Raw genomic sequence first — 143,111 nt, 5'->3', positions numbered from 1 at the left:
ACACAGAGCTCAATCCCAGGACCATTACCTGAGCTGCAGACACTTAAGCAACTGAGCCGCCCAGGCACCCCAGTAATCACAGATAAATACTTTAACAAGAGTAACAGATTGAATCCTTTTAAGAGCTGTGTAGCATATTCTAATTACTATATGCTGGATTTTTTTACTTGTATTAGATCGAACTATCAGTAGGGAAAAAGCTTTATAAACGCTTACCAACTGAGTAATAAACTGAATTATAGCCTAAGCTTTTGTCCAGTGTATTAACTACAAATAGATACATACCTGTTTGAAAGTTAACTGAATAGCTTCGTATTTTCGAAGTTCAAGTACATTCATCAGTTCCATGATTGATTTGTACCCCCTATCCAACTCTTCTTGTCTTTTTATTAACTTTTCTTTCTGCTCAGAGAAATTTACAAACTGATCTAAAGCTTTTTTGTTAACGTGGCTGTACTTCTTCAATTCTGTGTTGCACTGTTCAAGTTTTCGAAACAACTACAAAGAGAAAAAAGATATATAAATAAATTCACATGCAGAGAAAATCTGCAACATCATTTCAAATTTAAAACTACAGGATCTACCTGTTTGAGGCTCAGTGTCTGGTACTTTTCAAATGCTTCCTGGGGAAGTGATCCAAGTTCTCGAATTTTTTTCATACACTCTTCTTTTTTCTTTAGTAGCATGCCTTGTCGATTTGTCATCTTTTCTAGTTCTTTAGTATCATGATTTATAGCATCCATATGTTCTTTTTCCATATTTTTCCAGCGTTCCATACTTTTCTGAAGCTCCTTAATTCCAGCTTCTGTTTTATCAATGGAATTGTCCAAATCTAAAATGGGTGGGGGGGGATCAAATTAAACCATTAATACCCATTTTAAAGCTAGAGTGCTATCTGACCAGATTTTAATGGTCAAATCTATAAAAATAAATAGGTTTTTGGTTTTGATAATGTTTGTTTAAACTTTACTGTGTAAACCCATGAAACACTTAATTCAGGACAAAATTAGGAGTGTACATTAGTCACTCAGGTATATATTTCTCATGAGTGAATGTTTATAAAAGATTAAAAGAATAATTTTCTTCTCACAGCAACTAGGTGATAAGAAACTTAAATTCAGCAAAACAAAAACAAAAACAAAAAGAAACTTAATTCAGTGATTTCACACTTTTGGCAACAAAATTAGTAATTAAATTTGTCACAAATATTTCAACAAAACAAAGGTTACTATTTATAATCAACACACTAAACTCCATTCACTATAAATTATTTATGTAATAGAAACCACACAAAATCATTAGTGCATACTTTTGCTTATTTGGGAGTTTCATTTTGTAGTAAACAATTTTTTCAAACAAATAAGCTAACTTTTAAGAAAATACCAATTTTTTCTTTTTTTACTAAATCAAAATTCACCTTCTGATCGTGCCATAGTATCTTTTACTCTTTTATTGATTGCTTCAAGTTCTGAGGTTGTAGCAGTGAGAACAGTACCCCCTTCTGTCTCTCGCAGTTCATTAAGTTCCTGCAAGATAAAGATCATTAAATCACAAAATCTGAGTTTTGCTACCTTCAAAACATTAAGACTTCAATGGTTTCCAATAGCTATTACCTTTCTATGCATTAATATATAAAAATTTGTCTAATCATTGAATTGTTGATATACATTTGTGTTTTTAGTTTCTACTATAAATAATGCTATGAACATTGTTTTTTAATCAAAGCTTAATTTATACCCAATAAAATGAGCCAATTTTAAGTGCAGAGCTCAGTGAGTTATGACAATGTACATACCCATGTAACTACCACAATGAAGATACAGATTTTTTCATTAAACCAAGAAGTTCCCTTGTGACTCTCTGTAATCAGTTCCCTCTACTCATGCCCCCAGAAAACGATCATTCTGCTTCCTATTGCTATAGATTAGTTTCCCCAACAGCCGTTATTTTGATAAGCATTCAAAAGAGTAGAAAGTACACTTTGTATAATTACAAATATTTAAAGTATCCATTAGAGGGGGGAAAAAGTAATGATACAGTAACTAGAAAATTTCTAGTAGTAGAAATTGTAGTAGTGTGGACTACTACTGAGAAAACATTAATAACCAACTTAATAACTTACGGAGTACCTAGAATACACCAGGATAATTATACGAAACAGGTATTACTGTTATGCTCCCTTTTCATAAGAGGAAACTGAGGCTTGGGAATATTGAATTATTTGCACAGGGGATCCCTGGGTGGCGCAGCGGTTTAGTGCCTGCCTTTGGCCCAGGGCGCGATTTTGGGAGACCCGGGATCAAGTCCCACGTCGGGCTCCTGGTGCATGGAGTCTGCTTCTCCCTCTGCCTATGTCTCTGCCTCTCTCTCTCTCTCTGTGGGACTATCATAATTAATTTAAAAAAAAAATTTTTTTTAAAAAGTACCTCTGTAATAAATAAATAAATAAATAAATAAATAAATAAAATAAAATAAAATAAAATAAATCGCACAGGATCATACACTAGATGACAGTGCTAGAACTCCAACCCACGGTAGTAAGGTGCTTTCTGTCCCCAAAGCCCAGGCTCTCAATCAAAGCCACTCATGTGTAAGTTCTTTCAAAAGGTTATAAGGTCATCAACAAATCCACAAAAAAAGAACATACCTGTTCTACTTGGTCCAAGCGTTTCCTCAAATTTTCATTTAGGTATGTCTCCACTCGAGTAATAATACCTTCTAATTTAATTCTTTCATTCAGCAACTGTCTGTTTTCCTAGAAAAAAAGAAAATTATTTGTCTACATAGGCATGCACATTCTACACACAGGAATGCTGTTAATCTATCCATCTTCTCTACTACTTGTGTTCAAATGAGCTGCAATGGGAACTTTATATCCTTCCAAAAAGCCCTATATTTTCTTCATTTTCCGTCTTAACTATTCAGAATGCTAAGTTTGTGCACTTGATTCTTTTTATAAGACACAATGCCAAATATATTTTTTAATCCACTTTTCATTTCTTGGACTTAGTGTTTGCATCTCTATATTCAAAAATCAAAAGTTATATGAAGGGGTGCCTGGGTGGCTCAGTCTGTTAAGCATCCTACTCTTGATTTCGGCTTGTGTCATGATCTCAGGGTCCTGGGATCAAGCCCAAGGTTGAGCTCTGTGCTCAACACGGAGTCTGTCTGTCCCTCTCCCTCTGCTCCTCCCCACGCTCGTGCTCTAATAAGCAAATAAAGAAAATCTTTAACAAAAATGTTTTATCAAAATATTAATTATGTAAAGGTAGATCAATAGATCCAGCAAAGCTAACAAGCTCAATCTTACGAATGATAAATGTGCATTAAATAAGATGAAAAAATGAAGACTTCTTGTATAATCCTCACATACCCAGAATGGTTGAGAAAAATTTATTTACTCTTAACGGGTATTAGAATTCTGAGTCTCATTCTTCTATTTTCTCACAGTTCCCTTCTTTTGCATTCCCTCAGTAGCAAGAAAACTTTTCACAAAAGCTAATTACCAATAAAAATTTTGTCAATTGTACTTGCCTGCTGAAGTTGACGAATTTCATCATTTAGTGCATCTACTCTCTTCTGATCTTCCAGACTAAGTTGTGAAAGCAAATCAGTTCCCAGTTCTGCTTTCAATGATTCTCTGGTGGACTCCATAGCATGCAAACTTGCCTCCAAACTTTGTAAGCTACGTTGCTATGTGACAGATCATCCATTTATTAATAAAAGGTATTAGTCACTGTATTATTTGTAATATTAAAAAATTGAGAACGATCTATATTTGATATTAAAGTGAACTAAATCATATCAACTCAAGTAACTATTAGGTATCTGTTTAATTTGATAATTAGAACTAAATAAAAAAATAGAGAGAGAACTAAGTAGCAGTAAGAAAAATATTTACAATACAATACTATCAGGGTATGTGGGGCCAGTCATATTCCACGACCAAATCATATAAAAATCCTCTTGCATAATAAAAGAACACAAAGAAAAGACTGCTAGCATGTGTTAGGGTGGTACTGTTAGACAATTAAAATAAGAGTCTACAAAAAAAGGAACATATGAACTCTAAAGGGTAACATATAAAATATGGTCCATCCCAATTCTAAATAATTAAATCCATAACAAAAGGGACATACTTACGAACCTTTGGCATAAAAGTTTTTTCTGACTGCTGTCTCTTCTCCTTTAGCATCTTCATTTCTGATAATATGCTATCTCGAGAAGCTTTAAATTTCCTTTGCTGGGTCTCTATCTGCTGCATTTGGTTCATCAACTGATCAATTTCGTTATTAATCCATATACAAGGCTAAGGAAAACGGTCTCTAGTTTTAAAAAGTGTGTATCTCCTTCCTTTTCTTTACCTCCAAATAAAAGTTATTTCATTAAATTTATGGACCATAATAATGCTAAATTAAATACTACTCCACATGTGTTCAATCATAAGCTAAGACATTTTACTCCTACCATTTCTTTCTCAAAATAACATATATTTTACTTAAAGCTATATAAAAACAAAATTCTTGGGAAACCCTAAGAGGATCTAAATGAAGTATGTGTGTGTGTGTATTTATAAAGATTTTATTTATTCATGAGAGACACAAAGAGAGAGAGACAGAGAGACAGAGAGAAAGAGGCAGAGGGAGAAGCAGGCTCCATGAAGGGAGCCCAATGTGGGACTCGATCCCAGGTCTCCAGGATCATGCCCTGGGCTGAAGGCAGCGCTCAACTGCTAAGCCAAACCGCTAAGCCACCTAGGCTGCCCTGAAGTATATATTTTATGTATCTTTTCACTCAAGCAATATTTACTATGTAATCTATTATGCTTAAAGTACCATATAAGGTAAATACGTAGGAAGAGGAGGCCTTGCCCAACAGAGAAAAATACCACCTAGCTGGATTATCAAATACAAGAAGGTAGTTGATGTATGCCATCACCATTCTCCTCTCTTTTGGTGTCTCCCCACATTTTCTTTGCACCAACATCTTGCCAAATTTGGGCAGTTCTAAATATGCTCTATGGATCCCTCCAAATTCAAAACTAACATGCTTATTTATCTTTTGCTCTGTGCTGTTGTTTGCACTGATGGCACAGAAGCTAATTTTTTTTTCATATTTTTTTAATTTTTATTTATTTATGATAGTCACAGAGAGAGAAAGAGAGGCAGAGACACAGGCAGAGAGAAGCAGGCTCCATGCACCGGGAGCCCGACGTGGGAATCGATCCTGGGTCTCCAGGATCACGCCCTAGGCCAAAGGCAGGCGCCAAACCGCTGCGCCACCCAGGGATCCCAGAAGCTAATTTTTAATTGTCAGTTTCAATTAAGAATATCTCAATGATGCGGTAAAAATGATTGTTCTTGATGCCTGAGTACCTATATATGTATTTTTAAGTAATCTATGCACCCAATGTGGAGCTTAAACTCATGACCTAGAGATCAAGAATTGGATGCTCTACTGACTGATCAAGCCAGGTGCCCTTAAAGTACTTGTATTTTTTAAATTGTATGACATATTGTGAAGTACACTTAAAGCACTTTTGCCTTATACCAAAGTACTGTAGTTATTTTAAGAAAATGCATAGTACAACGTTTCTGCTGTGAGCTAAACTAGCCACTCTTCATGGAACACCAGTTTTATTCTTAAGAATTGAGAGTACTATTAAGACTTGATTTTGACAGCAATTTCCTCCATTAATACTACATCTGTACCAAATGACCTTAAAATAAAAATCTAATGTACATTTTTCATTAGGAATGTGCAGAAAAGGGATCCCTGGGTGGCGCAGCGGTTTGGCGCCTGCCTTTGGCCCAGGGCGCGATCCTGGAGACCCGGGATCGAATCCCACGTCGGGCTCCTGGTGTATGGAGCCTGCTTCTCCCTCTGCCTGTGTCTCTGCCTCTCTCTCTCTCTCTGTGACTATCATAAATAAATAAAAATTTAAAAAAAAAAGAATTAAAAAAAAAAAAAAAAAAAGGAATGTGCAGAAAAGACAGGTGGTTTTAAGAGTATCTCAGGTGCCAGAGACAGCTCAAGGAAAGGATGTGTGCCCCCGTGATGGTGGAGCTGGAGGGGGAGACAGATCCCTTGCTCATCGCCATGAAAGAGCTCAAGGCTTGAAAGATCCCCATTATCATTCGCCGCTACCTGCTAGACAGGAGCTATGAAGACTGGGGAGTAGATGAGCTCATCATCACCAACTGAGATGGAATCATCTTCCTGACTCTGCCTCATCCTAATTTCTATGTTCAACTCTTTATACATGTAAAATAATAAACTGTTCAACCTTTCAAAAAAAAAAAAAAAACCCTATGTTTAATTTCTATGCAGTATGTGGCATCACAGAGGCCCTCCTCAACCCTTCTTTAAAACACTAACCTCTTTTTCTTTCTACAATTCTGACCAATCCTCCTCAGTTCCCTCTCTAATATTAAATTTTAGTGCACCTCAGGTTCTTTGCTCTCTGAAACAGACTGACTCACTGCTATTAGCTATTTAACAGCTAAGGAAAGAATCAATACTACAAGAATTTTTTTTCCCTGTCTTCAGAAGTTAAGCTTTGACATATATAAGCTCCCATGCTTAAATTAAAGTCAAAGGTTGATTTTCCCCCCAATGTATATATAAGAAAACATACCTTACATGCAAAAGATTACATATTTCTACCCAAACACAGTTCTCCACAGTCGCACAAGACAAAAGGATATTTTCAATATTTCTGCGCAGGTTTTCATTGAGCTTTGCTTCAAGCTCACCTAGTTCTTCTTCTGCTTTTCTAACATCTTTTTGCAATTCAAGTCTAGACTTCCTTGTGTCATAATAACCTCCGGTTAGAGCACCGCGATGACTAACTTGGTCACCTATAAACAAAGCACAAGGAAGATAGAAATTCTGGGTAACAATTTCTTTATTCAATGATAAATGGACTTACAATCAAACAACTAATCTGAAGGCTTTACCTATCTAGCGAGAATTTAAAAGATTTAAGCTACTCTGAAAAACTTTTGCTTTCCAACTGTTAAAATTTGCATTTAGGAAATATCCCTTCTAGGTGAGCCTGAACATCTGCCAGAGAAAAAGAAAGTGCTAAAGACCAATGGAGAAAGGTCAAGAAAACACAGGACTTGGGAGTTTGGAATTCCACTAGCCATATTTGGGAAAATGTGAACATCAAAGATAATAATAATGGCAATGCTGTAACACAATCAATTAAAAAAAAGTGAAAAAAAAGTGATTAACTCACAATGATACTTAAAAAAAGAAAAAAAATGGAGGGGGCTCTTTTTACAGAGGAGTGACAGCTAATAAATACAGAATCTATGGGGCACCTGGGTGGCTCAATTGATTAAGCATCTGACTCTTGATTTCAGCTCAGGGTTGATAAGATTGAGTCCCGTATCAGGCTCTGCACTGAGCATGAAGTCAGCTTCAGATTCTCTCCCCCCACCCCAGTGAATGCACCTGCCCTTTCTCTTTCTCTCTTAAAAAAAAAGAGAGAGAGAGAGAGAGAGAGAGAGAGAGAGAAGCCTTGATAGAATTTAAGAAATATCATCTGGAAACCCCCAGTGTATTAACTGAGTCAAACCATTAGTAAAAAAGTTGTCGGAGAATCTGATAGTTATGTTTTCTTAACGGATAGTTCCATATCACTTATTAATTACAAAGAGAAAGGGCACTTTTACACTGTGCCATCATTAGCATCACCGACAGTGTGACACATTGTGTGATGCAGTCAAGTACACAGCACTCATGTCAAGAATGTTTAAAATAATCTAATGTAATGGTGAGGAAGTAGTTAAGACAAATCCAGAAAATGAGACATTCTATGAAAAAGTAAACTTCCTAAGGGTGGGAAGGAACAGGAGCTGTCTTATATTGAAAGAATCCGGAGAGGACACTGCATGTGCATCCTTGATTGGATCCTGAATAGAAAATATTTTGGTACAATGTAGATACTTTTTAGATGACATTATTCAGTTATGTTAAATTTCATAGGTGTTTACATTGATACCTATGGTTAAGGAGTGTCCTTACTCTTTTATGAGATATACATGCTCAACTTTTAGAAATAATGTATCACAATTTTTATAACTCATTGAAAGGTAGTTCAACAACAAAAAAATTATCTATAGAGATAAACCTAGGCTGGGTATTACCTTCTTTCATCAGCAAATCAAATATAAAGAAAATGAAAAAAATGAGGGCAGATGAACTTATATTACCAAAGGTTCTTAACCTAGACTCCATGGATAAAATTCAGGAGATCCATGACTTAGGTAGGAAAAAAATTCACATCTTTGTTTTTATACTAACTTCAAAATGAAACTTCGCAAAATTCCTTCTGTTATAACAAGTAAGAACCCAGTGGTATTGTCAGTACTTGTAACTGTTACCATGAAAAATAACAGCTATTTTCTATCAGATTATACTTGCTCCAAATCTCAAAATATTGTTTACATGTATCAGTACTTCAAAATTATATTAGACCCACTGCTAAATCTTGTTTCTGAATATCTTAAAGAATTACTGTCATATTTGAAAAATACTGTGATTACAATGTCAATATAATTGGTTTCTTTTGTGATCCAAAGTATTTTATCTTATGCACTTAAAAACATTTTGAGAAAGGGTTCATAGGCTTTACCAAAGAGCCAAAGGAGTCCACAGTGCAAAAAAGGCTAAGAACCCCTACTATATAGACCAGATGATTATACTTAAGAGACATCAACTAAATACAAAGTGTGGATGCCGTATGTACTCAAACAAGCCAACTGCTTAAAAATGACAAATAACTGGACATGAATTTTGAAATACTCTTAAACCCAAAACAGAATTTGTTCAAAGCTAAGAATTACTATTACAAACCTTCCAGGGTAATGCAGTCCATAGTGAAAGCACGGGCTAGCTGGGTTGAAACTTCCATGCTACGACAAATAAGTGTTTTCCCAAACACATGTTTGAAAGCCTTGTCAAATCTGGGATTGTACCTCAATTTACTTATCATAGGAATTGCATCCTAAAAATGAATATTTTGTCAACAAAGAGATGACAACAGTGAATGAAAACATGTTAGAAGAATTATGAATTACATCTTTATGAAAATAAAGACAAATAAACACAAATGCCTTCATATTTCAAAACTACTATCTTTTTATTCTTAAGAAGCCAGAAAAATCACTCTACTGAATTATCTTGGAACTTGTGTTCATGTAATCATCTAGGTTTCCAAGAGCAGAGCAAAGTGACAGAGTTTAGTGGCTCTGGAGTCAGACAGCTCAGGCTCGAATCCAAGTTTGAACACTCATCAGATGTATGCTCGGGGGGATGCCCAGGTGGCTCAGCAGTTGAGCGTCTGTCTGCCTTTCTTTGGCTCAGGGCGTGATCCTGGAGCCCCGGGATTGAGTCCCGCATCAGGCTCTCTGCATGGAGCCTGCTTCTCCTCCCTCTTCCTATGTCTCTGCCTCTCTCTCTCTCTGTGTGCGTCTCTCATGAGTAAATAACTAAAATCTTTTATATATATATAAACACACACACACACACACACACACACACGCATACTCTGGACAAATTGCTTAACTTCTCCATTTAATAGTTACTTCATCCACAAAACTGTAACAGTACCTTCCTGAGAAAGCTGTTAAGATTAAATAAACCAATAATATGCGAAACACATAGGATAGCATCTGTCACACAGAAGGGCTACACAGGGGTACCTATATGGTTCAGTTGGTTAAGCATCTGACTATTGGTTTTGGCTCCGGTCATGACCTCAAGGTTAGGAGATCAAGCTCTGTGTAAGACCGCATGCTGGGCATGGAGCCTACTTAAGGTTTGTAGATTGGTTCTTCCCACCCCTCCCACCCCTTACTGGCTTTCACATGCATGCTTTTTCTCTTAAAAAAAAAAAAAAAAAAGGCTAAATAAACATTAACTAATAGTATTTCCTCAAATGTTTTCATTTTATTGTATGCATGTCTTAGATATTCAAGAAAATATTTTTCCTAGGGCAGCCCGGTGGCTCAGCAGTTTAGCACCGCCTTCAGCTCAGGGTGTGATCCTGGAGACCCAGGATGAAGTCCTGCGTCAGGCTCCCAACATGTAGCCTGCTTTCCCTCTGCCTGTGTCTCTGCCTCTCTCTCTGTATCTCTCATGAATGAATAAAATCTTAAAAAAAAAGAAAGAAAGAAAATATTTTTCCTATAAAATTTTCCCTTTTTACATTCTTCTAAACTGTTAGGAATTTTTCTAATTTTCAAATTAGGAAATTCAACCCACATACAAAACAATGCCACAAATATGTTAAGCTTAAATCAATTATAAAGAGAACACCAATGTAACTGCCATGGAGAATATGAAATAACACTGCTTACACTGAGAGTCGTGTGTGTCCCTTTCCTAATCATATAGCAGTTAGCTGTTGGAGGTGACCAATATTATAACTTTTGTGACAACCATTTCCTTGTACTTCTAATCTATCATCTTTTTATTTATTTTTTTTAAAGAGATTTATTTATTTATTTATTTATTCATTCATTCATTCATTCATTCATTCATTCATTCATTCATTCATTCATAGAGACAGAAAGAGAGAGGCGCAGAGACACAGGCAGAGGGAGAAGCAGGCTCCATGCACCGGGAGCCGGACGTGGGATTCGATCCAGGGTCTCCAGGATCACGCCCCGGGCTGCAGGCGGCGCTAAACCGCTGCGCCACCAGGGCTGCCCTCTATCATCTTTTTAATACTTTATTATTTGACACAGAGAGAACCCAAGCAGGGAGAGCAGTAGACAGGAGAGGGAGAAGCAGGCTTCTCACAAGAGCAGGAAGCCCAATGCAGAGCTCAATCCCAGGACCCTGGGATCATGACCTGAGATGAAGGCAGAGGCTTAACTAAGCCACCCAGGTGCTCCCTAATTCTATAATCTAAATTTAGTTTTGTTTATGTGTTTATTTGTAAGATTTTATTTATTTTGAGAAAGAGGTTAAGAGGCCGAGGGAGAGAGAGAATCTCAAACAGACTCTGCTGAGCATGGAGCCTGACGTGGGGCTAAATCTGAGCTGAAATCAACAGTTGGACACAAGTGACTGAGCCACCCAAGCACACACACCTGTTTGTGTTTTTGGTTTTTTTTTTCGAAGATTTTATTTATTTATCACACACACACACACACACACACACACACACACAGGCAGAGACACAGGCACAGAGAGAAGCAGGCTCCATTCAGGGAGCCCCATGTGGGACTCAATCCCAGGACTCCAGGATCACACCCTGGGCAAAAGGCAGACACTCAACCGCTAAGCCACCCAGCACCCTAACACCTGTTTGTGTTTAAAGGGAGCCATACTACATGCATTCTTAAGTCTTGCTTTTTCACAGTATCACATTTGTAACTAAATTTTTCTTCCCCCAAACTTCAAAGATAATTTATAGTTTTTTTTTTTTTTAAGATTTCATTTATTTTTTTCGAGAGAGAGAAAGAGAGAGAGAGAGAGAGAGAGAGAGACATAGGCAGAGGGAGAAGCAGGCTCCATGCAGGGTGCCTGATGCGGGACTCGATCCTGGGACTCTGGGATCATGCCCTGAGCCGAAGGCAGATGCTCAACCACTGAGCAACCCAGGTGTCCCAAAAATTTATAGATTTAAAAGAAAAGGCTAGACTTGAAGTAACTTAAGATTCTCACTGTTCCGGGGGCACTTGGGTGGCTCAGTTGGTTAAGCATCTATCTTCCACTCAGGTCATGATCCTAGAGTCCTGTGATCAAGCCTACCTCCAGCTCCCTGCTCAAGCCATGAATTTGTTTCTCCTCTTCCCTCTATCCCTCCTCCCTCTCATATTCTCTTTAGTAAATAAATAAAATCTTAAAAAAAAAAAAGATTCTCAATGTTCCACTTAAGTTATCATTATAGATTTCCAGCTTTAACCATGGAGGATAGTAAAATAGTTACTATCAACATTCTGAAATCAAACACCTCAAAGAAATTAGTTTTCTCAAGAATAGTGTCTGAGGACCATTTTAATCTATTTAAATATATACCAGCAAATAACAAAAACATTATGTTTTCAGGGTCTATCATGCTAGACATTTTAATTTATAAGCCATTTAAAAAGTATATTCAGAAAACTTAAAAATATTCACAAATTCTCAGGGATTTCTACTCCTTAATTTTGAGACCCTGGAATAATCTCCCAAAGTATCCCATACTTTTGGATTTTAACACTTTACACATTTGCAACGATTTCATGTCTTGTCTGTGACCTGTCTTCTTTTCCATCCCTACCCAGTATCGACTATGCTGTAAAGGAAGAAAGCAAGTTTATCTCACAGACCAGTGAATCCTAATACACAGTGCCTGTGCACTAGCATGTGCTAACCACGAAAAATTAACTTGTTGAAAGACAGATATTCACACACACTGACTCACATTGGTTTCAGGATAGGCAGTATCCCTGACATCTAACTTGTTAAGAGGCAGAAAAGTGACCTCTCCAGGAAGATTCATTTTATTAAACTCCATCAAAATCTTTGTGCTGACTTCATCTGAATCAACAATATGATAAAATAACCTGCATGTAAACAAAACAAGACACATCTTTATTGCTTGACTTTAAAGTGCTATATGAAAAAAAAAAAAAGAAAGAAAAAAAAGTGCTATGAATATTTAGGCAAATAATTCACTTTTTTTTCTATGCAACCCAATTTGTACTGGGATAGGGTAGGAGGGAAACTACTTAGAAAATTCCAATGGAGGGAGGAAAAGGAAGCCCCAAAAGGGATAGTTCTTGCTTCTACAATTAGAAATACTTGATATGACATGTGTATCTTTATGAAATTAAAAAGGCAAGTTGTATAAAAGAAGGTAATGAAAGATATACTGTATTAAAACTCCAAAAAACTGCTCATTCCTTTCCTTTAAAAATTCAAAAAAATAAAAAAACTTCACCTGTTACCAGCAGTAACCTCCACGCACGTGTAGAAAGCAGGCTCACATTCGAAGTTATTCATCACGATGCCGTGATAGCCGTTTTGAACATGCTGGTTTATTCCTTTCCTACGGAAGTGGTCCAGTACTTTGTTTATGCTGTCTATTCCATTTAAAATAGCCTGTTAAATTTTGAGGGGTGAAAAATATTAAAATGGTATTTCCAAATGGCCCTTTCTGCTGGCAAGAAACAAACCCATTACTCTATACATTAAAAAAATATTTCAGAGATTAAACACCTTCCCCAACAACAAACACATCACCCCCTTCAAAAATGCCAACTACATGAAACTCTATTTTTATTGGTTCTCTTCTGACAATAGCATTAAAAATTGACTCCATCTAAAAATCAGAAGTGCTTTCATTAATACGTCATTTCAAATTTACAGGACAGGTGATTTGCTCTTGTCACCTGGAACCAAGGACTTACAGCTTGGAAACAATTTCTTGTGTAATAATTGTCTCAATGTAAACTGAAGTAATGAAAAGAACCTGCCCACCTTTCCTGTTGCTGCTCTAAGAAGTTGCTGTTTCTTTTCAAGATCTTCTCTTTTAGCAGCAAGTGCTTGTTGTTCTGCATTCTCCTCTCTCCACAAGTAACTAATCAATAAAAATTAGACTGTCTTTAATTTAAAAGCATTAAGATGCACCAATAGTATAGAATTTGGGATAAAATACTGAAAAAAATTAAACTTGAACAGTTCATTTATAATTTTAAGGATTTTTTTCAATGATTTATTTGAGAGACCAAGTGAGGGAGCGAGAGCATGCACAAGCAGGGAGAGGGAGAAGTAGACTCCCTGCCGAGCAGGGAACCTGATTCAGGGCTCAATCCCAGGACCTGAACCAAAGGCCGACGCTTAACAGAGCCATGCGGGCACCTCAAGATTTTTAAGTAGTTACTCTCTATATTCAAAGTGGGTCTCAAATTCAAAGCCCCTAAGATTGAGTCACACATGCTCTACCAACTGAGCCAGTCAGGCACCCCTAGTTCATTTATAACTTTTTTTAAGATTTTATTTATTTATTTATTTATGAGAGACAGAGAGAGGCAGAGACATAGGCAGAGGGAGAAGCAGGCTCCATGCAGGGAGCCTGATGTGGGACTCGATCCTAGGACTCCAGGATCATGCCCTGAGCTGACAGGCAGACGCTTACCTACTGAGCCACCCAGGAGTCCCTCATTTATAACTTAAAGACCATTTAACAGCCAGTAATCAGTGCTACTCAAAAAAATTATGGCATATTTTAGTCTATACTAACTTTCTTTCACTTTGTAATTCATCTTTCTTATTTTTTACTTCGTAGTATTTTCTGTCCAGTTCTTCTACTCGAGCTTTGACTTCATTAAGGTCTTGATCCAGTTTCTATGGAGATAAAAATAATTTAAACTTAAAATCCAATTTCATGCAAACTAATCCATAGTGACAGCAAAATTAGTAGTTGCTAGGGGACAGCCAGGGAAGGAGGAATTGGAAATGTTTTAGGGTGATGAATGGTTTGTTATGTTAACTGTAGTGATGATTTCACAGAGGTATTCATATGTCAAAACTTATCAAATGATGCATTTTAAATACAGGCATGTACTGTGTGTCAATTGTACCTTAATGAAATTGTTAAAAAAATCCAATTCTAACTTTTAAAAAATGCCTGTAGGCAAAGAGCACATCAAGAAAAACCAACCATAAAATCAATTACTCTACAAAATATTGCTAAAATAAAATTAATTTGCTCATTAATGATCTAAACCTTACTAGAATTCTAGGAGAAAAAATACATTCACAAATGCTCAAAATACTGTAGTCACACTTTTCACACTACACACATAAAACAGAACATAAGAGATTGAGGATTACACTAAGCAAAAACCTACTCTACATAATGCAATCAGCACCATAAAATCCTCTCTATCCAGAATAAAAGACTTCACCAGTGGAAGGTGTAGCTGAAATACTGCAAAATATAATGAAGTTCAAGCCTAAGAAAGAATGAATAAAAACTCTATTGAAAAATCTTGGTTCATCACTTGGCTGTTTCAAAGAGTATTTGTTGAGGTTGTCTCCATGAATTCAAGACAAACACATTTTCTTTATTTCAGGAAAGGACATGCAGCCATCACAGCTGAAACTATATGAATCAATTTCCAAGTAACTAAACTATCTGGATCAACCTGTGTTTTCCATTCCCTCCATAAAACATCCTGACCAAAGCACACTGGACTCTTGAAGCTAGAAGACTATTGTCTATTACTCCTGGTCACTCTTCTACCAGTTATTTATGATTACAGAGCAAATTGTGTTTGCTCACCACTGTTTTTGTTTTTTGTTTATGCTCTGATTGTGTTAAATATTAAACAGACTATGAAGACAAAGCAAAGAGCGGTTTCTCTAAAAACTTGATTTAGTTTTGCACAAAGGTGACTCACTAAAAACTGAATTTAATAGGGAAATCAACTCTAAAAGACTCGAGAGAAATAACATAATACATAAAAACACGTATTAATATGTAATATGTACTTTATTAACAAAATACAGTAATTCAAAATGTCAAATCACAAAGTTAGACTAGGGAACTGATCCAGATTACAAAAGATAACAGAAATATGACAACTAAATATAATATATGACCCTAGATTGAATCTTGGAAGTTTCATTCAGCTCTAAGGAGAACTATACTTACATGCGTGGCTCGTAACAAAAAAGTCCCCTGGAAACTACTCATACTCAAAAGAAACATCTTGGGCTCTACATGAAAAGACTGGTATGAATTCTGGTGGGGGGGTACTGATAATGGGGGGAAGCTATGCATTTGTGGGGGTACAAGATATATAGGAAACTTCTGTATCTTCCTCCCAATTTTGCTGTGAACCCAACACTGCTCTTAAAAAATGAAAAGCCCAGTCCATGAGCATACCTTTATCTTTATAAGCAAAATAAGATGTTATGTTTACATGTATATAAATAATATTTACTATTATACATAAAATTTTAATATACATCTTACCTATGTCAAGATTTTATGCATTTAGTGGCTTTTTGATAAACCAATAACCAACTGGTGCAGATCTCATAAGTTAACAGGGTTCCTCTGTGTAGATACATATAGAACATCCTCACCCTACACTTGTCCTACACACTCCCTTTCTCATCATTTCTATAGGCCTTCAATCACCTATATACAGCCACACATAACACTTACCATTTTCCCTCTTTCTCATTTTAAATAATGTGAGATCTTTCTTATTCTAGATGGGATTTTATCTTCTACTTCCATTTTTTAGAAAATGCTACCAAACATGCATAGTAGCTAATGTTTAATTCATTTAGAAAATCTTATAAAATCACCACTGCCTTAACAAAAAATATATTCTGTATAAGTTATTGACAGAGAACTGTGAAAGATTGTAAAAATGGAAAAAAAATTTAAGTTACTCTGAAGTTATATTTTAGATTTATCATGTTAAAATTAAAGGTACTTCAGGAACATTCCACCAATTTATAAAAATATATTTTAAGATATACTCAATGTATACGAACTCTTATAGAGCTGGAAAAAAAACTACCATATAGATATTAAATTGGGCTAATCTTTTCTAAGTACCTGTTTTCTGTAAATTAAGAGTAGCAATGTAACTGTTCAACAAAGTAAAACTTAATGAAATAGGTAACATGTACATGTTTATGTCTTCTGAAAGGTTTTCACAAAGTAGCTATAAAAGCTCTTACATTATACTGCTCCAGGTTTTTCTCTTTATTTGCCTCAGTGTCCTCCAAATCCTTGTGGATAGCCGCAATCTGTCTTTTCTTGTCATTAATAGCCTGATCTAAAGACTTCAGTTCCTTTTTAATCCACTTATCTCTTTCTTCTTTTGATGTAAACTGGCTTCCTCGACCCTGCTTTGCATAAAGATCTGTTCTTTCCTGGGTAGCTTGGGCCAATCTATACAAGACAGAAGAAAAGAATGATTAAAAAAGAGATGAGAAAATAAATTTAAACTGCAATTGATATGTCAAGAGCACACAGAAACAATAGTCATTTTTAAAATTCCATTAAAAAAACAAAAGCAACTGGTATCTAATACAGCTCCTTGGACTAGTACTAAATAATATAAATTTCATTTTATTTTTAAAAAATATTTTATTTATTCACAAGAGACAGAGAGAGAAAGAGAGGCAGAGACACAGGCAGAGGGTGAAGCAGGCTCCATGCAGGGAGCCCAATGCAAGACTCGATCCTGGGACTCTGGGATCATGCCCTGAGCCAAAGGCTCAACCGCTGAGCCACCCAGGCGTCCCTATAAATTTTATTTTGAAAAGTCACATTTAAAGTCATGTAAAATAGCCCATATCCTAAGGATTTCAGGCACATAATGTCTTTATTTCTACTCCAGGTCTGGGTTAGTAAAGCTAGAGACAGTTCTAATATCCTACTACTCTCAGGAATTTTCAAAATGCATTTAACTATATAGACATTTCTAACTCCTTACAATAAATGATACTACCAAGGTTAAAAGGCAAGAGAAAGGGCAGCCCAGGTGGCACAGCGGTTTAGCGCTGCCTTTGACCCAGGGGGTGATCCTGGAGACCCGGGACTGAGTCCCGCATTGGACTTCTCCCTCTGTGTCTCTGCCTCTCTCTCTCTGTCTCTCTCATGAATAAATAAAGTCTTAAAAAAAAAAAAAAAAAAAAAAGGGCAAGAGAAAGACAAAACATTTACAATATATAGAATACTAGAATAAATATAGATTACAAACAACCCTAATCAAACAATAGGAAAAGTATCAGAAAAAAATGGGCAAAGGAAATAATTTACTAAAACAGATACTGGTAGCATAAAAACATAATGCACTAAACCATGAAATCAGCAAAGTTGTCATGTTCAATTTACAGACACTAAAATGTCCAGATGTTAAAACAACAATGAAAAAAGGAAAAAGGGTGAAACAGAGCAAGATGTTATGTTGGTTTAATAAAAAAAAAAAAAGAACAACAAATCCATGTTTTCAAAAGCCCAACATCTAGGCAAGTTATTTAACGTACCAGAGCCTTGAGTTTGTTGAACTTACACTGAGGATGTGAATCTCTTAGGACTTCTGAGTGAAAAAAATGTATATGATGTATATACAGTAATGCTTGGCCCACAGTAGCTGTTTAACATAGACTATTACTTTGAAACTGGATTTAACTTTTGCTCTGTGTCTTAATTCATAACTATTTAGCTTTCACAGAAAAACTACATAGAAAGTTAGAAATGGTAAAAGAAATCCCAGACCTAGCAATTCCTCGCTCTTCTTTTTCTTTCACACTGTTGAATTTAGGTTCTGTTTCTGCCAGTTCTTTCTGCTTCTCTTCTATTTTTTCAAGTAGCTTCTGCCTCTCTTTTAATAAGCGTTTCTGTAAATAAAGCAGGGTAAGTAAAAATGCAATCTTAAAAATTTCTGCTTAAGTCTAGCATAAAATATTTTCTCATGAAAAAAAATTGATGAGAAAACTGATCCTGCAACACAAAACTAACTTTTAAATGAAAGAAACAGGACACAGTACTGAGCTGCTACATGAGTAGAAATTATTTTAATGTGCCAGATCTTTTTCAAAAATTTAAAATCATGTACCCCCATGACAGAAGGCATGGTCTTTTGCAATTCCTATTCAGCTTGAACATTTATAAGTCTTTCATTTTTAGCATTTTAACTTACCCTTTGTTCACTATTGCCTGCCAGTTCATCTTGTAAATCTTTGGCTTTAAGCTCCAACTTAGTCCTCTGCTTAATTTGTTCTTGCCTTTCAGCGCTGAGCTGCTCCTTTTCTTCTTTCATAGCTGAAATTTTTGTTTTCAATTCTCTAACTTGGCGCTCAATATCCTAGTCAAGTATCAAACAAATGAATCAAACAATTAGAAGTGGAACAGCAGAGTTTCTATTAGTTCTGTCCTTTTTTCCCTTCATTTACAAGTTCAGTACTATTCTGTCTTTCTAATACTCAATCCCAGTAACACCTGTTTGAAGTTTCCACTCCCTAATTCTGGTACAAAAGGATTTACTGTGGTCAAAAAATGTAAGTCAACATAAGCCTCGTTTATAATCTTACCTCCATCTTATCTCTTGCATCCTGCTGGGCATCTCTTAATTGTCTGGATTTTTCTCCACTAGTCTCTCGCTTAGCAGAAAGCTGAGGGGGACAAAAAGCTGTAAGTTCTAACTCACTTTGTATTTAATATGTCATAACGTAGCAGAATTTTAAAATATCTGCTAAAATAAAATCATTCACTTGAAGAGGCTTTTATTTATTATTTTTTTTTTAGTAGTTTTAAATGGAAAGCTCCTATAGTTTTAAATATTACCTAAAACAAATTAACAAATTTTTGGACAAAAGGTTGGCAATACAAAAAAAAAAAAAAAAAATCAGCAATACTAATTACAAAATACTTTTTTTTTAAGATTTTATTTATTCACGAGAGACACAGAGAGGCATAGGCAGAGGGAGAAACAACAAAAATACATACTAAAAAGCCCAAAAAAAATTCATGAAGCTTTTTTTTTTTTAATTTTTATTTATTTATGATAGTCACACAGAGAGAGAGAGAGAGAGGCAGAGACACAGGCAGAAGGAGAGGCAGAGACACAGGCAGAGGGAGAAGCAGGCTCCATGCACCGGGAGCCTGACGTGGGATTCGATCCCGGGTCTCCAGGATCACGCCCTGGGCCAAAGGCAGGCGCTAAATCGCTGCACCACCCAGGGATCCCCGAAGCTTTTTTTTTTTTATAAAGTAAACTCCACCCCCAACATGGGGCTTAAACTCATGACCCTAGTACCAAGAGTCCCATATTCCACTGACTGAGCCAGCCAGGCACCCCTTCATGAAGCTTTTATTTTTTTTTCCCTTTTTTTTTTTTTCATGAAGCTTTTAAAGGTGGCTTCCCTCATCTTGGTTTGCACTGCACCACCACCTGATTATATTTCAGACACAACTATAGCAAGGACCATACAGGTCTAAGGATTTTCCTTGGAATAAACTGAACGAAACTGAACGAACAATTTTACTGACCAATGATTTCACTAAGAGGTTTAAAATTCTTTAAGTTTCTATTTAAAAATCATTGAAAAATAGAAATATAAAATGAGCTTAACATATAAAACAAACTAAAATCTCTCTGAATTTAAGTGACAAAGTTCTTTTACCTCATCAAGTTTAGCACGAGTCTCGTTAAGTTCCTGGTTGTAAATGGTATATTCCAAGGCTCGTCTCATTTTATCCCACTTCTGATACTGAGCTAGTTCTTCCTTTTCTTCCTCTAAGGTATGTAATCTCTCTTCAATGTATTTTAACAACTCATTGATTTTTTCCCGTTTACCCTCTTAAAAAGAAATGAGAGAGGGGCGAAGAAGTTGAATAAAACTTTTATGTAAATAATTTTCTTCAAATATGCTAGGAGTTAAAATTAATCTTAAGAACTATAGCTTAATATGATAGTATGTGACAACCAAATCTAAGATACTAAAATGACACGATGCTTTATTATGAAAAGCATCAGAGAATAAAGTTACACATGGTGACACTTTTTAATTTTATAACTCTAAGTTTTTCCCCTCTTCTCCCCTTTCATCTATTTCACCCATCTTCCCCCTGCACCACCACCACCCTGGCAACCACCAGTTTGTTCTCTGTATTTATGAGTCCGTTTCTGTTTTGTTTGTTTGCTTGGTTTAAGATTCCAAATGTAAGTGGAATCCTGTATTTGCCGTTCTCTGATTTATTTTACTCAGCACAATACCCCTCTAGATTCATCCAGGTTGTCACAAACGGCAATATCTCATTTTTTAAAAAGTGAGTAATATTCCACTGTATACATATACCATATCTTCTTTATCCATTCATCTGTTGATGGAAACTTAAGTTGCTTCTACCTCTTGGCTACTGTTAAGTAATGCTACAAGGAACATATGGTCCATATGTATCTTTTCGAATCAGTACTTACTAGCTCTTATGCTACATTTGTTTAAGGGCCTCAGTTTAAACGTCCTTTAAAGGCAACTGTGCCTTCCCACATCATTTAAAAAAAACCTCCAAAAACCCTACTAACATCATTAATGTCATCGATTTTCAACTTTTATAGTAACAGCATTATCTGTAACTGCCATATACAGAACACCCCCTATATTCCAATCATGAAGCTACTTTGCTCCTCTACTCACCACCATGAACTATGAAAAAGAATTTTACATATGGAGAGGTTTTAGATCAGAAAGATCAAGTCTAAAGTCACAGTATCAGTTAATTATTATTAGTCAGATTTTTGAACTCAGGACTGACTCTAAAATGTGACAGAACACAGCACTTGAACAACAAAGTAGGGTTTTTATAATACATGTACTAAAGGAAAATTCTAAGTTCAAAGTGTTGAACTTGCTCCTAAACAACTTAAAACCTAATGCCAACTGATACTCCCAGCAATTTTTCTTGAGGATTGCATCCAAATCTGTTACCTTACTAACAATGAGGATGGTAAAGGCACAAAATAGTTGACCTACAAAGGCATTACTATCTAACAGCAATTCTTTATTTAAAGAGAGAAATTACTGGAAATCTCAAACCTTAAAGTGTAACAAACTAATTATCTCTCCATTCAGTGCAAAAGCAAATTATCAAACTGTATACTCCTGAGAATAGAATTCCTTTCAATATAATAACACAACAAAATAATTTATAATAAAGGGCAGAATCACATTTCTTTACCTGTTTCTTTCATTAGAGATATACTTTCTTCTTTTCGTTCATCATATACTCTAGTACCAGCTACTTCTCTTAATAGTTTTAGTCTCTGAGAATCCGGTGCTGTGGCCATCTGGTTGATCTAAAATTTTTAGAAAAATAATTATGACATAGCTACACACTGTTCTTTAAGAATGCTACCTTTATTTATTTTTTTTAGAACACTACCTTTAAAGAGTATCCACATGCTGAGTTTTAAGTACCACTTCAAGAATTTAATTTGTACAGTGCATATACCCACATATCTATATCCTTTATTAAATGAAATTTATCAAATGAAAATCCAAATAGAATTGATCCATTCATAAGTCGAATTTATGAATAAAACTCTAAATTAAAAATGAAGAACATTCCATTACCATATTTTTTCTAAGTCAACATGATAAGGTATAAAAGATGAACTCCACTCTAAAAGAACAAAGTATTTTTACAAGAGGGAAGCTATTGTGCTACATTAAAAAACTATAATGGTATTATCAAAAATTTAACAGGGACATCTCGGTAGCTCAGTTGGTTGAGCATCCAACCCTTGGTTTTAGCTCAGGTCATGATCTCAGGGTTGTGAAATCAAACCCTGCATCTATCTCCCCACTCAGTGTCGAGTTGGCTTAAGATTCCCTTTCTTGGGGCAGCCCCGGAGGCTCAGCGGTTTAGCGCCGCCTTCAGCCCAGGGCCTGATCCTGGAGACCCGGGATCGAGTCCCACATCAGGCTCCCTGCATGGAGCCTGCTTCTCCCTCTGCCCGTGTCTCTGCCTCTCTCTCTCTCTCTCTGTGTCTCTCATGAATAAATAAATAAAATCTTAAAAAAGAGAAGACTCAGATAAATGATCTTTCACAATCAGCCTTTTATAGAAATTCCTTGCTTATAAAGATGGTCTTTTCAAAAACTTGTTCTGCATTTCCCAAATGTGAAACACCACACTCATCCTAATCACTTGTCCTAAATGCTACCTTTCCAACACATATCTAAAAATCCTTCAATATGAAATAAGTGGTTATTTAAAAAGAACTTTCCTGGGACACCTGGGTGGCTCTGGTTCAGCAGTTGAGCATCCACCTTTGGCTGAGGGTGTGATCCCGGGTCAGGGGATCGAGTCCCACATCGGGCTCCTTCTGAGGAGCCTGCTTCTCCCTCTGCCTGTGTCTCTGCCTCTGCCTCTCTCTCATGAATAAATAAAATCTTAAAAAATAAAATAAAAATAAAAAGAACTTTCCTTTAGTCCAAAAAACTACTACAACAAACTATGAGAACACTGCAGGGTATGTTTTTAAAAAAGAAATCAGCTACAGTTTAAAGTATGTGAGGAGACAGTAGAAAGTATATTACTAAAAACTATAATAAATATAACTCTACAAGAAAAAATAATATGTGGCATTATGGTAGATTTCTGGAAATGTAAGCTTTTTACCATTTCAGTTCTGTGATATGTTAAGTAACAGAGTTATTAATTTTAGGAAGTAATTTTTTTAGTGTTATTTTTAAAGAATTTCTATAGTATATATTTTTTAAAGCAGGCTCCATGCCCAGCATGCAGAGCTTGTATTCACAATCCTGAGATCAAGACCTGACCTAACATCAAGAGTCAGATGCTTAGCCAACTGGATCTACCCAGGTGCTCCTCTATAATATTCTTAAAAATGATCATTTTGACTTTCACAAATCAAAAATGCCTTCCAGTACAGTACAACTTATTAAGAGATATAGGCAAAGAAAACAAGATCCAACTGCTGAAATGATTCTACCCTACTACACAATAGATGTACTTTGCAGTCACATAAAAGGTAATAAATCAATGAAAACAAGACAGTAAGGTCCATTTTTCATTCAATTTAATCCCTAAAACTATGCCAAGTTCATCATTCAAGTGAATACACTCAAGAGAACAAATTCTATAAAACAAGGACATACAATTTTTTTACCTTTCCTTGTTTTACAATATAGTAAGGATTGCTTCGAGAAAAACCAGCACTTTCCAGGAGATTCATCACATCATTTTTCCTATCAATAAACATTGAAAAAAAAATTCAGATAAATAACCCAACAATAAGCAAAAACATAAAGGCAGACTCTTGAGTTAAGGGGCATGAGGGAGTATAGTCATTAAATAAACCATCTATTCTATCAAGCCTCAGATAATCCTGAATCTTAAGTTAATGCTCTAAATACTGGTTTGTTGAACATGAGGCATATAACCCATATAACGCGGCAAATAAAATACTTTTACTCCTGTGAAAGACATTAAAACGTAAAAAAAAAAAATGCTTACGTGACCATTTTCTTGTCTAAGAAATACTGATCCTTTTTGGCACCAATAACTCTTCTAAGTGAAACTTCTTCTTTATCGATCTAAGAAAAAATGTAAAAGCCTAAAGTTAATCTCACAGTAAAAATGGAAAACTCTTTAATAAGGTCATTCTAGAGTCCCTAGTAATTATTTTGAAACTTATTTCTCAGTAAAGATATGCTATGAATATCAATTCTATGACAGACATTTTCTCACAATAGCTTACACACTCCCATCAGTTTACTAGAATGTTCATTATAATTTTAAGACAAAATTAGTATGTAAATTGTATAGCTATTTTAGCATAAACTATAAGAGTTTAAGTACAGTTATAAATGTTTCAAAGCTTGTAAGAAAATTAGTTGCATCAATAAAATTCTCAACATTATTACTGGGGGAAAAAGCCATTACTCACGGGCAACCGGTTGTCCGAATTATCAAAAATAATCTCCACAAAAGCAGAAATGACACGAGGACCAGTACCCTCCTAAAACATGCAAACAAATTTGTCATTTATGTGATATTTTCACAACCTTTATCTTTTTCTTCTCTAAATACTTTTTAAAGTTTAGTGCATGATAACAAGCCTAATTCAATAGAGAAAAATTTCTAACAGACGGGTATTTATCCTTCTTGTCAAAAGAGCAAAGATACTGGATTAGGATAACACCACTTTTCAACCAAATGGTTAGATTCTAACTAAAAACATGAGAACTATGCAAGAGATATCAAAGTCAGATATATTTAGGTCTTGTTCTGAAGACCACTTTATTAGAACATACATGCCCATGTAATTCTACTTATTTGCTAGTATCTACAACACTTTGAGGTTTTTCTCTTACAGACTCAATGCTGGAAAGGAACCCTAATAAAGTATATAATTACTAGAACTCAGCTTTCTTAAACACTTAATTTGCAATACACTACATAATTTTAAATCTGCCATGAAGAGACACACATTTAACATGTGTCACATATAGATCAATTTATGACCCAGGCACTTCGATACCAAGTCCAGATAATTTCCAGATTTTATTAAAAATTTTTTAAAGATTTTTTTAAAAGATTTTATTTATTTATTCATAGAGACACAGAGAGAGAGAGAGAGGCAGAGACACAAGCAGAGGGAGAAGCAGGCTCCATGCAGAGCCTGACGTGGGACTCGATCCAGGATCTCCAGGATCACGCCATCGGGGCTGCCCCCTTTTTAAAGATTTTATTCATTTATTCATGGAAGACAGAGAGAGAGAGAGAGAGAGAGAGAGAGAGAGGCAGAGACATAAGCAAGGGAGAAGCAGGCTCCATGCAGGGAGCCTGATGCAGGACTTAATATTGGGACTCCAGGATCATGAGGTTACTCTTTCAATATCAATCTTAGAAACCTAAATATATATCTATCTACAAGGTAACCAACTCTGGTTACTAGGCTAAAAATTCAAATTTAAGAGGGAAAATAAAAGATAATGGTTAAAAAACAAACACCTTCCTGTGAGAGACTCTGTTGAGGTATATTAAGGAATTTCACTTTCTGCTCTTATAACTAATTATAAGCCATATTAAAACCAAAAAGAAATTTTATCATTAGTATAGCCTTTTGTAATTTTTTAATCCTGAAATTTTAGTTCTTATTCATAATTATCCAATGAAAAATTCTAACAATTTTCTTTACTATAATTATGCTTATCTTCCATATTGGAAAATCCTCTTACCATTTAACTTAAAAATATGGCCCAAAATAAAACAAGTATGTTGCTTAGTTTGCAATGGTCGTTTCTCTAATGTTCCCAATTCTGGTTCTAAGTCTCAAAGTTCTTAATTCCCAATCTCAAACTCTTTTTTCTCCTCAGCAAACCTGCTTCTGAGCATTACCAGACCATACTCCCTAATAAAGTATAGGGAAGACATAACCATCTATAGAAAATTTCCTTACTATTATAAAAAAATTAGACCTTTATCATGCACTAATATAGCAAATTCCAAAGAATACATACCCTTAAGAGACACTGTATCATATTTACAAAGGATCTGAAAGCTTGAACAAATGATTTTATTTACCAGAATTGATAACATAGTTTAAAAAATACATACTATCAATAACATCTCAAAGCAATTTCACTCACATGCAACAAAGCCAATCGCTGTTCTGGACGAAGATGACTGAACTCATCACTAAGAACAAACTGAATTGCTACAAATACAAAAACATAACTATTAGTACAGTCTAAAAGAATGCCTTATTTATAACTCCCCATAACTTCTATCATGTAATGAACAAGGCAGATAAAGCAGATTATCTCTTCTATATATGCAGAAAATTTGCCTGTACTTCAGACTAATTAGCTTAGAAATGATAAAATACTAAGGAGTTCCCACTGAAACACTTAAAGAAAAAGGGAACACTGAGATAACAAAAAGAGAGAAGCAAACCAGAGTCTCTTAATCAAAGTATACACTGAGTGGTTTTAAAACTTTGTTTTTAACCCACCAGATATAAATAATATACATCAAAATATTTTTTCTTTCTTTTTCGTCAAAATATTTATTAACAAAACAGGATATATTCCTACAATATCCTTAACCATATACTTTTTTTGTCAAAAGAAATAGAACTAAGTGGGAAATACAGGGAAATATTTCAGATTCCCACCTTCTACTACACTGTTTGCACTGCCCTTATCTTCTGTATGAAGAAGCCATTCCTGCCTCTATACAGAGTACCTAACTGGACCACCCTGCCCTAGAAATGAAACTCTACTCAGCTGTCCTATTTCCAGTCCACCCAGGAGACCTTTGACATTCTAAGAGTTGAGTGTGCATTTATGAATGTGTATACTGAGGGTGGAGGTGGACTGGTTATCTTTTATAACCACCTCGGGAGGATACATTCAAATTGCGTTCACTCCCCTAGAGATTACAAAATACTTCTACTCCAATCCCACTCTCTTACCATCACTAAATTACAACAACTGAAGGGCTATTGATTTGTGAGCACAGAAAGGATAGAACCTTTGTTCTTAAGCTCCCCACTTTTCCTCAAGGACTACTCAACTAAGAGGTTCAAATTTTTCAACTTACTTCTTCTATAGTCCAAAACTGTTAAAATGTTTTTTTTTTCCCTCTCTCTGAAAGATTTGCTAACAGAGGCACTATGATACTTAAATTCAGTTTTTTAAAGATTTGAGAGAGAGAGAAACAGAGAGAGCGTGGGTGGGGAAGGGCAGACAAGAGTCTCAAGTGGACTCCCCACTGAATGTAGAGGCTGACACAGGGTTTGATCCCATGACCTGAGCTGAAACCAAGAGTTGGATGATTAACCAACTGAGCCACCCAGGTGCCCCACTTAAATGTATTTTATCTTTAGAATTTTCAAAGCTATTTAACTATCATCAAATTAACAATCCTTGTTGAGTCTGTAATTTTTTATACCCCATCATTCGTAAGAATGATTTAGAGAACATTTTTTTAGAAGATGAAACTTGACTGGCTCAGTCAATAGAGCACGTGACTCTTCATTCTGGAAAATGAGTTCAAGCCCTATAATGGGTATAAAGCTTCCTTACTTAGTAAATAAATAAATGAAACAGAAAAATGTAACATTTTCTAAATCAATATTAACTATTCTATTGTATTTACACTTTTATATATGGGCTTTGCAACATTTAAATACTGAACTCAAGTTTAAAAAGTACTTCCATTGGTATTATTTCAGGACTCTCACAACCCATCAAAGTAGGCAGGTCTAACACCGGTTTGATTTTTTTTAATTATTTATTTATTCCTGAGAAACAGATAGAAGCAGAGACACAGGCAGAGGGAGAAGCAGGCTCCATGTAGGGAGCCCAATGCAGGATCTGATCCCGGGTCTCCAGGATCACGCCCTGGGCTGAAGGCGGCACTAAACCACTGAGCCACCCAGGCTGCCCTCTAACACCTTTTTTTTTTTTTAATTTTATGTATTTATTCATAGAGACAGAGAGAGAGAAAGAGAGGCAGAGACACAGGCAGAGGGAGAAGAAGGCTCCATGCAGGGAACCCGACATGGGACTCGATCTCGGTCTCCAGGATCACACCCCAGGCTGCAGGTGGCGCTAAACTGCTGCGCCACGGGGGCTGCCCTAACACCTGTTTTTAAAGTGCAAAGAGTAACACCTGTTTTTAAAGTGCAGAATACCTTAGATTGTATTGCCCAGTCTCTCAGCTAATTAATCAGTGGTTATAGAGTAGAACTCAGATCATTATATTCACCCTATACACTAAGCTACTACCCTATATGAAGCATTTCTGGAGTTTCATGCAGACATAACCTCAGAAAATCAATTTTTCCAAGTACCACACTCAGCATGGAGCCCAATGAGGAGCTTGAACTGATGACCCTGAGATCAAGACCTGAGCTAAGATCAAGAACTGGATGCTTAACTAACTGGGCCACCAAGACGACCCTCAGAAAACCAATTTTTAAAATAAACTACCTGAAGATGCCCAGGTCTTAACATATTTAGAATTTAAAAAACAATACCTACCATAAAAAAAGTTACTCTTTCCAGATCCATTTCTGCCCACTATAAAATGTCAAAAAATACATGTTACATTGCATATAAACCAGTAAAATTAAAATTTTACTAAAGTTTTAAAGTATTAAGAAGTTTATATTCCATTTTCTAACTTAACATCTTAATATACGAAATTAAAAACAAAAGAGTGAACAAAAGAAATCAATAAATAAAAACAGCTTTAATCAACAAATGAGTACAAGTTTTGTATAGACATCAAATGTTTTTTTCCCTTAAATTTATTTCATTGACTCTTTTGCTCTTTCTAATAGTTTAAAATTAAAAGGAATAACCAAATACGTTACCAGGTTTTCACAACTTACATAGACATGTAATTCTATTTTAATTACATATAATGGAGGATTTTTTTTAATATTGTATTTATTTATTCATGAGAAACACAGAGAGAGAGAGAGAGAGAGGCAGAGACACAGGCAGAGGGAGAAGCAGGCTCCATGCAGGGAGCCTGACGTGGGACTCAATCCTGGGTCTCCAGGATCAGGCCCTGGGCTGAAGGTGGCGCTAAACCACTGAGCCACCCGGGGTGCCCTATAATGGAGTATTTTTAACATTCTAAAGATTCACATGTTGCTGAAATTTTTTAATACTTAAATAATTTCAAATTCTCAAACTATATGCATATTTAAGTACTTATGACCAGCCCTATAGATCATGTATAATCTCAGAATCATAAAACTACAAAAAAGTATAAGGCATTTTTTTAACTACCTGAATTCAGAATTAAACAATTCTAAAAAACAAAACAAAACAAAAACAAAAACAAAAATTCTATACTTAAAGATACCAAATGTTTCAGATTTAATGAATTCATTTGAATTTTGCTGTTCAGTAAAATTCTCATTGAGTCAAACTATCCCAATCTCTCTCATCTTGACCAAAATACCCTAAACAAATTAGCCCTTACAGTTACCACCTTTAATGCAAAATAAAGTCTTAAAAAATCATTTCTGTTATGCAAGAAAGTAATGAACTGCTTTTAAAAAAAGACATGACAGAGAAGCCAGCTTAAAAAAGATTTCCACTGGCTTAATCTAGGACCATTTCAGCATCAAAATAATTAGATGAATTATAAATTTGTACTGGAGGGAAATCATCCATGATTCAATGCTGATAATAAAATGACAAATAAATAGCTAAGAAAGGAGAACTGCTCACAGACCACCACACAGTAAATGTGAAAGGAGTGCTAGAAATGGAAAATCATTTTGTAACCATCAGAATAAAGGCAATTATTATCAATGAATGCTAAATCTAGGGAGAAATTTTGATAAGGAGCACAATATTTGCAAGTGTTTCTCATTCTTATACTATTTATTAGTTGCAAGGGAAAAAACACTATACAGTAGAAAAACTAGATAACTACCTAGACTGGGTGATCAAAAGTAACACAACTTAAAAAGAAGCAGAATGTCTTTACCTACAGATGTAAAATCCTCAGAACACATCATTTATGTAGTTTTTTTTTAAAAAAGGTTTTATTTTTATTTATTCATGAGAGACACAGAGAGGCAGAGACATAGAGAGAGCCAGATGCGAGACTTGATCCCAGGATCACAATCTGAACCAAAGGCAGATGCTCAATCACTGAGCCACCCAGGTGCCCTTATGTAGTAGTTTTTAAAAACAATGTTATAAAAAACAGAGAAAGGCTGTGGATATGATCCAGATTAAAGGAGACTGAAGAGATATGACAACTGAATGCCATACCTGACCCTAAAGTAGATCTTGTACTGGAGGAGGAAAAAATATAAAGAACGTTTTTGGGTCAATCAGTATTACTGGAAAATGAAGAGATTATTTTATTAATGACAAATTTACTGAAGTTGATAACTGTACTGTGTTTACGTAAGAAAATATCCCTATTCTTAGAAAGTATACATTGAAGTCAAAGGTAAAGGACCATGACCTACATAATTTACTCTAAGAAAAAAAAAAGTGTGAGAGGGAGTGCAAATGATAAAGGAAGGAAAATGTTAACAGGCAGATTTAGGGTAAAGGAGGCAGGAATATTATCCGTACTGTTCCTATTTATACAACTTTTCTGTAAACGTGAAATTCTCTAAATAGAAGTTTAAAAAGATAATTTATCATTAAAAGAATTACATACAGTTCAAATCATAACCTACTCACAAATAACTTAAAATTTTTAAACTTCCCTTTAAGAATTACTCCTACCCACAGAGTGGAAGACTAGAATGTTTAATATTCAGGACTCATTCTTAAAAGATATTCAAGGGATCCCTAGGTGGCGCAGCGGTTTAGCGCCTGCCTTTGGCTCAGGGCGCAATCCTGGAGACTCGGGATCGAATCCCACGTCAGGCTCCCGGTGCATGGAGCCTGCTTCTCCCTCTGCCTGTGTCTCTGCCTCTCTCTCTGTGTGACTATCATAAATAAATGAAAAAAAAATTAAAAAAAATAAAAGATATTCAAGACTTAAATAGAAAAAAAATAGATTACTGACATATTACACTACAGGCTCATTTTTATTTAAAAAGATTTATGAAGATGTACACCAAGACTGAAGGGCTACTGAGATAGGTCTAGTTTATATATGCCCCAGATTCACCTGCCCCAATCCAAGTCTTGGCTGCCTGTCAATGGAGAGGCTCAGTATTCCACTACCTTAGGTTGTTTCAGCCTGCCCTGGGTACGTACTGAGATCAGATTTGCGAAAACCCAAAGGAGGCTATAGTTCCCTGACTACTTCAGGGGCATTAGTTCCCAGAGTAACACAACCCAAAAGCATGGGGGGTAAACTTTGACGAATCAGAGACAAGAACTAGAAGACAAAACCCTCTCCATTATTTTCCCATATGATCTTTCCCACACACAGTAGGTTCACAAAGTCTATCTGGAAGTTATCTAATTTGACCACAAACCAGCTGTGCCTTCTTTATAAAGCCGTAACCAGCTTTGCCCCTCTCTCGTGCCCTAAGACTGCATTCCTATTAAAGCCTTATTAATAGCTGAGTGGGCCTTGGACTGAGGACTACAGTTTATAGCTTTTTCCCATTTAGCTTTTAAGCTCTTCTATAATACTCTATAATTAATATGTATTTCTTTTGTTAAAAAGCTACAGAAAAGGTAACTTTAAAAAGGTACATGCTTGATACATTCAAACATTTATTCAAGGGATTCAAACATCAAACATCAACGTAAGAGGGATCTGCCTTCCAATCTTTCTTAAGGTCAAAATCATTAATCAAAGTAGTAATGCTTTCACAGGATATTTTTCATGTTAATCTCAGTCTATACTACTTCAGGTCTTTCTTATATTATCAAGGTACTGGCTGTCATTCATTCATTCATGACAAAGAAAGAGGCAGAGACACAGGCAGGAGGGACTCAATCCCAAATCCCACAATCAAGACCTGAGCCGAAGGCAGACGCTCAACCACTGAGCCACCCAGGTGTACCAAGATCCCTTTTTTTTTTTTAAGTTTTGTTTTGTTTTTTAAAGATTTTATTTATTCATGAGAGACACAGAGAGAGAGGCAGAGACACAGGCAGAGGGAGCCTGACGTGGGACTCCATCCCAGGACTCCAGGAACATGCCCTGGGCTAAAGGCAGGCACTAAACCGCAGACCCACCCAGGCATCCCTCAAGGTACTGTGTTTTTTTTGTTTGTTTGTTTTAAGATTTTATTTATTTGTTCATGAGAAACCAAGAGAGAGCAGCAGAGACACAGGCAGAGGGAGAAGCAGGCTCCATACAGGGAGCCTGACGTGGGACTCGATCCAGGGACTCCAGGATCACGCCCTGGGCTGAAGGCGGCGCTAAATCGCTGAGTCACCCAGGCTGCCCAAGGTATTGGTTTTTAAACACGTTTAAGGGGGATCCCTTGGTGGCTCAGCCATTTAGCACCTGCCTTCGGCCCTGGTGTGATCCTGGAGTCCCGGGATCGAGTCCCACGTGAGGCTCCCTGCATGGAGCCTGCTTCTTCCTCTGCCTGGGTCTCTGCTTCTATGTCTCATAAAATAAAAAATAAAAAAAATTTTTAATTAAAAAACAAAACAAAAAGAAAAACACGTTTAAGCAGTAAAAGACTTGTTAAAATCAAAGAAATAACACTTAGACAATTTCCTCTGTAAGTATTAGCAATCTAATAGCTAAAATAAAAATACTTGATAGATCCTACAGATATACTCATAGGTAATAATGATTTTATAGGAGTATCTTAATAATAAAATTATACCATTGATATAATTAAGATATTCATCTACTTTTAACCTGTAAGTTAAAGAAAAAACATTGATTTTTCCGTTTCTAAAGATTTTTCTGATAAAATCAGAAGGCATTTGTAATCAAAATATAGTAAAACACTGGATCGAGCTATCCGTATGGCACACCAATTAAATTAACTATTCAATAGGTACAAGGGGGGGGGGGGAATGTTTTCTTTATTCCCAACTATAAGCTAAAAGTCATGTGCTGAGGGTAGGTTTTTTTTTTTGCCCTCAATTTTTTTTTTAAAGATTTTATTTATTTATTCATGACAGTCACACAGAGAGAGGCAGAGGGAGAAGCAGGCTCCACGCAGGGAGCCCGACGTGGGATTCGATCCCAGGTCTCCAGGATCACGCCCTGGGCCAAAGGCAGGCGCCAAACCGCTGCGCCACCCAGGGATCCCGCCCTCAATTTTTCTTAACTGAAGTATAGTTAACATTCTTGCCCTCAATTTTTAAGTTTATTTATTTCTAAATGATGTTCTCCCTTTACTGATCTGTATATGAACCTCACTTATGTTATAGACTGAATTGTGTCACCTCCCTCTCCCCCCACTCCCATTCATATGCTGGAATCCTAATTCCAAATGTGATGGTATTTAGATAGGAGCCTTTGGGAGACAATGAGGTGTGAGGGTGGGGCCTTCATGATGGAATTAGTGTTCTAAAGAGGAAGAGGTAAAGAGAACCAAAGAGGTCATGTGAGCAAGATGATGAAGATGCTGACTCCCAGAATGTGACTATGCTGGCACCCTGATCTTGGGACTTGAGTTTCCAAAACAGAAAATACTGTTACTTAAGTCACCCAGTCTATATAAAATGGTAGGCCTAGCAGTCTGATATACCAATATATATCCCACAAGAAGGACAACGTAAAAAAAAAAAAAAAAGAAGGACAACGTATACAAGTTTATTCATCTAGCCTTTAAAATTTCAGCAGAACGTCAGAAAACACTTTTGCTGGCTGTATCAGCAAAAAATGGACACTACCATCCTTAGAGTCTCTCTTTTTTTTTTTTAAGATTTTATTCATTTATGCATGAGAGACAGAGAGAGGGGCAGAGACACGGCAGAGGGAGAAGCAGGCTCCATGCAGGGAGCCCAAAATGGGAGTGGATCACAGGTCTCCAAGATCATGCCTCAGGCTGAAGGCGGTGCCAAACTGCTGAGCCACTCAGGCTGCCCTCATCCTTAGAGTCTAGACTAAATACTGTATTGTAGAACACTAATCATTTTAGCCCTTTACCCTCTTACATATACTTCATTTAATTTTCCCAATAGCCCTATAAGATGGGTATCATTAGCTCCACTTTACAAATGAGAAAACTAAAGTCCCTCAGGGAGTCAAGAATGAAAATGACTGCGCCAGAACTGGGATTTGAAACCTATTCTGTTATGCTCCAAAGTTTATCCTCTTCCCACCAAGCTGGATTGTGGGACCTTAACAATATGACAGAAAAAAAAAATATCTGAGATCTGATTTGTGAATAAATAATGGGTATCTTTGAAATAAGGCAACAGTGGCCTAAATTTTAACTAGGAAATGATATATCAAGAACAGAAAACCTCAAAAGCTAAATTGAGTGTCATTTGCTATAAACAAAGCTCTAACGCACACTTTCACACAACCTACAAGGCTACCCAAATAAGAATGAGTAACTAGTGATTATCTTATGCAAATATTTTATTTTTATTTTATTTTTATATTTTTTTAAATTTTTATTTATTTGATAGCCACAGAGAGAGAGAGAGAGAGAGAGAGAGGCAGAGACACAGGCAGAGGGAGAAGCAGGCTCCATGCACCAGGAGCCCAACGCGGGATTCGATCCCGGGTCTCCAGGATCGCGCCCTGGGCCAAAGGCAGGTTCCAAACCGCTGTGCCACCCAGGGATCCCTTATGCAAATATTTTAATGTATAAAATAAGCAAACCATCAGTGCTGATAGACATGTTATGTCATATACAAAAAACATGTATTTACTCATGTCATACTCCAAGCCAATTCCTCTTTTCTTAAACCTAAAAGGACAGAATTTAAAAAAAAAAAAAAAAAAAAGGACAGAATTTTTTTAAGGACAGAATTTAAATGGTTCTACACCTATAAATCTGAAGTTGTAAGCCATGGATACTTACCAATGACATTATGTTTTGAGCTGAAGGGATCTACAATTGTTTGATCTCTGTAACTCCGAAAACCCTGGATGATAACCTGATAAATAAAAAAAGGCACTTTAAAAAAAAAAAAAAAAAAAAAAAAAAAAAAGGCACTTTTCAGGGAACATATACTAAAAGAAGTAACTCCTAAACTAACGTTTCTCCTCGGCACTTCTCTCTTTCTGGCTTCTCCCCTAATGCAAGATAGAAAACTTTCAATTTCATGTAAGAGAAACTCATTCTGGAAAGTGGGGATTAAAAATCCTACAAAAAAACAAAAAACAAAAACACCTGCCGGTTTACTAGTAACCACTGGCACTGCTGGAAACTGTGTCAAGCAGGCGCGCTGGGCTAGCCCCAGTTTTCTTATCCAAAGCGTTTCCCTCAGACTCACTAGCCAAAAAACAAAAAAAAAAAAAAAAAAAAAAGCAGACGTTCCAAGAAAGGGATGCTTAAGAGTCCAACACATCCCACAGAGAAACTTCTCCAAGAGCGTGAAGGGCTCGTCTCCGCGGTGGACTGCAGCGCGGGAAGACCACATTTTGACAGAAGTACACAAGTGGACGAGGTGGCGCTACACCTTCCGCGAGGGGGGGCGTCCCCTTCGCGTCTCCCGCAATTCGAGGACAAAGACCCGCGGCTAGGCTGACACCCCAACCCGAGCCGCCCCCCCACCCCCGGCCGAGCAGCGCCGCGGGGCTGAGGCGAGGAGACCACCGCTTCACGCGCCCCCGCCGCGGCCCCCAGGCAGCTCGGCGCCCTCGAGCCCGCCCCCCGCCCCCCGCCCGCCCGGGAAGGCCCGCTCGCCCTCCAATCCTCCTGGAGCGCCCGCCTCCTCAGGGGAGCGCCCCGCGAGGCGGCCCGCGCTGCAGACCGGCGCCCCAGTTCTCAGGGCCCCGCGTCGCGGGGCGGGGCCTCTCCCCTCCCCCGCAGCCCGCGTTCAGCTCGGGGTCCGCCCTGCCGGGAGGCGGGAGGCGACAGGCCCCGGTCGCCCCGCGACACCCCCGCCTCACGGAGCGGCCCTCCGAGGCCCGTGACGGGGCGGGCGGGACGCACGGACCTCACCTGCTTTATGTACATGATTCCGCGCCCCTCGCCGGGGAGGACTCCTCCGGAGAAGCGACAGCGCGGTCGTGGGGTCCAGTGAGACGCCTACGAGACCCCTCCCCCAAGGCGCCGCTCGCCCCGCTCCAGCCAAACAAAATGGCGGCGCCCGTGGAGGCGGAGTCCGCGCCTTGGGCGGAACCATTCTCTCGGCCCCTACAGAGCGTAGGGGGCGTCGGGGTCTGGTCTTCTCTTTCTTTTTGTCCAAAGGAGCCTTCCACGGCGTCCCTAAGTGGATTTCATTTGATTGTTGAGTCTGTAGCTGAAATTCTCCTGAAAATTAGTCGGAAGCTTCGTTCGGAAAAGCCTTGTGCGTGAGGTTGGCCCGTGTTCCCTCCGAGCGCGGAGCCAATGGTTGCGTCCACAAGGGGCGAAAGGTTCGGCGCCAAAGGCAAGAGTGAGAGCCCGAGAGCCAATAGCGGGGCTTGCCGGTGGCCACGTGACCTCGGGCTGTTTAAAAACGCGCACCCGGCGCGGCTCTTGCAACCTGCAGGGTCTCGGAGACCCGGGGGCGGCGGCCGGTCTCTCTCCGCGCTCTCTGGGGGTTTATGTGAACCTAGAATGGCCTCCCCGGCTCGGAGCGCACTCGCAGCGCAGCCCGGAAGGGACGTGACGCTCGAAAATGTGTTGTAATACTGTGAAAATTAATACCCTGGACTTCTTCCTTTCTTCTGCTGAAAATCTAGGCAGATTTGGACAATTGCAACAAAAAGATTTAGATAAGAATAAAAGCTTTTTTATTTTCTTTAACAGCCTGAAAGATGGTGCTAGCAGCGCCGTTTAGATCTAATCTGATCACTTTTAGGAAGGAAAAAACTTTAGTTAGAAATTGGATCTCTGGGCCGCTGTAAAATTACCTGCCCCTTAAGTCAGTCGATCTTTGCTGCCCCTCCCGCTGCTGTGAGCTGTTCCAGCCCTAATTATTTCTAGATTGAACTGTTTTTAATGACCTGCTAACTTCATCCTTTTCACCCTTGGTGCTGGCAAGGTCAAATCCTTTGCAGCTCTTGGAGTTTAAAAAAAGAAAAAGAAAAAAATCCCTCAAACATTTCTCTGGGATTAGTGTCTCTACAGTGTCAATTTCTGTGGGATTGGAGGCATATTAATAATTAAAGTTGAAAGCCTCCATTTCCTATTCCATAACATAAGGATGATAAAAATCACTTCATTTTTAGAATTAAAAATGGGACGTATAAAATAATTCTATTTACTCAAATTATAGAGATGTATGCCCCTGAGACTTCTATGAAATTGCAGTCTGGCTGACATCTTGTAATGAGACCTGGGGAGAGGACCTGGTTATGCTGTTACCCAGGCTTCTGACCCTGCTTCAAAAAATTCTGAGGCTGTAGACCTTTCAGAAAAATTCAACCTGGTTTACAGTATCTGGAGCAATAAAGACTCCAAGGACAGTGAAGGTGAAGTATAGGGCAGGGACTAAGTACACATATGATAAAGACCCTGGAGGTCATAGTTTCTCATCCTCCTCTTGATACTCCTTCCATTGTTAAGACAGTCCAAAATAAAGCCCTATCTCTAAGCTATTTTCAGTTCACAATCTTTTATCATCCCTGGAAGGGATCACAAATGATTTTATCTCTAAGTTACTTCTCCAAACCTCTTAAAAAAGACTTTTTAAAAAATGTGTGCCCTACCTATCTTCATTCTTAGGGTGGACAGATTTTCCATGGGTACCTCCCAGTCCAGTGATCAGGAAGGAAATATCTCATTATCACTCCTTTTATATTCAATTCTTATGGTCCCCAAGAGATAGAACTGGCACAGCAGACGTTTGTTTTCTCTTGGTGACTCCTGGTACCGTCAGGTCCCAAATCACCTAAGAGAAAACCTAGAAAATTCTCATCCATGCAAAATAGAACTATACCATTTGTGGGAAGATGAGACTCACAAAAGAAATACAAAAATTTTTATTACTTCCTTCATAGATGTATAGGAGATATTGCAAAACTTTTTGGGGGAAGCTTAGGGGAACTTCGGAGGAAGCCTTTTCAGATATCAAGTCCCAAAAGCCAAGATTAAGCCCTTATACCTCATAGGAAGTAAGGATCTTCATCCCTGTACTGGATGATGTTGGGGAAATTGTCATTATTGGAAAAACTCATTCAAAAACAACTGCCTGAAAAATCGCCAATAACCTTCACTTTGCTTCCCTATGTGTGTATCTTTATGCCATGGTAATCTTCATGTTTTTATTTTTTAAAAACTCAATCTCACATAAGCATGTGTCAACATTCTACTTAATTCATTAATGAGAGACTCAGGAAGATGACAAATCTGGTTTAAATTTAGATAGTCATTGAGAGAAAAAAGAATGCTAAAATATTATTCCTAAATCAGTCACAAAACTGGTAAATGGACACCTGGGTGGCTCAGTGGTTGAGCATCTGCCTTTGGCTCAGAGTGTGATCCTGGAATTCCAGGATCAAGTTCCACATTGGGCTCCCCGCATAGAGCCTGCTTCTCCCTCTGCTGTGTCTCTGCCTCTCTCTCTCATGAATAAATAAATAAATTCTTTAAAAAAAAAATTCACGTTCAAGTTTTTGTGTGGAAATATGTTCCATTCTTCTGAGTATATCCCCAGATGTGGAAAGGCTGGGTCACATGGTAACTGTCCATTTAATTTTTTGAAGAAGTGCCAAACTAATATCCAACGGGGCTGTGCCATTTTATATTCACACCAGCAATGTGTGAAGGTTCCAGTTCTCCTTTTCAAAATTTGTTATTGTTGTCTTTTTGTTTAGCAATCCTAATGGATGTGAAGGATTTCACTGTGGTTTTGGTTTTCATTTCCCTAATGACCAATGATGTTGAGCATCTTTTCATGTCCTTCATGTTAATTTATATATTTGATTTGGAGAAATACTTGGTCCATTTTAGAATTTGCCTTATTTTTGCATTGTGAAAGTTCTTTGTATATTCCAGACACTAGACCTTTAGATCAGATACAAAATTTCCAAATATTTTCTATTTGTTTGGGTTGTCCTTTCACTTTCTGGATAATCTCCTTTAAAGTACATAAGTTTTACATTTTAATGTCATCTGATTAATCTATTTTTTCTTTGGTTGCTTGTAGTATTGGTGTCATATGTAAGAAATCATTGCCTAACTTTTAGTCCAAATTTGATAACTAAAATCTGTGAAAGGAGTCACTTCACTACTTCATACTGCCTGGAAACATTTCTACTAGAAATCTCCAACACTCACCCCTCACCTCATTTAGGCCTTCACTCAATTGTCAACTTTTCAGGAAGGTCTCCTTTGACCATCTTATCTAAAGTAACACTTGGTCACTCACTATATTTGATACTGCTCATTTTCCCTAAAACACTCTCTGTATGACATTCCCTCAGTCTCTGTCTCTCCTCTTTTTCATTTCCATTTATTATATACCCCACTCTCACACTGGAATGTATGCTCTTGGAAAGAAGGAATTTTTGTTTACTTTGTCAACTGAGTAACTGTTTGTTACTCAGTGTCCAGCATAGACTAATAAGAGGTGATCAATAATACTTTGTTAAGTAATGATTCTCCAAATCTCCAGTGCAGTGTTAACAAACTTTTTCATCTTTGCCAATCTGAAATGTGAAAAATGGTATTTTAACATCTTTCAAATCTGCGATTCTATTTCTGTGAGTGAGGTTTAGCACTTTCTCATATATTAAAAAATAATTGGGGCACCTGGCCAGCTCAGTGTGTAGAACATGTGACTCGATCTCATGGTCATGAGTTTAAGGCCCACACTGAGGGTAGAGATTACTTAAAAATAAATAAATAAAATGATTTTTTAAAATTCATCTTTATTTCGTTCTATATAAATATCATTTTCAATAGATTCTATTGTAATAAATGAAGTAAATACATTTCTTGAAAAGGGTTATAGATGTTGTAGTAGAGTTTGGTCTTTCTGTACTTCATCAGAGTTTGAAATGGTGCTTGTTGAATGAATGAAAAATGACTATCAAAGAGACAAGAACGAGAAGGTGAACACAGGCTCCGTGAAACTTTTTGAGTCCTCCTAATTGAAGAGGATCCTCTAAGCTAAAATATGAAGAAGAAATGGTTGGCTTACTTGGCAGCTGCTCATGGACCTTATTTTAGTTTCCCCACTAGCAGAGCCTGAGAGTAGGATTTGGGGGCAGGGAGTGATCCCAGGGAGCAGAAGTGATAGAGTAGGAAGTGACAAAATAAGAAGGGAGAAAAGTAAGCCTGGGTGGCTCAGCGATTTAGCGCCTGCCTTTGGCCCAGGGTGGGATCCTGGAGTCCCAGGATGGAGTCCCACATCGGGCTCCCTGCATGGAGCCTGCTTCTCCCTCTGCCTGTGTCTCTGCCTCTCTTTCTCTGTGTCGCTCATGAATAAATAAAATCTTAAAAAAAAAAAAAAAAAAAGAATGGAGGAAAGTGGATAATGTGTGCAACAGTGAAATTTTTGCTCATATAGGCACAGACAATCAATCCCACTGGGAAACTCCTGAGGAAATATGTACAACATGCCTCAGGATTGTCACACCAAAGGACAGGGAAACTGAAGCATTCATCTGCCAGTTCCCATCTCCCATTGATTGAAAGTCACCCTTGGAAGCATAACTCCCCCATGCTTGGGAACTGTACTTAGCTGTGCAGGCTTTCCCAGCTTCCTAGATAGAATGAAGGCAGGAAACCAGATAGCTGTACTGGCAAACCATTGAGGAGGGAGTGAGTTAACTGGAATTTCTAGTCTCCTGCACTGAGAGCATGTGTATGGCCCTTGTGTTGTTATTCTTTAGTCTTCTATTGGCTTTGACCATTTCCACATGCTTTTGTCTTATTCCATCATCTGTTTTTCACACTCTTTAAAGGCTAGACTATTGGCCACTCCAAGGTGTATCATAGAGTCCCTTGGAATTATATAATGACACACACATTTGTTGATTGTTTTTTATTCATTCATTCATTCGTCACAAAATGTGATGATCGTAGTTCTGCAAAAAAGGAAGGAAAATACACACAAATTTATACCTAGCTATCTTGCCTTTTGTTGTCCAGGGTCCTGGATTTGCCTTCATCCCTGCATTTGTGCATCCCAGAGAAGGAAACTAGATAGTCATCAGCCCTAGACCAGATATCCAGGTAAACATTAGCTACAGGGTGTATTGAACCAAAGAATTAGAAGTCAGGAAATAAAATCTCTGCTGTCTACAGATAATGTCTGATATATGTTACCTTCTGAACTGATTTGTTAAAAGGAGAAAGAGGGGATGCCTGGGTGGCTCAGTGGTTTAGCGCCTGCCTTCGGCCCAGGGCGCGATCCTGGAGTCCCGGGACTGAGTCCTACATTGGGCTCCCTGTGTGGAGCCTGCTCCTCCTTCTGCCTATGTCTCTGCCTATGTGTGTTTGTGTGTGTGTGTGTGTGTGTGTATGTGTGTGTGTGATGAATAAATAAATAAAATATTTTTAAAAAAATAAATAAAAGGAGAAAGGAGTGGTCATTGGGGTCCTGATTATATTACTCAAGCTGGCTTTATAGTCTCAATTAATGACTTCTGTGGGAGGAAGGCTGGTGAGTAAATTATCTGCAAGAGGACTGTGTCCCTGGGCCAAGGTTTGGTCCTGATTGGTCTAGACAACACCAAGTACAACTATGTAGAATGCACTGCACAGCTCCTAGGGGTACCATTCCCATAGTTGTACAATATGGAGAACTATACATAAAAATCTCAAATGGAAGTTCTTCCTCACAAGAAAGACTGTGAGGAGAGAAAGTTGGTAGATGTCTGTGCTCATTGAATGGTGCCAAGCAACTGACCCCTCCCCACAGGACTTTGCCCTAAGGAAGATATCAAAGGATGGAAATCTGGTGGGTGACATACTAGTCTTCCTTACACCAGGGAGTTGAAAATAGTAGTCGTGGCATCAACTCTATATGGACTCTGTTAAACAATTCATGGATAATACCATATAATCCTCTCAACGGCCCATTTAAAGATGAAGAAATTGAGTTAGAACCTTGGGCAAGCCACACAGGTTTTCAGGTCAGTACTACTCCAAGAGAACTCATGAATCCTTGCAACCTTGAACTGCTTGTACCAATTCACAAGGAAAGCAGTGCAGAATCGAGAGTAGGCTTTTTTAAAAAAAAAACAAAACAGATTTTGTTTATGTATTTGAGAGAGAAAGAGCATAAGCAGGGGGAGGGTCAGAGGGAGAAACTGACTCCCTACTGAGCAGAGACCTTGACTCTGGGCTCTATCCCAGGACCCTGGGATCATGACCTGAGCCAAAGCCAAGGGTAGGCTTTCAGAAACTATAGTAATTTAATATCCAAGTGCATGATCAGGGAACTTATCTTGTTGAACAGGCATAGACCAAGTGCTGTCCATGAGTCATGTGTTTGAGAGCTGTGTATGTAGTAGGACCATGTTACCATGTGTGATATTCAAAGTTAGTTGGTCAGTTGTAAACTGAATGTATGTAAAAATCTGAGAAAATAAAAATATTTCTTCAGATTAGTTGTTATTTTTACCTATTAAAAACATCTTTTTGTGAAAACTGTCTTTAAAATTTATCATTTAAAAGATGTTAGCTAAATTTAGGAAGCAAGTTTTCATAGTAATATTTAACTATAATTTACAGGTGTCAAACTACACTCAACTACTTTTTTTTAAAAGATTTTTATTTATTTATTCATAGAGACACAGAGAGAGAGAGAGGCAGAGACATAGGCAGAGGGAGAAGCGGGCTCCATTCAGGGAGCCTGAGGTGGGACTCAATCCTGAGCCTCCAAGATCACACCCCAGGCTGCAGGTGGCACTAAACCGCTGCGCCACAGGGGCTGCCAACTACTTTTAATCAAGAAAGAAAACATACTTTTCTTACCATGTAAGCAGCAGTAATACAACAAATGATGACTAATGAAAGTGTTTCTGAAGAAATTAAAATCAAAAGAATTTGAACCAGTTTTACTTGGAAGTATGTTTCCTCACATGTTGAGCTCAGTTTTGTAGGCAAAATTGATACTGAAGTCCTGAAACCGTAGTGTGTTATCTGCAGAGATATACTAGCTGAAAAAGCTAATAAATAAAGTCATCCAACTTAGGTAGCATTTACACAAAAAATTAAAAAAGTAAGTTCAAAACCTTAAGAACACTTTGAGAGAAAAACCATTGAATTTAAAAAATTGATAGAAGCAGAAGTTCAATACATGTAAACATTGGAAATTTGTGTCTTATGAGGTAGCATTTTGAGATGCTAAAATTAAAAAAAATAGACAAAGACTATCTTAAAAATCTTGGAAATTATGGCTGACTCTGTACCAAAGAAGGTAAGTCAAATATTATTTTTCATGGCTGGACAAATTTATCAACCAGCTAATGACATGGCAGATTAATTCACAGAAGAAATACAGCTAGTAAAGTATTTTTCATTCCAAGTTGTTGAATGCACACATATGCTAACATGATAATTACTTTGGTACGTAGGCAATTTGAACATGATGGAGATATGAGGAAGAATTTTTTTTCAGCTTCATTGATGACAAACACAACTAGCAGTGAGTGGTATAAAATTATGAAGAATTACATTGTTAATGAATGTGGTTTGAGTTTAAGTTCAGTGTAGGAATATGCTGAACTGTAGCAGTGTTCAGTTCAATGGTGCAGCTGCAGTGACAGAAAAACATCCTGAAATTATTACCCAAATTAAATAGCTTACATGAGAATGTAAATCAATCAAATGCTTCATTCATCAAGAAACTTTTGCAATAATAGGGGTGCCTGGGTGGCTCAGTGGTTGGGCGTTTGCTTTTGGCTTTGGTCATGATCCTGGGGCCCTGGGATTGAGTTCCTTGTTGGGCTCCCTGTGGGGAGCCTATTTCTCCCTCTGCCTGTGTCTCTACCTCTCTTTCTCTGTGTCTCTCATGAATAAATAAATAAAATATTTTTAAAAAGGGTTTTGCAGGGATCCCTGGGTGGCGCAGCGGTTTGGCGCCTGCCTTTGGCCCAGGACGTGATCCTGGAGACCCGGGATCGAATCCCACGTCGGGCTCCCGGTGCATGGAGCCTGCTTCTCCCTCTGCCTGTGTCTCTGCCTCTCTCTCTCTCTCTGTGACTATCATAAATAAATAAAAATTTAAAAAAAAAGAATTCTTTTTAAAAATAAAAAAATAAATAAAAAGGGTTTTGCAATAAAAACAATTCAGTTGAATTAAACAGTATCTAGCTCATAGTAAAAAAGTATGAATACACAAAAGCTAATGTATTAAATTTGATATTATTCTCTTTATTATGTGATAACATGGAAGCTGATCAACAATCATTGTTGCATAGTGAGATATGGTGCTTTCTAAAGAGGAAAGTCCTATTAGGAATGTTTGAATATAAAAGAAACTTTTGGTGTTTCTAGAAAGTAAAAAGTATCCACCTTTATAAGGGCCCAATCTTTTGGAAATGTGTTTTGAACAAAGACTTGTTTATTTATGTGATATTTTTGGCATCTTTGATGATGTTACTACCTCTAAGCAAGGAAAGACTACAATATGATTTTCAGTGGCAGATAAGATCAAAGAATAAAAATAAAAGCAGTTTGGAAGAATGGAGTTTCCACGGACTGTTACACCATTCTTCATCATGTAGCAGCAATTGCCAAAAATGTAGATAATGATCTTGATAATGCACATCTGTAAAATGATTAAGTCATAAGACTTACAGATTTGACAAAATTGTTTAAATTTTATTTCCACCAAACCATTGCTTTCATTGGCACTAATAACAATAGCCAAACTATGGAAAGAGCCCAAATCCCCATCAAATGATGACCGGATAAAGAAGATGTATGTATATAAAAAAAAAAAAAAAAAAAAAGAAGATGTATGTATATTTACACACACACACATATGTACACACATACACACATACAATGGAATACTACTCAGCCATCAAAAAGAATGAAAATTTGCCATTTGCAATGATGTGGTTGGAGCTAGAGTATATTATGCTAAGCAAAATAAGCCAGAGAAAGATACCATATGATTTAATTCAGTTGTGGAATTTAAGAAACAAAACAGATGAACATTCAGGAAGTAGGATAAAAGGAGAGAGGGAAACAAATCATGAGAGATTTTTTTTTAAGATTTTATTTATTTATTCATGAGAGACACAGAGAGAGAGAGAAGAGGCAAAGACACAGGCAGAGGGAGAACCAAGCTCTATGCAGGGAGCCAGCCTGATGTGGAACTTGATCCCGGGTCTCCAGGATCAGGCCCTGGGCCAAAGGTGGCGCTAAACTGCTGAGCCACTCAGGCTGCCCAGATTTTTTTTTTTTTTTTTAAGATTTATTTATTTTAGGGTGCGGAAGGGCAGAGGGAGAGGAAAAGAGAATAGCTAGCAGACTCCTGGTGAGTACAGAGCCCAATGCAAGGCACCATCTCATGACCTGAGCCAAAAATCAAGATTTGGATGCTTAGGGACTCCTGGGTGGCTCAGCTGTTGACTGTCTGCCTTTGGCTCAGGGTGTGATCCCAGAGTTCCGGGATCTAGTCCCGCATTGGGCTCCCTGCATGGAGTCTGCTTAAAAAAAATAAAATCTTAAAAATCTTTTTAAAAATCTTTAAAAAAATAACCTTAAAAAATGGATTGCATGCTTAATTGACTGAGCCACCCAGGTACACCAAGAGAGACTCTTAACTACAGAGAATAAACTGAGGGTTGATGGACGGAAGTGTGTGGGAGAAAAGATAGATGGGTGATAGGTATTAAGGAGGGTACGTCTTATGAAGAACACTGAGTGTTCCATGTAAATGACGAACCACTGAACTCTACTACTGAACCAATATTGAACTGTATGTCAACTAATCAATTTTTTAAAAGATTTTATTTATTTATTCATGAGAGACACAAAGAGAGAGGCAGAGACACAGGCAGAGGGAGAAGCAGGCTCCATGCAGGGAGCCCAATGTGGGACTCTATCCCAGGACTCCAGGATCATGCCCTGGGCAGAAGGCAGGCGCTAAACTGCTGAGCCACCCAGGTGTCCCCTAATCAGAATTTTTAAAAAAGATAATTTAAGTGTCCAATTGACCCTTGAACAATAAAGGTTTGAACTATGCAGGTCCACTTATATGCAGTTTTTTCAGTAAATACAGTACTGTCAATGTATTTTCTCTTCCTTATGATTTTCTTAACATTTTCTTTTCTCTAGCTTCCTGTATTGTAAAAACACGGTACATAATACATATACAAAATATATGTTAATTGACTGTTTATGCAATCAGTAAGCCTTCTGGTGGACAGTAAGCTATTATTAGTAGTTAAGTTTTTGGGAAAGTCAAAGTGATTTTCAACATCATGCAGTTCAGTGTCTCCGAACCCCATGTTGTTGAAGGGTCAGCTGTGTAACTTTACAGGATAAATTGATGGAACTGGCAATGGATGGAGAAGTGAAGATGGATTTTGAAAATCAGAATCATTTGCTTCATTTTGAATAATAGTAAAAGATGAAAATCCTGAGCTTCATGAAATTGCTTTAAAATTTCTTCTTCCGGGGATCCCTGGGTGGCTCAGCGGTTTAGCGCTGCCTTCAGCCCAGGGTGTGATCCTGGAGACTTGGGATCGAGTCCCACGTCGGGCTCCTTGCATGGAGCCTGCTTCTCCCTCTGCCTGTGTCTCTGCCTCTCTCTCTCTCTCTATCATGAATAAATAAGTAAATAAATCTTAAAAAAAAAAAGTTTCTTCTTCCAGAGGCACCCAGATGGTTCAATTGGTTGAGCAACTGACTCCTGATTTCAGCTCAGGTCATGATCTCGAGGTTATGAGATAGAGTTCCAAGTTGGGCTCTGTGCTCAGCAGGGAGTCTGCTTGAAATTCTCTCTCTCTCTCTCTCTTCTCCTCCCCCAGCATACTTAAGGGCTCTCTCTCTCCCTCTCTCCAAAATAAATAAATAATCTTTTTTTTTTTTAAAGATTTTACTTATCCATTCATGAAAGACACAGAGAGAGAAAGGCAGAGACACAGGCAGCAATAAAGCAGGCTCCATGCAGGGAGCCCGATGCGGGACTCAATCCCGGGACCCTGGGATCACGCCCTGGGCGGAAGGCAGACACTCAACCACTGAGCCACCCAGGTGTCCCAATAAATAATCTTTAAAAAAATTTTCTTCTTCCATTCCCATCAACAAAGCTCTGTGAGACTGGTTTCTCCACTAAAGGTCTTACTGAGACAAAACATAAAAGCAGTTTCAACAGCCATTATGCCTTGCAAGTAACATTATATTCCATTCTGTCTGGATTAAATAGGCTAACAAGGTATGTGTACTTGTCCATTAAAAACCCATAATTATTGATATGCTATTTATTTGAAGTAGGGAATCACTATATTTCATTTATAATTTTTTTGTTTAATTGATTACAGAGCAACAAGTTATTAGGGCAATAGCAATTCTCTGTTAATCTGTAATATACACATTGAATGGACAGATATAGATATTGCATTTATTTTACTTTTTTCCTATGTTATGTTTTAATTATATTTATTGAAATGTAATTTTGTCTATTGTATCTAATAATAAAAATTAGGCTTTTAAAAATGTTGTATGTAATATAATTTATCTAGTAATCTATTCTTTTGAATTTTACAAATGGATAGATTTGCAACAGATAATATTTTTAAACACTAATTTTTCACCATATTGAGAAGCTCTACGTGTCACCTTTATCTGTAAGGTGAGGATAAACTTCCTACTTGCATCCATCACAATTTTGGATGGTGTAAAGTGCAATGAATTAGGAAAAATGGACCACTCTGTCTACAACCATACCTTCCTGAATGTGTCCGATCTCGTCTAATCTGGGAAGCTAAGAGTATCAGGCCAGGTTAGTACTTGGATGATGGAACTCTGCCTGGGAATACTAGGTGCCTTAGGCTTTTTTTTTTTTTTTTAAAGGAGCACTTCCTCTCTGCAGAAAAGATAAGCAGTTTGGAGTTTCACTTTTTCATCTTTCCCACTAGGGGGCAGTCAAGAAGTACTTATAATTGTCAGATCATCATAAGCCAAAATTGCTCTTAAATCAAGACACTGAAGCATGTAGGAAAGAATACAACAGACCAAGAGCAATTACCCAGTGACCATTCATTAAGTGTCATTGAACTGTGTAGTTAGCACTATTGAACTGGACTTTTAAAAATGCTTAAGATGGTAACATTTGTATTATGTGTATTTCACCACAGTTGAGAGAAAGAGAGAGAGATTGAGAGAGAGGAGCCTGGAGTAGGCAGGAGCCGTCCGCACCGACAGTTCCAGCTCTCAAGATGTGGAGAGAAGTGGAGGGACACAGGCTGGCGCATCACAGGGGTTGTTGAGCATCTTCTCTGGGACACATACATATACACACACACATGTACTTTTATTCTGGTATTGCTCTACCCCAGTTTTCCAAAGCCAACTACTTTAGCACCTCTCTTCCCATAATTAGTTCTTTCAACATTTTCTGACTACCGCCTTGTTCCAGCCACTTTGGAAGGGTCTGGAGTATAGCTGTGAAGGAGCTTCAGCTCTCTCTCTTTTTTTTTTTTTTTTTAATTTTTATTTATTTATGATAGTCAGAGAGAGAGAGAGAGGCAGAGGAAGAAGCAGGCTCCATGCACCGGGAGCCCGACGTGGGATTCGATCCCGGGTCTCCAGGATCGCGCCCTGGGCCAAAGGCAGGTGCCAAACCGCTGCACCACCCAGGGATCCCGGAGCTTCAGCTCTCAAGGGGTTTAGAGAAGATTGCTCGGCCTCAAAGGTCCTGCATCTCTTTCAATCATTGGGAAGTGGGCTACTTGGAGCTGTTTCTCAAACATTCTCTTGAAAAGGTGAAAAGACAAGGAAGCAAGAGTAAGAAGAGTCAAAGAACTAGAGCGATCTAGAGTTGCCTTGACAACAGTATCAGAGGAAATGGCCAAGCCCTTGAGGTGCCAGGGCTGGACTTGGCCAACTGTCCGTGGAAGGATATCACCTTTTGACTCTAGCAGAACTTCACTGAAGTGAGTCTTTGAAATCCAAAGGAAGTGGGGCCCACGCTTTGAGGAACTCATCCCACATCTACTCCAGCCTTGTTCCGATTCTGTAGGAACACAGGATGTCCTCATTAAAGGCTGGCTGAGACCTTTGGAGGCAGTGTAGGGTACGGCTTACGAATCAAACAGGCCTTAGCTGTGCCTCATGGTAGCTCTGTAACTTTGCACAATATCTGTATCTCTGAGCCCCAGCATCTTCATTTTAAAAGTAGAAACAATAATATTAGTAGCACTCAAAGGGCGTTGTAAGGATGACATTATAAAATGTATGTGGGGATGCCTGGGTGGCTCAGCGGTTGAGTGTCTACCTTTTGCTCAGGGCGTGATCCTGGGGTTCGGAATGGAGTCTCGCATCGGGCTCCCTGTGAGGAGCCTGCTTCTCCCTCGGCTTATGTCTCTGCCTCTGTCTGTGTGTCTCTCATGAATATATAAATAAAATCTTTTTTAAAAATATATAAAATGTGTGTGAAGTTCTCAGCACAGTGCATGCAGTAAGCAAATGATAATGCTGGCTTAAAAAATAGAAGCTGAACTAAAGTTCAGAGTGCATTCTATCCAACTCCATTCTATGGATGGGAGAACCGAGGCCTGGTAGCCTAGTAATGGTGTGGAAAGATTATAGATTTTGGAGTTAGACTTGGTTTGAATCCTGGCTCTATCACTGGACTTTAGGAAGTTCCCTTAATCTCTCTAAATCTTAGTTTCCTCATCTTTGCAATGGGACAATCAGGTTGTTCTGAGAACTAAATGGGAGATATCCTGTAAAGTACCTGGTACTTGGGCCTGGCATATAGTACTTGCCCAATAAAATGTTCCTTTGTGTCCTTTCTTTGGTTGTCCAGCATCATATTTGGTCCTGACTTTTTCTTTCTTTCTTTCTTTCTTTCTTTCTTTCTTTCTTTCTTTCTTTCTTTCTTTCTTTTCTTTTCTTTTCTTTTCTTTCTTTCTTCTTTCTTTCTTTCCTCCTTTCTTTCTTCCTTTTCTCTCTCTCTCTTTTTCTTTCTTTCTTTCTTTCTTCTTCCTTTTCTCTCTCTCTTTCTTTCTTCTTTCTTTCTTTCTTTCTTTCTTTCTTTCTTTCTTTCTTTCTTTCTTTCTTTCTTTCTTTCTTTCTTCTTTCTTCATTTTAAGTAGAATCCAAGTCCAGGATGGAGCCCAACATGAGGCTTGAAGTCATGACTCCGAGATCAAGACACAAGCTGAGATCAAGAGCTGGATGCTCAACCAACTGAACTACCCAGGTGCTCTGGTTCAGCTTTAAAAATGCAGGCCTTCAGGGAGTTCATGGTGACATTCATGATGCAAAAGTGAAAGTCAAGCATATCTCAACTCCGATCCAATTCCAGACCTTGGACAAGTTACTGATCCTTTTTCTGCTGTATTTAACTTGTCTGTAAGATGAAGATAATTATAGTACCTCGCTGCTGGTGCTGGTAAGAGGATCAAGCTCTTTTGAAGTGTCCCATTAATGTTTATTATCATGTCCTACAACTATATCTCTGATCTATAAGACACTCTCAGATAGATAACTAGTAATGCCTATATTCAATCATTCATTCATTCATTTTTTGATCATTCGTATGCCAGGCTATTATCAGATCTGGGATTCACATAATTAGACAAGATGCCCTGCTCTTGAGTTGCTCACAATCTACAAAACTGAAACAATGGCTACCTGATTGTATGTCAAGAGCTCTGAGGAGATACCAGATCACAAACAGTTGAGAGTATAGACTCTATGGTCAGACTTCAGCCCTGCCACTCTGTGATCTCACCAGAGTTACTTAACCTCTCTTGTGCCTCTATAAAATAACATAAAATAAGAATTATCAATCCATTTCATTCATGGGGTTGTTACGCAGGTTGAATGGTTCCGTGGCTGCAAAGAACTTGGAGCAGAGAGAACAAGTGAGAGATTGGCACATTGTGAGAACACGACGTGAGCTTCTTCAATCAATAGAAGCATAAGCAGAAAAGACATCGGCAACATTCAGGGGAGAGGGTAGAGTCCTAGGGGAAGAAACAGGGAAACCCAGAAGAAATTCAGTGCACTTTCTGCACTTCAGCTCCCCTATATTTCATATCAAAATATTCCCACTAGCCAAACCTGGAAGGGACCCTGGAGAGTGTTTTGTCAAAGACTCACAGTTTACAGATGAGAAAACTGAGGTCATGTGAGGGGAACAGAATAATGGACCCTCAAATATGTTCAAGTCCTAATCCCCAGAACCTATGATTATGTGTGTCTCTCTCTCTGTGTGTCTCTCATGAATATATAAATAAAATCTTTTTTAAAAATATATAAAATGTGCCATGACGTTACATGGCAAAAAGGAACTTTGCTTTTGTGATTAAATCAAGCATTTTTGGTTGGGGAGATTATCCTGGATTATCCGGGTGGGCCCAGCCTAATCACAAGGGTCCTTGTAAGGGAAAGAAGGAAGCAGGAAAATCAGAGAACTCAACGTAATGACAGAAATAGAGATTGGATGATGTGGGGCCAATGAGTCAAGGAACCCATGCATATATGAACACAAACTTCTGCTTTCCCCAGGCTCCTTTCCCCCATGGGTGCCCTTCCATTGATCTGAGCCTTCATTCCCTGGTGATATTTCCAGGAACCAAATTTGCTACTTCCAGGTTCGATAAAGTGCCCTCCCCCCATTCTTGCCTTTAGAGAAAAAAACAGAACTTTTACTTTCAGAAGTGGAAACTAGGAGTGCCGACAGGAAATGAGTGATATTAGCTATCTGGAAATCTTTTCAGGAAAGAAGTCACCGTAGATGAGATTTGTGAACAAAGCGGAGGAGATTTGGGAAATGTAGCCAATAGCAGATAAACTATTGCCTAACTGTCATGGGTCCTTCGTGAGAAAGACGTGGTGGCTGAAATGGAAAATTGGTGGGAAACAGTAGTCAGAGTTTGTGCCTCCAGAACTAGACACAGCAGAGGAGGCCTTGAGAGGCTGGGAAACCAAATTTATACAATTGGACAGGAATATCCCTGGAGCGGAGAAGAGAAAGTAGTCAGGCTACTGCTGCTGGTTCACCAGTGATCAAGAAAGCAGGTGCTACTGGATGTGGTAGGTGGGAACATAAATCGACATCAAGTTTTTCAAAGGCTCTTTTTTAGTATCCACCAACCCTCCTTTAGGAACCTCATCATAGGAGGCTAATAAAAGACGTTCAGCTGCTAAGATGTTCATTTTAGCTTTGTTTATCATGGTGAAAATGCTCAACAGTATGGAATTGGTTAAATAAAGGATGGTATGGCCATATATAGTAGGACACTATGCAAAACAGTTTTTAAAAATGGTGGTGTCTTGTCTATTTCAAGACATAAGATGTTAATACACACCTCATAATTGAAAAGAATGGGTTTGGGACCCCTGGATGGCTCAGCAGTTAAGCTCTGCTTTCAGCTCAGGGCATGATCCTGGAGTTCAGGGATCAAGTCTCACATCGGGCTCCCTAAGGGGAGTCTGCTTCTCCCTCTGCCTATGTCTCTGCTTCTTGCCCTCTCTGTGTCTCTCATGAATAAATAAAATCTTAAAAAAAAAAAAAAAAAGAAAAGAGTGGGTTATAAGATGGCATGGGAGTAGGATCCCATCTTTGTTTTGTTGTTGTTTCAAGCATGCAAAGCCTGGAAGGGCACATATTAAGATGTTACCAATAGTAGCATTATGGGATGTTTTAGTGTTTTACCTTTTCTCTTATAGAATATTTTCGATATTCAGTAATTAACATGAATTACCTTTGCAAATGAGTTATCTATAAAAAGTAATTAACAGTAAGTGACCACTTGGTTATATTTACTTTGTGCCTGGGGCTTCCCATATGTTCTGTCACTCATACTTTATTTTATTATTTCTTAAAGAGTTTATCTATTTATTTATTTATGTATTTATTTATTTGAGAGAGCACAAGAGGGAAGAGGGTCAGAGGGAGAAGCAGACTCCCTGCTGATGTGGGGCTCCACCCCATGACACCAGGACCATGACCTGAGCAGATGTTTAATGGACTGAGCCACCCAGACACCCCTCTCACTTACACTTTAACACAGTATGAATTAGGTGTTATTGTACCCATTTTATTTACAGGGAAACTGACACAAAGATTTTAGGCAACTTGCTCAAGGTCGCACAGTTAAATAAGCGCCAGTCACATTTTCAAACCAATTCCTTTGCGCGGTAAGGCCACCTTCTTTCTACGACACATGTCCATTTGCGTCCCTATAAAGAATTGCCAGGTTGCTCTGTGCTCTTTCTGTGTTCTGAGTGACCTTCTGCTTATGTGGTAGCCTTAGCTTGCCTTATCCTCAGGAGGGAGAACAATACTGCTGTTGTTGGGCAGCCCGGGTGGCTCAGCAGTTTAGCGCCACCTTCAGCCCAGGGCATGATCCTGGAGACCCGGGATTGAGTCCCACATCAGGTCCCCCACTTCGGGATCCCTGCAAGGAGTCTGCTTCTCCCTCTGCCTGTGTGTCTCTGTCTCTGTCTCTGTCTCTGTCTCTCTCTCTCTGTGTCTCTCATGAATAAATAAATAAAAATCTAAAAAAAAAAAAAAAAAACGCTGCTGTTGGAGTCAAGGAATTGCCTTATATAAATGAATACCTTCATTTCCTATTTCATTATTCCCACTCTTGTTACGCTTTAGGGTAAATTAGTCCCTCCAGGCCTGATTAGGGCTGGGGGAATTGGTGGGTCAAGGCCCAGGGTCCATGCTAGCAGGATCTGCTACACTGACTGCTCTCTTCCTCAGTCTCCTTCACTCTAGCTCCTAATGGGTCATTTGAAATAAGCTATGGCTTCTCTAAGTACCAGAAGTTGGGTGACCCCCCCCCCCACATGTGTTAACCCAGGGCATTGAGATAAATGCTCAGTCTCCATTGTGCAAGTTGACCTGGGGAGGGATGTATCTGAATGGACTCAGTATCCACACCACTTAGCATAGCGCTTGGCATGGAGAAGACACTCTGTCACCATAAAATGTATCCATGGCTACGGGAAATCAGCTAGGTCACTCTCCTTGCCAGTCGCTGCCTCTTCTCTCTCCTTAGGTCAAACACTGTCCAAGTGGCAGAGAACTGAGCAAGACCTTAGTATTTTCTGAAGACCTCCAGTATGTCCTACTATCCAAAATGACTAAAGGGAGGGTGACAGAATTGAACTATCGAGTGCCTGCCTGGGACCAGCATACCGCGCTTTCCAGTATTCATTCATTCAACAAATATTCAACTTGTTGAATGTCTGTGAGCTAAGCCTTGTACTGGATGCCACAGAAAATAAACAGGGATATATAAGGAGCTTCTTACTTGAAGCATAGGATTTTTAAAAATTATTTTTAAATTATTATACACTAAAATTGACTTCTTTTCTTCTGATGTATGGTCCATTCATTTTAGCACACTTGGATTCATGTAACTGGCATCACAATCAGGATGCAGAACAATGTGTAGGAAGTTTAATTTCTATTTGGCTATTGAGGAAATTGAGGTCCAGAGAGCCTGAGCAACATTCCAAGGACAAGCACCCTGGTGTTAACACAGATGACAGAAAGAAATAGCGATTTTGCTGTGGAGTCTGAGAGAGGCTAAGTAAGGGATCTGGTTCCAGTAATGGTCCTTGAAGTGGAAATTTACACTTTGTCAGGGATGATTGCAAACGTCAGTGAAGTCTATTCTCAAAACTTTGAGAAAGCCATCTGGGAATTTAGAATTTAGCTGGGTCCAGTGATTTCCTCTCTGATTACCTACCTTAAGGTAATCAGAGCTTGTCTGGAATAGCTGATTTTAATTATGAAACATTTTGACTCATTTCCTTTAAAAAATATGGATACATAGAAATCTTTTGCCAATAACTCCTGGTCATGTCCTTAACTGTCACTTGATGTACCCAAAATGAAACAATCGGTTTTTGACTCCTCTCTTGGCGAAAGTGTGCTTACCTGCCCTCATCACAAGCCCACTTTTAACTTGATGTGTTTAATGAGTGCCATACTGGAAAATAAACATATCACTGTTGTGAAAATTGTAAATTGAAAGTCAACAAAGTTGATTAAAAGGTCGAGTCTCTTCTAAGGAGTGTCATGCACTCACAACATCTAATACTTCTATTCCACCTCTCAAATCACCCCCTATGGTTGCTGAAAGCACTTTGGAAGTTTTTTCACCCAGTGTTTTAATTTTAGTTTATGTAATTAATAAATACACATCGTCAAAAATGATATTAAGTGAAAAATAATCTCCCTCCCAGCCCCCGATCCTCATCCCTTGGCCTCCCTTTCCAGAGGCCAACATGATGACTGGTTAACTGTGTATCCTCTTGAAAAGTCACTAAGCAATCAAAGGTATTTTATTTACTGTCTTTAGAATATGTATTTATATATTGCCTAAAAGAAATACACCATTCCATGTTTCTTGAGTCTATTCGTTCAAGTAATTCAAGAGTAGGTATCAGGGATTCAAGGACAAATAAAGCAGCTGCGACTTTCAAAGAGCTCATAGTAAAGCCGAGGGGAGCTTATGTGTAACCAGGACTGAACACAGAGTTTTTGGATTTGCAGCCCACATGCCCCTTGGTCCTGCCCATTTGGTCCTGACCCACCCACCACTGCTGCCATCTTGTGGCAATGGCTGGTTTTCCAGGTGTATTTACAGGGCTTGTTTCTGGCTTCTTTTTTTTTTTTTTTTTAAAGATTTTATTTATTTATTCATGATAGTCACACAGAGAGAGAGAGACAGAGAGGCAGAGACACAGGCAGAGGGAGAAGCAGGCTCCATGCAGGGAGCCCGACGTGGGATTCGATCCCGGGTCTCCAGGATCGTGCCCTGGGCCAAAGGCAGGCGCCAAACCGCTGCGCCACCCAGGGATCCCGTTGTTTCTGGCTTCTAAGGCAGGGCTCAGCTCGCCTTCCCAGTGCAAAGGGAAATTTTTCTCCTCAAGGTCCCTAACAGGACCCAGGAGCTCCACTTCCACAGCTGGTGACCTCTAACCAGTAGGCGGTGGAATAAGCCTCGTGAAAAATTTCCTTCCAAATTGCTTGGAATTCCCACCGTAGCATGCTTGGGTTGAAAGGGACCTGAGTGAATGACCCTCCATTCCAGACTTCACCTCCTACACATCCTTCCCCCATCATGGGGTCTTCTGGCCTCTGTAGGTGTGGGAACACACCAGTGAACAAACACTCCATCCCTGGGGCAGCCCACTCAGTGGTCACCCAACACAAAGCGTTGGAAAGATCTTTCCTAGATTAGCTGACATATGTGGCCCACTGACATCGGTCCACTGTTCCCAAAGCAGGATTATCCAGCACATAGACCCAATATAGCTTATGGAATCAGCAAAGTGGAGGCCACTGAAAAGATTATTTATTTTTTCAAAGAACATTGATAATTGATAAAATAAAAAGGAGAGAGAAAAAAGTTCTAAAATGGCCATCAATGGAAAAATCAGAACTTTACTGAACTTCCTTATATTTGTTTTTAGGATTTACATTGTTTATTTTGTATTACTTATGAGGATGGGGGTGGGCAGGAAATATCATAATCTTTAGAGGTTTAAGGCTTCTAAAGATCTTAAACAGGCCCATGGTCCTAGATTCCACATTTACCCAAAGGAAGTCACCTCCTCTGATAGCCTTTCAAATATTTGAGGACTTCCTCCACTCTTACACTCAACTTTGCTGCAGTTTGTCAGCCTCCAGGAAGCCCTTTCTGAGCAATTGAGAGAGAACTGGGGATTCCCCCAAGACATACAACCCCATCTGTATTTGTCTAACTCGGTGTCCTGACCCACGTACAAGGAGACAACTATACCCCTGAGTGGGTGCCCACACAGCGCCCACAGAGTCAGTGACTACTCCTTTACTTCATGGCTGAAGCTTGAACATCCGCCCACCTGTCCCCATCAGCCTTACATCACCAGTCTGGATCATCTCTTTGCCTCCTTACACATCCCCAGGACAACCAGGCTCTCCCATTAGCCATAGCAGGACTGTGGAATGGGGCTGAAGTTGAGAGTTGGTGCCCTCAGCCTGGTAGGATGAGGGTATAGGAAGGGGTGACTAAGCCTCTCTAGCAGCCTGGGGGGTCATAAGTATCATGGCTCTTATTACTAAACAGGGCATGGCAGAGAGAAGGCTCTGGAGAACAGGGGACCCTGAATGGAACAGGAAGTGGTCACTGTGATTCAACCACAGAGCTTTTCCCTAATGTCATCTGTTAAGAGTGACACAGCTTTTGGGGAAAGTCACTAGGCTGAGGTGGGGGTAGGGGTGGGTGGAGAGACGTCCAAGTTATGGGCTGGTGCTACCACAGAAACTGGGTAGCAAAATCAGGAAGGAGAGCAGCCTCCTGCAGCATTGGTATCTCCAGGGAGCCACTGCCAGCATGGATCCCAGCCCTGCGGGAAAATGCCTCTCTGTAGAGGGGGACAGCCCCCAGGATCTCTCTACCTTCCTGGGGTCAGAGACCCTACTTACCAGAGCTGCCATCTGGATGGGTTACTTTACTTCTCTGAGCCTCTATTTCCTTATCAATATAATGGGAATAATAATGGAGCCTATTACCAGGGCTGTTATGAAAAATCAAATGAGATGTTATATGATTATCACTGAGAAGAGAGATTGACATAAGGTAGGTGGTAAGAAACAATAGCTGTTATTATTTTGTGTTTATTATAACCAGGGACTCCCAGAGGTGAAAGCTTAGCCTGAATAATACAATTTATTTTTTCTTTTGCTGCATTTTATTTTTTTAATTTAAATCAATTAATTAACATACAGTGTGTTATTGGTTTCAGAGGTAGATGTTAGTGATTCTTCAGTCTTATATCATACCCAGTGCTCATTACATCATGTGCCCTCCTTAATGCCCATCACCCAGTTACCTCAACCCCTCACCCTTCTCCCCTCCAGGCACCCTCAGTTTGTTTCCTATGACTAAGAGTCTCTGATTTCATCTTGTTTTATTTTTCCCTCCCTTCCCCCATGATCCTCTTTTTTGTTTCCTAAATTCCACATATGAGTGAGATCATTATGATAATTCTTTCTCTGATTGACTTATTTCGTTTAGCATAATATCCTCCAGTTCCATTCATGTCATTGCAAATGGCAAGATTTCATTTTCATTTTCTGAATGGCTGAGTAGTATTTCATCAGGTATATATATATATGTGTATATATATATATACACACACACACACACACATATATATGCACACACATCATATATATATCTTCTTTATCCATTCATCTGTTGATGGACATCTGGGCTTTTTCCATAGTTTGGCTATTGTGAACATTGCTGCCATAAACATTGGGGTGCAGGTGCCCCTTTGGATCACTACATTTGTACCTTTGGGGTAAATACCTAGTAATGTATTGCTGGGTGGTAGGGTAGCTCTATTTTCAACTTTTTGAGGAACTTCTATATTGTTTTCCAGAGTGGCTATACCAGCTTGCTGAATAATCCATTTTAAATAAAATAAATCTGAAGTGTCAAGAGAGGCAGTGATGTCTCCACTGTCTCAAATAGCTAACCAGAGGCACAGCTGTGCATAGAGCCAAGATCTACTGCTTATCAGCCCCTTTGTCTCTTTCTCTTTCCCTTTCCCCACCCCTCCTTCTTCATCACACCATTTACTTTATCAACCATTTTATGTATATCAGTTAACTCCCATAAAAGTTAAGCAAAATTGTCCCATCTTTCAAATACTGTGTCATTCAGAATGCTTCTATCCATCTTCTCATCAATTTCTTTAGAACTCTGCCCTCACCACCCTCCCCTTTCAGGGAGTTCTAGATTAAACCTCCCCCAGAATTCTAATTCCTCTTAGACACTGTGTCCTCTCAGCGATTAGTGGACAGCTTGATATAGCAAGTACTTCTGCAACCATCAATGATCAACACAAATATATGGGAGAGGAGGACAATATAGGTCAAACATGGGTCTTTCAGGAGTGCCTGGCTGGCTCAGTTGGTAGAGCATGCAACTCTTAATCTCAGGGTGGTGAGTTCAAACCCCATGTTAGGTATAGAGCCTACTTAAAATAAAAATAGAATAAAATATTTTTTAAAAGGATCTTTCAAATCATAAATCATAATTTTAAAAAATTATTAAAAATACCTTTGTAATAAACATAAAGTAGTAATAACCGCCACCTGTTTTTTCGAGTGTTTATTTTATGCCAAGTTTTCTTCTGGGTGACTTACAGGGAATATTTGTATTTTAGTTTATTTTTATTTTTTGATTTTTAAAAAAGATTTTATTTATTTATTTGAGAGAGAGAGCGACAGAGCATGAGCATGAGCACTATTCTCAGCATGTGAGGAGAATTCCTCAACAGCTTCCATTCTTCCAGGGTTTTCCCTGGCTGCTGGCAGCTTACGCAAGGCAGTAGCAGCTTGTGGGCAGCTTCTACTCTCAGGAGATGTGCAGTCTCAAATAAAGCCACAGAACACCAGGATGGGGGGCCAGGTACATCTGAAGACAACTAGTCAAACATATTCATTGTGGTTTTAAACACATTTCTGAGAGGATACCTACCCTTTCTGGTTTGGGTCTGATCCCCTCAGTTTCAGTGTGAGCCTGAAGGTAGTTGGCCAGGTCTGCGGTGTCAAGTCTAAAATCCTAAGGGGACATTCTCTGTCTGGGGGAAGAATTGCCCCCTCCTCTCTCTAATCTCTGAGACCTGGTCACTCATCTCTCCTTCCTCTGGCTCCTGACCCTGTCTCTCTTACACCAGCAAGCTTTGTTGCAATTTCCCCCAATAAACCTAGGCATGTCATACATCTGGACTTCACATTTTCTCCCCTGCCTCGAACACTCCTCCCGTACCCTCTACTTGCTGTCCGAGGACATTCCTAGGGAATTAAATACATACTCCATTTGGGTCTGTCTCCCTAGACAAACTGTGATTGGAATTTAGTCTTATTTATGAAAATAGGCTGCAGGCCTACGGGCTGTAGTTTGCTGATTTGATTTTTTTTTAAATATTGCATTAAAATATTATTTATCTTGGTCACTGAGTTTTTCGACACCCCCTTTCTTTAGGTTTTTGTACTCAAAGCAAGTGCCCCACTCTCCTCACACTATTCCCTGCCCTGTTTGTTTGCAACCCTAGAGCCCCAGCATACTACCTGATAAATGAATGAATGAATAAATGAATGAAGTGGAAAGGACACCAGATTGGAAATTGAGAGCTCTGAGGTCCAGGCTCTGCCACTAATTATGTGATCTAGGCATATTCTTTAACTCTGCAGACCTCAGTTCTCTCGTCTGTAAAATGCACAGATTATATTAGATGATCTTGCAGGGTTTTTTTCTGCAAACACTCAAGAAACATTCATAGGTAAAATTATGGATCAAACATAAAAAGGCAGACAGCTCCTTGCCCTGGAGGTACTCACACTTGAATGAATTTAGTAAATCTCTGAGCTGTACATTTTTCCTCTGGATAATGGGGTGCTGCTTGCCTTGGGCTGCTGTGAGGCTCAAATGAGAAAAGGTGAGCATCCTGCATTGTATTACTCCACAGCCTCTCAAACCTTGAACCCCAGGACTTCCTTTCACACTTTTCTGTAAACCAGTAGGCAAAAGTACTAACATCACACGCTTGTCCTGCATTGTGGGGAGCGGCTGAGTGCCATGATTTCAACCCCACCAGGCCACTTATCGGCCTTGTGTCTTTGGGCAAGTTACCAAACCTTGCAGAGCTGCCATTTCCTCACCTGATGAGTGGGAATGACCGTTGAGGAGTCTCCTATCTCACAGCCTTGCCGTGAAAGTGAGTGGAGACTGGCACTGCTGGGGCATTGAAAATTGACAAATGCCAGAGCTGGGAAGCCGCGCGGGGACCCCTCCTGCCACGACGAAGTTTTATGTCCTCCTTCCCTCACTCCCTTGCACCTGCTCTCAGAAAAGCGAACAGAAACTGCTTCTTGCTAACATGGGAAGTGATCCCTGCCAGGGGAAACCTTATAGCAAAGGAAGTGAAGTGGCATTTCAGGTGCTGCGGGTCGGAGGCGGAGGATTTGGGGTTGGCAGAACTTTCCTGACTCATTGATTGCACATCCAATAAACAAGGCCCCGCACGGTGTTTCTGAAAAGCTGGGGCCACTCTCCTCATTGGGTCATTTCTTACAAGAATCTTGGGGTAGAGCAATTCACTTCTCCTCGGGCCTCACGATCCTCCGGCATGAAATCAAAGAGTTGGACAAGCTGCCCTCTGAGCCGCCTGCGCCTTTAAGATTTTCATGGGGCTTTGGAAGGGAAGGAGGGGAAAGACTGAGTATTTCACTTCCCTTTGCCCTTCCTCCGTAACCTTTCTGGGCCCTGGGCAGGCCCAGGATGGATCCAGGAGCACGTGGGTGTCCGGGCCCAGGAGACTGGGGAGGTAAAGGTAAGCGCGCTGGTCCCTCTGGGTCGGGGAGCCCGGGGAGGCTGGGGCGCACCCCCTGCCAGCCCCACCCTCGGAGCCGCCCTGGCTGGGCGCAGGTGCCTATTGCACAACTCCTGCCCAGGGAATGCAGCCCGGGCAGTTCCCACGGGGCTCTCAGCTCAGGGTGGGACCCCCCCCCCTCCTTGGCAGGGTGATCAGAATCACATCTCTGCAAAATATTAATTATTGTTGCTTCCAAAGCCCCACCACTGGCGGTGCCGGGGCCCTGCCCAGGAAATACAAATAATCAACATCATTGGCATTTTAGTCACCCCCGGTGGGGGAGCCAGGCCACGTGACACACACACCCCCAGCTATTTTTTTTTTGAGCCAGAGCCACTTCCTGGAACCCAGCTTGAAACCCACAAGTGCCAGGAGGCTGGTGGGGGCCGGGGTGGGTGGGAGTGAGTATGGGAGCAGAGGGGAATATGAAACTCTAGGGGATAAGAGAAGAAGAAAAACTTACAAGATTCTCATTTTTGAGAAGAGGTTGAGAGATGTAAGAAAATTGCCCCAAGTCCCCAGCTGGCAAGAGTCGCTGGGGCATTTTCAATGACACTAAAGGCAGGTGATTTCATAGGCAGGATTAACCACGCTGGTCTAATCAGGGGTTGAACATATTGGGAACGTGAGAAAGCAGTGGGCAGGCCAGCGGTGGCAAGGTGGCAGTGGGACCGTGGGACTCATACTCTTGGTGGCAGTGAAAATGTCCCCTCAAAACACAGTGAGGTGGTGTGCATCCAGGAGGGTCATGCCCCCCATGACCACCAGAATTGTGGGAATTTTAAGAGACAGACTCTTAAAAGTTTCTTGAAACAGAGTGTTTCATTGGTGTCAGTTAAGCATCAGTTATTATTCCAAAGAAACATTCCAGAATCAGAAACAGTTTTTGAAAAATCATTCATAATTTATAAATGCATACCACTCCGTGTCCTTTCCTGCTTCCCCAAATGATGGAAGCAACACTTGGGGAATAATTCTATGCACTCCACAGGATATTTTGCTGTTCTTAAGAATAATGATTATGAAAAGTGTTTATTTTTTTTAAAGATTTATTTATTTATTTATTTATTTATTTATTTATTTATTTATGAGACACACACAGAGAGAGGCAGAGACATAGGCAGAGGGAGAAGCAGGCTCCCTGAGAGGAGCCTGATGTGGGACTCAATCCCAGGACCCCGGGATCATAACCTGAGTCAAAGTCAGACACTCAAACTCTGAGCCACCCAGATGTCCCCCAAAGTGTTCAATAACATAAGGAAATACATATGCTATAAGGTAGAGGCACAACTGTACACACAGGACAATCATAGCTGTTTGAAAGGAGAGAAAGAACACAAACCAATACATACATACAAAACAGACTAGCAGGAAACACCAAGATGTTGACAGCGGGTTTTCTGTGGGTGGCAGGTGATTTCTTTTCCTTCTTTCAACTTTCTAGTATTTTTCAACTTTACTGTCTATGGCATATATTACTTTATAGTAGAAACTAGCTATACTTTAAAAGAGAAAAAGTGGATGATAATAGTAATATAACAATAATTATAACAACAACGGTAAACCAGCATTTACTGAGCATGTACTGGGGGTCAGGCACTGTGCTAAGCATTTTACTTGCTTTTAAAAAAATCCTCATAGCAGTACTGTGAGGTGGACATAATTAATGTCTCTTATTTTACAAAAGCTCTGAGATATTAGGGCATGCCCTGGACCTCGAGTTTTTGGTTGTCCTGGATCCAAAGTCCCCTGGCTAGCATGAAAGACTTGCCCTTGTGTGCAGGCTTGAAGGAAGGAGACACCACCCTGCCCCCTCCTATCCCTGAGGTCCAAGAGCAAATCCTCCCACCTCAAGCTGACGATGGGTATGGGGACCTGACCAGGATGCTCCTGCTTAAGGCCTGGACCTTGGACCCTTGAGTGCTGAAGGGTTAGAACTCTGTCTGCTGTGATATCTGGCTGCAGTGACATCAAGATCCTAATCAGACGCTTCCTGGCCAAGGAATGATTTTGTGCCTTATGCTGCTCTGAGCCTTGAGAGCTGCCTTCACCTCTGCTCCTTTCCTGAGACTAGTGCCTCTTGAACCCCTGCCAATTCCATTGCATTTGATTCTCTTCTTTGTTTAAAACATCAGGGTCTCTTTTTATGGCTTCTTATTCAAGAGTTCTGACTAATATCAGTGATTCTCCAGCAGGTCCAGAGCAAATGGTGGAAGCAGGACTCTAATCTAGATCTATCCATCTAGAGCCCAAGCATTTAACTAATCCTCTTGTACTACCCACTCTTCCCCTCTGAGGATGATAAATATTTCTTGAATTTCTAGAAAACAAACCAGAAACGTCATTTTGAAATTTTTCTCAAAAGTGAGGGGCCTGCCACCTACCCTCCTGCCACTGGGGCCTGGCAGGCCAGTCCTGAAGGGCACTAAGCTCAAGGCAAAAGCCAGGTCAGGGAGGAGACAAGTCACGTCTCCAGTGACTGCCCTGCAAAGGGATCTGGGGAGGGGAGGAAGCAGAGGCGGGTCAGGCCTCATAGTGCCAGGGAACTGACTCAGCATAGGGTCTCCTCCTCCAGAAACCTTCTTTGACTTTTGGCATCTGGGAGAAGAACCCCAGGTTTGTTCCCCCCCATGGCACCCCCACAGAGTTATGATAGTTTGTTTACATATCCACCCCCATGCAACTGTAAAGCACTGGACCTTTCCCCCCAAATCTCTATGCACATCAATGGTATTGGGATGAATGAGGGAATGAATGAATGAAGGGCTCTTCCCGTCCCCATGCCCAGCAGTGGGAAGCCTTATTAAACCCTGGAATTGGGATTCCCTGGATGGCTCAGTGGTTTGGCACCTGCCTTCAGCCCAGGGCATGATCCTGGAGACCCGGGATCGAGTCCCATATCGGGCTCCCTGCATGGAGCCTGCTTCTCCCTCTGCCCGTGTTTCTGCCCCCCCCCCCCGTGTCTCTCATGAATAAATAAATAAAATATTTTTTAAAAACTCTGAAATTTTTCCAAGGCATCTTGGTAAAGCAGAACCACCATGGGCTTTGGCATTGACAAATCTTGCTTCGAGCCATGGCTCCCTTACCTATAAGCACATTCTTCCTTGACAGACCTGGTCCTGTAATTCTTCATCTGCAGCAGGGGGATAGTACCTAAACTCTCACCCCAAGTGAATGGGAAAACAGAAAAAGTGGTTGGCACACAGCAGAAGCCTTAGTCTATCCTAGCTCACTTCCTCCTCCCAATATCAATTTTGATTTGCTTCCCTCTTCCTACCCTTCACCTGAGTAAATATCCAACAGTAGGAAAAAGACTAAATAAACTGTGGCATACCAGTAAGAGAAAATGTTAAGCAGTCAATAAAAATGTTGTTTAACTAATAATTTTTAACGGAATAGAAGATGCTCATGTACTCATTTGAAGTGAAGAAAAGGCCAAATTATTTATACAGTATGACCTCAGCCATGTGAAATGAGTATGTATATACATGCTTGTACATGCAATAGGCAATTTCTGGAAGGATAGGTAAGAACTTCTCTAGAGAGGTTTCTTCTGGGTGGGAATAGAAAGTTGGGTTGGACTGACTTTTTCTCTTTATAACTTTCTGTCCCATTTTATACATATACAAATAGAGAATACATAATCTTATAATATAAATAAAAAATTTGCCATGATTATGTATTAATCTACCCCCCAAGATGCAGAAAACTTAGAAAGGAAATATTATAGGATTTCAACAGTGGTTATTTGGGGAGTGGTGGAATTATGGAATTAATAAAATATTTTCTCCTTGATATTTTTCTATATTTCCCAAGTGTTCTGTGATGAGCTTATAGCTCTTCTATAATCAGAATTAAGGCAAACATCATTTCAATAGCTTCTCTGGAATAGTAAGGAGGGGGAGGAGGAGCAGGTGACTGTGTCCAAAGGGCCAAGCCTGAGGTGGAACTGGGCAGAGGCAGTTGTATTTTTGGAGACCTGTGGTTCCTGCTGAGTCAAGTAACTAGTTGTTTGGCCCCAGCCTGCCAGTGGAAGCAGGAAATGCTCCCACTCCTGCCCTGGTTCACTCTTAGTCATCCTCTGGGAAAGCAGGGTAGAGGAGGTTGCAGGAGGGTAGTTGGGAGTCTCCATCTGCCCCTAAAGCCTCCTAGGCAGAGAAGTCCTGAAAAGGAATCTAAGACCTGGCATCTTATCCACCTGGCATTGTCACCTTGGGGTGGGCAGCAGCTGGGAGTGAGAAACAAGGGTTGGGGGAGGGGTACTGGGGAACTGCCTTTCTGGCCTTTGGCAGGCAGCGCTGCATCCCCCTGTGGAGCTGCTGTGAAAATTAATTAGCATTTGTCCAGGACTTTGAGATTCCCCAGATGAAAGACGCAGCAGAGGAGTGGCATGATGAACACATATTTACGGTATGGACTTTCATCCCAAACACTCATCATGACAATCACGTGCTCCCCTCCTAATCTTCCCCTGCCCTGACATCCGGGCTTCAGAACACCAGGCGTTGAACATCCATATCAAATACTGCTGAAGGGGAGGAGGGACTGGCAGGGGATCACTGATGCCCCACTGTCCTGTATTTCAGACAGGTAAACTGAGGTGCCGCCTCCCCTTCTCCCACAGGCTGAAAGGAGGAGATTATGACAAAATTGAGAAAAGGGAGGTAAGAAGACTTGGAGAGAGGGGTTGTGGGTTACTCTATCCCAGAACCCAGGACTCTGCCCCCCCTTGTGGCCTGGGGCTGAGGGATGGAAGGAATCGTAGAACTCTCTGGCTCAGGGCATGCTGTGCCAGGTAGGTTCATCCCCTGATGTGCAAGGTAGACAGACTGCACTCCGACCTCTAATTCCTTCAGCAAACTGAACGATTCTCTGTTGGTTGCTTCCTAACACTTGACCACGGTGAATTCTGTCATCTGGCTCTGGGAATTTGGGTGGAAAACTCTTTGGTTTTCTGGATTCTTCCTATTCTTTCCTCCCAATTTTGTGCAAGATAATTGATTCCCAAAGCTGCTTAATGTGTTTCTGGGCAGGTGTACAGAGCAAATCCAATGGAGAAAGAACAAGGAAGGGGCCAGGCCCTCCCTCAAAGAGACTGCATTCTTTTTTTTTTTTTTTTTAATTTTTATTTATTTGTGATAGTCACAGAGAGAGAGAGAGAATGAGGCAGAGACACAGGCAGAGGGAGAAGCAGGCTCCATGCACCAGGAGCCCGACGTGGGATTCGATCCCGGGTCTCCAGGATCGCGCCCTGGGCCAAAGGCAGGCGCCAAACCGCTGCGCCACCCAGGGATCCCAAGAGACTGCATTCTTATTGGAGAGTTGGACCTTCCCTTGCTTACGAGACATTTAAACAACATACGGGGTCAGACAGATGAAGAGAAGGCCTGAACCCCAAGAGGAGTAGGACAGTTGTGGACTAGAGAACTTGGGAGACTTTCCTAGGACCCACAAGTAGGGAAATGCAAAGGGACATGGCCTCAGTGGAGACAGTGAGGAGGCCAATGAGGCCAGAATGGAAGGTGCAGAATGGACAGGCAGTTGGGCAGGCTGGGTGAGATTGTGAAGGGCCCTTGAATGCCAAGCTAAGGAACTGGGAGTTTTGTCCAGAGGGTAATGAAAAGCCCCTGATGTTTCTGAGCCAGAGAATGAGATAATGCAGAGTTTGAGAAGAGGTTAAAATGTTTTCATCAGGAGGTGAATTTTCACATCTCTGAGTCAGCCGCCCTACCATGAAATTCACCATTTTCATGTTCAGTCCAGCTGCTGAATTCTATTTCAGCTAATGACACACGTAAGCACAAATGTCACCTCCCCCGGTTGCTCTCTGACACACTACCTGGTGTTATTTTCTTCATAGTACTTATCACCTTTGGAAATAATCTTGTTTAGACACTTGTTTACTTCCGTTTTCTCTTGTTGTCCTTAGAATGTAAGCAAAATGGAGTAGGTGGGGTACTGTTTCCTATTTTGTTTGCTGTTTCATCTCTAGCACCTAGGACAGCACTGGGCTGGTGGCAGATGCTCAATGTGTATTTGTGGAATGAATAAGTGGATTGATAAATGGTACTCCCATTTTCTCAGCCATCTTGGCCCCAAACCCCATGGTGATTCCTGACTCATCCTTCTTCCTCCTCTGCAGAATTCGCTTGTTCTTTCCTATGTCTGTGGATAGTGTCTCTCCATCTTTTCCTCTCCTCATCCACCTCCTTTGCACTTTATGCCTCTATCCGCTCAAACAATTCTAGACTCCTTAAAGGCAGAAGCTCTTCATTATCATTTCCCCAGGGGACTCAGTACAGGACCTGGGCTGTAATTCCCACTGATCCGGTCTTTATTTTTTTTTATTTTTTATTTTTTTAAAGATTTTATTTATTTATTCACGATAGTCACAGAGGAGAGAGAGAGAGAGGCAGAGACACAGGCAGAGGGAGAAGCAGGCTCCATGCACCGGGAGCCTGACGTGGGATTCGATCCTGGGTCTCCAGGATTGTGCCCTGGGCCAAAGGCAGGCGCCAAACCGCTGCGCCACCCAGGGATCCCTGATCCGGTCTTTAAAGTTTTCCAAGTGCTTTTTACATGATCCTGCTATACCTAGGACTGGAACTTCAATTCTCATTTCTCAACTGCACTTATTCCATTATTATTCAGATTTATGCATAATCGTTGAATGAATGATTGAATGAATGAATTCTGGAAGTGCTCAAGATCAATTGTAGAGGGAGAAACTAGAAGCAGGAAGGCCTTTTGGGGGTAAAAAGTTGGTCCATATGGAGAAAAAGAGAATGAGTGAAGGAGGTGTGGTGAAGGGACAGCCAAAAGCTGGGGCTAGAGAAGGTTGGCTCCTCTATTACTCTATCCTATGTATTAAATACCCTCTCCCCCTTGTCTTGTTACTTAAGATGGAAAGACATGGAGCCAGAAGAAGACACTAGAGATGAAGCTAAAGGGACAGAGAGATTCTGAGTCCAAAGAAGACATTATTTATTGGTTTGTGAGCTATTGTGTTGATAAGCAATAAGTGTTAAATATATAAGCAATTCCACTGGACAGAAATTGCAGAGGACAGTGGTGCCTGGCTGGCTCACTTGGTGGAGCATGTGACTCTTGATCTCAGGGTGAGTTCTAGCCCTACATTGGGTGTACAGATTACTTAAAAATAAGAAAAATAGGAGCACCTGGGTGGCTCAGTGGTTGAGCGTCTGCCTTCAGCTGGGGTTGTGATCCCAGGGTCCTGGGATCCAGCCCTGCATCAGGCTCTCCACAGGGAGCCTACTTCTCCTTCTGCCTATATCTCTGCCTTTGTCTGTGTGTCTCTCATGAATAAATAAATAAAATCTTAAAAATAAATTAAAAAATAACTAAAAAGTAATTTTAAAACATTTTAAAGAGAAATTGCAAAGGACAAAATGTATAAAGAAAAAAGAAAAAAAAAAGAAAAAGAAAAGAAAAAAGAAGATGAAAATCACCAGTTTTTCCACCATCCAGAAAAAGTCATTCTAACATTTGATGTACATCCTTTTAGACTACATAAATTTAAACATCAATATAAATATAAGTATATATACACTTATATTTATATAATTGTATTATATATGTTTATATATTTTGTTGTATATATTGTGTATACAGTAGATGTATTTTATATATGTAACTAGACACTCACATTTGTTTTTTTAATAAAATGGAATACATACAGTTTTGTAACCTGCTTTTTGTTCACTTAATAATACATAGTGAACACAAAAGAAATTTTATAAGCCCAAAGGGCAGTTTGAAAAGATAACCTCTGGGATAAACAGGAAGCCAGAGAAGATATATGAGCGTAAAGTGAGTGGCTAGGTTCTGTGGTTTTGATAAATATTATTAAAGCAAATAAATCTTAGATGTCCTGCCAGGTTAGGTAATTATTAGCTCTCTATCAGCAAGGTCACTAATTCATAGACTCACAGGATGTTGGTCTTAAAGAAGCCTTTGAGATGATCTAATTCCTTCCCCTTGACTTAGGTATTGAGAAACTACAAACCCAGAGACATTAACTAATGTGCCTAAAGAGGCATGACCAGTGAGGTATGGAGCTGGAATGAGAACAGAGCCCTGACTCCCATTCCAGTGCTCTTACCACTAACCCCCATTGATCAACAGTGGTGCTCTTCAGCCACAGGCCCTGATGTGTTGAAAGGAACAGGGAGAGATGAGGCCCCAAACCCAGTGATTCTCCAGATCTATGATATCATTAGAACTGTGTGTTAGGAGGGTGGCAAAATGTCCTCAAGCAGGTCACTGGGGAGTCATAGAACGTAGCACTTGAGAGTGCTTGGTTCTGATGTCAGACCAAGATACCAAACAAACCTTGGTTCCTTTATTGATCTTGCTGCGTGACTATAGGCACTTTATTTAAACTTTCTTGCCTCCATTTTCTCATCTGTAAAAAGGGAATAGTGGCAGTATCTACATCAGATTGCAGTGAGATTGCAGAGATAATGCACACCAGGAGCTCAGCCAGATGTTTGTCATATAGAAGAGTCCAACAAATGTGAGCCATCATGATTATTAATGTTCTGGCATAGGAGGTCAACGCCCTCGTAAATTTTAAAGAGCTTAAGGGCACATCACACTTGTCCTTGACTGTGGCATCTGTAGGGAAAAGGGACATAGAAGCCCACCTACAGAGCTGCGTGAGCCCTGGCCACTATGAAGGCAGTCACCAAGAGACACTGTCATCCAAAGGAGGCTATGTGGCTTGGAGTGGAGCTGTAGGCAGCTGGGGACTCAGGGACTTTCTGGTATTCTCATTGAAGTCACCCCTGAGATATAACAGTGAGGCCATCCTCAATTGGGTGAGCCTATTATTATACAAATAAAGGATCCAAACAAACAAACAAACAAACAAACAACAAACAAAAGAGGATCCATGTTTTCCCTTTATTTTTCAATCTATTTAAAAGATAAGCAATTTTTTTTCAAGCAGAAAAAATAACAAATTATTATGAGGTTTATCACTTACAAAGAATTCAATTCACTATGAGAGTACAAAGACTAGGGAGGAGGACATGTAAATGTATTATAAGTTCTTTCACTATATGCAAAACAATAGTACTATTTGAAGGCAGTGATGCATTAAAGGTGTGTATTTTAAGCCTTAGCACAACCATTAACAACAACAAAATGAGAATAACCAGTAAACCAACAGCAGAGAAAATGTGAAACTATAGGAACTATTCAATTTGTCTAAAAGAAATCAGGAAAAGTGGAAAACAGATATAGAGAACAGAGAGGGCAAGTAAAACACAAAGAGAAAAATAATAGATTTAAGCTCAACATATTGGTAATTATATTAAAGGCAAGAAAAGCAAGACTCTACTACATGCTGTGTATAAGAAAACACCTCTACATATAAATACACAGATAGGTTAAAAGTAAAATAAACAGATGCGCCATGCAAACACTAACCCAAAGAAAGATAGAGTAGTGATACGATATTAATATCAGGCAATATAGACTACAGAACGAGGAATATGACCAGAGATAAAGACGGACATTTCACAATGATAAAGGGGTGAATTCATCAAGAGGACATGTCGGACCTAAACATTGCTACACCTCACAGAGCTTCCGAATACATGCAGCAAAGACAGATGGAACTGAGGGGCATCTGGCTGGCTCAGTCGGTGAAGCGTCTGACTCGTGATCTTAGCTCAGGTCTTGATCTCAGAATCAAGCCCTGCAATGGGCTTCATGCTGTGTTTGTGGAGCCTATGTAAACAAACAAATAAAACAAACGGAAGGGAGAACCGGGTAAATTCCAGGCGTAGTTGAAGACTTCAACACTCTTCTCTTGGTAATTGATAAAAGAGTAGACAGACTCAAGGAGGATAGAGAGGACTTGGATAACATGATTAATCAACTTGGCCTGACCTTTCATAACACTCCACCCCAAAACAGCAGAATACACATTTTTTCCCCAAGGGCACATGAAATAGTCACCGAGTCAGACCATATTTAGGGTCATAAAATTACTCTCAATAAATTTAAGTGATCAAAAATAAATAAATAAATAAATAAATAAATAAATAAATAAATAAATTTAAGGGATCAAAATCATACAAAGTATGTTCCATGATCACCACAGAATTAAACTTGAAATCAAAAACAATGATACATGATAAATAGATAAAAAAGGAAATCGCAATATGTTTTGAACTGAATGAGAATGGAAACACAACCTATCAAAATTTGTAAGGTGTTTACAGGAAAATTCATGGCTCTAAATGCTTACATGAGAAAAGAAAGCATAAATCAACGACAGATTTTCACCTTAAGGAATTAGAAAAGATGGGCAGCCTGGGTGGCTCAGCGGTTTAGTGCCGCCTTCAGACGGGGCCTGATCCTGGAAACCGGGGATCAAGTCCCATGTCAGGCTCCCTGCATGGAGCCTGCTTCTCATCTGCCTGTGTCTGTGCCTCTCTCTCTCTCTCTCTCTCTGTGTCTCTCATGAATAAATAAATAAAATATTTAAATAAAGAAAAAAGAAACTAGAAAAGTGGGATGCCTGGGTAGCTCGGTGGTTAAGCGTCTGCCTTTGGCTCAGGTCCCAGATTCCCGGGATCGAGTCCTGCATCAGGCTCCCCTCCAGGAGTTTGCTTCTCTCTTTGCCTGTGTGCCTCTTTCTGTGTCTCTCATGAATAAATAAATAAAATCTTTTAAAAAAAGAAAAGAAAAAGAAACTAGAAAAGGAAGAGCCAACTGAACCCAAAGTAAATGAGAGGAGGGCAAAATAAATATGTGTGGCAATCAATGAAGCAGAAAACAGACATGTACAGAAAAATCAATAAAACCAAAGAACCTAGTTCTTTGGAAAATATATATAACATTGATAAATTTATAACCAAACTGATCAGGAAAAAAACAAGGAAGGACAAAAATTACTAGTATCGAGAATGGGAGGGAGAGGGAATACTACTCTAGATCCTAGGACCAATATGATCAAAAGGAAACATTATTGACAACTTTATGCTAAACAATTCAGCAACATTGATGAAAATGAACAAGTTGTTTGAAAGGTACAGATTAGCAAACCTCAGGTAAGAAGTAGGTGACTGGAATTAGCTCTATCTCTACTAAAAAAACAACAACTGAATTTGTATAGCTAAAAAGCTTCACAAAAAGAAAACTTCAGGGGATCCCTGGGTGGCGCAGCGGTTTGGCGCCTGCCTTTGGCCCAGGGCGCGATCCTGGAGACCCGGGATCGAATCCCACGTTGGGCTCCTGGTGCATGGAGCCTGCTTCTCCCTCTGCCTGTGTCTCTGCCTCTCTCTCTCTGTGTGTGACTATCATAAATAAATAAAAAATAAAAAAAAGAAAAAGAAAACTTCAGGCCCCAGTGACTTCACTGGTAGATTCCACCAAATAGTTAAGGAAGAAATAATACCGGTTCTATCCACTCTCTTACAGAAGTTGGAAGATGAGGGACCATATCCCTCATAAACACAGGTACAGAAATCTATAAGAGAATATTAGCAAGTAGAACCCAGCAATACTTAAGAAAGATAATATGTCACGGTAAAGTGGGGTTTATCCCAGAAACACAAGGTCTGATCAACACTCAAAAATTTATCCATGTATGGGCACCTGGCTGGCTCGGTTGGCAGAGCCTGACTCTTGACCTCAGGGGTTGTGAGTTCAAGCCCCACAGTGGGTGTAGATATTACTTAAATAAATAAAAACTTTAAAAAAAATCAATCCTTGTAATGAAATTAAGAAAAGAACTCCATTTACAATGGCATAAAACATACTTAAGAATACATTTCATGACAGAAGTGCAAGATGTATATACTGAAAACTACAAACTCTTGAAGTAAGGAAGGTCTAAGTAAATGGGAAGATGCCCCATGTTCATGGACCAGAAGACTTAACATCATGATGGTAGTACTCCCCAAACTGACCGACAGATTCAACACACACCTTAAGAAAACCCCAGTGATTTTTTGGCAGAAATTGACAAGTTGCTGCTAAAATTCAAAAGATCCAGGATAGCCAAAACAATCTTGAAAAAGGAGAACAAAGAATTGAAAGACTCATACTTCCCAATTTCAAAAATTATTACAAAGCTAAAGTAATCACTATTGTCTGGTACAGGGGTGCCTGGGTGACTCAGTGATTAAGTGTCTGCCTTTGGCTCAGGTCATGATCCCAGGGTCCTGGGATTGAGTCCCACATCAGCCTCCCCACAGGGTGTCTGCTTCTCTCTCTGTCTATTTCTCTGCCTCTATCGCTTCTCGGCCTTTTGGCTAAGATCAAGTGTACTATTTCTCTGCCTCTCTCTGTGTGTCTTTCATGAATAAATAAATAAATTTAAAAAAAAGTTGTGCGGTACTGATATCAGGATAGAAATATAGATCAATGGAATATATAACTAACTTTTAAATCTCAATAAAACATAAAACTCATTTAAAGAAAATTTTCAGGGAACCCTGGGTGGCGCAGCGGTTTAGCGCCTGCCTTTGGCCAGGGGCGCGATCCTGGAGACCCAGGATCGAATCCCATGTCAGGCTCCCGGTGCATGGAGCCTGCTTCTCCCTCTGCCTGTGTCTCTGCCGCGCGCTCTCTCTCTCTCTCTCTCTGTGTGACTATCATAAATAAATTTAAAAAAAAAATAAAGAAAATTTTCAGTAGATACTTTACTAAAGAAGACCTATGAATGGCCAGTAAGTATTTAAAGTAATTGAACATCATGAGTAATTATAGAAATAGAAACTAAAAAATCCAACGGGTTACCACTACACACTACCAGAATTGCTAAACTCAAAAAAACTAACAGTACCAAGCATAAACTAGAATATAGAGCAACTGGTACTTTCATTCATTAATGGCAGGAATGCAACTTACCATTTGGCCAGAAATATGTCCACAAATGTCCATAGCAGCTTTATCCATAAAGCCAAAAAGCTGGAAACAACCCAGCGAATGCAGAAGCACAAAGAAATTTTGGATATCAACAAAGTAACTCACATCTTGATTGTGGTGATATATGTGCATACATTTGTCAAAACTCATTTAGCTGTAAAATTTAAATGAATTTCATGCTATGTAAATTATACCTTAATAATGTAATGATATGGGCAGCCCCGGTGGCTCGGAGGTTTAGCGCTGCCTTTGGTCCAGGGTGTGATCCTGGAGAACCGGGATCAAGTCCCATGTCAGGCTCCCTGCATGGAGCCTGCTTCTCCCTCTGCCTGTGTCTCTGCCTCTCTCTCTCTCTCTGTCTAATAAATCAATAAACAAATAAATAAAATCTTTAATAATAATAATATAATGATATTAGTAATATTATAATGATTTTTTAAAATAATAAACATCATTATTTAATCGTTCTGAAGCAAAGGCATAAGTACCAGGGGGAACATTTAGTATGGAATCCTGAAATCTGAGAAGATTTCCCTGAAGAAGTGAAATCCTGAGTGAGATACTAAAGAGATCCATAAACGAGCAAGTGGGAAAGGGAAAGAAGAAAGCAGAGGAAGGAATGTGTGCAAAGGTCCTGAGGTTTGAATCCTCTCCACAGTAGTCTTTCCAATAGAAATCCACTCTGCTTGCCCAACCCTCACACCAGTGGGTAGTTCACTGCTGCAATTATTGTAATTAATAACCATGACCACTGTTCATTGAAGACTTATTGTGTCTTTGACTTCATACCAGGCAATTATTCTTCATCATGTTTAGTCTTCAAAATTGTACCCATGAGGTAGATTCAATTAGTATACCCTTTTATGGATAAGAACTTCAAGGCTGGTAGACATGAGGTAATTTGTCCATGTCCACACATCTAGCAAATGCCAGAGCCAGAATTCACACTCAGGCTTGTGAAACTCCAACCCCCGAGTTCCTAGCCACCACCCTATATACCTTCAGTCAGACAATTCACTGGTTCTCCTCTGCAGGCTGCACATCTCTACCTCTCTACTAGCTCTACTTCTTAAAATCTAGTTTCCAAACCCTTCATTGTCCATTATCTGTAAACACACCAGGTTGTCCACATCCTTCTTGAAATTCAGCTCCCAAACCTAACAACTCAGTAATAATGTTGGAAGAGAAGGCTGTGGCTGTCAAGTTAATGAACTATTGCAATAAGATCTCTTGAAACCCGGGCTTCGCGCTGCCGGGAGGCCCGGGTGGCGCGCGGTGCTCTGTCCGCGGTGCGAGGAGTGTGCCTCCCGCAGCCCCGGGGCGCAGAGAGCGCGGAGGAAGGGTCGGGGCCGCCCACGCTGCTCTCGCTGTCTCGCCGTCGCAAACGCCCTCCCGGGGGTGGGGGGGCGTCCCCCGACCGGCGCGATGGGAGCCAACGAGGACCAGGAGATGGAACTGGAAGCCCTACGTTCTATTTATGAAGGGGATGAAAGTTTCCGGGAATTGAGTCCCGTTTCATTTCAATATAGGATCATCGGCTGTAAAGCAGAGCATATTAGCCAAGTTACAGGAAGCGGTAGAGGTCAATCTCGGGACTGCCATGACCTACACGTTGTTTGAGTACGCCAAGGACAATAAAGAGCAGTTCATGGAGAATCACCAGCCTGTGAATTCTACGATCCCCATAAGCAGTATCATCTCCGTTGAAACTCCTAATACAGCCCCATCGAGTAAGAAAAAAGACAAAAAAGAACAGCTTTCAAAAGCCCAGAAACGTAAGCTGGCAGATAAAACAGATCACAAAGGAGAACTTCCTCGAGGATGGAACTGGGTGGACGTGGTGAAGCATTTAAGCAAAACTGGCTCTAAAGATGATGAATAGTACTTGGAATTGAAGACAAGAGAAGAGCATCCTTTAAAAAGTAAACTGGGTTCAAAATCCTTCATTACTCTTTTCTGCTATTGAGGTGGCTTTTTATAAAACAGAATTTTTTTGTATGTTTCTTATGTAAAAAATGTTTTAAGCTGAAAGTTCATGAAGAGATCTGGTTGTATTAAATTATTTTCACAAACTTGCCTTAATAAAAGGTGAAATGTTACCGTTTAGCATTATTTTTGAAGATGGTTGAGCTTTGTAAATGGACAAAATGGGAAATAATAAATAATCAATGTGAGTTTATATGATCTTATCCTAGTGGATGTGATATTTTTTAAAGGAGCAGGAAGCCTTTTTGAAACTCTCATCCCAGTGGAGAATATTGAGTGAACAGTTATTCTGCGGCATGATCCATATTAAGACTTCTCATCTTAGTGAAGTCTTCATCTCTTCTTTCTCTCAATTACTGAAGCATAAATTGCTTCAGAGAAATTTAAATACTAGTATTTGAGCTTTATACATACCATTCTTTATAGTTCCTTTTTATTTTTCAAGAGTGAACTACTTTTTAATAAACAAGTATCTGTTTATACTTTTTCCTTCATTTGGGTCATACTTGGCAATGAGAGTTTCCAGCTGTATGTGGAGTAGGAGGATATAAAAACAAATCTGCCAAATACGTTCAAAAGCATTTGAACAGAAGTGTTGGTTCCCATTGAAAACATTTCTCTTTGCTGCATACACCAAGATGGGAGTCAAAGATGCCTTAATATTTAATTTTTGTATTGTTGGAGACAATGGTTTTAATAAATTCCTGTTTATCTGTTAAAAAAAAAAAAAAAAAAAAAAGATCTCTTGAAACCCCGTTCGGAAGAATAAATAGATTCCATAACCGCATTTTCGGGACATGGAGACACACAATTGAGATGCTTTTTAATTTCGTTTTCTGGAAAAGTGTAGTACAGAGGAAAGAGTATGGCTTTGGGAGTACGATGCAAGTTAGGTACCTTGGCTCTGACATCTGTAAGCTCTAGCTATGTAGCCTTAGGCTGGGCATGTAACCTCTCAGTTTTCTTACCCATAAACAGAGCTAACAGTATCCATTCTACTGGGTTTTTGTGGCCATTAAGTGGGAGAACATATGCAAAATATCCCGCATCCAGCCTACCCATTGTAAATGCTTTTTAAAAGATCTTTTAAAAGATTCTAAGTAGTTAGTTTCCCTGAATCTGGCAGCTATGCTTCCTTATTCTAAGTCTACTGCTCTTTGACTTGAAGGCTGGAAATAAATACTTTTCGTCTTCCTACCATAGAGATATATTTGAGGCTTCACTATCTGAGAGGTTGTTCCTCTCAAGCAGCACATTTTCTCCTGGCTGCTAGAGAAGCCCGGAATGAAAACTGTACAGATGCTTCAAGGGTCTATTTTAAGCCCCCACCTAGTGGCTTCTTGGTTTCTGCAAACTTTAGAAGTTAATGGTGGTGGGTGTGTGGGTGTGAAACAGTTTGATCTACTGCTATAAATAAATACTACCAGAATATTAAATTTAGGTACCATAATTCATCACCTTAGGGTGCTCACTGGCAGTGGGACAAGATGAGTAGGGTTGAATTTCATTGTGCCCAGGCTATATAGCCGTCTCCTGGGCCTTCTTGTCTAATACTTAGTCGGCTGGCTTTGAGTCCTTTACATGGCATGTTAGTCCTTCTAGCTGAAACTGCCCTGTCTATAGCCCTGCTCAGGGAGTCTGATCTAGGCAGGTCTCTGACTTTAGTGGAAACTGATGGTCCCAAAATGGACGCCTGACCTATGGGCGGTGTGGTGACATGAACTCTGACCAATGGGGTAGCAGTCATTATACCCAGGAAATTGTTTCCTTGAGGATTGGGAGGGAACTGGTAAATGGCATGGGGTAAAAGAGCTTGTGTGTAGAGGATGGCACAGGGTTTGAGGGAGATGGAGAGCCCAGCTTCTGGTTCTGACAGTTTCTCATTCCCAGTTTTCTGTTTATTCATTCCTTTACTCAAGTGACGCTTAACTAAATACCCACTGTAGGTCAGGCTCATGGTGGGTCCCTCTCTCTCACTTTCTTTTTCTCTCTCTTTTCAAAAAAGATTTATTTATTTATTTATTTATTTATTTATTTATTTATTTAATTTTTGAGAGAAAGAGAGAGTGCTGGGGGAGAGGAGTGGAGGGAGAGGGGAAAGAGTCTCAAGCAGATGCCCTGCTGAACATGGAGCCTGATGGCGGCTCGATCTCATGACCCTGAGATCGTGACCTGAACCAAAATCAAGAGTCTGATGTTCAACCAACTGAGCCACCCAGGGACCCCCTGGGTCCCTCTTGAAATGTAATGTAATCTTTGTTCTCCTGGTGCTTCTAGTCTGGAGGAGAAATATATTAATAAAATTATCACAGACAAATGAATACTCTTTAAACTTTGGTAAAATATGAAAAAAAAATATAGATAGGGAGCTATGAGAGATGAACAGAGACATCTGACGTGATCTGGGACTCTGGGAGGGCTTCCCTGCAGAGGGAAAGTCTGAGTTCAGACTTGAAGACCAGTGGGAGTTATTTAGTTAAAAGTTGAATTTAGGGGAGAAACATGTTCCAGGCAGAGGGGGGAGCATGGATAAAGGTCCTGAGGCAGGAAGGAATGTGGTGTGTGTAGTGGCTGTCAGAACGCCAGTGTGTGGAGAGCAAATAGACATTATTTTCCTTAATGTGGTCTGAGAAGACTGGGCAAATACAAGCCCAGTGGACAAAAGCATCGAGTATACATCTCAGGTAGGGGCTCGGAGGGGTAAGAGATCAGTGACATAACTTCATCTTCACTCTACTGTTTACTGGCCGTGTGACCTACCTTGGGCAACTTACTCAATACCCTGACACTGTTTGTACATCTGGAAATGAAGATAATAAAAAAATGTTAGTACAGTTGTGGTGAGGATTAAATCTGACAATGCCTCTGTGCCTGCCTAACTTGGTTTGTGGGGCATGGTAGGTGCTTACTACACACCTTTGGTTGGCCAAATGACTGAGAAAGGACTGGGCTCAATAAAAACACTTTTTTAAAAAAAGATTTTATTTATTTATTAATGAGAAGCACACAAACACACACACACACACACAGAGAGAGAGAGAGAGAGAGGGAGGCAGAGACACAGGCAGAGGAAGAAGCAGGCTCCTTGCAGGGAGCTGGACGTGGGACTCCATCCTAGGTCTCCAGGATCACGCCCTGGGCCGAAGGTGGCGCTAAACCACTGAGCCACCTGGAGGTGGGGGTGGGGGCCAAGGCTAATACAGCATTCAAAACAAGTTAGGAAACAATACAAGAGAAACTTCGGGATGCACCACACCAGAGCTCAGCTCTTTGCACAGGTGAACATGGCCACGTGTACAGGCTGCTATGTGCAGGGAGCTTGCATGAAGTATGCTGGAGCCAGAGGGGAGAGGTTGAAGCTGGAGTCTAGGAGAAGGGAGTGGGGAAGGGGATTGTGTGGGGCCTCAAAGACCAGCTCCAGTCTGGGGCTGAAAGTCACTAATACTTATGAAATCCTTAAGTGTAGGGCCACTTGGCTCTCATCCTGCCCTACTGAATCCCAGGTGCTGGCAGGTGCTCAGTGCTAAATGGATGGAGCAGTGCTGGTTATCTAAGCACAGATCACATCCCTCACATCGGGTGTGTAGAGATCAGGAGAGGCTGTGTTGTGGCTTGGAGCAATCTGTCCATCTGTTTGTGGGTTCTCCCTATCAGAGCTTACTGGCAGCAGAATGCCAGGTTGAAGTGGAGGGCAGTCCCAGAAATTGAGAGACAAGGACCGAGGGCCCGAGCCATGGGCCTTGGAGTCTGTACAGGATTTATTCCAGAAAGAATAGACCTTGGCAGTTACTGAGAAGGCAAAGGAACCTAGTTGGGTGGATGAATCCTCCAGAAGGAGATAGAGTAGCAGCACTGAACATAAACAGGCTTCTCCCCACATGTATTCATACACCACTTCATTCCATAAATGCGTATGATATGTCTCAACTTTACTACCCAAGGGTTGATTTGTATTTTTTTTTTTTTTTGTAAGTCACTGTGGAAATAGAAGTAAAAGAAAGTTCAGAGACAAATGCCATAACGTCATTGCGGACAATCGTATAATTGTCACAAGGAAGGAGAAAACTTTCATTCTGGGCTGCCTAGTGGGCTGAGCAAGGAAGGAAACAGGGCAGGCATGAGCTTTATGGTGTTCAGAAGATAAACCACCAGCAATCCAGAGATTGCTTAGGGTTTTGAGGCCTAGACAGTATTTTTCCAGGTCCTCACACAAAGGAGACCAGCAGGTACACAGGGCTTCTGCTAGCACGCTGGCGTGGGGCTGCTCGTACATTTCCTGCCCCATCAGGCCCGGCTCAGGAGCAAGAATGGACCTCAAGGTGCTCACCCACAGACCCAACTGGGAAACAATCGGGGGAGAGCTACTATCTCTATTCTCCCAGAACTGTTCCTAGAGACTAACCCAAAAGTGTTTCGTCAAAATCTGGGGATGAAGGAGCCAGACGGCACCAGCTTCAATTCCCCACCTGGTACTGGAAGCCAGTGTGAAGTTGGTCTTGACACAGATGGAGGTGTAATTAATGAGATTATTAAGGGAGTGAGAGTCAAAAGCCATCCCCAGCTGTGGGGCTTCACTTGGCTTACCCTTCAGTGACTCACGGGCTTATGAGCAATCCTCATACGCCTGATTTAGAGGACTTACTCACCCTTCAGAGAAAGACTTTAATGCAATAAAGCAAATGTCAGCAAGTGGGACGCAGCTTAGCACATCACCCCAGCCTGCACCCAGCTTCCCACCCCCTGGCTCTCCCTGCTCCAGGTCCCTGTGGCCACTGCGCACCTGGATAGGTTTCCGGGCCACATTCCAAGGCCCGAGCAGAGGCTCAGGGATTTGAAACCCTGGAAGGAACTAGCCCAAGCCCTGGAGCATTTCAGTCCAGCAGGGCTGAGATTAGCTCCAAAGGTGTTAGGGTTAGGGGTATAGGGCAAGGGCTAGAAGCCAGGACTTCACGCTTCGCGGCCAATGTTCTTCACTTTGTGAAATCCCCACTTGGATTATGCAGAGGAGGCGCACAAGGTGAAGGAAATGCAGCCTCTCTAATGTGAGTGGAATTCTTTCCAAGGCATCTGTGGAGGGAGAGTGGTGAAAACGAAAGGCTTGCAGAGAGCAAGGCCTCAAGCCAAGCCTTGGAGGTGACATGTTTAGAAAGAGCCGGGCTCCCCTGGGCTAGGCTGCCATCTTGCTATTTGTGGACATGGTGCCTGAGAGGGGAGCTGGCCAGCTCTTTGGGCCCCCCAGAATTGAGGGGTATGTTTAGAATTCCCACGTCAGGTCCTGATTAGGAAAACAGGCCCCAAGAGTTAGGCTGGGACAGAGGCCTCAGGTGTGGAAAGAAGTCAGTATTGCTCCTACCTTCCTCCAACAGAGGAAAACAACTGAGTAGGCAAGTCGATCCAGCCTTGGACTTAAACCTACTCACTCACTGAGGGAATCCCCTGGCAGAATTAGTTCCAAGGGTAAAAAAGAAGGGGGAGAGACAGGCCTGTATGGTGAACTGTCACCTAGTTCACTTCTCTGTCCCTCGGGCATTTTTCCAAATTTTTCTGAGTGTTTCTGCCATGTGCCAGGCACTAGAAGGAGGCTGACCACAAGCTTGGCACTCGGGTTTGCTACAATCAAGGCCTTGAGCTTTAAGGGACCTTCGGGATCCTCTAGCTCATTTCACTGATGAGGCATCTGAGGTTCAAGACCACCTTGCCCGGGTTTGTGGAAGTGAAGAGCTGTGAGTGGGTGGACCACCTCTTCACGTGGCTGGCGCCTAAGGACTCCTCCTGCAAGGAGCTTAGGGAAGCCTCTCAGTTGGAAAGCAGTATTCTGTATCCCTAAGATCACCAGCTCTCAAGCAGACACGCAGACTCACACCTACAATAGCATGTCCACCATCACCCTAGTGCTCACCTGGAAAGAGTGTTTGGATCCAGTGAAAGAGGCTGGGTCCTCACCTAAATGTACTCCTACCTTATGACCCCAACTTACCAGTATGAAGAAGTGTTTTCTTTTAATCTTTTTATTTTGCACTATAAAAAAACAACACCCAGTAACATACTGCTGTTCTTCACATTCATATGGATTTTAGGAAATTATTGCCTTTTCCCCTGGAGAGAGAAACTACAGACAAAAAAAGAAGTACCACATTACAAAATCTGCAAACCCCAGAAGTCCACAGTCTGAAGACAACCCCCAGGGGTAGGGGAGAAAACATGTGTCACAAGAGACAAGACGAGCACACATTAAGGACAGCAAGCTGGGGAAACGACCAGTTCAATGCCAGTGACCCGGACGCAGCGGGTCCCTTTTACTCTTGGCACCCACAGCCACCCCCTCAAAGGGGTGATTTTTGGTCTAAGGTCTGAAGAGCTCTTTACGAATGACACAAGAGATGCTTTGAGGAGGGGGGTGACGAGAAAGGTTCAAGTATGAATAAGAATCATGCGAAGTCCAAAGTTAGGGAAGAACCCCCAGTGGAAAGGACACCCAGACAGGTCAACGTCTTGCTACTTCAACCACCTGCCTTCACACGGGACCCAAGAGGGAGTCTCAAAACCATGTGAGGGTTCAAATAAGCATCTTGATCTTGTCCCTCCACACCCTGGAGGGGTTACTTTCCTGACTGGGTGGTGATCAGCTTATGCCCTGAAGCAAGAGACAGATGCAGAGACTGCCAAAGTTAAAAAAGTAAGGTGGAAATTGTGCTTCCTTCAGAACAACTTGGCTTTGTAACTGCCTTTTCTCTTGGTCTAGCAACTGCTCTCTCCCACGTTGCTGTGGGTATTTATTGCCTTGCGCTTGAAATGAAAAGGCGAGCTTGGAGGTGCAGGGCCTAGGCGGTCCTGAGAGGGCAGGGGGTCTGGAAGTACAGTAGTCGGCACGTGCTGTGCTCTAATAATGGCTTGGCCTTCCTTCGGTCCCCAAAACCTATCCCCGCTGTACATGTGAAGTTCGTTTGCAAGCCTGGTGACCACTCACTGTCCCACTGGGGCGGCGGGCCAGTGAGGTGTTCAGTATTGCACAGGTATGAAATGTCCACGAGTTTTAAAAAAGCAGAATCACAGTTGTTCTTGGGGCTCGGCTGGTTCCCCCATCCTGGTTTTAGCAGGATGTGGCCGTGGCCATGGGGCTCCTGCCGAGCTCTGAGACTGTCGAGTGGGTGGGCATGGGTGCCAGCACCGAGGTAGGGAACGTGCAGTAGGAACCCTGCATGTCAGGGCTCAGTGTCTGCAAATGGGCGAGGAATGAAGAGCCGGCTGCCTCCCCTTGGCAGGAAGGAGCCTGAGGCGTGGAAGGTAGGATCTCAGACTCATACTGCAGGAGCTGGCCCATGAAGCCAAAGTTGGGCGAGACCACACTCCTCCGCTGCTTGATGTAATCGAAGGCATCCTTCAGGCGGAACTGCTTGGCCTTCATGAGGTAAGCCATACAGATGGTGGGCGAGCGGGAGATCCCAGCCTCGCAGTGGACCAGGACCTTGCCTCCCTTTTCCCTGACACAATCTAGAAGGAAGAAAAGACAGTGAGGAGGTGTTGGGACTGAAACCCAAAGGCAATGCCAAAGATACAAGAATTAAACACAAAAGTGACCTAGTTATCAAACATCACATCTGCCCAGAGGCGAAGGTTCCCACATAGTCTAATGCTCATTGGCAGGGACAGAGCTTTTGGGGTCCCAGGAGAGTCTATCCTCGTGTGGGACCTCTCTAATCTTTAGAGGTGCTTCCCTGTTCTCCAGGATACTTGCATATATTCTGCCCCTGAAGGTGCTAGACTGGAGTAATAATCCCTTCCTGGAGATGCCATCCTCACTTGGGTTCCTGAAATGGGTTTCAAGAGGCCACTAGAAAATCCTTGACATTGCATGCAAATCTACTGGGTATGTATATTTTCCTGAGAGGGTCGCAGGTTTAAAGACTGGCTCAGAAAAGCAATTCCTGCCTCTTGGGATCTGATTCTCATAGGAAGGACCTAGCCCCGCCCCTCCTGCTAGAGGCCTACCAGCCTCCCTGGGCACCCTATCTGGCTGTGCCAGGGCGAGATGTTTGGCTCAGCTCCCAGAGTTCCCACCACCGAACGTCCAATGAATAGTGCACAGCCACTAATTACAGCCCTGGCTAAGTGACGCTTACTAGACCTGGGGATAGAGATGGCTTTCGCAAACTCCATCTTGCACAACAATGGGAGACACTGCTGTAAACCTACCACCACGAGTTAGCATTCTTTAGCTCAATATGTCAAGGGGGTGGCCTCCTTTTCTGTTCCACTCCTCCCCCAACCCCGGAAGAATTACAACAGTTAAAAAGGAGGAGCAAAAGGTTACACATATATGTACACATCAATTAAAAACCACAAAAAAAAACAGTCTTTCCAATTCCCTGTCTTGCTAGTGAGGAAACTATTACATCACAACACAGGAAGTCTGATGTACCTGGCACTGTGAAAGGCCACAGTACACAAAAACATGTAAGATTCTGAAGGGCAAATCAAGTCAGCTCCCTTACCTCCCTCCCTCCTTCCCTCCCTCCCCAAGTTCACAAGTTCGAAAAGATCAACTTGGATCAAGTTAGGGAGGAACCCTGGAGCTTCCCCAACAGAACCCAAGTCCCAAAGGCCATACTCAGTGGAGCTCATTAGAGGTACCCCCAATTTAGTCTGACTCAAAAAAACTTCCTGTAAATTTGTTCAACCCTCAACCCTTAGGATTGTAGGGTCAGGACTCCCAATTTCCCTTTGCTCCTTGTAGACTAGCTTTTCATTGCCCAGTGACATGTCCAAGACAGCAAAGGGCCTAGAGTTGCTTCTGTTCTACCCCTCAGGACCGGTCTTCCACGTGGCCTTCCCAGGAGGGCCCTGGGAAGGTGCCAGTGCATGGTATGGGCTCAGTTCCCCCTTCCACCAGCAGGGCAAGGAGTCTGGGGAAAAGCATCCTGTGCTTTCAAAAGGCTGTGGGGGTTTGTGTGGTTGTGTACATAATACACAGGATGGGGAGGGAGGCTTCTGAGAAATGGATGGGGGCGGGTTTCATGAGCTCACGCAGTAGCTATCTAGGTAATTAAATAACAGGCAGAGAAGGGCAAGGCATTCCCAGGGTCAGGGAGACAACGTCAAGGGTTTCCCATTCTGAACCTATCATTTGGGCTGCCTCTCAGAGATCCAAAGGAAACCTCTCAGCCCAGAGGCTCAAAGCACCAGGACAGGCTTAGCCCTCTGCCTCTGGTGACTTTCCCAATGGGTTTCCTGTAGAGGAGAAACCACGTGTGATGAGCACAGGGCTCACCATGTGGCTGAAGGGCTCTCCTTAATTGCTACCTGCCCTAAATAGTTATTGCTGTGCCCAACACCTGCATTTCTGCGTTTCCCCCTCTAAAGCCCTCAAGTCAAGGTAAGGAAAATCACATCTCAGCTTCAACCTCCACGCATGTTAAATGGAAAGGAGAGGACAGGCCACAAGGTTGGGGAGTGGTGCTTGCAAATCAGAAATGGAAAAAAGTCAGCCTAGCCACCGAGGTGGGAGGAATTGGGGGTGTGGGGGAAGTTGTCAAATAAGGGAACAATCCAGGCTAGGCTGAAGAGATAGAAACCCAAAGCCCAAAGCCCTTTCCAGGCAGAGACCAGAGGTTTTCCAGGCCTGCACAGGGGAGCGAATGATAACTGCCTAACACAAGGTATAAGAGATGCCAACTTCTCTGTGCACAGAGCATGGAGCTTGATCAAATGCTATCCTTAATCCAAAATTAGCTGAAAATGCAAAACAAATTGCCCCTAAAGCAGTCTGCCAAAAACTGTGAAAAGCTGCCAGGGCCCTCAGGGCTCAGTGTGTAACTGGTGCTCTCTCAATCCTTCTGTTTGCTTTTTAAAAATACCCCAACCTACGTAGAAGCACAGTTAGGATGGTTCTTTCCCTCCCTTGCTTCCCTGGCGTGGAGCATTACGCACGGACACACTCTGCTTCCCGCCCAGCTAGGGAAAATAACAAGAGCAGCAGTGAGTGTTGCCATAAAATTATATTAATTCATTTATCTTGCAAATTAAAGCTCCTATTAATAGCAACTTGAATCCTCCCCTCTGCCTCTTTGGTGGCTGCATCTCTTCCTGGCCCCAACGCCTGGTGGTTGCAGATACAAGACACTTTTCTTCTTGGCAAAGGGAGCCTCCATCAGTACCTCAAAACCAAGAACAGGTGCCCCTTTGGGACACCCCCAAATGACTGAGGGTGAATGACTGAACCTACCAATGAAGTCAATTGCTTCTTGAAAGTGGGAGCTAATGTCGGCTGTGTGGCTGTCTTCCACAGGGATCCATTTGTAGTGTAGGTGGGTCGTGCAGGACTCGGAAATCCGCCGTGAGACATTCAGCAGGGCCGTGATGTGCAGGTTGGCGAGGAACTCGCACTTGGATGCATGGTAGGCACTTCCAAGGTAGAGGAATGGAAGGATTTCGACGGGGCCGCCCTGGAAAGAAGGGCGAAGGAAACATTGGATTAACTCGCTCCTTTAGGAGAGGAAACAAAACAACCCTGACCTACTTGTCGTTAAGGTGGGAGGTTCCCTTTCTGGTTTCCAGGTAGAGAGTTCAGAGCCAGGGTAGTTGAACCAGGAGTGTGGGTGGAGCCTCCATCCTGGCCGACTTTCTACCCGACATTGCTGCCTTGTGACTCAGTGATGGCAAAGCCCACACAGCAAAGATTTTCATTTTCTTATACATATTGAGGCGAGAGGACATGCTAACAGCCTTCCTGTGCTGATAAGGATGAGAAGATGTGCGTGATGGGAAGAACTGAGAAGCTTACATTCAAGTTCTAGCTGCTCCGACAGCACCAGGGCAAGCCTTCTAACTGTGGGGCAGCCTCAGTTTCTTTCTAGATGAAACAGATGTCAACAAGACAAGTACCTCCACTTTATAGCCCCGATGTTCCTACAGTGTTATTTCATCAAGCCTAGAGTACGGATGATTGGTCCTAAGATACATGTGGGTTTCAGAGATGTTAAAATGTGCCCCAAAGGGGTGCCTGGGTGGCTCAGTGGTTGAGCATCTGCCTTTGGTTCAGGTCATGATCCTGGAGTCCTGTGACTGAGTGCCACATCAGGCTCCCCATGGGGAGCCTGCTTCTCCCTCTATGTCTGTGTGTCTCATGAATAAATAAAATCTTAAAAATAAATAAATAAAATGTGCCCCCAAGAAAGGATGCTTCTTGGAAGTGGAAATGACCACTGTTTTTACCTAGAACCCTTAAAGAAAAGCTATTAAGCCAAGGGGAGAGGGGTTTCTCCTACCCCTGATCTTCCTCACGTGGGGCTGAGCATTTGTGAGAGATGCTGACATCATCACCCTTTTGGAAGGCCACCCACACACCAGGTTTCCAGTGAAGGAGGATCCCAATTAGAAGCAGAGACCATCTACCCTGAGGCAAAGTTAAAAAGAACAACAGCTTGCCGGTCAGACTCTGGCAGTCTTAGCACCTCCAGGGTGGCAAGAAAAAACCCAAGTTAACTGCAACAATGGGAGAGTCTAGAGATTTAGAAAGACTGGGGTTGGGGGGACAGTGGCTGTGTCTTTGGGAGCCTTTCTCCCCTCATCCACCCGCTTCCTGTATTTCCATTTCCTGTCCTGGAATAAAAGCAGAATGGAAACTGCCAGACCCGTAACAGGGAAAGGGGCATAGGACGAGGGGTAGGTAGAAGAAGGTACCCCCTTCTTCTCCTGCCAGCAAAACGCAATTTTCAAATTACCTGGCATGCGGTGTGTGCTTTTTCTTTCCTGAGAAAAAGTGTTTAAGCAAAGGCCGGTTTGGTCACTTGGGGGAAGTTATAGAGGAGTTTACAAACTCCTCTGTAACTCTAGTTTACAAAAGATAAACAACCAGTATATACATATATTTTTTTAAGTAGACTCTGCACCCAGTGAGGGGCTCAAACCCATGACCTTGAGATTAAGACCTGGGCTGAGATCAAGAGTCGGATGCTTAACCGGCTGAGCCCCTCCAGGTGCCCCACCTGGACTTAACACTTCAGATGTACCTACATGGATGTCTCCCTCTCTTTAGTGCCTGGAAAACACTGACACACCAGACCTGGGATCTTATCCAATTACTTCTAAAGCCTAAAACAACAACCCCCTGAAACCATGTATCTTTCTTTTTCTGATCCCTCTGTTTAGACTCCAGAGGAAGAAACCAACGGCCTTCAGAAACCCCAAAGGTTAACGCGAGCTTGCCTGGCTTCTCTCAATGCAGACGCGCTTCTAAGAAATAGCACTCGGGGGTTCCCCAGATGAACCCTAGAGACACATCAGGGCCTCCCCAGTCCTCTCTTGGCCAAACGTCTGCTGTGCTTTTACAACATCCTGACAATTCTTGTTTCTCTTTCACTTTCTGCGAAGCGAGGGTAAACCACCCAAACAAACAAAAAATAGAAATCCAGTGAAGCCACATGCCCAAACTTGAATGTTAAGGGTTCAAAAATTAAAAAATAAATAAAAAATAAATAAAAAAATACGCTGTATTTTTTAATAAAGGATAACAAACAAAATAATAACCCTGGCACCTTGCCAAGCTAACAGACTTCCTAACCAAGGATCCCATTCAAGGAAAGCTACTTGGCTTTACTGGGAAGTTTATTCCCAGGGGCAGAGCACTGCTCATGACAGGCAGTCATTTTAGACAGCATCCAGGCATCTTCCTTCTTTAGGATTGTGATATGCAATTATTTTGGGGGGAAAACCTGAAAAGATCCTCCTGCCAAGTCAGGTGCCCAGACTGGCCCCTTTCCAAAAGGAATTCTGCTTCTGTGGAAAACAGAACAAGGTCCTGAAAAGAATCAGAGTTAAGAGAAGGGGGGAGCTCTGGGCCTACTGTTACCAGGAACCCAGCTACAGGATTCTTTGCAAAGAGATCATCTCCGCTGTGAGATACATTTTTTCCTCCCCCTCTGTAAAATAGGAAGGTGGGCTTCGAGCTCTGGTTTCTGCCAGATTTTGATCCTTGCCCGCCTTTCCCTCATCCTCCCGCACTGGAGGGAACCCCTGATTGAGTCTTCCACATTTTCAGCCTTTAAAGAGTTGCTGGAAAGTAGAATACTTTGAAGGAAAAAACCCCACATATTTGTAGGAGCTTGAAATTCTCTATGGTGTCTCTTGATCTTCTCTGGGCTTCAGAATTTATGGAATTGTAAGCACCAGAAACCCTTGGGGCCTGCTTAGCCATCCAAATAGGCATCCATTCCTCCAGCCCTGTTTCGGTTAAAAATAACAGTAAGACACATCTTGACAGGTCCTAGGTTGTTGTGCAGAAACTGCAGAGCATGAACAATTACAAAGATTAACACAGGAAGCCTGAAAGTCAGCTCTGAAACATCTTCAGGGAAACCTAAACTAGTATTTTGAAGCCTCTCTGCACTTCCGAGGCCAGCTAATCATAATGTATCTTTCACTTCCCCTTTTCTCCAGAAGCTGTCAAGCATCCTGTGGCTCGGTTTGCTCTTGTCAGCTTGTTTGCTGGAAAGAAGCCCATTTACTCTTGGATGGAAACTCAAGTTGGCAAGCCATAGCTCTCTGAAGCTAGAGGGCTCTGCCAACACCCTGATCCACAAAAGAACGAACCAGTGCCACCGAGCGAGTGGGGAGAGGAAGAGCCAGGGGGCCGAGGAAGGAACAGAGTCAGCAGCCAAGACAGCACTTCCACACCACTTACCTGGTCATAGGCTGGCCTGTAGCTGATGCTGAGCACTGGTTTCCCACACTGGCTCATGAGGGCTTTCTCAGTGTCAACCTTCTCTTGTGAAATGGGTTGTACATCCACACAACACTCAGGATATTCAGAGTAGAAAGTCTCATATCCCCCTGCAAGGGGTTAAAAAAAAAAAAAAAAAAGGAAGATAGATGTTAAGCATTGATTTCTCAGGCTTTCAGAAAATGTCCAGAATTAATCAATACCCTCAGTGTGGAAGAGTCAAGAATATATATATATATTTTTTTTTTTTAAGAGTCAAGAATATTAAGCTAACATAGATTCTGGTCTTATAAAATAAAAATTGAGCCCAACCAATGAATAGCTTTAAAACAGAAATGGGCCACACACACACACACACACACACACTCGCTCTTCTAAAAAGTTATAGTTCAGAGAGGCAATCATTAACTTTTTGTGTCTATCAGAAGCAGCTGAAAGGAAATCTGACATCTGGCAAATATTAACCAAATCCCTCCAGAAAACAAAAGCTATTTTCACTCATTTGTCTAAAATGCAGGTGTGATTATGCAGAATTTCATTCATTTGCAAGAGACGCCTAAATTGGTCAGTTTTATCCCTGGCCCATTAGCTCTGAACTGGATTATGGATGGAACCCCCTCTATTCATAAGGGAATGGGGGCTAGTATGAGGTTTAAACTAAGAGCAATTAAAACAGCCCTGCCCTTTCTCACTCCCAAGGTGCTAAAGAACACTGCTGATAATCCTCTCTATAGGTCCAATTTTGAGTAATCAATCTAATTACCCTTAGAACTTAATTCTCAGTCCAAATAAGTAAAAACCAAACTAGAGGCACGAGGCCCTTAGAACTTAATTCTCAGTCCCAATAAGTAAAAACTCTCTCCCTCTCAAGACTACCTACCCTCCCTTTCTACCTTATTAACTTTCCCTTCTGATCTTCCCCACAGCATGTCCTCAGATAAGAACTACCGGCAGGTAGGACTCTGTAAAAATCCTTTATATTACATTTAAACTTCTCCAGATGGGAAACTTCAGGTAAAAGCTACTGTGACCAAGGCACAGAAACTTGGGTATATTAAAGCAATCTCAGGCCCAGCACTAAGTAGGAAAGAACCAAATGAAAAACATGCCAAGTGCTACCAGGTGAATAGGCCAGCCGTCACTTGGGGAAACCCTCACTCCCAATCCAAAAGGACCTAAGGGGCTTCTGAGAGCCTCCAAAAAACCCTTCTATATTTTTCTGACCCGAATAATTCACTTAGGGTCAAATCATTGATTAAATATGCATCCTGAGACTGTGTATATTTTCCAAAGTCCCTTCTTTCTTCTGTCTCTGGGTGTTGTGATCGTCCCACAGTGGAGCGCACGGTGGTTTTAAACCCCTGCAGTAGACAAATGGTTAATGGATAGCATGGCGGTCTCCAGCTCCCTCCCAGAAGCTGCAGCCAATTCCTAGAATGAGTCATCTTGCCATTACTGCTTCCTCCCAGCTTGCTGGAACTGCCCCCGCCCCCATGAGTACACTCCAATCTCCTCTGTGGTCACTTCAACAAAAAGCCCAATGGGCCTCCCCAGATCAGCTTCTGGTCCTCCCAGTCATGACAGGAGCCCACATGTCAGAGAATGACTGAGGTGGGAGGCAGTGGTATTTGTGACTTAGCTTCCCCCTCCCCTCACTGTAGCCCCTCGGCCCTTTCCCTCCTGGGCGGCCCTTTCCCTCCTAGGAGGCAGAGAGAATGTTCGAATTAGTGACCCACAGCTTTGTTGAAAGAGGTGACCCTTGTTAGTAAATCACTTCCTGTGCTTGGGCCTCCAATGTTTTGGGTTCCAGGAGACAAACGGAGTGATATGGGATGGGAATCGGGAGTAAGAGTGGCCCAGGCCCTCCCCAACTTTCCCAAGAATGAGGCTTGGGAAAGAGAAGCCTTCAGGCCACCACATCTCGTCTTTAAATAGCACACTTAAGAGATGGCTGTCAGGACAGACAGGAGGTGCGGGTGTGGGCTGGGTTCCGCCTGCCTGTTGACAAAATAAGGCAGGCAGGCCAAGAGTCTCAGTGTAGTTGAGGGACAGATAAACAGGATCCTGTCTCTTCAAGCTGGGGTCAGGAGTCCTTCAGATTAGGTGGTGGTCTCTTTCACCCAGACCCCTCAGAGGCATGGACAGACAGATCATTCTTCCTTGGTGCCTCACTCTTGAGTTGCCAGAGCTGTGGCAATTCTTTTGGCTGCTTTAACCCTCTTCAGAGTGATTCCGCTTTTGATCACTGCTGCATGACCAGGGGAACAGAGAAGGTGTATGGACACTGTATATAAATACACAGTGACAATGCCATTCAGTCATCTCATTTTAGTGTTATTTGGGGACGGGGTGGGGTGGGGTGTGCGGAGGCTAAAAGAAAGGATGAAAGGCATTGCCCCCAAGATCTGAAATGCCACTAGACTAAAACCTGAATTCATATCCGGACATGATGTAGAGAAGTAAATAAAATTTTTCTTGAGCAACAACTTAAGTTTTGTACTGTTGTAACAGTAGGTATCCCGTAATTTCTACTGAAATTTAAAAGGCACACAACGATCAACCTGGCAATTATCAGAATTTTACTGAAAGACAGTACACACACCAAGCATTTGGACAAAAATATGCCCTACCACACTGCCTCAAATAGTGAGGTTGAAAGAAACCTACTGGCTACCAGTAGAGGACTGGTTTAAAAAGTAAAAGGGACATGTATGCTCGGATATGGACTAGTCTCCCAAGATCTAGTTAAGTGAAAGAAGCAGGAACTGGAAATATACAAAACCATCCTCCTTTTTAAAGATACTCATGGAAAATCAGCTTGTCTAAAGATGAACAAAAAAAAGTTGGTGGCTGTCTCTGGAGAGTGTAACCGGGCTCAATGGTGTGCAGAAGACACTTTTTTCATTGTACAGCCTTTGTGCTTTTATAATTTTACTTGTGTATGTTACTCTCAAAAAAATTTTTTTTAGACATGAATTTTCCCAAGATGTGAGTCTATAGAGCTCCTTCTTTCCTGTGGCAGTAACTTCTACTAAACAGTCAGCGTGCCCCCCCCAACCCCCCCCCCCCCCCCAGAGGGGTACGGAGCAGAGGCAGGACCCGGAGGGGTTTCCTGGAACATTTCTTTCATGCTACAGGGGAGGCAGTAGCTTTTCCTGTACCCATTACTAAGAACAGGACATAAAAACCACATCAGGAAGAGAAAGAAATCCCAGGCTAAGTGCAAAACTTCTGCAGAGCTGGGAGGGCATCTCTCCATCCCCTGCAAGCTGAGAAGATGACCATCTTCTGCTTGTCATCTCCCTAACAGGAATAAACAGGGGACAGTCTGTAAGAGGTGCTAATGGAGGTGGGGGCTGCGCGTGTGATCTCCTGGCCTAGAGTGTGTGAAATTCCCCAAACTGCATGGTTTTAAAACAGGGCCCTAATCCTCAGCTCACTGCATCCGAGTTCTGAACCACATCCCTGCTGTATCTCAAGGAGTGGGCAACAGGGTTGGCAGGGCCTTGGGGCACAGCTCGGCTGAACTCTCATCTCTGCACTGTGGACTAGGTCTTCTACACATCGGAGATTACAAAGAACTCAAGACAAGGCGCGAGAAGTCATAGGAAGGGATCCAGAAATCAAAGCTCCGTAGTCTGAAAGTAAGTCACCTGCTCACTACAAGGGTCAGAAGTCAAAGTCCTCTCTCCAGCAGGTGTAATGGGCGGACTGGTGGGGCACCTCCTGGGGCGACTCAGACCAAAGGCGACGGAGTCCCTTTGGCCACCAGCCCGCTACGCCTCTCCCAAATCCTGGCTCCCGGCCGGCCGCCCCCCAACCCCTGGCAGCCGTCAGGGAGCCGGCCCCGGGGATGACCTGGGGGCCAGGGGGCGGGGGGCAGTTAAGGGAAGGGGTAAGAAGAGCGGGAAGGCTGTCGGTTCCAAATGGAGCTAGAGAAAGACCTGGGAGGGGAGACGGGAAGGCCGGAGGAAAACAATAAAAAGCAGTAAAATGCAGTGGAAAGGAAGGGGAGGGGCTGGCCAGGGTCAAAAAGGCAAGAGGGGTCGGCGAAGACTGCCCAGCACACGTTAACCGTCCAGGCGGGAGGAAGGGGGCGCCGCGGCGCCACGCTCCGGGGGCGGGGGGTTGGGGGCGCGACCCGCTGATCCCGCCAGATCAGTCCCGGAGCAGGGCTCGGAGCCCCGGCCCCCGCGAGGGCGGCTAAGCCGGCGAGGCTGGGCGCGCGCGGCACGAGCCGACGGCCCCCTCCGCGGGACCCCCCCCCCCCCCCCGCCCCGGGCCGACCGGCTGCCCGGAGCTTTCGAGGAACGCGGGTGGGAGGGCGAGGCTGCGAGGCTGGCGCGGGCAGCGGCCTCCCCGGCGCACGTCAGCCCCGGGTGCGGACTTCGGGAGGCGGCGACGCCCGGGGCGGGGGTGGCGGGGGTGGCGGGGGGCGCGCCGCACGAGGAGCGCACGGGAGCCCCCCAACCCCCCGGGCCGGGCGGGGGCGGGGGCGGGGGCGCGGGCCGGGCGCCCCGACGCGCTCACCTTTGAGGAAGTAGACCCGCGGCCCGGCGGGCAGGCAGGCGAGCAGCGAGGTGAGCACGACGCGCGCGGCGCTCTCCTCGCGCAGCTTCTGCCAGTGGCGGCTGCCCTGGTCCAGCACCACCACGGCCGCCACGCCGCCGCCGCCCTCCTGCAGCAGCCGCGCGCGCGCCGCCTCGTCGGGCAGCACGTAGCGCGCAGACACCGCGCCGCCGCGGGCCCGCCGCAGCACCACCGAGTTGAGGTTGACGTTGAGCGAGCCGCGCACGCTGGAGGCGGCGAAGGCCAGGTAGGGCCGGCAGTCGAGCACCACGCAGCGCGCCGCCGCCTCCTTGCGGAGCATCTTGCGCAGCTGGCGCCCGTCGAGCGACGTGACCTTCATGCCGCGCGCCCCGCAGGTGCCCCCGGCCGGGGCCCGCCGGCGAGGCACGGGAGGCCCGCGAGGCTGCGAGGCTGCGAGGCTGCGAGGCTGCGAGGCTGCGAGGCTGCGGCCGCTCCACCGACCGCCCGAGCCCGGCGCCGGAGCCGGAGCCGGAGCCGGAGCGGCCGCGCGGCTCTTCTTTCCCGCCCCGCACGCTCGGCAGCCGGCCCGGCCACTCGCCGCCCCAGAAGCCGGGGATTCCGCCGGCAGCGCCGCGTTTTATGTGAATGAGTGAGCGCCCCGTGACGCGGCTGCCCATATAAGGCCGGAGGGGGCCTCGCCCCGCCCCCGGCGTCTGGCCCCGCCCCGGGGAGCGAGCCGGAGGCGTGGGGCGGGCGCGCGCCTTAGTCAGCCGGCGAGGGAGGAAGTGGAAGGCGCCTTCCTCGGCCCTGCGGCCGGCGCGGGCACACTCACTCGCGCATCACCGGGCCGCCGCCGCTGTCAGGAGCGCCGCGAGGCCGAGGTGACCCACGCTGTGCGGGAAGAGGGGGCGGCGGGGGAGGCAGGGCCTGGCGCCGCGCGATCCGCCTCCGAGGCTCCCCGACGCGGGGGCCGAGGCTGCTGGGGGCCGAGCCGGGCGCGGAGCGAGCCGGGGCCGAGGGCAGCGCCCCCCCCCCCCCCCCCGCCGCCTGTGCCCGCGGGGCAGCCGGTGCGGGAGCCTGGGCTTCCCCGAGGCCTGACGCGGGAACGACGTGCTTCGCGCTTCGCCTCTAGGGATGAGCTATGGAAGACTCCAGATTGGGTTTGCGTCGGTGACCGGTGGAGTGCAGGCACGGCCACCGTCTGCTGGGCTCCTTACACTGTTTTCTCCACGTTTCTGTGTGCTTGACGTTTTCTGTAATAAAGGTAACCTCGGGGATCCCCGGGTGGCTCAGCGGTTCAGCGCCTGCCTTCGGCCCGGGGCCTGATCCTGGGGTCCCGGGTTCGAGTCCCGCGTCGGGCTCCCTGCGTGGAGCCTGCTTCTCCTCCTGTGTCTCCGCCTCTCTGTGTCTCTCATGAATAAATAAAATCTTAAAAAAGAATAAAATAAAGGCAACCTCAAAGTCAAAATGGAGAGAAGAGCCAGCAGTTTATCTCCCCAAATGGATTCTGCCCTCAAAGGATGGGCAGTCCTTTTTTCTCTGTAACACTTCAACAATAATGAGAATAATTGTTTTTTATATTTTATTTTTTTTTATTTTTGAGGAGCCGTCTTCTGGCCCCTGGAAAATCTATCACGGAATCGGCTGCAGCGTCAACATGCATCCGTTGACGGAGCTCAGTCCAGGCAACTGTCCAGGTGGCTTCTGGATTTGGGGGATTATCTGTGGATCAAGCCTAATCCCAGGCTGTCTGCTCCCCAGCAGTCCCCAGCAGCTTCAGGCTTCCCATCCCCAATCTTGGTGAACGGGGCACGTTCACCCATTCAGCAGGCATTCATTGAGGGCCAGCTTCGTGCCAGGGCTCCGCTGGCTGCAGGAACAGGTGTGAGGGAACCTGCCTCTACTCTCCAGCTTGGAGACCCACCATTTTCGTTTTATTAGCTGGAGCAGGGAGGGAGCTGCTCAGTACAAAACAGCCTGCTTCCACGAAAAAGGTGCTTGTTTACTAGACACAGGAGAATGAGGTTTCTAGAAGGAAGCAGAGATCAAATTCTGAAATCAAATGCAATCAAACCGGACGCTAGATAGTTGTTATTGGGTCACAGCTGCATTCAATCTGAGCACTGTCCTGGCCCTGCCCCTGGAGCCCTAAGGAAGATGTGATGTGGGGGGGGGGGTCTCTCTTTGGGGTTATTCCTGCCAGCCTTCCCTGCAGTTTGCACCTGCCTCCAGTGTCACCAGCAACATCCACCACCAGATGTTTCAGCCCAGAGCCACACATGTATGGAGCACCCACATGGCCCAGCTCCATGTTGGGTGCTGGACACCCGAGTGAGCAAGACTGGTTGCCCCCAGCCCAGAGAGGAGGCTTGGCACAGCCACAGGCCTCTTTAAGGTCCTGCAGTCCGTATGGAATAGCATCCAGGGTGTGGGGAGTGGGGGGACCTGAGAGGGCCTCCCAGAGCAGGAGAGGAGAGCTGAGGGAAACTTCAAGGAATGAATTGAAGTTAGCCAGGCCACTGAAGGGGGAGGAAGGAAGGCATTCCAGGCAGAGGAAACTGCTAGAGGTAAAGAAAAAACAAAATGCTGGCTTGATGTGTGCTGGAGGTTTGTGAGAGACTAAGACACTCTGGCATTTATTAGAAAATTAAGCAGGGTCAGGTGACAGAGGGCCTTGTGTGTCATTTAAGGCATTTGGATCTTACCCTCTGGCTGGGGTAGCCCTGGATGAGGTGTCTTACAGTGACCTGGTCGGGGGGACATTTATTTGGGAACCTCTGTGAGGCAGCACTGTGGAGGATGGATGTTTTATTTGAGAGTGGGGGTAGGGGTCCAGACTGGAGTCAGGGAGCCAGATAGGAGGCTTTTGTGGGTAATCCAGGCCTGAGCTGATAAGGGCCTGCCGGAACTTGGCAGTGATAGCAGCGATTGGAGAGGCCACACAGATGGGAGAAACATTTAGGAAGTAAATTGCCGGAAGGGTCGGGATGGGGAGACAGAGGGTGACGCCAAGGTTTTCAACTGGGGTAATTGGGTGAATGGTGACACCTTTAGATTAGGGAACCTACAGGAACAGATCTGGGTGAGTAGCAGCAGGAGGAGAAGGGGCTGAAATTCAGGCATGTTAAGTTAGAGGTGATCAAGGACCACCCAAGGGGGTGCCCAGTAAGCAGCGGGGTGACCTGGCAACCATTGCAGAAAAGTCATCTGTCAGCCTCTCCACGTCCAGCATGATCCCAGATTCCAGGACTCTGCCTTCCAGATTTCTCTTCTGACTTGCCCTTTCCAGTCCTGGGGAAGGGCTTGCTTCGTGGGTGTCTGACCTGCGCAGCTACACAGGGCCCCTGCTTACTTTAATGCTCTGCTGTCGCTCTTTTGAAATTCTTAACAATTTTTGGACGAGAAACCATGCATTTTCTTTTTTGTACCAGCCCCCATAAATTATGTAGCTGGTCCCACCCCTGGCTGTAGTTAAAGAGCCCCATTATCTCCCATGCTGGGCTGTATAGTCATGTCCTGTTTCCCAATCTCCAAGCTCTCTCCTTGCTCTCTCATCCTCTACAATGTGATCTTTTTAGGCATAGATCTGAGCATAGAGCCCACCTGCTTTGCTCTAAAACCCTCAATGACACCTACGCACTGTCTGATAAAATCCAAATTCCTTAGTGGAACACCAAGGTCCTTCTTGTTCTGGCCAGTTGGCCATAACCCACTTCTAACCTTGTTTCTCTCCTTCCTTTCTGCCCCTCCTCCCCCCCCACAACCCAGGCTCTAGTTGCTGCCTATTTCCCAAACTTGCCCAGCATTTTACTGCCTCTGCCCTTCCTACAGTACTACAAGGCCTCCCCCATTCCTTCGCAGAGGGATCCTTCCCCTTCATACACAGCTCCAGAGCTACTGTTGCACCTCCAAGAAGCTACCCCCTCAATCCCGAGCCTGTTAATCAGTTGTCCTCCTAGGCAGGGGGTGGTGGGGTGGTGTCTCACCTTTGTGCAGTTTCTCCCTCCCCCAACCTGACAGGTGAGTGTTATCTGTCCTGCCATTAACCTGCAGTCTCCCAGGCCACACTGAGAATTTATTCCACCAACTGTGACTGCGTCATAACACCTAGCACATGGTAGGAGCTGGATCAGTGTGGTAGAATGGAATTCAGTGCTTGCTGAGACTTGCAGCTGGCTTTTTAGGAAGCACCTGGGAAGAAAGTTGGCCACAGTATGGAAATCAGAGGCTTAGTCCCTGGGTAAGGAGACCAGATAAGAAGCTGTGGACACACTGCCCCCAGGATCAGAAACTGTACTTTATCAACTACAGGCCAGGCAGAAAGAGGAGGGTGTCTGAGATTGGAGCTGTAAATAATTATGCCTGTCTACCCTACTGCTTTGAATGGGGGAAAGGATCGGCTCAGGGGGAAAAAAAGCAGAATTCAAATTAATGTTGTGAGATGTACATGAGGCAGGACCTTGTTCTATTCATACTTCTCTTACCCTTGCCAGGTACTCTCAGAGGGAGACAAGATTTTTTAGGTTTCTTGGTGCTTGTTTGAGCAGTCATCCCAACCTTGAAGCTCTGGTTCATCATTGTGATCTGGGATTCTTACCCTTTGGAGGGTCATGGGTGCCCCTTCTAAAAACGATGTGGGGGCAGCCCGGGTGGCTCAGCGGTTTAGCGCCACTTCAGCCCAGTGTGATCCTGGAGACCGGGGATTGAGTCCCGTGTTGGACTCCCTGCATGGAGTCTGCTCCCCCCTCTGCCTGTGTCTGTGCCCCCCACCCCCCTGTCTCTCATGAGTAAATAAATAAAATCTTAAATTTTTTTTTTTTTTTAAAAGATGTGGGCCTACAGCATTCAGCTTCCAATGTCAGGGTGTTTCACGGACCTGGGAACTCCTGTGTCTGTGTCTGCTCACTTCAGTCTCAGTAGGAACTTCTAGAATTCTTCCCCAGCCCTGCTTCCCATCCCCCTGCCCATAAGATGGACCCAGATGGCCTGTGGTGATGGATCAGAGAGTACCCAAAAATGCCAGGGAGGAGCCCAGAGCAACCCCAGGGCCAGCCTCAGGGTCCTTTCAGAAGGATGACTTTGCCTTCCCCTTCTTTGTTTCTGATGATACAGGTAGCACGGGCTTATTGTGGATAAGGGAAGTGCAGGGAAGTGAAAATGCTGCTTCCCCTCCACACCCCCCTTCTTTTTCTTAATAAAAGCACTGCTGTCTCTTAGGCTTATGATCCCAAATCAAGGCTGCCAGACAGGTCTGGATCCTAGACTTGCTTCCCACCATCTTGCATAAAGGAAAAAGCACTGGACTAGGGGTCAAAGATCTGGATTCTTATCCAATCTCTGCTGTAACCAGCTTTGATTCTTGAGTTAATATTTGTAAAATGCTTTTTGTGTAGGGTGGCTCTTTTTCTCCCCATGGACCTCTTTCTCCCTTGCCCCCAGGTTTCTTGGAATCAATACAGTGCTTCCTCATAAGTCCAAACAGCACTTGCTGTGTGACTGTTGAGAATCACTCATCCTCTTAGAGCCATGGTTTCCTCTTCTATAAAATAGGGACATTAGTGTCTATTTGCTAATGGTGACTGATGATGACAGAATGTACATAAAGCCGTATTACATGATGCAAGCAAAAGATATTTGTATAGCTGTTGTTGCTAATACTATCCATCAGCAAAGCATTTACTTGGTCAAATCCTGATGCACTGGGTACATTCGGTTTCCTCTTCTGTAAAATGGGAGTGAAAAGACTTTTCTAATGGCACAGGAAAAAAAGATGGGGGTAGGGTATGGCAGGGAAGAGGTGCCTAATTCAGCTGGCAATCAAAGAATTATAAGATGCCTACAGACTTGTTCTTCTGAAAGTCTGCTGAGTACAGGGAAATATTTAAGAGTAAAAATCCCCAGGGCAGCCCTGGTGGTGCAGCGGTTTAGCGCTGCCTGCAGCCCAGGGCGTGATCCTGGAGACCCTGGATCGAGTCCCACATCAGGTTCCCTGCATGGGGCCTGCTTCTCCCTCCGCCTCTCTCTCTCTCTCTCTCTCTCTCTTGCTCGCTCTGTGTCTCTCATAAATAAATAAAAAAATAAAATCTTAAAAAAAAAAAAAAAAGAAAAAGGAGCAGCGAGGAATCCAGCTCCCTGATAAAATAAAATTAAAAAAAAAAAAAAAAGAGTAAAAATCCCCAGACCCAGTTATAGTAAGGTAGGAGAGAAAAGAAGCAGTTCACATAATAATTGCAAAATTGGGTGATTTTGAAAATGCTGAGAAATGAAGACATTTTATGAAAAGAGATGGCTAAAGCCTAGAGTATTAGAGCAGGTGAGCCTGGAAGAGGAGTTGAGATCTGACAAATAACCTTGCCAATTCTAAGAGCAAGGACTTGGGAGTGTAACATCCTAAAGTTCAAGTCCCTGGTCTGCATCTTACTGTTGTGTGAACTTGAGCAAGTTATATCACCTTTCTAAGCCACAATTCTCTTATGTAGAGAAAAGAAAAAAAAAGTGGGGGGAGGGTTATAATAGTACCTACCTAGAAGGGCTGATGAAAGGATTAAATAAAGTGCCTACAAAAAGCTCTCCTCTGTGTGCCTGGAGCGCAGTGAGGGCCCTATGCGAGCTATTATTTTTCTTTGTGATAAGTGATGAGTAGCACCAAAGCACAGAACCTTAGTAGTAAGGAATTTTAATTCTACCTTGAAATTTTCCAGAAAGGAACTTACTGTCTCAGGAGACATTTTTGAATGAGGCCAAAAAAGGAAACAAGCATGTTCTGAGATATTATGAGATGCCAGGGATGTCCTGAGCATTTCACTTATTCTTAACAACCACCCTATGATGTAAGTACTGTTGCCTCCACTTTACAGTTGGCCCAGATCACATAGCTGGAGCTGACTTCCCTGTATCTTCCATCCTTTGCTTCTAGGTCAGAGAAGTACACAGTATAAATCTATACCCTGTTTGAAATATTTGAATAGTCATCTTGTCCCTACCCTGCTATCTCTTTTCTAAGACAGTAGTCCTCATTCCTCACAGTAATAGTTTTCCAGACTCCTGGAAGACTTGTTTATTTGCCAGAACTCTTTACTTGTGATCCCTGAATGAAACCTGGGTGCAGCAGAGAATGTCCATTCATTCAAAGTTCTGGGTTCTACCAAAAAAAAAAAAAATCCCTGGATATGATTAGAGAAAGGAAAAGATGATGTGGGAGAGAAAGTACCAAAGCAAAGAAATGTAATTCTTCCCCTTCCACTGAGGAGCCACAGACTATCTATCTCTGAAGGATAGGAGCAGGGTTTGATCCTCCTATCCAGCCTCAGCTCATTTCTTATTCTGCTGTTCAAATTTGGTCTTGATAATGTGGGGGCATTTTTGAATGCTATAGGAAGTGGGCTGGGGCGGGAGGAAGTTAGAAGGAGCAAGTGTGTGGTCTCCCCAGCTTCAACCTAGAGATTCTAGATTCCAGGCAGAAAGATAAATGGCTGTGGCAACTTGTATGTGTGTGTTTGTGTGTGTGTGTGTGTGTGTGTATTTACTGGTGAGTGTGTGCCCTTGAGTGAGCCTAATATTAACTACACAGTAAGATACCCTGGGGACAAGGAGGATGGGAGAAACCACCCAGACTTGAAATGTCAACAGACTCTGGGTAGAGCTCTTTTGGCTGCCCCTTCCCTTCTCCCTCTCTCCCTCCCTCTCTCTTTTCCCCTCTCCCTCCCTCTCTCTTTTCCCCTCTCCCTGTGTGTCTTGTGGTGTTTGAAGATGTTTCCCAGACTCCAGTCTTTTCCCACCTTCATGGATTTTGCAATATCTGAATACTACCTCCTCTGTCATTCCCAAAATTAATTTTACAGAGACTCATTTAAACAAATAAACAAAAAATCCCTTATTCTGTCTTAAACAAAAGGATCTGGGGTTTAATAATCTAATCCTATTTTCGGTAGTAAAGATTAAAATATATGACAATTCAAATGGGAGATTTTCATCTGTGTGCTACCTACAGTCACCTCTCTTGCCATCAGGATACCACTTTGTCCTTGGGGAAACAGGAAACATTTCCATGTTGGCCCCTGTGTAGCCTTGAACACATGGTGGAAACTCTCCTGAGCTAGCTACTTGAGTCAAGTTGGGATAGTTAGTAAGTTGTAAAGTAGAAACCAAACAATAGGCATTAAAGTACCTTATAAAGTGCTTGGGAAATTATTTTCTATCAGTAATTTCCTTGCTCTTAGGAAAGGTGGGGTCTGGAATCCTATCTCTCCTGGCCCAGAGCTAGTGGAAAACATTCCTTGAGCAAGGTCTTTGACCAAGAGGACTCCCGAGCTTTGCCACCTGACCTGCTGTGGGGACCCTGCGGGCAGGAGCGACTTCCCTTCTCTGTGTTGCAGTCTCTTGGCCTCCAAAGTAATGTCAGTTACGGCAGCACTTCTCAAACTTGATGTGCGTGAAATCAGAGGAACCTGCTGAAACATGCAGATCATCATTGTGTGGCCTGAGAGCCTGCATTTCCAACCAGCTCCCAGGGGTTGCCGATACTGCTGGTCCCCAGACCACACTTTGAGTAGCAAGGAGTTATAGTATTTAATGTCTAGAAGTGTTGAATGGCTTAGATAATACATTCTAAACATTTGGCCTGGTGCTTACGTCAGAACTTATCCAATAAATAGTAGCTCTATTGTCAATATTAGAGTGATTATTGTATATGGGGAGAGCCAGGGTGGGTTGAGAGGTAACCCCAGATAGAACAGAAAATGATGAAACTTATTGCATCTGTGTGGTTTGGAAAGAGCAAGGTACCAGGAGTCAGGAGACCCAGGGTCAAGTCTTAGCTTAGAACTCCTGCTATAGCTGTCTTAACCTTTTTTTTTTTTTTTTTTTTTTTTTTTTAAGATTTTATTTACTCATGAGAGACACAGAGAGAGAGAGGCAGAGACATAGGCAGAGGGAGACAGGCTTCATGCAGGGAGCCCGACATGGGACTCGATCCTGGGACTCCAGGATCACACCCTGAGCCGAAGGCAGGCGCTCAACTGCTGAGCCACCCAGGCGTCCCTGTCTTAACCTTTCTGAGCCCGGTTTTCCCCTCCACAAAAGGGAAGGGGGATCGAATTGGATGGTGTCTAAGGATTCTCTCAACTTTAAATCTAAACTTGAGGCCAGTAATCCCTGCTCCACCCCCACCACCAAAAGACACTGCTAACAGGCCTGACCTTGGCCAAAACCTTGAGCTGCAACTGTTACAGAGATGGGCCTGCACCGAGCTTGCCTTGACTACAGGGAAGATGAATAACTAGAGAACTTAGCCTGGTGCCCTTGGTATTCCTGGAGCCCTGGGTGACATCACCCCTGGAAGCCTCCATGCCTCAGCCAGCTTGTCCAAAGTCCTCCCTATTAGGGCAGGATGATTTGCAGTGTAAGTGGGAGCAAGTTTGCTGCGTGCCCAGAAAAAGGATGTAAAAGGACGCATTTTCAACATTCTATCCCACTGCTTCACCGCACTGGAAGCAAAGATGATTCACGACCAAACTCCTTGTATGTATATATCATGCCTAGCAGATGCCAGCCCCTAAGCATGTCGCTCCGGGCTCTGGCCTCAAGACCCAGGCAGCTAGACCCCTCAAGAAACCTGCTTCTTGCTGGAAGAAATGAGCACCCAACAGCCTAGTTCCCAAGAGAACAGGCCAGCATAAATCTCATAGCCTCAAGCACTTTGCCAGTGCTACCCCAGACAGTTTATTAACCCACATGTCTCTGCTGAGATCTCACCATGAGAAACATCTATTGAGCACCTGCTGCATGCCTCTGGCCAGGCAAGTTCACCTAAATAACTCATTTAACCTGTGAATTACATCCCAGTGAAAGAGAGCTTAGTGTAGATTGGGGGCACTCTGGTTCAGAGAGGCTAGGTGACCTGTTCAGGATCACACAGCAAGACATTCAAGTATAATGCCCTGAGCAAACCCACCTGGTTGGGCTGACCCCTCCCTTCTCTTTCCTCTGTTATAAACCTGCGTCAAAGGCCCTGTTCTTTGTGGTTACATTCGATTATTTATTTTTCCCTCTCTCCCTCCGTCCAAAAAGCCAGCTCCTAAGGCCCTTGCAGCCATAATCTCTAGCCTGTTCCGTAGCTGACCCTAGTAAGACACTTTGCCCATTGAATAATGAAAAGCAGTATGATCTTAGCACCCTACTGCCCAGCTCTGGGCTGAGTGGGGAAGGAAGAAGAAGGAGCTCAGGACTTCGTTCCCGACTTTAGGGACCTACTATTGGGCGTTACGCACCTGATTCTGAAAGAGGAGGGTCCACAAGTCAGGCTGGGCTTGGTTATAGATTCAAGAGGCCAGTGGTTAAAATCGGAGGGAAAGGAAATGGTTGAGGGCCCAAGCAGTCAGGGCAGGCTGGGGAAAGTGTAAGGAGTGAAAACCGGGGAGCATTTACTCAGGCAGAGAGGAGAAAGGCTCTGTAGCTGAAAGAGACAGAATAGGAGGCAGCACAGGAGTGGGAGGGGGAGGCAGGCAGGTGTCGTCTCCAGGGAGATCACCCCAGTGGGGTGCAGGGGGGCTCTGGGACCCGAGAGAAGGTGGGGGCAGTTAGATCTAGGAGAAAACACCTGCTTCGTGTAAGCAGGTGTTATGTATATGGTGTCTAAAAACGTTTATTACCCTTTGACCTAGTAATTCCACTTCTGGGAAGTGATCTTAAGGAAAATCTCCAAAATCCGGGGGAGGTAAAGCTATATTCACAACAGTGTTCATCACAGAGCTATTTATAAGAAGGTAAAAATGGAAGCAGCCAAAACATTTCTCATGAGAATGGTGAAGAAATTGGTATATCCAGCAGCCGTGAGATGTGATGTTTTCAAAGCCTCTGAATAACATTCAGAATCAATTATCTTAAAATGTTAAGGGAAATGGCAGATTACACATAATAACAATAGCTGCCTTTATGGAGCGCTATTTCCTAAAGCCACTTCTACATGCTTTCCCTATTGGCCTCATTTAATCCATACAACAGCCCTGAGAGGGTGCAGTTACTCCCACGGAACAGATCTGGAGACTGAGGTTCACCCTGGTAGAGAGGGGAAGCCCTGTGATTCGTGCCCTGGTCCCACTCCACTGTGTGCTGACTGCCACCTTAGGTGAAACATCTGATAAGGAGACCAGAGAGGAACATATCAAACCCTACAACCCATCTTTCAGAGTGGGAGGTGGGGGAGGGGTGATCCTCCCCTCCTCTGTTTTCCAAATTTTTCCTTGTGAAGTTGTGATATTCCTTTTGTATCTTTGCCTGTTTTCAGTTCTTTATTCTGCTCATCATTCTGTAAACTCGTTCCCACCCCACCCCACCCCATTTACCAGTAGATCTCAGTGACCCTGTCATCTTGTGGATGCCCTTTATTCTTTGGGGGAGGGGCCCTCTGGTGATTCCACAGTGTACATTTTAGCATGATTTGTTTACCCGAGTCTCCCATTGAAGGACATATTTCCTGATATCCCTTTGGACAGAGGGTTGCATTTGTTTCAAGAATGGGTTGAAAAAAAGAAGTACTTCCAGGGGGCTACAAGTGTGGTTTTGGCAGATTGGGGTTAGTGCTCCAGATTCAAGGACTGTCCCTGTTGGTAAGTGGCTGGCTGGAGGGAGTGGGTCTGTTTGAAGGATCAGTTTCTCTGGAGTCTTAGGTTTCTGGAAATAATATCCCTACACCCCACACTCCCCTTGGGGCAGCTCTATCAGCTGACTCTCCTTGGCAGGTGTAGGGCTTTTCTCTTTGGGGGAAGTTACAGATTAGGATCCCCACCCTTGATTCCTATTGACAGGCAGCTAATTCTGTTTAGCTGTGGGCAAGTCCTCTTCAGGAAGTCATTTCTTCCAATGCCTGTGGGCCACCAGGATGCAACACTGAGTCTATTTCATTCAATTCCACCAACTTCCCTGGAGGTTTGTTACAGCAAATGTAGTTTGAAAAACCAGAACGTTAGCCAATTCCTTATACTGGCTGTGCAGCCTGCAGCCAGCTTTGTCAGAGCCCTGGGCTGTGTGCTTCATTTATACGGAATCAGGGGCTGGAATTACAAGATTTCAAACAGCTCCAACCTTCTGCTATGATTCTTTGAGGCCTTAGACACAGTACTGCATCCTACTAGCTATGTGCTCCTAGATGAATTATTAACCCCTCTCAGTGTCAATTTCTCATCTTTAAGATGGACATAGTGAGACATACCTGATAGGATTGTGCAGAGTAAATGAATTAACTGCCAGGAGTTTGGCGCCTAGCACAGTGGCTATCCCTGGGAGCTGAGCAGTGAGTCATGCTTCTCATACTTAAGGATCTGAATAATGGAAGCCCTTGGGTCTCTCGGCCCAGTCTCCAAGGTGTTTCCTGGGGCTGCTCTGGAGAGCTTGTCTTTGAGAACCTCTTATCCAGGTGGGAAGCCTATTCATTTCTTAGCCAAGGTGATGGTACCCTAAGCCACTTAAGCTAAAAACAAAAGCAGCAACAACCAAACACCCCTTCTACAGGCATCTCTGGACCTAGTTAAGAGTCCAAACCCATAGAGCTGCTGTCTGGCCAGCACATATTATATACCACCTCTTGCTTCAGCCTTAGCTTGTCTTCATGACATCACTCATCTTGAACCCTGGCAGCCAGTGCAGCAACCTAAAACTCCTGGGAAGGGAGGCATCAACTTAGTGAAGTTTAAAGGTCTGGTCCAAAATGTATTATCAGAGAGAGAGAGAAAAAAAAAAATGGGACAGAAAGTCTGGCAGTAGTATTGCAGGAAAAGGGAAAACCCGCTTACCCAGACAGGTGTGTGTTTTCATATTCTACAGACCTTTTTATGTACTTAACGTGCATTGTGCTGGTATAAAAAACACTCTAGTATAAAAGTTATCAGCTATCAGCAGTTTCTTCTGGGGAATGCAGTGGACTCTCCTTTCTTACTCTTTGCCTTTCTAATAGCACATCTTTTGAGACAGGCGGTTATTGTGGTGGTTAGGAATGAGAGGCCGCTGGAGTTAGACCATTCCAGTTTGGCTTCATACTCCGATGTGTGTCTCTGGATCAGACACTGCAGTTCTTGCGGCTCATCTGTAAAAGTGGGATGACAATAATAACAAAACCAACCTCACAGGGGTGTTTGGAGGATTAAGCAAGGAGATGCCTTTGCTTAGCACAATGCCTGGAATTCAGGATGCACTCAGAAAAGGTCAGTTGTTATTATCACTTGCATAACTTTTGTGATATATATATATATATATATATATACATACACACATATGTACACACACACGTACATATATATATAAATATTTACATATATATGGCTTGGGCCCAAGGACAGGGGTATTGTGAGGCTGCACATGCATTCCTGTGACATATATAGCCATAAAAACAGAGGCAAGAAAAGAAAAGAGAATGTCTGCTGGTTAATAACCAGCTCTGAAAGCCCTTGTGCTGTGTGATCTTCTCTATCTTCAAAAGTGGGGGAGTTAAAGGAAATACTGATGCAGGAAAGGGTAAGATGTTTATAGGTCCAGCACAGAGTCCATCCCCCCCTCCCCCTCCACAAAGTGCCCCCATGGGTTAGATGGTGATAGAGCTAGAAGTGACTCAGGTTTGTCCTATCTTTTGAGCCAGGAGCTTCTGGGAAGGAATCAGAACAGTTCATTCATTTATTCAGTGAGTACTTGGTGAGTGAGGCTATGTGACAGTCACAGACCTAAGCCCAGGGATGCAGCAGTGGGCAGAGAAGATCTAAACAAAACAGCAGACAAACAAATGAAATCTCATAATCAGAGGGCTACATTCTACTGGAGGTTGGTAGACAACTAAGCAAAATGAGTAAGACTTGTGGTATGTGGGATAGTGGTAAATGCCATGGAAAAAAATCTGGCCAAGAAGGGTTTTAGGAATTATTGGGATGGTTGCAATTTTAAATAGGGAAGGTCTGGAAGAGCAGATAACATTTGTAAAGACTCAGAAGTGCAAGAGAAAGCCCTCCAGCCCTCCAGGAGGGGAGAAGAGTAAATGCAAAGACCTGGAGCTGAAAGCAAGGACCACCGCAAGGAGGGCTGTGGGACTGGAATGAAGTAGTTAAGACCAGTGGTCCCCAACAGGGGGTGAGTTTGCTCCCCTAGTTGGCCCCAGGACAGTGTCTGAAGACATTATTTGTTGTCAGAACTTGTGGTGGGTACTACTAGTGTCCAGGGATGCTGTCCTCCGCTGCTTCCCCAAGAATTATCCAGCCCTGAAGATGGCTAGGGCCAAATCTGAGAAACTCTGGTTGAGATGAGTTGCAGGAGATCATGTCCGGGAAATAAGGAGCAGAGGGTTAGAGGCTGGGGTTGATCATGGGGAGGGAGAATAGCCATGTAAAGACTTCGCTCTAAACCGGATGGGAAACCATTGGTTGTAGATTAAATATAAAGACAATGTGTAGCCAATGGTCCTTGATCTTGGTTCCAGGTGCTGGTTCCCTTTGGCTTCCTCAACGTGGCCACCACATGGGCTGAAAAGTGGAAAACAGGTCATCTCCAGTCATTAAGTAAGACTGAATCAGCATGTAGAAACCCTGCTTTGCTAGGAAATCTGGATTATGTGAGAATAGCCCAGCATTAGTTGCTAGGAACCCTGAGAAGTCCTGACTTCAAGAAAGTGAGCCTTCCACCAAGTATTTAGGCTGATTGTAGAGCAAGGCCAGTGTTGGATGTCAGTCTTGCCTTCTAAAATTTTTAATGTCTTGAGGGATGAGGGGGAGGGGAGAAAATTAACACTTCTCCTCCACTGAGACCTGGAAGATTCATGCAGGTCCTGCTGAGTACACAGGGCTTGCTGGGAGCTGAGGTTAGAGCGGTGAATGAACAGATGTGTGTGAGGAAGGGAGTCTGGGCTGGGAGATGATGTACCCAGACCCCACAACGTGATGAGATACTCGTAGTCACAGATGAGCATGGGCACTGATGGGAGGGTGGAGTTCAGTCTTGGGTGGGAGTGGGACCAGAGAGGTGGTGTTTAGGCCATGGAAGATGAAGGAGCTCAGGAGGTGCAGTTATGGGGGACAAGCACCAGTAGCAGAGGGCAGAGTGAGCCAGTGTTTTCAGGAGCTCAATTTTCTGTAGCTTTCTTGGTCTCATTCTGTAGATTCTTATGCAGGGCTCCTCAGGTCCTACTGCTTGCCTTTTACACAGGGCCCAGGGCTCTGTGGACCAGGGATTTCTCCAACAATCGACTACACATTGAAAGGCAAGGTTGAGGCATCCAGCCTCCAAGAGAAACGCACCCAAATGCTGCTGCTTTGAAGGGCAAAACCAGAGGAGGCTGGCCTGCTGAGCACGGCCACCCTGAGGGCAAGGGTCCCCAGCCTTGAGAGACCTGAACAGCACAGGGCAGGGGGTGTGGTGGTGAAGTTGCAGATTTCTGGATCCTGTCACAGACCCTTTGGACCTTGTACTCACTCTTAAGGAGGCCTCCATCTGGAGATCCTGGAGATCCAGAGCCCAGTGGAATCTCTATAACCCAGACATTCCTCTCTTGGCCACGCTGCCCTCCCCTCTTACCCCTGGAATCTCAATAGGAAGAGAGTCCCACCAGTGTTCCACTTGCTCATTTTAATAATAAGTGGTTGCCTTTTATTGAACACTTATTGAGTGCAGGGCTCTGTGCTGAGCACTTTATGTTTATTATCTGCCTTCATGCCTCATGACAATTCGGTAAAGAAGGGAAAATTCCTGTAAGGAAACTGTGGCATAGCAGTCAGGGCAGAAGTGGGAGTGGATATAGCATAGTCTTGCTTGATCCCAAACCCAAACTCTTAATTTCTCTGCGCCACGTCCCTCCTGACACTGCCCTGGACATGTCTATTGCTTGTCTCTATAGCCAGATTACAAACTATTTAGGGCAAAAATTGGATCTTAGGTTGCTTGTATTCCTCAGAGAGAATTGCCTTAAATTAACAGGGATTGCCTTCTCAGAAAGAGCTAAGCCAGAGCTTTCTCTGGACCTTTTTCCAGGCCTGCAGACCCCCAGCTCCTTAGATAGCAGCTCCTCCTTTCTCCTCCCAGGCAGAGTCAGCCCCCTCCCAGTTCCCGGGGTTCTAATTCCTCTGCTCTGCAGCACTTGCCAGAAGGGTCTTGTATCTGAGTTCTCAGCCTGCCCCTCCTTTTGACGCATTCCTCCTGGGCTGTGAGCTCCTGCAAATAGTGAGGCCAACTTCTGGCCATCTGTCCCACAAAGCAGCACAGAGTAGGCTCAGTGAATTCAAGGGGTGCTGATTGATAGCATTCTGATTCTAGATCTCTGCAGACATAGACCATGGACTGTCGTCGTCGTCGTCGTCTTCTTCTTCTTCTTCATTTTTATTTTTAAAAAAGATTTTAAAGTAATCTCTGCACACAACATAAGGCTCAAACTGAACCCCGAGATCAAGAGCTACACACTCTTGACTGAGCCAGCCAAGTTCCCCTTCTTCTTTAAACCACATTTATTTTTATTTGACTTATTTTTATTGGGCATCTACTATGTTCTAGGCTGTTCTAGGCTCTGGCTCAAGTGCTAGGAATTCATTAGTAAATGATAAATGAGTTCCCTGCTGTCATGGACCTTCCTGGTAGTGGGGAAGAGAGGTAACAACACATTCATATCTCAGCAAAGCCAGCCTCTGTGGTCGGGGTTGGAGAGAAGGGAGAGTAAGCAGAGCAGGAGCCAGACTGGCCTTTCTGAGGAGCTGGCGTTTGAACTGATGACGAGATGATTAAAATGAGCCAGCCATGTATGAATCAGGGAAAGAACATTCCAGGTCTAAAGGCCAGGACCAATGTGGCTTGTTTGAGTGTTCACGGATGCCGCTATGGCTGGAACTTAGTGAGCAAGAGAGAGAGGTAGAATAGAACTTGGTTGGAAGTTCAAAATGGGTCTTTCTGAGCTAAAAGCAAATTGTCAGCAGGACCGTGTTCCTTCTGGAAGCTGTTTCTTTACCCTTGCCAGCGCCTAGAGTCTGTCTGCCTCCCTTGACTACTAGCTCCCTTCCTCCATCTTCAAAGCCAGCAAGGGTGGGCTCAGTCCTTCTCACACTGAGTACCTCTGACTCTCTGGCTTCCCTCTTTCACTGATAAGGCCCCTTGTGTTGACATCAGGTTCAGGATAATCTCCTCACCTCAAAATTCTTTTTTTTTTTTTTTTAAGATTTTATTTATTTATTCCTGTGAGACACACAGAGAGAGGCAGAGGCAGAGGCAGAAGGAGAAGCACACTCCCTGCAGGGAGCCTGATGCGGGACTCCATCCCAGGACCCCGGGATCACGACCTGAACCAAAGGCAGATGCTCAACCACTGAGCCCTCCAGGTGCCCCTCACCTCAAAATTCTTGATGTAATCATATCTAGAAAGTTCCTTTTGCCATAAAGTTCACATACTCACAGACTCCATCTTTAGAAGGGCATCCCACCACCAGCATGAACGTGACAGGACTCTTGATTTTGTCCCCTAAATATGCTCTTCCTCTATCTCCCCTGTCTCAGAATATGGCACCCCCATTTATCTATCCCAAACCTGGGGTCTTCCTTGATTCTTCTTTCCCTTGTGTCTCACCCCTGCCACATCTGATGCATCCAAGTCATGTCTGTCCACTTCTCTCAGCTTCATCTCTTACTACTGGTCCAAGTCCCCACCACCTCCCACCTGGACCCTGGCAGTGACCCCCCATCTGATCTCTGCTTCTGCTCTTGCCTCTCGAAGTAGCTGATGATCTTTCATCATCACCTTGCTTAAAACTCTCCAACTGGCTTCCCATCTCACAGTTAAATCCAGTTTTTTTCACCAGGGTTTGTAAGATGTTGCATAATCTGAGAGGCTTCCAGATTATCTCCTATCCCTCTTTCTTGACTCCTAAGGTAAAACATAAGCTGGGACTATTTGCAATTATTTTCTACCCAAAACAGCAATGATGCCTTCTACTCATGGACTCTCCTCCTTTGCTCCAAGTTAAGTATTCAATCCTAAAGCAACCCAAGAGAAGCAGGTCAGGATTGGATTCCAACAATGATTTTACTTGAAATAACATAACATAACCACTAATAACTGTCCTTCTGCTCCTCTATCCAAGTACTCTAGACCTTTCCTGCAGACCCTGATCGAGGGGCTGTGAACTATAAGAACAGTGCCTGATATACCAGGACCTTAGCACTGGCCATGGGGAGTGAGGCTCTAGGGAGAAAATCCAAGTCTTCAGGAGATTTCAACAATAAGGAAAGTGGTGCCAGTGAAGCCTCTTGCAGGAAGCTCTCCCTGATTGCTTTGGCTCACAGAGCTCTACCTATCTCTCCACACTTACAGTTTGTTTCATTTACTTCCCAACAGGCTTTACAGAAGGCATTATCATTTCACGCATGTATTTCACACATAGCATGTGAGCTCCTTGAGGGAAAGAGATTTTTTTGTTTGGTTTTATACTGCTGAATTCTGAGTATCTAAAAAGGGCCTGGCACAAGGTAGAAACAGGAAGTATTAGTTGGGCGACTATATCCTTCTAGCCACCCACAGATGCTAGAGTCAGTCCTGGCCAGGCCCTGTCCTGGCTTCCAGGGATGCAGATGTGACCCATACCATTGCTTGCCCTCTGAGTTTATAGGGGAGACAGACAGACCCACATATTCACTGCGTGCAACTAAAGAAAGGTGGTGGCCATGAGCAGGGAGACTGGACCTGTTTGTTGGAAGGGGAGAAGGGTACAGAAGGAAGTTAGGAAGGCAGTTGTGTGGTCCCTAGTGGGACGGACGGCTGTGGGGGATAGAGAGCCACCACTGGGCAAGAGTTTGGGAGCCCAACTGGCTGAATGTGAATCCTCCCCCGCCACTCTCTAGCTGTGTGATCTTGCCCAGTTATTTAATCTTGAGAAAAATGCAGCTTTCAAAACCCACTGCAGAGATTCTGATCTAGCAGGTCCAGGCTGGCTAGAAGCCTGTGTTTTTTGTTTAGTCTGTTTTGTTTTTTACAAGCATCTCATGATTTATTATAGGTTGCCCATAGACTATACCTTGAAAAATAGTCACTTGCAGAGAGAGAAGGTCAAGCCAATCAGCAAACTGGAGGGTCAGGTTTGCATCTCAGTGACATTTACCAGTTTGAAATCATAAATTGTCATTCAGAGTTAGACATTATACTACCTACTAAGCACTATGGAGGAGGTTTCAGGACAGTGGCCAAGGAGAATATCCAACAGGCCTTGTCTCCTCAGATCAGACTAGGACACTCCCCAAGGGCAGATACTGAGGCAGTCTGCAAATGTGCATTAATTGACTGATGGATTTTCTAGCTAATCCCTACCCAGCCCTCCTGAACCCTACACAGAGGTTCTGGATGGGTCACATGAACTCCAGCCAGGGCCAGGTTGGTATGGGTGTCTAGGAGGTAAGTGCCCAGCTCTGGTGTCTTCGCTGCTTGACTTGAACCAAGACTTCACTGCCAAGAACCCTGAGAAACCAGATGCAAGTAAGTCCTTGGGAGATGTGAGTGAACTTTCTGAGCTTCAGCTGAAATGCAAGGTCTGAGTGTTACCAGGGTATTCTTCATTTATTCATTTCATAAACATGTAAGCATCCGTCAGCTGCCATGGTAGCCTGGAGATATAGGCATGAAATGAGTGTCTGTCCGTAGTGGGGTTATATTCTAGAGAGAAATTAGATAAAAGCAAATAAAACATATAAATTTAAGTCAGAGGGTAATAATGACAGAAAGACCATAAAAGAAAGTAATAGGACAGAGAGCAGGGGCGGGATTCCTTTTTCAGTTAGAGCAATCAGAAAAGGCTTCTATAAGGAGATGACATTTATCCTAAACCTGGATGAAGGGGAGCTAGCCATGTAGAGTCTGAGGGAAGCATGTTTCAAGTGTGAGGTACAGCATGTGCAAAGGCCCTGAGCTGGGAAAGTGCTCCAAATGTAATACACACTGTCCTCTACAGGGTCCTCAGCAAGGGGTCATTTGGCCTCTGAGTGGCTGTCTGCACTGTCTGGGGCCCATGGCTCTCATCTCATGGACAGTGTAAGTTATGACATCATGGCTATAGCTATGGCAAACGTTGATGGAGAACCTCATGCCAACCTCTTCTCATCTGAACCTCATGAGCACTCCTCAGGTAGGTACAACTACTCTATGTGGGAAATTTTACTGAGATTCAGAGTGAAGCAAGTTGTTCAGGACACTTATCAAATAGAAGAATGAGGATTCAAATCTAGGGCAAACCCTACAGCCTTGGACTCATAATGGGTGTGTGGCATTGTTAATCTCTCTAAAGCAGGAACTTCTGGGCCTAATGGTTCCTGCCTCTCCTTAGGCCATTAAAATGGTCCCAGGGTCTGCTGGGCACTGGTCCTCATGCTGAGCCACCCCTCTGGCATGTAGCTAGCTGAGGGCTATGGTCTGGGGGTGGTGAGCCAAATCGACCCGGCTGGAAACCATCCTTCCAGGCAACTCCTTCTAGAAGGAAGTCCTGGCCCAGAGCTGTGTTCTCTTCCAAGCCTGCCCCCTCCATGGCCCCAGACGTCCGCTTGAGTCAGCCCGAGGCCTGTGTGGGGGCGTCCTCTGTACTTCTGCAACATCCTGTGTTCTGCCTTCTGCATACCTACTTTCCATTCCCAGGGAATCCCTCCCATTAGGGTTTGTTTTTACACCCTGGAGCTGACTAGCTCCCCCAGGGTCACCCAGAGCCACTCCTGCCTCACAGAGTTAGTCTCCTACCTCCAGAGAGACTGGAGGAGCTTCCCAAGGTGTCCACTTCTGCTCCTTCTTCAGCCTAGACTGTTAGGACCTTCTCTTCCAGAGAACCTCCCTGCTGTCTCTGCTCCTTGAGTGCCTGTTCCCCTTGCTGCCTGAGCCCTGAGAGTGGATGTCTGTTGTGTTTGTCTGGCATCTTTTCTGCTCTTTCCTCTGATGACAGCACTCCCTTGTCTCTAGGGAGTCACCCCTCCTCCACTCCCTGAGATTAGATGGGGTCTCTAAGCACCTCGTGCCCTTTCTCCTGGCCATCGTGATTGGCCCAGGGATGGGCATGTGACCCAAAGTAGGCAGGCCAATCAGAATCCTTGCTTGGGATTGTATATGGAACATGGGGAGAAAAACCTCTTGGTCTTTCCCTTGGGTTTGCTAAATGGGCATGATGCAAGCCAGGCTGGGATTATCTCCATGCATCCCTTCTCCTGTTACCAGATGGAAGCTATCTGTCTGCAGTGGGAGAAAATGAAGCCAACAGACAAAGAGAAGCACAGAAGATGTGAGTTGCTCATTATTTGAGTTTTTTGGAGTCCCTAGACCTGGCCCCACCTCAATTAATGAGCCAGATTTACTTATTTACTTATTATTTACTCACTACTTACTTCTGCTTGAACTAGTTTGAATTTGGTTTCTGGCACTTGCAACCAAGAGTCCAAACAAGTACAAGATTCTTTCTTACACTATCATATGCAAAGTGTCTTTTTGGGAGCCTGTGCTTCTGTCTTCTCATGTAGATGGCAATCTCCTTCAGAGCTGGAGTTATTTCTTTCTTTAAAAATGTTTATGGTGGGGGCGCCTGGGTGTCTCAGTCAATTGAACATCTGGCTCTTGATTTCAGATCAGGTCATGATCTCAGGGCTGGGGATTAAGCCCTGTATTGGGCTCTGTGCTTGCACTCAGTGTGAGGTCTGCTTGTCCTTCTCCCTCTGCTCCTCCTGCCCCCTGCCCCCACTCTGCTTTCTCTCAAATAAATAAATAAAATCATTTTAAAAAGAGTTTATTGCATATTTTTATATAAAAGGACATAGGCAACAGATAAAACATAATAATAAAATGAACACTCGTAACCTGCTATGTGGCCTAAGAACTAGAGTATGACTCAGACATGACCCTGTCTGTGGGCTGCCCCCCATCCATAACCTGTCTGCCCCTAGGGGTAACAACTGTCCTAAATTTTATGCTTAGTATTCTCTTGCTCTAAAACAATTTTAGGACACATTTATATGACCTCCTTAGAACAAAGTTCTTTAGCTTTGATTGTTTTTAAGCTTTAGAAAAAATGGTTTAATATATGAAACTCGCTTTTTTTAAAACACACCATTTGTTTCTAAGATTCATCCATCTTCTTGCACGTAACTATACTTCATCTATTTTTACTACTGCATAATACTACCTTATAGGTACAGACCACAATTCACAATTTTTCCCCTCTCCTGGTCATGGACATCTGGCTTTTTGATAATTTTACTATTATAAACAATGTTTCTTTGAACATCTTTGTACTTGTCTTTCACATTGGTGCAAGAGTTCCGAGGGTGTATGCCTAGGAGAGGAATTCATTGCTAGGTTATCAGTGTGTGCAAGTTCAACCATACAAGATAGTCCCAAATCGTTTTCTAAAGTGATTGTACTTGCTTATCCTCCCCCACCACCTTGCCACTGCCAACATCCCAACCAACTTGGTGACCTACTTCTGTCTCCTCAGCTGAACCTAAAAGGGTTTTGGACTTGTATGATCAAAAATGGTTCACTTAGAGCACCTGGGTGGCTCAGTTGGCTAAACATCTGCCTTCAGCTCAGATCATGATCCCAGGGTTGTGGGATCGAGCCCCACGTCGGGCTCCCTGCTCAGCTCAGCTTCTCCCTATCCCTCTGCCTGCCATTCCTCCAGCTTGTGCTCTCTCTCTCTCTCTGTCAAACAAATAAGTAAATAAAATCTTCTTAAGAAATGGTGCATTTACTGATTGTCTTCAATAGTAGAGTGGATGGATAGATGGCATGAAAGACAGACATAGTTGGAAGCTGGAGAAAATGTAGAGATCATCTTCATTCAGAGAGGTAAACTACTGGCAACTCCACCATCTCAGATGATCAGTGCTGAGCAGAGATCTCTCTCTGGGCTTCTCTGGGCCAATGTCCTGGGACCCTCCTGGAGGCCTTCGTGATTGCCTGATTCTGACCCTCAGTGCTCAGCAAGCTCTTTACAGACACAAACTTCTAGTATGGACCTGCTCTGGGGAACTCGTGCCTGGCACTGCCCACCTTGGAGCATTCCAGAAGGAGCTTTTCAAATGTCTGTTCAGGCATGTCCCATGAGCCCGGGAGGGGACTTTGAAAACCCACTCCCTTGGGAATCCTATCTATGAATAATACCCCCTACATCCAGACGGGCCCTGATGTCCATTTCAAAGCACTCAGGTTTCCTTGCCCAACTTTACTCTAACTTTTTTCTTAAAATTTGTTTTTTTATAGGCAAGTCTTAGTACCATGGTAGAACTTTCTCACTGTTTTCAGCCACCCCCAAAATTCTTCATCTTAACACATACACACGTACACACGTGAGCGTGTGCACACACATACACACATCCACACACCCTCTCAGAGCATGCATTCCTCACTTCAAGTCCAAGGCCTACAAAAAGAGTTTTCTGTTGAAGGTCAGCAGCTCTGATTGCATTTCTTTATTTAGCACATTGTTTTTGCTGAAGCTGATTCCATTACCTTTGAGTTCACGGAAGTGGAGCCCATTAGAAGAGTCGGCAGTCAAGAGGCTCCCAAACAGGCTGAGAGATGCTAAACTTAGTTTCATTTGGCTACTGTGGTTTATTGACAGAGACTTCTCTCTCTCTCTCTCTTTCTCTCTCTCTCTCTCTCTCTCCCAATTTTAATGGAGCCTGCTTTATATTTTCCTGCTTTATAGCCACCAACCTGTTTAGAGTGGGAAGAAAGGAAACTTGGGGCTTCAGTCCCAGATGTCAACACGCACTCTTATCTCTGCCTTTAAATTCCCTACTCCTCCAGCAAGTGACCTACTTCCCATGGCCCTAACATGGCTCAGCAACACCCACATCCGGGCCTCAGGCTGGCCCAGGCAGGCATGCCGAAGAGGCAGCACTGTGTCTGGTCCTGGTGGAGGGGGTTATAAGATCTGACCGTTGACTGGTCTCTTGGCTTCTGACCTGTGCGTGTCCTTCACCCATCTTGATTGCCAGAGCCTGTGTGTCTGTGGAGGCAACTACTGCCTTCTCTGGCACCTGCTTCCTCCCTGTGGGCCCTGCCTATACTACTCTCGCCTATGGTTCCAGCCCTCCCTGTGGCTCAGAGTAGAACTAGGACACTGGCTTCGTCCTGGGGCCAGCTCTCTCATCTACAGAGCGGGAGTGGAAACATCCACCACGCCACGGAAGGTGGGCTGACACTTTATGCACAAATTGTCAGGCGCCTTAAGATTGGTGAAGATGAATCATTCGGACAATGTTTTGGGTTGACATCGTGAAGGGGATGCCGTCAGGGCCAGCTAGGGGTATGACTGGGAAGGGAGTTGGTCCAACGACTCCAAGCAACAATTTGTCAATATTTATTTAAACAAGGGGGGAAAAACATGTAATTATCTTTTGAGCTAGAAATTCCACGTCTAGGAATTTATCTGATGGAAACACCAGAGACCTACATGTGAAAGTGTTTGTTTGTGACATGGTTTGTATTAGCCCAAACCTGGGAGTTATCTCAATACCTATTTTTCTATCGGATACAGCTGCGTAGCCACTAAAGAAAGCATGAAATCGTATTCACAGACTCATATGAAATGATTTTCATGAAATATTGTTTGGTGAAAAGATGGTACAATTATCCTATCTTCATACTTGAAAGTAGTATATGGTCTATATATGTCTACATATGCTGACAATATTTCTAGACAAAGATGAACAGGTAACAGAGAATATTTTATAGGGTTGAAAATGAGGTGGAGGAGCAGTTACTTCTTGCTGTGTGCTCTTGTACTCTGAAGTCTTTGTCATGGGTAGGTACAAGTTACACACAATTTGAAATATTAAAATGAATGTAGGCTGTTTTTTATTCTAATTACTCACAGGCTTTTATTTCTGGAACACTTACATGTCCACAGGTAGTGGCTCTGACAATGACCTTTTTAAGAATGGAGAGACATGATACACATTAGGAAACCGAGAGAAGGATGTGGGATCCCCAAAGTTTGCCCCTTCCCACACCCAAACCAAAGCTGCTAGTCTCCTGTGGCTTTAAGCCCAGGAAAGGACCCTCCCCAGGTCCCTGTCACCACCACCCTATCTCCTAACCCTGGCCACACATCTGGCCACCCACTAGCATCCCTTCTCAGGCTCCCAATTCTATGTTGAGTATCACTTGGTGGATGCCAGGCCTCGGGCTCAGTGCTTCACATGTGTTAGTGTCAAGGTATTTGCTTTCTGCCTCCCTGCATCCCCACAGCTGGCACAGTGGGCCAGGTCTCCATAGCTTCCTCAGCTTTTGCCCCACTTCAGTCCACTCTTCACACAGCTGCCTGAGCCATCTTTCTAAGCCATAAGTCATAACAGTTATTGCCCTGCTTGAGCACTGGGTGTTATTCTATATGTTGGCAAATTGAACACCAATAAAAAAATAAATTTATAAAACAACAACAACAACAACAAAACCTTCCTATGGCTTCCTGTTGCCATACAATCCAGACTCATTACCATGGCTGAGACCCAGCATGACCTGGCCCCTGCCTCCCTCCTTTCCTCACCTCTCCCACTGCCCCTCACTCTTACTGCTCCAGTCACACTGGCTTTCTTCCCATTCCTTGAAGACGCCCAAGCATATTCCTGCCCCAAGGCCTCTGCATTTGCCATTCTCTCTAACTGGACACCTCTTTAGCTCTTTGCATACTTGCCCCTCATCATTCGGTTCTCTGCTCAGTGTTTCCAGTGTGTTCTAGGGAAACAGGGCACCGCTCCCCTAAATCCACCAACCATTCCATCCTATACCGATTTATTTTCTTATAGTATTTATCAGTGATGGCAGCAACCTTTGTAATTTGTTTGGGATCTTCTCCATAGAATTTCAATGCCATTCCTGTCTCTATGTCCATGGTGCTCTAACCGGTGCTTGGAGCATGGTGTGACTGCTGCCAGTGTTTCCGAAGTGGGTGGGTGCAGTACCTGGCACATTGCAGGTTCTCAGTGTTGGTGGAATCTCTGCTACTTACTTGCTGTGTGGCCTCAGGAAAATCACAATTTCTGCAGCTGTGAAATGGAGCAGGCTGGGAGTACGCAAGCAAACAGAGGACCTCTCTGAGCAGAGTGTTTTGGTTTTTTTCTCTGAGTCTATTATTCTAAAGAAGTTGCGTAGAAACGCAGACTCTGATTTTCCAGCTGGGGCCGTTTTCAGCCCACCTTCCTGCTCTGGGAAGCAGCACATGTGCCTGGGAGACTCTCCCGGGAGGGAGGGTTAGCCTGGAAAATATCCCAATGCCCAGGGGGAGTGGGGAGGCGTCTCTGGGGGTGTAGAACTATCTCTTGGAAAAGAATGTGGAAAGAAAGACTGGGGGAAAGGAACTCAGGCTTAAGGGAGGTAGTGTCGGCTGAGCCCTCCGACAATGTGTGATGCTCACGGTGGGGACACAGAAAGAATGAAAGATGAACATGACTATTATTATTACTGTTGCTAGGTCCTGGGCACTTCTGTGAAGGGAGGAAGCATTTCGAACTGCATTTTCACAGTTCTCTGCCTCATTTCGCCTTCACGACAGCTTTTGGGGCAGGTACCTTTATGAACCCTGCTTGGAGCCAAAGAAACTAAGGCAGAGAGGGAGGCTTGCTGCAGAGCCAGGATTCAATGCATTCAGACTCTTCCAATTTTGAGATTTCTTGGAGCTTCCCAGTCTTCTTTGCTTTCACTCAGCCCAACCTGTTTCCTCCCAGTTACCAGCAGGAGAACAACCACTCTGAAATGAGCGGAGCTGTTGGCTTGCTTTGGAGGGAACAGGGCTTGGGAGAGGAAGGAGCCTCCAAGGCCCGGGTTTGCAGGAGACTCCTGAGGTGCACCCCAGGGGCCTCCAGGTAAGGGAGAGAGTGAGCCAGGGCCAGACCCCCAAGGACCGCCTTTCCAGCTTTGAGGCAAGGTGGCTAAATCTCCACACAGCTTACAAGAGGCCCTGGAGGAAGCGGGACCTTTGGAAGGGGTGCGGCCCCTGAGAACAGAGACAGCTGCCCAAAGCAGGCTCCCACAGGCTGGGAACTGCGGCCTTCTGGGGCTGGATCCTCTGGCCCTCTCCTGACCCTCTAGGGGTGGGGCCAGGCCTCAGGTCACAACCTTCCAGCTGGGGGACAGGCCCAGCCTGTAGGTTTTTCCTCTAGAGCCAAGTCTTAGGGGCCATGCCTGACTCAGAACCACACCTGGAGCTTGGGCCTGCCGCCTATAGGGGTGACATTCTCCACCCTGACTCACTCCTTTCCCCAGAAGGACACACGCAGCCTCAACCATTACTGCTAGTCCTTCGGGATAAACACTCGAGGTCAAATCCTTTGTTCAAAGTCTGCAGGGAGCTGACATGACATGTCTCATACCTTCATGGGAATTTATCCACTCAAGGGTGTGTGGGAGCAGATGTACTGTTCCAGGGGCTGTAAGGGACTGGGAGTGGCCCCTGAAGAGGACACCGGGGAATACACTAGAGAAACAGGTCCCAGTCAGGCCTGGGGCCAGGCCGGAAGAACAGGTGGTGGAACCTGGAGGCAAAAAAGGAACGGAATTAGGTGCTTTTTCATTAGATCATTAGGTTTTAGGCAACACCACTGCTGGAGTTAGTCCGCTTTAAAAACCGGATGGAAGCAGTGCTATCAGGGTTTGGTGCTCTGGGAAGGGCCACCTGGGGTCTGCACGTGTCTTCCCCCTCCCCCAGCCCCAGCTCCGGCCCCCTTCCCAGCACCTCCCTCCCAACCAAGGTTCCGGAGTGGCCACCCACAGAGCAGCCTCAGGGCTGGGCGCTGAGTCATAAGGCTGTGGTGCCTGCCAGGGGGGGCCAGGGTGGCAGATGGCTTGATGTGGGCGTGACTGACGGGAGGGCAGATGGGAGGGGGCAGTGACCCGGGGGCCCAGCAGGGAGGGATCTGAGGAAGTGACCTGGGAGGTGGGCCGAGCCCTGCAATGAGCTTTCCTTTCCTGTGTGTCCTTCCTCCCGTTTTCCAGGGATGCTGTTCTCCTGGGGCAGCCGGCGTGGCCAGGTAGGGGTGGAAAGTGACCCCGAGGGGCTAAGGGCCGAGACCCAGGGCTTCCGCACCACCGGCCTGACCCGGCTGGTCCAACCGTGGGAGGCAGAGCCTGGCTGTGTTTATCCAGGCGGGCGCTTCCGGAGCAGATGGGCGCCTGTCAGTGCTGCCAGCCAGGAACTGGGCTGACGTCCTCTCACTGCCAAGTGGCAGGTGACTCGGGGGCCTGGAGGGGAACATGTGTTTGGTTTGGCTGTTTATTAGGGGAGGGCTCTCCGGGCTGAGAGCTGCCTGCACACCTGAGGGAACCCAGCCCCAGCTAGCGTAGGACACGGTGCCGACTCTGACCCAAAGACGCTGGGCCCTTCTGGTTCCCGAGAGCTGGGTGTCGTGGGAAGGGGGCTCCAGGGTCTCCCTGGAAGCCGCTGTTGAACTCTGCTTTATTAATCTTGGTTCCTAGGGCTGCCATAACAAAGTACTACGGATTGGGGGCTTAAGCAACCCAGATGCATGCTCCCACAGTTCTGGAGGCTGGAAGGCCCAGATCAAGGGGGGGCCAGGTCAATGCCCTAGGGAGACACTGTTCCATGCCTCTCTCCTGGCTTCTGGACATTGTCAGCCACCTTGCAGGGTCCTGGCTTGTAGATACATCATCTGTCCTCCGCCCCCCTCTTCATTCACTTGGCCTCCTCCCCTCCGTGGCTCCTGTGTCTGTTCTTTTTGGAAAGGACATCGGTCATTGGATTAAGGGCCTCTGCCCCTCCAGTAGGACCTCAGTTTAACTTAACTGTATCTGCGACGACCCTCTTGAGGACCTAATAAAGTCGCATTCTGAGGTGCTGGGGAGGACACTATTCAGCCCGGGAACTTGGGTTGCTCTCCTGCCTCCCTCCTATTCCTGTCTTTAACGTTTCCTCCCTCTCTGCCACTTCCTCGTGCCCAGGCCTGAGCTAGCAGAAAGGGTAAGGTTGCTGCTATCCCCAGCCTGACTCTGGAGCTGCAGCTGTTAATTAGAAAGAAAGCACTCTAGAGAGGCAGGGTTGTTTTGTTTTGTTTTTTAAGATTTTATTTACTTATTTGACACACAAAATGAGAGAGCATGAGCGTGGGGGAGTAGCAGGGGCAGAGAGAGAAGCAGGCTCCCCACTGAGCAGGGAACCTGACTCTGGGCTCAACCCCAGAACCCCAGGATCGTGACCTGAGCCAAAGGCGGATGTCCAACCCACTGAGCCACCTAGGCACCCAGAGGCCGGAATTATTTTGCTGATATGCTCTTCCCCATTAAGAGGCAATCAACTTACAACTGTGATTTTTTAATCCATTTTGGGGCTTCAGAAGCTTTTGGGAATCTGAGAGAAAGTTTTGGACTCCCACTCAGGATAAATGCATGTACAAGCACAGCTCTTTGGGTGGTGACACAGCCTTCCAGTGCCCTTCTGCCCGCAGGTTCCAGGGAGTGCCCTCTTAGGGCTAAGGAATGCCTGCCCTGGAGCCAAAAGAAGCCCCAGCTCCACAGCATCCTAAAGCTTGGGAGTTCAGGGGTTGTCAGACTAGTCAAGGACCAAAGAGGATTTCTTCACATTGGGTCATTATCAGTGTGTGTGTGTGTGTGTGTGTGTGTGTGTGTGTGTGAACACCCTGGTGTGCGCATGCCTTGCATGCTCTGGGGTAGGGTAGGCATCACTGGGGGGGACGTAAGAAAAGGAGGAGAGTCTGATGTGGTGTGAACATGTATTTTTCTCTTGTCTCAGTAGCCACCACACTGGAGACACTGTTGAGTAGAGGCCCAGCCCTGGCATGGCTCTCTAAGATGTATTATTAAATGGGAGGGTGTGGGGAGTTGAAGCATAATGCACCTAACATTATCCTGCTTGTGTAAAAACACCCACACTGTGTGTATGTATATCTATAGCATAAATATATATATATACACACTTGTACAGAGACTTCCAAAGTATAAATAGAAAACAGTGGCTTCTTCTGGGGAGGGGTCTAGCCCTGGAGGCATCAAAGGAGCACTTTCCTTGATGCTCCCTATGTTTTAGTATGGTTTGACTTTTCCAGTAAGAATGTATTAAAATGTTAATTGTGTGTTAAGTAAGTTAACAGCTTTTCAAAGAAAGGCTCTTGATATTTTTGGGCTTCAGATCCCTTTGAAAAGCTTGTGAAAACCATGGACCTGCTCTCCACCTGTGCACCTGCCCACTATAAGAACCCCAGGCTAGGGGATCCCTGGGTGGCTCAGGGGTTTAGCACCTGCCTTTGGCCCAGGGCATGATTCTGGAGTCCCACATCCAGCTCCCTGCATGGAACCTGCTTCTCCCTTCTCCCTCTGCCTGTGTCTCTGCCTCTCCCTCTCTCTCTCTGTCTCTCATGAATAAATAAAATCTTTAAAAAAAAAAAGAAAGAAAGAAAAGAACCCCAGGCTGGAGGGAAGACCAGTCCGCTGGTCCTGAAACTGACCCAGCTCCTTCCCCTGGAGGAGCCCACCTCCTTCTACAGCCAGGCCCCAGGGATGTCCTGCCCCCCTCTCCCCACTTCACACCCAGCGCCCAGCAAATTCTAGCCTAACTGTCCTTTGGGCCAGTGGTTCTCAAACTGGAGGTGATGGAATCACCCCGGGGGCTTGTTAAAGTGGATTGCTAGAGCTCCCGCACACCTAGGGTGCGGTCTGAGATTTCCTTTTCTAACAAGTGTCCAGGTAACCTGATATGATGGATCCTCCTGCTAGACTTTGGGAACCGCTGCTGTAGGTAAAGGGCATTAGTTGTGCCTTTTAGGGTTCACCTGGAATGCAAATGGGGGCTTCAGTGGGGAACAAAGGCTTGTCCCCTCTCCTGTGTGGTGGTGAGGAGAAAGGACAGTATCCCTGGGAATTGCTTGGGGGCAGGGAGAAGGGGGAAATCTTCTACTCTTCGGGGTTAGGACTAAGAGGTGCCTGCGCCAGAAGACCTGTGATTGTCTCAGTAGAAGGGGATCGTGCGGCCCAGGGCTCCACTCCTTTGTGTCCCATCAGCCTGTGCCTCCCTTCTGCACTGAGACAGAAGGTGGAGCTGCAAAGGCAAGGATAGGAGGGGTAAGAGGTAAGGGAAGGGCTCTGCAGCCCCTGCGCTTCCCTCTACTCTCTTCCAGGCCCCGAGGTTCTGGTGAATTGAGAGAGAGGGTCTTACCCACCCGCCTCCCCTCAAGGAACTTGACTGAACAAATCAGTGCCCCTGGCACCTGGCCCAGCACCTGGCACGCAACCAGCGCCCAGCACCTGTGCACTGAAGTATAGAAAGGTAGAGGCTCAGCCCCACCCAGCATGCGGGAGGACCAAAGCGGGAAGAAGGGGAAGGTTTCCTGGGGTGATTTTCCACTGCTTCCCTTTCTGTGTCTTACCCTCCAGCAAGTCCCAGTTCTCCCCTACTCCATGGGGAGCAGCGGTGGTGTTTGTGTTTTTTTCCCCTACAGTGAATGTGTCCCACCCTGGGGGTGGTTTAAGGGAGGACTCACAGCCCCAGTGAATTAAACCCCAGGGATGGAATGTGGAGCCTCAGGGCTAGTGGAGTTGTGCAAGGTCAGCTTCAGGAGCAGTGGGTTCTTGGAGGCCTTTCCACCCCAGTCCACATAGACCAGCCCTCTGGAATCTCTCTTTGGGCCTCAGTGGGAGTCCTAAAGATGCAGGTTTCCTGGGGGCTCGCTTTGGGGGAAGTGTTGCAGGTGCCACCACTGCGGGGGCAGGGAGTGGTGGGGGGGCTGGGCTGTGTGTGAGGCGCTTCTCGGGATGAGCTCAGCTGTTGTTTGGAGCATCCTTGTCCGCAGGACTGCCCCTGGAGTGATGAAAGAGGGCCAGCTGGCCAAATCCTAGCAGAGGCAGAGATAAGCGCCCTCACTGGATAGAGGGGCAGCGGCCATGGCTACCTGCCAGCTGAACCGGAGGAAGGGAGACTCCGTGAGGGGTGCAGCCTGGTAGGCCTCTGTCCCCCAGTTCCTTTCACCTGCTCATGTTACTTGAGCTCTGGCATTCAGAGAAGGGCTTGCCATGCCTTCTTCATCCTCCCATCCTCGCCACAGCACAATACAGGGAGACTGTGAACCCACTTAACGGGAAAAGAAACTGAGGGAGACAGTGTGGCTCAGGAGCTTGCTCTGGCTTCCACGGCCTGACTGCCTTTCTTTCCTGACCATTCCTCCCATTGCAGTTAGATTCCCAGTCCTCAAGGTCTGGCCTTCCTTGTCCTCTCAGGCCTCTTTCCGACCGTGTCCCTACACCCACCCCTCCCTGATCTCACGTCCTCCTGCACCTCCCGAATCTGAATCAGAGGCTCCAGCACCCTGCAGATGTGCCCCCACACTCCTTTCCCCACCTGCTGGGCATCTCCATCTGGGCATCCTGCCAGAGCTCAGCCCACTGTGCCCAAGCCCACCAGCTCTCCAGACTTCTCTCTGTTGATAGCACCCCTGTTCGTGGCCACCCACGTCCCGAGGCCTCTCTCTTTTGCCTCCATCCAGAACACACAGGGCTTTGTGGCACGACAGACACAGATGGGGCAGTGACATCCCACTTAAAACTCTTCTGGTTGGGGATCCCTGGGTGGCTCAGCAGTTGAGTGCCTGCCTTCGGCCCAGGGTGTGATCCTGGAGACCCGAGATCGAGTCTGGCGTCGGGCTCCCTGCATGGAGCCTGCTTCTCCCTCTGCCTATGTCTCTGCCTCTCTCTCTCTGTCTCTCATGAATAAATAACTAAAACCTTAAAAAAAAAAAAACTCTCTGGTTGCGAGCCACAGAATATTCCTACTGGAACTGCTGTGATTGATAACAGACCAAACTGAGCCAGTGTCTGACACAGCTGAACCCAGCCATTATAGTAGCATCATGGGACGTCTGGGTGGCTCAGCGGTTGAGCGTCTGCCTTTGGCTCAGGGCCTGATCCTGGATTCCCGGGATCGAGTCCTGCATCGGGCTCCTTGCTTGGAGCCTGCTTCTCCTCCCTCTGCCTCTCTTTCTATGTCTCTCATGAATAAATAAGTAAAGCCTTTAAAAACAAACAACAATGAAATGAATGGCAGCATCAGGTCCTTCAGCTCAGCACACACCCCGTACTGGCTCTGCCCTTAGTCCCACGGGGGGGGGGGGGGGGGCAGGGGGGGGAGCAAAATGGCCATTACCTGCTGTCTACACTCTCTAGGACAGGAAGGAGGAGGCCAGGGTGTCTTTGTGAGAGGGGCAGCAGGGAGATCACAAAGTGTAAGAGGCAGACAGGCGCCAGTCCTTAGGGCCCTTCCTTCTCCCCTTGCAGGGCCCCAGGAGTCTGTGCATGTCCACCTCCTCCAGGAAGCCCAAAAGCCCTCCCTGCCCCACTGGTCCAGTCTCACCAGTTTTCCCAGCTCTCTGTGGCAATGAGCTAGAATGAGAGATATGTGAGCATTGCAACATCCTCTCTCTTTGCCCTCGAGGAACTGGGAAGATAGCATCTATATGGACTCCACAAGAGGGTTAGCAATCCAGATGGTGGGCAAGAGTACCAGGTGAGGACTGAGGGGAGGTGATGGGAGGTGTGGATGGCCGAGGCTAGAGGGTGGGGCATCAGGGAAGTGTGCACATCCTTGGTGCAGTATATTGAAATGACAGTCGAGACAAGAAGACCTTGCCTGTGCCCACCAGTCCCAGACACTGGATGGCGGTGGGGGTTACCCAGGCCCTTCGTGGGGGAAGGAAGCTTAGCCTCACAATGCAGCCCAATGCAGACCACTCATCCCCTGCTCCCACCTGGATTGGGGTTGGAGCTGGGGTCTAGGGATAGTGGTTGGGATCAACAGTATTCTATTATGGGTTTCCATGAACAAATATTGACTGGGTACCTGCTTCGGGACCCAGTGAACGCAACAGGCAAATTATTCATTTACCAATGGATTTTTTGAGCATCTGTTACTGGGTTCAAGGCTCCATAGAAGGGAAGGAGCTCAAAGTAAAATGAAATGCTTGGTTCCAGAAACCACATTAGCCTAGGTTTTTGTTTTTCCACTTTTAATTATTGATGACAGCAGCTTCAGTACAGATATCAGAGAGCTGCTTCCTGCTCTCAGTCATGAAAATTTTGGTTTGGCCTGGCTTTTAACTAGAATTATTCCCTCTGATTTTCCCTACAAAGAGTTTTGGTTTTTTTGTTTTGTTTAAGATTTTATTCTTTTTATTTTTTTATTTTTTTATTTTTATTTTTTTTTAGGATTTTATTCTTAAGTAATCTCTACACTCAGTGTGGGGCTTGAACTCATCACCCCGAGATCAATAGTTGGGTGCTCCACAGGCTTAGCCAGCCAGGTGCCCCTAAAGAGTTCTGAATTATATGACTAAATGTGCTTGTAAAATTTGGAGGGCAGATACAGTCAGCTTTCATCAGCTTCTCTTTCTCTCTCTTTTTTAAGTAACATATTTCTTTCTCTTTTATTTCAGAAAAGAATCAACAAGAAAGTTTAAAAATGATCCAGATAACCCCTGGTTCTTGCTTCTTTTAAATGCATATGGAGAAGAGTTGAAATGCTATAGAAAAACAAGGATGTGAAGTAAAACTCTCTCTTTGCTTCCCTCCCCCGTTCCACTTCCTCTTCCTAAAGCCTTGTGCCATTCACGGTTTCTTACATATCTCTCCGGAAAAGGTTTAACGCATTTGTCAGCATCATAAATGCATTATGTATATCCTATTCTTAGAAGAAGGTTCTCCCAGAAGTTAGGAGAGGTTGCTCTCTCTGCCCGATGGTAGTTCATTTTTATGGGGTTTTCTCCTGTCCTGTCCTAACTGCATTTAAGAACCAGTCCAAGGAACCAGGTGTCCTGTGTAGCCCAGCCTTGGGCTAACTGGGTGACATCAGCAAGTCACTTCACCTCACTGAGGCTCAGTTTTCTCATGGTGAAAATGGGGATTCTGGTGGGGGTGCCTTGGTAGTGTGCCTGCAGCAAGGCCTGGTTAGCTGGGAGGCGTGCCATGCATATCAGAGCATTCTCTTAGCCCCTTTTGTAAGGAGGCAGAGCTGCCAGTTCTAAATAAATGTTACAGAAGGGCCTGTCAGCAGTTGCCCCTCAGAATGACCTGTCACTTCATTTCCCGGCTGCAGGAAGAAGAGCGTGGGAGTCTCCTGACAGGAGATGACGGGGTCACACGAATTCCTCACCCTCAGTGTTGGCTCCCACCCCAGGTGCTCAATTGATCCGACTCTGGAAGGCTAGACCCATCTGTCCTTGGCTGGGAAGGAATCCCTGCTAACAGCTGGCCAGGCCCCTGATATATGGCCCCTGTCACCCTCCCCCTCTGCTTGCTCTGATCTCAGGTTTTAAGATCTCTGTGACCCCTGCTTCAGGGGGCAAACGGCTCACAGGAAAGGTCTCTAACATCCTCTGGGGGCCAGAAGGTGACTTGGCTGTTGTCAGCAAAACTGCGTGCAGGCCCAGGAAGGCAGAAGGAAGGGCGACATTTCAGCCTGTGATGGGGGACTGTGATGATGGCAGAGGGGGACAGAGGCCCTTTGTGGTGTGCTAGGAAGCATCGGCCACAGCACTGCTCCTTTGCAGGTGTGGCATCCTTGGCCCTCCCAAATGCACTCCCACTTTGCAGATGAGGACCCTGAGGCTCAGGCAGCTGAGCCAAGTTGCTATTCAGTGAGTGAGAGAGAGGCAGAGCCAGGACCGGAGTCTGACCACGGAGTTCAGAGCTTGTGCTCTGCCTCTGTGCCAGGCCCGGGTGGGGACCAAACTGGGCCCCCAGAACTCAAGGCCACAAAGGGGCTGCCCACTCACAGGCACCCTTCTCTCAGGGTCTGCTTTTATTAGGCCTGCTCTCTCAGTATCCTCAGTGTCTAGAACAGTGCCTGGCACACAGTATGTGCCCAGGCAATCACTGTGGAATAAAGAAGAGAATGGATAGCAAAAGTGGCTGATTAGGGAACTAGATGAACCGCCCCCCATACTCCAAGGCTGATGCTCCCTAAACTTGTCTCAGAGCCCTGTGACAGATGATGTGAGCCTAACGCCAAGCCACCAGCCACAGTTTGGAAAGGGCCATGATCCCCACTTTCTACCTCTCTTTAGCAGCCTCTTTGCCTTCAGAGTCACACCTTTCCTGCTCTGCAGCACACGGCGAGGCCTGTGGGGTCCCCAAGCCAAAGCTGCCCCTGACCAGAGGGGTGAAGACAGGGGTGCCCAGCAACACGACACTAGTGTCAGGTCACACGGTGGCCCCTGCTGGCCTCCCAGGGCTGGGGGAGGAGCTGAGGGCACAGTGGGGTCAGCCCTGGTTCTGTCCTGCTGAGGCCCCAGTCCAGCTCATGGGGAGTCAGATGCCTGCAGCCCGGCCTATGAGGAGCACATATTAACAGTAAGGGCAGGAATTAAGGAGCATTTGCCACACAGTGGGCACAGGTGCCTTCCTGTGAAGTTTCCTCATTTAACTCTTCCAAAACCTTAGGGGTTCAGTATTCTTATCTTCATTGTGCAGATGAGAAAACAGAGGTACCTAAAAGTTACAATCTAAACAGTTGTAAGTGGGATTTGAATCATGGTGGTTCTTTTCTTTCTTTTCTTTTTTAAAGATTTTATTTATTTATTCATGAGAGACACACAGAGAGAAGCAGAGACACAGGTGGAGGGAGAAGCAGGCTCCCTGCAGGGAGCCTGATGCAGGACTCGATCCTAGGACCTCAGGATCACACCCTGAGTCAAAGGCATGCGCTCAGCCACTGAGCCACCCAAGTGTCCCTATAAATGGGTTTTGAACCTCAGAGCCCAGCTTCAGAGTTGTGTTTGCCTTCCCCCTGTTTGACTGCCAGCAACTACTGTCACTGTCAGGGCCAGGCCTCTGAGCAGCCTTCCCCCAGGGCTGCTTTCTTGGGCTCCTAAAGAGTGCTGTACAACCGTTGGGCCCTGCCTGTGCACCATCCAGATGAGCCACTGTCACCTCGAGCAACTGGGGGAAGAAACAGAAAGCCAGCTCTGGGGATGAGGATAGGGATGGTTAGGAAAGTCCCAGGGGAGGAGGAGAGCTGGTGGAGAATTGGCCACCCACCCAGATGACTGGAGGCAGGGTACTCTGAGCAGGGAGCAGAGTGTGCAGAGGCATGGGCACACAGGGTGTTTGGTGGAATGGGGTTCAGTTAGGGAGAGAGTGGGGCATAAAAGGGGAGAGCTTTGGGAGATAAAACTGGAAGGCTTACACGCAGAGCGTTAGGTCTGTATCCCTTCTCTAGGTGTGCAGGCTGAGACCAGTATTTCAGGCACCACGGCACCAGAGCTAGCCGATGGTAGTAGTGGGGGCCAGGCCCTGGGGGACATGCTGCACATGCACTCTGCCCCCCAGAAAATCCTGTGAGACATGGCCTCACCTTTAAGGCCTGGGAGCTTCCTACAAAGTCCTGAGCTTCCAGGTAAGAAGTCCAGCTCCTCTGCTGGAGAGAGGTGACCCTGATGGCGAGGGAGAGAAGCCCAGTCATCCCAGTGTCCGTCCCAGGCCTCATCTGTTCCCCATCTCCCTCCCACCAGCTGGATGACCCCTGGCAAGAAGAATAGAAGTGTTGGCCCAGTTGATGGTGCCCAGCAGAGTGGAGATGAGGTATCTCCATCACGCCCTGCTCATGCTGCAGCATCATGAACAAGTAAATGACTTGTCACACGCCACTGTGTTTTGGGGTGCTTTGTCACTTAACAATAGATATGGAACAGAAATTGGTCAGGAAGCTATCCTTGGAAGTGCTGAATGAAAGCACCCAATGCCAGGTGAATCACTAAGATGCTTTTCTCTTTGTCAGAGAAGCCTTTCCAGGTGGACCAGAGTGGTTCACCCAGGCCACTCCAGGCACTCTTCTTTCTGACTCACCTGTGACTGTTTCCCAAGCCCTGGCAGCAGCAGCTTTCTGGGGCTAGGGCCAAGGGACCCCATGTTGTTCCCCACCCCGCCGGGAGCCTTGGCTGGAGCTCCACACACCACAGGGCCCAGAGCGCTGCATGACTCCCACCACTGGGCTTCATCAGGCCTTCATCCCAAGCCACGTGCTAGCAGAAAAGAAACCTTCAGAGCCAAAGTGCCTGGTTCAAAGCCTAGCTCTGCCACTTGTTCCCTATATGACCTTGAACAAATCCAGCCACCTCTCTGAGCCTCCATCTCCTTATCTGTAAAATGGGGAGAATACTACTTGACCTTGTGAAGGTAAATGAGATAACATTTCTCAAGAGCCTTACACAATGCCTGGCATAGAAGTGCCCCCCCCCCATCTATATTCTTCTCTCCTTATTTGTAAATGAAGGGAAAAATTTTAGGTTCCAGTGACCCTTCCATATGTCATATACCTAAATCCTCTTCTCCACAGGTCAAGCCTGGAGTTTGAGTATGAATCATTGTCTGTGTTGTCTGTGGCTGAACTGCCAAGGCCCCATTGCAGGTCTACTGGGTTAAGGCTAGTGAGGGAGCAAGCCCTGCTTTCAGATTTGGAGACCTGGGCTCCAGCCTGCCCCCTGCCTTCCAGCCCAGCGGCTTTGGCATGTCCTTGACCCTCTGTGCAGCGGGGGTTAGTAGTTCCTGCCCTATACTGGCAGAGTTGCTGGGAGGTTCATGGGCACCAATGGGCCCAGAAGCACTTTACCATTAGCATGGTGTCAAGCATGCACCTGGATGATGCCATTTTTAATCCTTTTTGTAGGACTTGGTTCCCTAGAGCTATGTTGTCCCAAATTAAATAAAATTTAAAACCCAGTTCCTTAATCCTCTAGCCCCATTTCAAATACTCAGTAGCAACGTGCGGCTGGTGGCTACCATATTGGATAGCACAGATAGAGAATATTTACGTCATTACGGGAAGTTCCATTGGACTGCACTGCACTAGAGTTTCCCCCAAAGGGACAACCAGTAGGAATGAGAGACAGTGATGAAGAACAAGGAAGTTTGAGCAGAAATAGGGGGGTGGCATGGATTCTTTGGATTGTTTTGCAGACCAGATTCAAGGATGGTCATCATGTTCGACTACTTCCCTGCTAATAGCCATGCTGGACAGCTTCTCTGGAAACAAAGTTTTCTCACCATGAGATTAGGGAGCACAAGGGCTGACTCCAACAGGACGTAGCCAGAGGAGGCCAAGACCACAGGGCCATGCTAAGCACTGAATACTGATTGATCTTCTGGCATGGCTGGTGGTTGGGTGGGTCCACATGCTGACAGAGCTTCTCTTTCTGTTCCCAGTGCAGCCTGGTGGAGAGGGTGTGCCAGGCAGCAGGGCAGCAGTGCCAGGACGATGATGTCTGAGTCTGGTGCTAAGGGACCAATTAGCCAGTCATGGGGTGCATCCCATGACTCTGCCGCCAAACCACAGAGGCTCTCTGAGCCCCGGATCCTCTCCCAGTGAAGGCCACGGCACCGGGAACGCAGCACACGCAGGATCACCAGCACCGGCCAGTGTAGTTTGACCAACAGGCCATGGCAGGAGAGGCCTGGAGAGCAGAAGGGAGAGACTCAAGAGCCCACTCCGAGAGGGGCCCAGTGGGGAGAAGATGCCAGGGAATATACATTTTCTGCCTTGCCAGGTAGGGTTCCTTCCTGCCCTCCCAACTTGACACACGAGCCATATCCGTGTAGGGACGCAGACTTACGTGCAGCAGGCACCCGGACACGCGCACACAGATCCACCCAGAGATGGACACAGACACAGACACCCAGACATGGAAGGCGATGTGGCCTCCTGGGTGCAGGTACACGTGCACAGGCACCAGCTACCAGCAGCCAGAATGCCCCCTTTTCCTCCTACACAAGAAACCTTCCACTAGCCAAAATGCCAACCGTGTGTCTCCAAACAAAAACAGTCCCAGGGGCCTCCCTGGCCCTCACTGACTACAAATTAATCCCCTCTCCCCTTCCCCCCACCCCCGAAGTGCCACAAGCCCCCACACCCCGCACACGGGCTGGGGGAGAGGGTCACCGAGCTGGACACGTGGCATCTCTGCTCTCAGCCAGAAGCTCCTTCTCTTCGGACAGTGAGAACGTGAGAACACAGCATCTGTTCTTGGGGCTCCCCCGGGCACACCTGCTTCTCCCCCTCTGTCCCCTTGTAATCTTCACAGCAGCTTTAGTTTTCCCACGGGGCTTCTGGAGCAGGCAGGCAGCATGACAGGTGACAAATCAAAACTCATTGTCTCCTGAACAGGTGTGTGCCAGGGCTGGGGGGCAGGGCGGGAAGCCAAGTTGGGGTAAGAGTTCCTAGAAGTCTGTGGAGCCCTGGAGTGTCATGAGTCTGGTCTGGAACCCTGTTTTTAGCAGTTGGTCAGTCACAGCTGTCAGAAGCTAGGGCTGATTTCCTCCCCTGCCCCAGTGTAGGGCTCACTCTCCGCATAGGCTGTCATGGACTTGAGCTACCCGCTTAGGGCCAGGCTTTCTTCCCAGGCCAGAGCTGTACAAGGAGTTCTCAGAAGAAGCCCAGGTCCCATCCACTCAGCCCCATGTTTTGCTGCCCACCCAGCAGCTGCCGGCAGACGTAGGTGCTGGCAGGCCCAGGTGATCTGCAGCTTTCAAGCCGTCGGCCTCGAGGCTGGCAGGTTATCCAGAGCCTCAGCCTCAGACCCAGTGAAGGTTTAAAATAAAGTCACCCACCCGTCTCTGAAACCACAGGAAATATCTGTGCCAACTCAGGGGATTACATACTGCCCTGCTTCATGCCCTTTCACAATCAACAGAGCAAGATTTTTAAAATGATAACAGATCACTTTATTTTTATTATATTTTTGAGAGGAGAAGGTGGGGAGGGACAGAGAGAGACTCTGAAGCAGGCTCCTCGCACAGCACAGAGCCTGACATGGGGCTCCATCTCACAACCCTGAGATCATGACCTGAGCCGAAATCAAGAGTCAGATGTTCAAGGGACTGAGCCACCCAGACGCCCCAGTAACCGATCACTTAAAACTAACAATTTAAAAATGCTAACAGTTAATATTATTTACACAATAATAGTTCATTAAAAATTATAATAAAAAAAGAAAAAAATTATGACTCTTTAGAATGTAAGCAACAATATAAACCACAAAGGCAGGTACTTTTGTCTATTTTGCTCACCGATGTGTCCCAATAACCGAGGCCAGTGTTTGGCACATTGCAGGCACTCAGCAGGTATTGCTGAGTAAAGTGCTTGCTATGTGCTGAGCACTATTTAAGGGCTTTTCAAATATTAATTCATCTGATCTTAACATTGTGAGATGGATGATATTATTCCCATTTGCAGACAGGGAAACTGAGACACAGAGAAGCTTAGTAACCTACCCAAAGGCACACATCCAGGAAAGGGAGATTTCATGCTCAAGCAGCCTGGCTCTGGGGTCTGGGCTTCTGACCACCATCCCCTCACTGCCTTGCTTTTTAAATTTTTTTTAAAAAGATTTTATTTATTTATTCATGAGAGGCACAGAATGATAGGCAAAGACATAGGCAGAGGGAGAAGCAGGCTCCTTGCCAGGAGCCTGATGTGGGACTCGATCCCAGAACCCCAGGATCACTACCTGAGCCAAGGCATGTGCTCAACCACCGAGCCCCCCAGAGCCTCTCACTGCTTTTATTGACGGCAACATCATGTTAAAACTCTTCTGCTATTTCATTGACCATAGTTTTGTTTCATTTCTTTAACAATGATGTGTTGACACTTATTTCTCCCACCAGACTACCATTTCCCTGAGGCCAGTGGAGGCAGGTGTGTCTCAAACACAGAAAATGATTCCTAGTCGTAGAACGAATGAGTGGATTTCCTTCCATCTCACAGTATTTATGTGTCATTCACCAAATGGCTTAGGAATTCCTAGGGGTCAGGAAGGAACCAAGGTATCAGTGGCTAAAAGCACAGACTCCAGAGTCCAAATGGCTGGATCTGGATCTTCTCCTCTCCCCCTTAGTAGCTATGTGAACTTGGGCAGATTACTCAACCTCTCAGGGCCTCAGTTTGGTCCTGTTGTTGCCTGTCAAATGGAGATAATAATGGTTTTTGGCTTCTAGGGTTGATGTGAGAATTAAATGAGATAATGCTTGCTCAGAGCTTGGCACACGGTAAGGGCTCCATAAATGGCACTTATTGTCACTGTTAATAGGGTGGTGGTGTCACTTCTGCTTACCCTGTATCTGATGTGAAGTCAAGGCCGCCTATTAGCCCTTCCGCAGGCCACAGCCAGCAGCTCGTTGGCAGGCGCCTGCAGCAGGCATGACCCACTCCTCCCCATCTGTCAGGGTGAGTCCTTCGCCGGTTCCGGTCAAAGCCTACAACCTACTTATTAGGTTAATTAGATGCGACACCTTTCTAAAGATACCCTGGCTCCAAAGCCAGCCCTAACATCTGAGCCGAGGACCCGAGGATGTGGCGAATGACAAGTTCTCACGGGACCTCCTGTTGGGGTGGAGGGGGCAGGAGGAATCACCCCATCCCTCTCTCGGGATTTTGGCTGGCTCCTGGAGTCTTCTTTGGGTAGGGTGGCCCAGTTAAATTTGAATTTTACATAAATGCCAAATTTGTATCTTAATAAAGTAAGTCCCCAATATTACCCAGGCATGCTTATATTTAAAAAGTATTTGGTATTTGCCTGAAACTCAAATTTCTATGGGCATCTCCTTTTTGTGCCCCCTGAAGCCGGCTCCAAGCTGTAGGGCAGGCAGGAGCATGAGATGAGGGTGCGGGAGGGCACCCCACCCAGCTAATTGAAGGAGCAGGAGCAGGAGCAGGACATGGTCGGGCCCTGCTCCCCACAGCCCTGGCACCCGGGCCCCACTCTGGGCCTCCTGGGTCTGAGGTGAGGTTGCCTGGGGACCAAGTGGAGCCTCCCTCCCTGAGGGAGGCTCTGCTGAAGAACAGGGCGCTGTTGCCAACTCGGAGTTGTTTGCACTTGAGCAGCTCCCTCGGGCACAGGCCCCCTTCCTGGTTAACATCCTGGATGGGAGGACCAAGAACAACAGCCTTTTTCCCCAGAGAGGTGTTGACATGCAATCCCAGGAGCACAGCAGGTGAGGAAGGGCTCTGAGGCCCACGTGGTACAGGATACGGAAGACCCTTCCCTCCTATTACCTGAGGGCCCCCGAGAAGATGAGGGGTTTGTCCAATGTCGCAAGGGGAGTCGTACTGGAGGTAACCTAGACCACTGTCTCTGGACAGCCCATTCCCATTCCTTCTTGCCCACCTGATTATCTTTCTGTGCCTGTTGAGAGCAGTTGTTGCCAGAACAATTTTGATCCTCAAACTCAACAATTGAACTAGACCCATCATCTTCCTCCTCCCACCTGTGATTCTACTTGTTTCTACAGCTCAAGACATGGTAGCCCATTCACCCAGCTGTGCAAACTAGAAACTCAAGCATCATCCTGGGTGCCCCTCCTTCCCCTTGTCCTATCAGTCACTAAGCCCTGTTCATGCCATCTCCTTTGCAGCCCTTGAATTTGCCCACCTCCTTCCATGGCTCCCACCACCTGCATGCACACAGCCATCATCCCGTGCCCAGCTCCCGAGTCAGCTGCAGACTGGCCCCATCTCCAGGCCACTCTGCCCCAGAAGCAAACAAGACATCAATCTGCACATGCCCACCTCCACCCTCCCTTCTTACAGGTCCATCACTGGCTTCTTATTTCTAGGGTCAGAATTGGCCTCCTTCACATGCTTACAAACTTCTTCACCATCTAGGCCTGTCTGCCTCTCCCCCTGCTCTGAGCGGGAATCCTCCTGTGGGAATCCCTCCCTTCACTGTGCAGTGGACCAACCCTCCTTCACTCCTTCCGTGAACAAAGCTGTCTTTTGCTTCAGGGCTTTGCAAGTGCCGTGTCACCTGCCTTCCTCCGCTGATCCCTACTTGTCCTATCTGTCCATCAGACCTTTTGTGTGTAGGCTCCATGTCCTTCAGAAAGCCTCTCCTCATCCCTGTCAACCCTCAGAGGCTGAAGTGGGGACCTCCCCTGGGCCCTGGGTGGGCAGAGGCCAGGTCTAGCATATTCCCTGCTACACCTATAGTAACCAGTGTGGTGCCTGGCACACATGAGGGGCTCACTAATTATGACTTTTTTTTTTAATTTTTATTTATTTATGATAGTCACAGAGAGAGAGAGAGGCAGAGACACAGGCAGAGGGAGAAGCAGGCTCCATGCACCGGGAGCCCGACGTGGGATTCGATCCCGAGTCTCCAGGATCGCGCCCTGGGCCAAAGGCAGGCGCCAAACCGCTGCGCCACCCAGGGATCCCACTAATTATGACTTGCAATCGTTACTACCAATGTCTGGGTCAGACCAGATGGTAAGCGCTGGGAAGAGAAAAGAAAGAAAGGACAGGTCGGCCCAGCAGTCTTTCATTTCCAGCCACACAACAGACTTGCCTGGATTGCTTTACAGAAATATTGATGCCCAGACACCACTCCAGAGATTCTGATTCTTTTGATCTGAGATGAGACCAAGCATATGGGTAATTTTAAAATCTCTTCTGATATTCTAATGTGCAGCTGGGGCCTGGAAGCCCTGAGTGAGGTCTGAGTGTATGGTCTCAGCTCAGTAAATTCTTGCTGACTGGTGTCCATTCCTACTACTCTTTGTTGGGAGCAGGAAGGCGGGCGGGGGGAAGGGTGTCCCCAGCCATTTACCTCTGTGCCCTAGATTCCCTTCCCTGAGGAATGGTTCCCTGAGCTGAGGACCTCCTCTGCCTGCTGCCTCCTGCCCACCCCATCCATATACACCCTCCCCATGGAGCCCATCTGGCAACCCAACGTTGGATCTATGGGGAGACAGCCAAGCCTGGAGGAAGCACAGGGGCTGGGGTCTAGCCCAGCAGGCTGGGTCCTCCATCTCCTGCCAGAGTTGGCTCCAGGGGAGTTCAGTTGGTTCAGTAAATATTTGCTGAGCATCCAGGCTGAGCAGGGTACTTTGCCAACGGCTGGGGAGACAGAGGTGAATCCAGGAACCGAGTCTGACTGAGGATCAGTGCCATATCTGGCCCTGGGCGGGAGCTCAAAGAAAAATTGGCTGGGGAGTGAAAAAGTGGCACTGGCTGTCTGCACCACTAGCCTCTGAATCCACCTCCACTCTCTCCTGAGCAAATAGAAAGCTGTGGGCACCGTGTCCCCCCCACTGCCACCCCTCCGAGTTTACTATGGCCCAGGGTGACTGGAGCTGTTGCATCTGATTCTCCTGGGAAGCTTGTTAAAAACACAGGTGCCTGGACCCAGCTCCAGAAATCTGATTTGGAAGGTCTGGGGTGAGGCCCAGTGCTCTGCACTTTCAGCAAGCTCCCCAAGGGATGCTAATGCAACAGGTGGTTGGAGATTTCAATAGGTAGCTGCCTTTAAGCACCACATCAATGTCACTTCCCCAGATTGCCTGATGCATTTTGGGGAAGAAGGGAGGTGAACAGTGGCTCAGGGCCCAGCCCTACGTGGCTCTGCTGGACTTGCTTCACGGCTCCCATTCCCTAACATTCTCCAAGTGGGCCCTGGGGGCAGTGGGCTGTATGATGTGATTAATCCTCATGCCAACCAGGAAAAGCTGGTGTTATCCCCAATTTATAGACCATAAAGTCAAGTTACTTTTCAAGGTCACATTGCAGAGAGAACTAAATTGGGGTTTGGGTTCTCAGGTTGCTCACAGACCCTGGGAGAGATTAACTTGTACAAACCACCAGCAGCTCCAAGCAGAATGAAATCAATGTGCCAGGAGAGGTAAATAAAAGTGCTCAGCAAGTGCAGAGAAAGAAGCAATTAATGCCTACTGGGGAACAGTGGGGGACAGTCCCCAAAGGAGGTAGAGGCACTGAAGCTGGATCTTGCTAGAGGAGTTCAATTTTGATATTCAAAGAAGCAGGAGGAAGGAGTATCTGGGTGGCTCAGTTGGTTAAGCATCCAACTCTTGATTTTGGTTCAGGTCATGATCTCAGGGTCCTGAGATTGAGTTGCCAGTCAGGCTCTGTGCTCAAAGGGGAGTCTGCTTGAGATTCTCTCTCTCCCTCTCCCTCTCCCTCTCCCTCTGCCCATGCCTACCCCCCTCTCTCAAATAAATAAATAAATCTTAAAAAAAAAAAAGGAGGGCAATACCAGGTGAAGGACATGAGGTGAGTGAAGTCACCAAAGTGGGAGACACATGCTGTGTGGAACAGTGGGTGAGGGGGGTGCTGATGGGTCACAATGGAGGGTATACTGAGGGACATGGGAGTGACCACACAGGACAGGTCCTCCTAGGCCTCTTACCTGGTGGGCATGGGGGAAACAACCAGAAAGGTCTGAATGGGGGAAGTAACAAAGCTGATTCAGCTTCAGGGAGGTGACTTTGGGGAAAGAAGGCTGAATGCAGGTGAGGAGGCCATACAGGCAGGGACAGTGAGTTACTGTGCCTCTCCTGGTCAGTTTGTTCATGTCTAAAATGGAGATACTTGTCCCTCCCTGACATTGTGAAGATGGAAAAAACGGGAAGATGGGAAAGGTGTTGGTGAGACCCCTGGCACAGAGGTCAGCATCACGGTGTGGGGAGCCATGTGGACAATGAGGTACTTTGGCTGGAGACCCCAGGAGCGCAGCCACAATACACGGCATCCAAAGAAGATCTAGGACCCGTGTAGACCCAGATGTACCATCGGAACCCACAGAGAGACAGAGAGAGAGAGAGAGAGAGAGAGAGACAGAGACAGAGACAGAGACAGAGGCTCATGGGAAGCAGGACTGCAAACAGACCTGTTTCTCCATAGAGAAACCAGTGGCCAGAATTTTGTTTCCTACAGAGCCTCAGGGGAAGCTGCCCTGAGCCAGCATCTCAGGGAGGTCTTGACCAGGACCAGCCTCATCTCCAGCTGGAGTGGACTACGGGAGACACTACAGTTGGAGGGGCTCAGGGTCCCTGGGCAAGAGTGATGCGAGGATGACTTGGTCCAGAGGGGTGTCTGAAGGTGTCCAGTCCAACTTCCTGCCTTGGTGTGAATCACTCCTGCAGTGTGCCCAAGAGTGCTACCACCATCCCTCTCTCTCCAACCTTGGCCCAGCCCCTAAGTCTTAGCCCACTTGGGGCCATTGTGCCACCCATGTCAGCCACTTTAAGCCTCACAACTCCAGGAAGAGTTTTTCAAACCTAATTTTCCCAGTGAAAAAACAGCATCAACAAGTCAACACAACTAGCAGGTGGAAAAGCTGGGGTTCAAACCTAGGCCTTGGATGCTAAGGGCTGGGTTTTCACCCAGTGCGTCATGTACCTACCACTCAGACAGGGGCCTAGCTGTCCTTTATAGACCACACATCTGGACATCAGAACACTAAGAAGCCAGTTATGTAAGGGCAAGGTGTGAGTTGGTGAGCTCATTGGAAAATGCTTCCTGGAGGAGGAAGTGCCATTCTGGAGGAGGCCAGTGGCCTCTCTGGGCTTGCTTGGTTCCCCCAAGGGTAGGGAAGCTGTCTTTCCAGAAAGACACAGCCTTGACCCAGGCCTGTTCCCTCCTCCTACCTGGATTCCTTTGGGATCTGTGGGTGTTCAGTCCTCAGGAGTGTGGAAGAGCACATGCTGTCCTGAGACCTTTGACTTTGATCCCTACATATGTAGGCCACTTGTTCTCAGAAGAGGGTGGTGTCATGTTCCTGTCTCTTAGTGCCTGAGGCTGCAACATCCCCAGAGTCCACTGTGTGGGCCTCACCATTGTTGGTTGAGTCCAACAATTCATATTGCTCAATGGCACACTGGCCTCATGGTAGAAATTTCCCCACTTGGTGGACAGACCACACCTGTATTTTGCATTTGTGTCACCAGAGGGTCCATTTAGTCATTTCCCTCCAAGCAAGGGCAGGAGATTTCAGAAGAGCCTGACCTTGTCTGTGGAATAACCACACTTTCTTTTCTTTGTTTCTTTGTTCTACCCTCTTACCTTCCCGTAACTTCTTCATCACTTCCATATGAAGCAACCATTTTAACGATCTCCCTGCCAAGCCATTGCCTCAGTTCAGGCCTCCTCAGCTGTCTTTGTTCCACTGACAAGGGAAACTGTCTCCCAGGACCTGTTTCTCTGAATGAAGCCCATTCCTCTCTGTTCCACCCTACCTGGGGCCAGAACTGTCCTTATTGCTTTTGTTTTGGATTTTATTTAATTTTTTTCTTTTTTTTTTTATTAAATGTTTCTTCTCCTCCTCCTCCTCCTTCTTCTTCTAAGATTTTATTTATTTATTTATTTGACAGAGAGAGAGAGCATAAGTAGGGGGAGTGGTAGGCAGAGGGAAAGGGAGAAGCAGACTCTCCACTGAGCAGGGAACCTGATGTAGGACTTGATCCCAGGACCCTGAGATCATGACCTGAGCCAAAGGCAGATGCTTATAACCAACTGAGCCAACCAGGTTCCCCAGTTTTAGGAATAATTTTTTTTATTTCTTGTTCTGGGAGATGAGTTCTTTTACCTCCTTCATGCATCATCTCCTCTTCCTTCCTCCAT

General features: G+C 44.2%; 2 protein-coding genes, 2 long non-coding RNA genes and 1 pseudogene across 13 annotated transcripts in view; 3 read left to right on the top strand and 2 right to left on the bottom strand.

Annotated features, from left to right (window-relative positions):
* SMC3 (structural maintenance of chromosomes 3) overlaps positions 1-36,216 on the bottom strand; it is a 39,099-nt gene extending 2,883 nt beyond the window's left edge. The window contains exons 1-25 of one of the 2 annotated variants that reach the window (XM_025467174.3): positions 36,057-36,216; positions 34,971-35,046; positions 28,561-28,599; positions 26,161-26,228; positions 24,456-24,527; positions 24,023-24,102; positions 23,676-23,754; positions 21,719-21,836; positions 20,164-20,339; positions 19,072-19,152; positions 18,681-18,845; positions 18,257-18,378; positions 16,711-16,924; positions 14,249-14,352; positions 13,486-13,585; positions 12,947-13,107; positions 12,428-12,569; positions 8,866-9,016; positions 6,708-6,860; positions 4,148-4,299; positions 3,535-3,693; positions 2,648-2,755; positions 1,418-1,526; positions 585-832; positions 286-498 (exon numbers count right to left, since the gene is read on the bottom strand). In XM_025467174.3, coding sequence (XP_025322959.1) covers positions 286-498; positions 585-832; positions 1,418-1,526; positions 2,648-2,755; positions 3,535-3,693; positions 4,148-4,299; positions 6,708-6,860; positions 8,866-9,016; positions 12,428-12,569; positions 12,947-13,107; positions 13,486-13,585; positions 14,249-14,352; positions 16,711-16,924; positions 18,257-18,378; positions 18,681-18,845; positions 19,072-19,152; positions 20,164-20,339; positions 21,719-21,836; positions 23,676-23,754; positions 24,023-24,102; positions 24,456-24,527; positions 26,161-26,228; positions 28,561-28,599; positions 34,971-35,046; positions 36,057-36,071 — 3,105 coding nt within the window. In that variant the 5' untranslated portion in view covers positions 36,072-36,216. The remainder of the gene's footprint in view (positions 1-285; positions 499-584; positions 833-1,417; positions 1,527-2,647; positions 2,756-3,534; positions 3,694-4,147; positions 4,300-6,707; positions 6,861-8,865; positions 9,017-12,427; positions 12,570-12,946; positions 13,108-13,485; positions 13,586-14,248; positions 14,353-16,710; positions 16,925-18,256; positions 18,379-18,680; positions 18,846-19,071; positions 19,153-20,163; positions 20,340-21,718; positions 21,837-23,675; positions 23,755-24,022; positions 24,103-24,455; positions 24,528-26,160; positions 26,229-28,560; positions 28,600-34,970; positions 35,047-36,056) is intronic. The other variant, XM_049103093.1, reaches the window with a different exon arrangement.
* A 39,509-nt stretch (positions 36,217-75,725) lies between these two features.
* On the top strand, positions 75,726-76,588 carry LOC112672325 (RWD domain-containing protein 4-like; annotated as a pseudogene).
* Positions 76,589-82,467: 5,879 nt separating this feature from the next.
* Positions 82,468-95,366, bottom strand: DUSP5 (dual specificity phosphatase 5). The gene is made up of 4 exons (XM_025467173.3): positions 94,723-95,366; positions 90,154-90,302; positions 86,698-86,917; positions 82,468-83,966 (listed from the first exon to the last, which is right to left on the bottom strand). Exons 1-4 carry the CDS (start codon positions 95,099-95,101, stop codon positions 83,566-83,568), a joined length of 1,149 nt encoding a protein of 382 aa, XP_025322958.1. The 5' UTR covers positions 95,102-95,366; the 3' UTR covers positions 82,468-83,565.
* A 51-nt stretch (positions 95,367-95,417) lies between these two features.
* Positions 95,418-96,117, top strand: LOC125753904 (uncharacterized). Its single transcript, XR_007406708.1, has 2 exons — positions 95,418-95,603; positions 95,855-96,117. It is a non-coding gene; the product is annotated as an uncharacterized LOC125753904 (long non-coding RNA).
* Positions 96,118-109,304: 13,187 nt separating this feature from the next.
* Positions 109,305-142,507, top strand: LOC112672323 (uncharacterized). Of its 9 annotated transcripts, none has more exons than XR_007406707.1 (6): positions 122,593-122,721; positions 125,839-125,987; positions 127,988-128,216; positions 129,142-129,251; positions 129,801-129,881; positions 132,217-142,507. It is a non-coding gene; the product is annotated as an uncharacterized LOC112672323 (long non-coding RNA). The 9 variants fall into 9 exon arrangements; XR_004810200.2 differs by having other exon boundaries at positions 131,925-142,507; XR_003144192.3 differs by lacking the exons at positions 122,593-122,721; positions 129,801-129,881; positions 132,217-142,507 and adding exons at positions 109,305-114,842; positions 115,913-115,976 and having other exon boundaries at positions 129,142-129,771.
* Positions 142,508-143,111: the final 604 nt, after the last annotated feature.

The sequence above is a fragment of the Canis lupus genome, chromosome 28, assembly GCF_003254725.2.
Source record: "Canis lupus dingo isolate Sandy chromosome 28, ASM325472v2, whole genome shotgun sequence".
Classification (NCBI taxonomy): Eukaryota; Metazoa; Chordata; class Mammalia; order Carnivora; family Canidae; genus Canis; species Canis lupus.
This window is presented reverse-complemented; position numbering and strand designations above follow the sequence as displayed.

What these genes read in the sequence shown, in the direction of transcription:
- DUSP5 (XM_025467173.3), bottom strand. Translation starts at nt 95,101, where the DNA reads ATGAAGGTCACGTCGCTCGACGGGCGCCAGCTGCGCAAGATGCTCCGC. An exon ending in ACAGGCCAGCCTATGACCAG is followed by an intron (nt 86,918 to 90,153) that starts GTAAGTGGTGTG and finishes CCTTCTTTCCAG; the next exon opens with GGCGGCCCCGTCGAAATCCT. An exon ending in AGAAGCAATTGACTTCATTG is followed by an intron (nt 83,967 to 86,697) that starts GTAGGTTCAGTC and finishes TCTTCCTTCTAG; the next exon opens with ATTGTGTCAGGGAAAAGGGA.